This window comes from Chionomys nivalis, chromosome 2 (genome assembly GCF_950005125.1).
Source record: "Chionomys nivalis chromosome 2, mChiNiv1.1, whole genome shotgun sequence".
In the NCBI taxonomy this organism is placed as follows: Eukaryota; Metazoa; Chordata; class Mammalia; order Rodentia; family Cricetidae; genus Chionomys; species Chionomys nivalis.
Window position 1 is genome coordinate 123,638,265 of NC_080087.1, and position 115,513 is coordinate 123,753,777.

Genomic DNA, 115,513 nt, shown 5'->3' on the forward strand with positions numbered 1-115,513 from the left:
ATTATTATTAAGTTTATCCGATAACCCAGAAAATAGACATGGACAGGGAAGGACACTTGCCCAAGGATGCCACAGATACTTTGATTGATTTGATTTGAATTATTGATGACAGCTGGGCGGTTGTTGACATGGGTGCCCAGCCTTTTGACATCTGCCATTCACCAGGGTCTCTAAGACCTTTTTTTAAAAAAAATATTTATTTATTTATTATGTATACAATATTCAGTCTGTGTGTATGCCTGCAGGCCAGAAGAGGGCACCAGACCCCTCTACTGATGGTTGTGAGCCACCATGTGGTTGCTGGGAATTGAACTCAAGACCTTTGGAAGAGCAGGCAATGCTCTTAACCTCTGAGCCATCTCTCCAGCCCCTCTCTAGGACCTTTTTACCTCGAGGATGCCAAGACTCTGTGACACTGCCACGTGGTCAGTGGCCTCTCGTCTTCAACTCTGAAAGTTAAGGTCCACTTTCCCCCCTGCCCTGGTCTTGTAGGGTGGAGAAACGGAGGGGCTGCCTGGTTCACCGCGGAGGCTGGGCCTCCCTGCTGAGGAAGCGGTCTCTCCAGAGTCACATCTCACTGTGCACCAAATGTGCGCCAGAGCACAAAGCCTTCCCGCTCTTGCCAGGAGCCTCTCCAATAAGACAAAAATCACCTAGTGGACAGTTTGGGAAGGACTGGGCTGGAGGCCATAGTCCCAAGTTTACAGGCCTAAGGAATTTCTTTCACTTTATTCCTTTAGCGCTCACAGCAGATACTCAGGAAGGAGCAAGGAACAAGAATAATCCCAGAATGAATGTCTCCTCCTTTCCCAGGGCAGCAAGCAGGGCACACACAGCCTTCTCACATCCTGTGCCCAGTGAGACCTTCCCTGCTATCTCTCCCATCTGCCAGGCAGGAATCAAGCTGTGAGGGACCATTTGGGCTCCCTCCTGAGCTCTCTGTCCCTCCCATCAGTCTCTTGGGAATGAAACAGATTCAAGTCCTTCTACCAGAGAAGGTACTAGGTCCTCAAGAGGAACAGAAATCTCAAACCAAGGAAGGTTCCCAGGACTCCCAAGACCTCTCAGTGCTGGGCATTGATTGGCCCTCATCCTCAGCTCTGCCCATAGCAGCCCCAAACTCTACTGGACCCTGAGTCCTTCTATAGGTTTGGTCCTGAATTTAGTCATAGAGAAAACTCAGGATGCAAACCCTGTCATCATTATCTGGTATGACTGTGGGAAAGTCACTTCCCGGAACTGCATCTCCACTTTAAAATGACAGGATTAATTACCAGGTGTGATGGCACATAGCTTTAAACCCAGCAGCTGGGGGCAGAGGCAGGCAAATCTCTATGAGTTTGAGGCCAGCCATGGCTACATAGTTAGAGCCTATCTCAAAATAATAGATAGACAGGTAGGTAGGTAGGTAGGTAGATGATAGATAGATAGATAGATAGATAGATAGATAGATAGATAGATAGATAGATGATAGATAGATAAATGGATAGATGATAGGAAGATAGATGATAGATAGATGATAGGTAGATAGATGATAGGTAGAAGATAGATAGATAGATAGATAGATAGATAGATAGAGATAGACAGATAGATAATAGATAGATGATTGACAGATAAACGATAGATAGATAGATAATAGATAGATAAATGGATAGATGATAGATAGATCAAAGGTAGATAGATGATAGGTAGATAGATGATAGGTAGACGATAGATAGATAGATAGATAGATAGATGATAGATAGATAGATAGATAGATAGATAGATAGATAGATAGATAGAGATAGACAGATAGATGATAGATAGATGATTGACAGATAAACGATAGATAGATAGATAGATAGATAGATAGATAGATAGATAGATAGATGACAGATAGAGAGACAGGCAAAAATATAGAGCTGAGAGGCTGGCAAGATGCTGGCTCAGGGGTAAAGTACTTGCTAAGTGTCTGGTGATCTGAGTTCAGCGCTGGCACTCACATAGTGGAAAGACAGAACTACTCCCAAGATTTATCCTGTGACTTGCACATGCATCCTATCATCCTATAGCATGGACACACGCACACACACACATCCATACACACACACTCACCCCAGAGCTAGATGAGAACAGCAATCTGCCTCCAGGGACCAGGTGGAGACGGATATGGTACAACTGCCTTGCGTGGCTGTCAGGAAGAGCTGTGCCCGTCTATTCTCATCCTACATGTTTCTGGGTGGGCTGACTCTATCTACCTTCCAGCCAGACACAATTCTCTTCCTTTTCTCACTGCTCAAGTGTGCTGTGGGTAAGGAAGTGAAGACGATGCTGTGAATGCCACCATCCACTTTGTTTGATTCTCAGCAGTCCTGCAAAAGTGACAGGTCTGGCCTGTGTTTGGAGGTATGTGAAAATTGTATCCATACGCCTTCTCTGTGTCTCCCATTGAGACTCCATTTTGTCATCTTTTTTTTTTTTTTTTTTTTTTTTTTTTTGCTTTTTCGAGACAGGGTTTTTCTGTGGTTTTGGAGCCTGTCCTGGAACTAGCTCTGTAGACCAGGCTGGTCTCGAACTCACAGAGATCCGCCTGCCTCTGCCTCCCAAGTGCTGGGATTAAAGGCGTGCGCCACCACCGCCCGGCCATTTTGTCATCTTTAACAGAGTGGAGTTGACAACATCCTAACCATCAGAGAAATGCAAATCAAAACAACTCTGAGATTCCATCTTACACCTGTCAGAATGGCCAAGACCAAAAACACTGATGACAACTTATGCTGGAGAGGATGCGGGGTAAAGAGAATACTTCTGCATTGCTGGTGGGAGTGCAAACTAGTATAGCTGCTTTGAATATCAGTATGGCAATTCCTCAGAAAATTAGGAAACAACCGACCTCAGGATCCAGCAATACCACTTTTGGGTATATACCCAAAGGATGCTCAATCATACCACAAGGACATTTGTTCAATTATGTTCATAGCAGCATTATTCATAATAGCCAGAACCTGGAAACAACCTAGATGCCTTTTGACTGAAGAACATATAAGGAAATGTGGTACATTTACACAATGGAGTACTACACAGCAGAAAAAAATAATGACAGCTTGAAATGTGCAGACAAATGGATGGATCTAGAAAACATCATATTGAGTGAGGTAACCCAGACCCAGAAAGACTAATATATGTACTCACTCATAAGTGGCTTTTAAACATAAAGGGAAAAAAAAGCCAGTCTACAATTTACAATCCCAGAGAACCTAGACAACAAAGACCCTAAGAGAGACATAAATCTAATCTACATGGAAAGGAGAAAAAGACAAGATCTCCTGAGTAAATTAGGAGCATGGGCATCATGGGAAAGGGTAGAAGGGGAGTGGGGGAGGGAGGGAAACAGAGAAAAATACATAGCTCAATAAAGACAATTACAAAAAACAGTGGAGTTGAAGCATGAGACATGACTAAGAATTTTTAGGACCCTTAACAACATGAATTTGAGTAAACTTCTGAGTTTTCCTACAAGAAAGTGTTCCCTAGCCGGGCAATGGTGGCACACGCCTTTAATCCCAGCACTCAGGAGGCAGAGGCAGGTGGATCTCTGTGAGTTCGAGGCCAGCCTGGTCTACAAGAGCTAGTTCCAGGACAGGAACCAAAAAGCTATGGAGAAACCCTGTCTCAAAAATCAAAACAAAGAAAGAAAGAAAGAAAGAAAGAAAGAAAGAAAGAAAGAAAGAAAGAAAGAAAGAAAGAAAGAAAGAAAGGAAGAAAGGAAGAAAGAAATTGTTCCCTTCACACCACAGGTCAGAGGTCCCGTTACCACTGAAGCCCTTTGCCCATGTTTTCTGACTATATACACCCCAGTGCTCTCCGCTCATGACTCACTAGCATGCCTTCCTCTGAGCCACAAGCTTCTTCTGCTCTCCCCAGTCTCCCCTTAGACTCCCACCCCATCCCTCCCAGCCCAGCTCCCAGCTGATCTTGGCCTTGACTCATTGGTGCTGACTCAACAAAGAATAGCAGACCCCCGGGCAGCTGGACAGTGGACCAGGGCCAGAGCCTGCAGGAATGGGCAAGAAGGCAGGCCAGAGGCGGGGAATCCATCAATCAGCTTGTCACCAAGTCTTTGCTGAGCCCCCCTGAAGACTTGGTCTCATGCCGAGCTGCACAGTGGGGGTCCAGAGAAGGAAGGAATAGAGACGGAGACAGGGCCTTCATTTTCTTCTGTAACAGCTCAGGATTTTGAGTTGGAGTTCCTTGTGTTTGGGGGCCACCAAGCACAGCGTTGCCCTGCCCACTGTCAGGGAGAGGTCACATGTTGTGTGCTGTATGCACGGGGAAGGTAAGAAGGCATCGCACGCGGAGGGCATCAAAGCTGCGTGTGTGAAGCTTTGGGCATGAGGTTATGGTACTGCTTATAAATATGGAAGGGGTTGAACAGAAACTGGAGGTTTTAAAGCCTCCACAGTCGTCTCTCCCAGGCCTGCTAGGTGTGGGGTATTGCCTTTGAGTCAACGCATTGTGTTTCTACAAAATGAACCTGCTATATTACTCCGAGAAGGTCTTTTTTTAAAGATGTATTTTTAATTTTATGTGTGAGAGTCTTGCATGTAGCTAAGTACACTACATGTGCACAATGCCCGTGGAGGTTAGAAAAGAACATAGGGTCACCTGGATGTCACAGACCATTATGAACCGCCATGTCCTTTGGAAGAGCAGCCAGTGCTCTTAGTCTCCAAACCATCTTTCCAGCCCAAGAAAGTAGTTTTCAAACCCCACTTGCACATGCAGAATGGGTAGAGAGCCATAGGGAATACAAAGGCGCAACAGGGACCGGCACGAGAAGGGATGCTGCACTTGGAATCCCAAAGCTCTAGAAACTGGAATCCTCACACCTCTCTTTGTGCACAGCTGACTTACGCTGCTCAGTCATTCAGTTCCTGGGCTTTGCGAGCCTCAGGTCATGAGGAGAAAGGACAGCAATCTCACTGGCTTTGGGGAGGCAGCAGGACTGTTGGTGTGCTGACTTTCGTCAGGGAAGTAAGATGTGTGCACTGAGATAAGAGTGAGAGGAAGACGCTGACAGTCAAGGATCACCGGGGAAAGCACTCTCATGCTTGTGAGCCTCCGAAGGCTTAGCAAGGGCTCCCCCTGCTGTTCACAACCCGTACTCCCTTCGTGCGCTCTTAGCTTGAGATACAGAATGTTCTTGGCCCTGGGTTAATCAGCAGAACCCTACTGGCGGGTCATTAACAGCATGTCATGGTAGCAGGACTTTCTCTCCATCCTATTGTAATCTTTTAATCTGCTGTCCTCATCACTTGCTTAGATTGGCCTCCAGTCAACAAAATCCCTCACCACACACCACTGTGTCTCTTCATCTACAAAAGAGAACAAAATTTTTCTGATGCCCAAGCTAGTAAACAGGGAGATGAAGTTGAAGGACATAGCTTGTGAATGAAGTTCACTCTCTCCCCATTTGGTGAGCCCTTTTTGAAGTGAGAAACCTTAGGCAGAATGCCGAAGCTCTCCAAGAGTCTGTGGCAGCTATAAAATGGGGAAGGAATGTCATCCATTTGGGGAGTTTAGAGTAAGGCAGAGAAGAGAGAGTGCAGAAAAAAGGAATTGGATGCCAGATAGGTACTGTGATACTAGCTACAATACACCGGAGCACAGAGCAGTGGCTCTGGCGTGGCTGACGCTTAGGGAGTAAAGAGGACATGGCGGCAGGTGGGGCGGGCTGATACACAGGGTTCAAGTCATGAGGAGCCCTGTAAAGTGTTCCTGCAGTTACCCAGAGCTGTGAGTTGAAAGCATGAGGAGGAGAGGTGTAAAAGGCTTCCAAGAGCAGGCTGGAGTGGAAATACCTGTAACTCAGCGCTCAGGATGGCTGAGAGGCAAGGTCCAAGTCCCAGGTCAGTCTGGACTACTCAAGGAGCCCTATGCAGTCACCACCATCGTCCACAAGGACAAACATACAAACAGCGCCACCTAATCAAATGACAGCCAAACAAACCCAAAGGAGCTTAGAAGACCATCAACAGAGAAGAGACCCACATGTAATCCTAATGCGTCAGTCAGGTACTGGCCTTCACGAGTCCCCATGGGTGTACAGTCTCAGAGCAGACAGTCCTCCCATCGGCTCCCTTCAGACTATACTTCCACGGAGCCCATCACTAGCTCCACCCGGAAACAGGGATCTCCCTGAGTCACTGGAACCTCTTGGTGTCCTTTTGGGGGCCAGGAGTTTGCTTAGCTTTTCTCATTCTGTCTGTCTTCACCACTCTGCTTATGCAGTTACAAACTCCAGAGGACAAAGCAGTTCAAGACCCTCCTGTACTGATGTTTTTGAAGGGAAAACATTCCGATGATCCCAACAATGTGATCAGAGACCAGGACACCTCCATCTGAGAAACTACTGACAAAAGCTTATTCCTTGGGATATATTTATTTTATGATGCATTTTTCCTGCAAAAGAGTTTTTATAATTTTTAAATTCTTAAAAATGAAGGCTGTTTTTTCTAACTAGCAGCTCTAGAAAACACAATGAAGTTCATGTTAATTGCATGTTGGTGGGGCATTTGTTCCATGGGGCCTGATTATTAACTTCTTTGAGCGCATTTCTTTACCTTCATTGACTTGGTTACATTCTGACATTGTGGAAATCTAAAACGGACTTGGCACTTACTGACCTGTAAATCTACACCTGCTAACCGTCTTGAACATGAACTTACGATCCTCTTTATTCTGAATTCGAGAGCACTAGGCCCCTTTCCTCTTACTCTATAGCACCCCCTAGCGTTCTGTGATGCTTGCAGTCGCTATATGGCACTTTCCTGCTTTGCTGAAGGAAGTAACATCTCTAATATTTTTATGATTTATAGATTCCCGAAGAATTTGTGTAAAATTTCTAGGTCCCAATGTCAAAGTGCACCACATAAATCTTCAAAACTTATAAGAATTGCTGTCTTCACCGTAATCTGTTGGGGGGGGGCGGTAATTTCCAAAGCCTTACTACAAACTAGTAGACACATTGGCATACACATAATTATTGTCTTTCTACCCTGTTCAATTTTTAGGCATGCCTCGATGTTTAATACAAACATAGGAAACAAAATAAAGTGAAAAGTCACAAAGCTGGGGGCCATGTCTCAAGTGCTGAAACATCTTGATATTTTATTTTTATTTAAATTGCTTTTATTTGGCCGAGATAGCTACATTTAGAAATTAGCTCGCAAGCTAGGCGGTGGTGGTATAAGCCTTTAATCCCAGCACTTAGGAGGCAGAGGCAGGACTTGGTCTACAGAGCAAGTTCTAGGACAGCCAGGGCAGAACAGAGAAACCTGTCTTGAAAACACCAAAATGAAGGACAGGCTCCAAAGCCACAGAGAAACCCTGTCTCGAAAAACCAAAAAAAAAAAAAACACCAAAAAGATAAAAGCAAATAAAAAAAAAAAAAAACCTCACTCCTGGTTTTAGATTACAGCTGCCCCAGTTTGCTGGCTGGCCTTGCCCTTTGGCATCGCCGTCCCCTGCAGCCGGCAGTTCTCCGAGTCCTCTGGGTCTTTACTATGCTCCCAGGAACACCTTCAAAGACACCGAAGTTTACTCAGTGTTTCAGGTTTATCTGCCTCCCAGAAATACTGAAAACCAAGGTGCTTCCAACTGCTTAGCAATGTGCAAGTCCCTCCTTGTCACGAACAATACTCCCTCCTTGTCACGAACTGTTGTTTGAAAGCGAGATCGTCCCAACTTCCTATTTTCAATGTCTCTGTATCTACGTGCTTATCGGTCCTTCTAGTCCACAACTTACATCTAATTCCTTATACTTTAGGTCTTTATTCAATTTATACATTATGTGGTTCACTCACCTATTTTTAGCTTTTAATTTAAACATCTATTCTATAAACAATATTATTTGACTCATTAATATGTGGACTTAGGGTTTCTATGGCCGTGACGAAACATGACCAAAAAGCAAATCAAGGAGGAAAGGGTTTATTTGGTTTATTCTTCAGCACTGCTGTTCATCAGTGAAGGAAGTCAGGACAGGAACTCAAACAGGACAGGATCCTGGAGGCAGGAGCTGATGCAGAGGCCATGGAGGGGTGCTGCTTACTGACTTGTTTCCCCTGGCTTGCTCAGCCCATCTTCTTATAGAACCCAGGACCAGCAGCCTAAGGATGGCATCACCCACCATGGGCTGGGCCCTCCCCCATTGATCACGATCCACCACCTCCTGAGTGCACCACACCCAGCCGTTGTTTTTGATACAGGGTCTAATGTAGCCCACCCAGGTTGACCCTCAAACTTGTGACTGAAAGCCGGGCAGTGGTGGCACATGCCTTTAATCCCAGCACTCGGGAGGCAGAGGCAGGTGGATCTCTGGGAGTTCGAGGCCAGAGCTAGTTACAGGACAGGCATCAAAGCTACAGAGAAACCCTGTCTCGAAAAACCAAAAAACAAAAACAAAAACAAAAACAAAAAAAAACCTGTCATTTAGGGGGTTGGGTGGCTCAGTGTTCAAGAGCACATACTGCTCTTCCTGAAGACCTGAGTTCAATTTCCAGCACCCACATCAGGTGGTTTACAAGTGCCTGCAACCCCAGCTCCAGGGGGATCTCACACCTCTGACCTCCTTGGGCACCTGCATCCATGTGCACATACCCCACATACACATAATTAAAAGAAAAAAGAAAAAGAAAAGAATCACAATGTGTAGCGGTACACATTTTTAATCCCAGTACTTGAGAGGCAGAGGCAGGTGGATCTCAGTGAGTTCAAGGCCAGCCTGGTCTACAAAGCAAGTGCCAAGACTTACACAGAGAAACTCTATCTCAAAAAACCTAAAACCAAAACAATAAAACCCTAAACCACAAGTCATCCTCCCTGCAGGCGAATGCTCAGGCAGGAGTGACTATTGATACACAAGACACCCCTGGTGCGGGACAATCTCCTTAGAGCAGCTCAGGAGCAGGAAGCAAATATTCTCCTCTGCTACACCTTCTGCTTTTACCTCCCAACAGCTGGACCTCCTGAGAAGCCAGAAGACAAAGGGACAATGAATCCCCTAGAACACACAGATTACAAAAGGTGGTACCTCTAGAAAGATCGCCTTTTCTGCTGTTAGTTTGATGGTACAATGAGCCCAAAATAATCAGACTCAATATTTCAATTTAAATATAGCTAAAGTAGGAGAAATACATCATTTCCTTAGAGGCTAGGTTCTAAGCCGGGGAAACAAAAAGGCCGTCATGCATCAGCTGGTAGAATTCTCCGTGGGTTGGGTTCCACCTCCATCATTTGTTTTCTCATGTGTCCTGGTTTGTGGGTAGACAGCACCATATGCTAGCAGATTTTTAAGATACTTACTGCATCTTGTAGAACAGTATCTTAAACTCAGTGATCTAGTCCCAGTTGGTGCTATCTATCATTGAGCCTCCAGAAAACCAGGAAATCTCTCAAACAAGTTATCGGGCCGGGCGGTGGTGGCGCACGCCTTTAATCCCAGCACTTGGGAGGCAGAGGCAGGCGGATCTCTGAGTTCGAGACCAGCCTGGTCTACAAGAGCTAGTTCCAGGATAGGCTCCAAAACCTGGAGAAACCCTGTCTCGAAAAATCAAAAAAAAAAAAAAAAAAAAAAAAAAAAACAAGTTATCGGGATAGATAGGGACACACAGTAAAGGCAATCCCCTTTCCCAATCCCCAAGAGTGTGAGCCCATTGCAATTCCTCCATTTTAAACACTGTATACTATCACAGTGATAAGCCCCTTCAGTGGACATAATCAATTAAGAAAGGCAAATCCAAGCTGCACAGTGGTGGTGCACATCTGTGATCTCTGCCTGGTATACAGAGTGAATTCCAGGACAATCCTATCTTAAAAACAAACATGGCAAATCCATACTGCCACACAGGTCAAACAGCATATTTTGGAGAAGGGGTCATTGCTAAGGAATGAATCTTGGGGCTTGTACATGCTAACCAACCACTTAAACACTGACACAATTATTACACACCTGCCTACATGACTACCAATAAGATGGCATACTGCTATTTAGTTAAAAATGCACACAATGCAATCACTTGGCCAGATGATACACCTAGACATGTTGAGAGCAGCTGACTGTCACTCTGGAGGCTCACACACATACTCTACCTATGCTGATTGTGTTGTTCCTGGGCCCTAAGTACAACAGCTGACATTCTCAGAACAGTCCTTTAATGGGAACAATGGCCTTGCAGCAGCTCACTATTGGGCATCACATGGGATACAGATATTTTCCTTTCTGTACTAATAGCATGCCTACATGCTTTCGACAGCCTTGTCTTCCTTCCTAAATCCAGTCTTCCATTCTTCTCAGCAGCCACTGAGTCAACACACATCTCTACTTCGAAGCCTATCTACACGCAGTGGACACGAGCTGAACTCCTGCCCCAGCCCGCTGGAAGGCCGTTTCTCCTCTTTCCGAGCTCTCTCCACCCACTTTCAGCTGATGCCAACAGTGCATGGATTACAGTGTTTTTCTCTTCCATTAACATCAAAGAACTCCCTAAACGAAAACAGTCGAAGGGAGAAATAGGCCAAAAAAGCATATATTCCATAGAAATCTAAGCATGCCATGGTAGTTTTTGCAGTTTCAAGACTCCACACAACTCAATAAAAGACATACTTTCTTGGTTATGCTATCAGATGGTGTCTAAGCTTGTAGTCCAATGAATGACCTCACAAAAGGTCCCTGGTTCAATTTTACATGGTATGTCCAGAGTGGAATGCTATTACTAGTCATATGGTTTGATGAGTCTACAGGTCAGAGAAGTATTTCCATGCCACTTTGGACGCACAGCTTAATGCTGTGTTCATGTATTACATGAGGGGTCAGTAGCAAGCAACTTTTCAAATGCTTCAAATGGTGTTAGGTCACTAACTCCAGATCCCTATGCTGGCTCACACCTTTAATCCCAGCACTCGGGAGGGCAGAGACAGGCAGATCTCTGAGTTCGAGGCCAGCCTGGTCTACAAGAGTGAGTTCCAGTACAGGCTCCAAAGCCACAGAGAAACCCTGTCTGGGGGTGAGACACTTCTGAGAGTTGCTCTACATCGACATGGATATACCAAATATCTAGCCATGATTTCACACTTAGTCACATGCTCATGCAAGCAGGTCTGCACAGAAGTACAACTTCTAGGAGAGGTCAATTCTCTATCCTACCATGACAGTCAGTGCTTCTACCCACTGAGCTGTCTCATTTGACCTAAGATTTAATCCTTTACATGAAAACAAACATCTCATTTGCTTCTGCTCTTTGTAAATGGTAAAATTACAATGTTTCATACCTAGACCCACATATATACTTCCCTGGCAAGCTGGGCAGTGCTGGCACAAGCCTTTAATCCCAGCCATCAGAAGGCAAAGTCAGGCAGATCTCTGAGTTCAAGGCCAGCCTGGTCTACAGTGATTTCTAGGACAGCCAGGTCTGTTACAGAGAAACCATCTCAAGGAAAAAAACCAACCAAACAAACAAAAAACATGCGTGCAGAACACTGTATTCAAAATATATCTTTTAAAAAGGATGTAATCCTCAAATGACTTTGCACAGCACCAAAGGCTCAGAAAACCTCATGATTACAACTAGTAAAACGTAAAATGGAAGCCCTCAACACAAAAAGGGGCAGGGTAAAAGGCAAGCTAATTTAAAAAGCTATAACCTAACTTATCTCTAACACCTGCTTACTTGTGGCTTCTATTTCCTTAGCTACCAAACACTGCTTCAACCTACCTGGCGGTACTAGCAGTTGTCCATCTACTCAGCTGTCACAAAAGCAATATAAAATATGAATTCTGCTCTGGGGCCAAGACCCAAATCCAAAGCCAGCTTCCTCACTTACAAGTTACATAGATTTCTTGGGGGCTGGAGAAATGGCCATGCAGTTAGAGGACCACTGAGTCTTCTTCCAGAGGATTCAGGTTTGGTTCCCAGCCACCACTTCCAATTCCAGGGGATTTGGTGTCCTCTTCAGGAACCAGCACACAGTGGTGACAAGATACATGCACAGAAAGTCCTAAAAAAAACTTCTCACGCACAAATGACACATACATATATATCCAGGTAATGAGAATGTATGTCAAAGTTGAATTGCTTAGGCTCAAGCTCAATGCAAAACCTGCTCGTTACTTACGCGGAGGTAATTATGCTACCTGGGGGTACACCAGTGAGCGGAATAACTTGACATTTGAAGCTGTTGCTGGGCTAGGCCTAGCAACAGCTGAGTCTCCTGTGAACTGCTGAGGCAGCAGGAGACTGCATAACCTTGGACCAGTGGTTCTCAACCTTCCTGATGCTACCCAATCATAAAATTATTTTGTTGCTACTTTGTAACTGCATGTAAGGATCTGATCTGCAAATCAAAAGGGGTTGCAGCCCACAATTTGAGAACTGATGCCTTGAGTAAGAATACCCAGAGACAAAATGCATGCTACAGACCACAGCAGTGAGCCCAGAAAAGGTTCAGTCTTCACCTTATGGAAAACTGCCACCAACAACTTTAAAAAGCAGTTTAGAGGCCCCCAAGGAGTCTAGCGTTTAGACATGGCTGATAAAAACACAACAGGTAAATTTGGCAGTGGTGGCGCACACCTTTATCCCAGCACTCGGTAGGCAGAGGCAAGTGGATCTCTGTGACTTGAGACCAGCCTGGTCTAAGGGGCAAATTCGCAGGGTCCAAGCTACACAGAGAAATTCTGTCTTTGGTGGGGAACAGGACAACCCAACCTCCCCCCAAAGCTAACCATAAGACTAATCCTAAGTAAATTAAATCATAAATTGTCAGAGAATAATCATTTTTGTTACTTATCTATCTACTATCATGTTTCTATCTATATTACATTCAAGTCAATCTTATGAACCCTTGTGCAAAAATAAAAACTTTGTTAAATTCTAGTTGTTTCAGTTTGCTGACAATGTGTAAAATGTGTAGTCAAACACCCAAATGAGGGAGCCACGCACAAAACTGTCCAGTATGTTTACGTCAGCAACATCCTGAGCCAGGTGTGACAGCAAGCACTTACACGTACGAGGACAAGCCAGGGTCACAAAGAATGTCTCCGAACAGAAAAAAATCTTTTCAAATGGGGGAAAAATGTAGCATATGCCAAAATAATTAGCCACAAACAAGGCAAAAACTGTTACGTAAATTAACCCATTTATTTAGTTGGCTGTGCATTATTGAGTAGGCTTGGGTATCAAATGGTAGCACTTTTACTGGTCTTTCAGTTCCTTCAGTCTTCTGATGGCAGACTTCACTGTGACGGCAGAAGTCGTGCTGTAAAGAAAAGGTTCCGACTCAATTAAGCAGGCTAACACGTGAAACACAAGTCTGACTTTCTCCTGGAAAGAATTATACCAATACCATGTTGTAGTGACTCCCAAGACCTAAGGACTAGTGCTCACACTGGCATGATGGCAAACCTTAAAAACCACGACTTCAGGCACTTGCAGAATCCTAGGGTCCTTCTACACCTGACTTCTTATAAATATATTAAGGTACTTTCCTTTGAAGATAGTATAGCAAGGGCAGACGACAAGTTTCAAGACACACACTCTCAAGTCAAGCAGCTGGAGCACAGATTCTGCTCTACCCTTGCTTCCTTCGCCATGCCTCTCAGCACTAGCCACACACCACACCACCCAGACTCGAGGGACCTCGGGGCCAGCCAATGACAGGAGGCTTCACCTCCCTCAGCAGCACCATCCAGCCCTGTCAGGGCCACACCACTAAGTGTGTTCAAAGCTTGTTGATAAAGGTGTGACAGCCCAAACAGCCTCAAATTTTCCTATGCAATCCCAAACCAACTAATCTCATTCCACAACTACTTTATAGAAATAACTTGTCAGTCAAGCTTGAGCAAACAATGATATCAATAACGGACCCACACAGAGACTGTACAATTCAAAGCAATACATGAATCAAATCCCAACTTTCACTTCTAAGAGCTTTGCAGCTTTAACCGAAGGGAGCCCTAAATCATATTTACTTCTCCATTCATAAATATTAAAACTAGTCCAGTATGTGCCAGACCTGGAGTATGGGCTGTGTGGTCCACACTTTCCCACAGCACAAAGAAACACACTCACTTGTAGGTCCAGGCCCCGCCAGCCACTGTTTTCATGCACGAACCACAGTGCCAGATGCCGACGGCTCGTCTCTTCATCTTGGTCTGCAAATGTTTAAAAGGTCTCGATATAAGATATGTGAAAACATAAATCTCTGATGTTTTCAGAGCCTAAACTACATAAACAAACAAACAAAAAAGCCAACTTGTCTGGTAAGTAGTCAAATCCTAAGAATCCAAGCAGGACATTAGATGCAGACTAGATAGATGGCATAGTATTGATGCATTAACAGTCATTTCCCACTGAGTCGTTCAGGTTTGCGCCTTTTCCCTCTCCAGAACCAATTATCCTTCATTTACTTGGTTATTCCACATAACCGAGGAATGCTTCGCAAAAACTAACCCCAACCCCCCTTATCTTATACCGGCCCACCGCTTACAAACCACCTTGGGTGACAAGCAATCCTCCCCTCCCGAGGCCAACGTACCTTGCCACAGAAGGAGCACGTGTACTTGGCGTGCTGGCTGATTTCAATCTTCTTCACCATTTTCCGGAGGGAGGCACCATAGCGGGTCCCATATTTCCCGACGATCCCGACCTTCTTGGTGCGTTTTGCCTGTGGGCAGAGGAAATGACAGCGACACTTAGCGATGTGAAAGAAGTCCGTGCACGCACACACCGCTGCGCACAGATCCTGCTAGGGCAGAGTTTTCCCAAAACTCAACCGGCAAGAGCAGCGTGCACGGGGCGAGCAGGGCTCCGCGGCGCGCATTCACCGCCGAGCTGGGCCGAGCCCCGCCGAGCCGCCTTCGGGGCTCCAGTCGCGGCCTCCGGGGCTCCGGACGCGGCGAGGACCCCGACAGCCGACGGCACAGGGGACAGCAGAGGCTGCCCCAGGCGGGTGAGCGCGGAAAACCAGAGAGAACGGCAGATGCGGACGGATAGCGACTTCCAAAGCAGTAACGCAGACACTCACCATGTCGCCGGAACCTAAGCCAAGCACGGAGAGGAAGAGACGCAATGCGCAAGCGCGGTTTTAGACAGTGAGCGGAAGTGACGCCAGCGGCTTCTCTAGGAACTGAACTCTGTGCTCTAGAGGTTCACTCGCTGACCCCTGACGGTGCGTTGGGAGGTGTTTAGGTGGGCCGGTGTCCCAGCTGTTGTTCACAAGCTGAAAGCACACCCTTCTTAGCTGGCACACACACCAAAGTTATACAAAACGGGTGAGATTTTTTTTTCTTCCGTTCTATTCGCGAGGAAACAGGTCTTAGGGGACTTGCTTTCAAGTGTTTAAATCATAACGTTGTGACTCTCATTGCTTAACCCCACTAGGTTATACTTTGACCAGATGCTGACCATAGTAAAAGCCTAGGATCCGCTCTCAGGGGAACTTGCAGTTCATCGGGGAGACGGTCAAATTCGTCACAATTAGAGGTTATGAAATGTTGCTGGTCAGAGCTCTGTGGGTAAGGTAAGGAAGAGGGTCCACTTGAACCCAAGACCCTAGAGCAGCGGTTCTCATCTTGTGAATCGAGACCCCCTCCCACTTAGAGGTCGATCGATCTTTTCACTGGAGTTGGAAAACAGATATTTACGAGTCATAACAGTAACAAAATTAAGAGTTATGAAGTAGCATCGAAAATAATTTTAGGTTGGGGTCATCACAACACAAGGAACTGTATTACAGGATCACAGCATTAGAAAGGTTGAGAGCCACTGACCTAGAGTCTGGAATTCTCCCAAGAAAAACGTGCTTGGGTTGGAGACCTGGCTCAGCGGTTAGCATTGGCTGCCATTCCAGGGCACTATGGTTGCAGTCTAAACCCCACATGGATGCTCACAACCTGTAACTCCCGTTCCAGAGCATCTGACGCACTCAGATGGCCTTTCTGGGCACCAGACACTCATGTGGGTGGTACACACAGTCCTTATAAGCGCCTACATTACACATAAAATTGTTTAAAAGAAAAGTGTAATTGCAAAGCTGAGACAACAGTCACTCCAGTTTGCGTACGGTTTGGTCCTTTCTTCTACCTGGGACTTTCTTCCTATTCGTTCCAGAAACCATTGCCCTGGTGCTTTAGGCAGCCTGAACCAAGCCTGAAACCTTAAAACCCAACATCTTACTGTGATCACCATCTATGACCTTCCTCCCAGGTTTCTCCAAGGATCGTGAGTGAGGGTCTTTCTCAGACAGTATTATTTCTTCACACACAACACACTTTTGTTATGCCCAAATCCACAAAGTCCCCTCAAGGCCAACAAGGAAACTGAGTCCCATAGTAAAAGCAAAGAGCCTTTATTTTAATCAAGTTTGCAAACTTAGTCTCTCCGCATATCCAACATATTGGAATAACTGGAGAGCCTTGAGCTCAATTAGAATTGGGTTTTTATAGTAGTAAAGGTGGGGGTGAGGGGTCTCTGAGGTTCAGGACCCCTGACTGGCTGACATTTGTCTAGGGGTGTCCCGGTGAATGTGCGCTGGCAGGTGATCCTATCTACAGCACTAGGACTGCCAGGCATTTCCTTTGAATGGTCTGCTCTTGGGTGGGGGTTGGGTTATCTCAACTTGTGGTTCGTTCCTGCTCCCAGGTATTGCTTCAGGGCAAACTACTGAGACTCAGGCCCCTTATTAAATTTATTGAGAGCTGAGTTCTACTCTGGCAGATGATAATGGTTGGAAATAATGAATTTTCTTTGGGTGACCTGTCCAAACTTAGCTTATCATGGCTGGCCCCCACACTTTCAAATTTTGGGCTGCCTTTTCTGAAGGGATGTCCAGGAGAAAGGAAGTTCAGATAACTGTTAGAATATAATAGTGCAAGAGAGACTCCACAAGAATGCTGCTAGGCACTGTGGCATTACCTGACCTTGTTCCCAGTCAGGTAGTAAGTAGCTTCATTTCATACAACTAAATATTAACTACCTCAAATGATTTCTTCTCTCTCTCTCTCTCTCTCTCTCTCTCTCTCTCTCTCTCTCTCTCTCTCTCTCTCTCTCTTTCTCTCTCTCCCAAGACAGACTTTCTTTGTAGCTTTGGAGTCTGTCCTGGAACTATCTCTTGTAGGTCAGGCTGGCCTCGAACTCACAGAAATCCCCCTGCCTCTGCCTCCCGAGTGCTGGGATTAAAGGCATACACCACCACCGCCCAACTTTCAAATGAGTTATTCTGTGTTTTTGTTTCTTCACAACGGCCTGCAGACAGGCATGTGTTTCATATCTTTACTTCCTTGGAGAAGTGGTTGAATTAAACGTTGAGTCCTTCAGGAGCTGAGAACCGTGTTGAGAGGTCACAGGAGCCCCAGAGCAGCACAGAAAGCAATAATGATACCAGGTGGCCCTGTTTGAAAGGTGCTGTATAGTGGGGACAGTCTAAGTGTATGTTCCAGCTAATGTCATTATGATCACTTACAGTTGGAACAATTTCAGTCTGTATTGTTAAGACAACAAATTTTGCTGATCAGTGGTGGCACACATCTTTAATCCTAGCATTAGGTTGGCAGAGGCAGGTGGAGCTTTGTGAGTTTGAGGCCAGCTGGTCTACAGAGCAAGTTCCAGGACAGCCAAGGTTACACAAGAATCCCTGTCTCAAAAAACAAAACAAAAATTTCATGTGTTGTTTAGGAATGTAGGCTCTGTAATTGGAAAATCTGGGCTTTTCTACTTACCAGCTATGAGGATTTTGACCAGTTCTTTCTTCTTTCTGTATATTGGTTTCTCAACTACAAAATCTGCATAAATATAATACCTACTTCATTAAAAAAAAATGAAGTTGCGAGTAGGTGGTGACACAAGCCTTTAATTCCAGCACTTGGTAGGGAGAGGCAGGTGGATCTTTGTGAGTTTGAGTTCAAGGCCAACCTGAGCTACAGAGCTAGTGCCAGGACAAGCTCCAAAGCTACAGAGAGAAACCCTGTCTCAAAAAAAAAAAAAAAAATGAAGTTGTGAAAAGTTGCCTGGAACATAGAAAACACCATACAGCTGTGAATATCACTGTCCAGAAGAAGAATTGAAGGCCTAGAAGAATTTTACCCAGAGTCTCATGGCAGTGTAGTGGTAGGACCAGACAGAGTCTTGGGCTGACTGATCCCAAAGTCATTTCTCTTAAATGTTAGCAGGCACTAACCCATGTCATAGTAACACTGAGAAAACAAAACACAAGTCAGGCAGGGTACAGGCTAGATTCTGTAACTACCTCATGGTATGACTTTGGGTGAGCCACAGTCCCTGTATAAGGCAGGACCTCCTGACTCCCAGCAACCAATATATTTACAGTGAGGACCTGGGCCAGATAACCCCCAAGGTTCCATGTACTTTCTATTTTTGTGGTTCCATGAAGTTTCCAGATGTTGAATGCTCTTGGGACAGTGGCTGACTATGTAGTTTATGCCATCACTGCCTCATAAAGTTTTATGGAACAAAAGCAGATCTGTTTTTAATCTTCCCCATGCATTACTTGAGCTCTGGTTGTATAAATTCAAGGAAGAGAAAAAGCAAAAAGTCTACTTTTAGGATAGTGGGTTGTGGAACTAGTTAAATTTATTTTTTTCTATATACATTTCTTAATATTTCTAGCATGAGCATACACTTTTTTTTTTTTTTTGATTTTCGAGACAGGGTTTCTCTGTAGCTTTTTGGTTCCTATCCTGGAACTAGCTCTTGTAGACCAGGCTGGCCTCAAACTCACAGAGATCCGCCTACCTCTGCCTCCCGAGTGCTGGGATTAAAGGCGTGTGCCACCACCGCCCTGCGCATATACTTTTTTTATAATCTGAACAATAATACTTAGAAATAATCCCAGCCAAGGTGGATATGGTGGTATATACTTGCAATCCCAGCACTTGAGAAGTAGAGGCAGGAGAATCAGTCATCTTCAGCTATGTAGTGGGTTCAAGACCAGCCTGAGCTACTTCAGACTGTCTCAACTTTTAAAAATTAACTCCAACAACCCCAGTGGCAATAAGGACACCAACCACTCAGACCTTGGTTTCTAATATCTCCCAACAGGAAAAACAAAAAGCAAAACCAGAGTTCCCTGGAGAACCAACTAACCCCAGCACTGTGGCAGGAAACTTGTAAGATGAGCCTGGAGCCAGAAAATAAGGAAATGTCTTCAAACCCAGAAAACCATATAGTGATGGAGGAAAGCCAGAGACGTAGGAGCCTGCTGGAAGAGCTCCCAGGCGACACAAGTAGAAAAATTTTGAAGAAAACATAAAGTAGTATTGATTTACAATCCAAAGAATAAAATTAATATCCACGAGTGCGTAGAAGTAAATAATTAGATAAGTCTATGATAAGAAGAGAAAACTCCCTAGAGCAGTGTTAAGTCATTTATATGGACAGTCTTCCTCCCATTCAACAGGAGCATAACTGCCAGTCTTTGAGTGTGGGGTGGACAGAAGTTTCTTCCAAAGAAGATGGCAAATCCAGAGAAGGGACTTTACAGTAAAGAGGCCTCCCAAGCACCACCCTGACCAGATGACCAGGGTCAACATTAGCAGTGATGTCATATTGGTGCTATGTGTCCTTGCTATGATGTGACATTTTACCTTTGTGATTGCCGTGTCCGGCACAGCTTGGTTCTGGAAACCTGACCTGGGTGAGAAGAAAGTAAGGACAAACACACAGGGCACCTATGGAACAGCTGAAATCAAGTGGGCCACGTTTACTCTGATAGAGCGGGGCCAATTACACAAGCCAGAACCTCAGTGCACTGTGCACAGCAAGGGAAGGGGAGGTTAGTTAGTGGGTGAGAGGGGCCTCTGGAGGGAAGCAGTCTCAGGCTGTAAACATCCAGGAGGGGGTGGGATGGATGCCTTCTCTTTGTCAGTGTTTCCACACAGAACAGGGGAAGGCCTTTCCAGTTCTCCGATCCCAACCTGAGGAAGGCTCTGTCAGTCCCCAGGGGGTCTGGGCAGTGGTTCTTGTCAGTAGTACACATCCACTCAGGGCTTACCCCTCCTTACACATTCCTGCTTGCCATATGTGATGGTCTTCCAAACCCCACCATCCTCCTGGAGACGTATAAGGAGTATGGTGTGCATGTGTGTGTATGCATGTTCACGTGTGTGAGCACGCCTGTGAAAGCCTGAAGGCATCAGGAGTCTTCCTTGATCACTTTTCACTTTATTCATTAGGGTGGGGTCTCACTTGACCACAGAGGTTATAAGCCCAGATATCCTGGCAGCCAGCTCATCGTGGGAATCTCTTGTGTCCACCTTCCTAGTTCTGGATTTACAGGATGTCTACTATGTCCACCCTGTGTTCACAAGGGTTCTAGAGACCAGACTGTCACCACCCTTGAATGGCAAGTGTCTACTGAATCAGCTCTGCAGCCCAATAGCTCTGTTCTGACCACGAGAAGAATATCAGACACCCTACTAGAGGGGCTCCTAAAAATGGTTTACTGGTCAAGATTATCAAAAACTCCGAAATCTTGTTAATCTGTCAATGCCGAGAGAAGCCTGGGGTGACATAATAACCGAATGTGTCATAGAGCACGAAACTGAACAAAGGGCATTGTGAAAACCAAGATCTGGGTGAACTGTGGAGTTCAACCAAACTATCATTATAGGTTCATCGATTAGTGAAAGGATATATAAAAATATCTGCACAACGTCATCAGTTTTCTATAAATCCCAAGCGGTTCTAGACACAAAGTCTACTTGAAACCACCATTCAGCCGCACCATAACTAATGAGGGCAGAGCTAACACAGGCCTGGAACGTCAAGGTTAAGAAGACTTTGCTGACTGGGACTTGTTTTCTTACAGATCATGTGTTAGGCCTCTAAGGATTTTTGCGAGTTTGAATTTCCTTGCCTTCCAAGGTGGATCCACTCACTCTAGAACTGGGTGGGATGGGGGCGGGGTGTTCCAGACAATCTAGAAACTAAGGTTCAGAGAGACCACGTGATTTGCCCGAAGTTACACAGTCAATGACTTCTAGACTTCCCACTGAATTTGAAAACTCCGATCATTGGTTTTGCTTCCTCTGCTGTACAGAATACCGTCCACCCCATAGGGGGAAGATGAAATAAGCTGGAAGTGTCCAGCAGCCATGAGTTCTCTGTGGTGGTGATGGTACCATGGAGATGCTGCTGCCTGGCTCATAGCTCTCTCAGTGCCTTTCAATCTTGCCTTCTTTCTGCCCTGCTCCAGGACTTGCCTTCTATTCTCCTATATTTCTTTAGCTTGGACACAATAAATCAACCACAGTCACAGCGACTATGCATCTCTGTTCCTTGCCAGGCTCAGCATCCCTTTTGCACCCTTAGGATGGACGAATAGCAGAGACCACAGGGGCAGTCACTTCTTTCCAGAAGGGGACCAGGGTAACACTGGAAAACTCTCCATGTGAACTGGCTGCTTGCGGAAGCTGCACAACAAAACCTATTTGTGTTTGTGCAAATGGGATGGATGTTTGGTGGCTGCAGTGTGCAGAAACAATTATTTGCGATGACCTTCCTGTCCCGTCTGGACTTCCCAGCCAGGCATAACTTGTGCCCAGTGGTGGCTGGGTGGGTATGGGCTGAGGCAGTTTTAGCCATGCTGAGTGAACTCTTTATTCTGGCTCTAGTTTAAGCTGGATCACCATTCTGCAAATTCACTGCCTCCCCTGGCACAGCCTCTGGTCTGCTGGGGTCAGGGTGGAAGACGAGACAGAGCATGAGTAAGTATGCGACCGAGATGCTGAAACGAGACACTTCATAATGGGAGGAAATTGTTCATGCTCAGAGCGATTCCATCAAACCGAACAATTCTCTCTAAATAGCAAGCTCGAAAAGAGACATACAAATAGTCTCTCATAAAATCGGCTCTAAGTGACTGCAGAAAATTGTGCCTCTCATAAAGTCTCAATTTGTCTTATTTATGGGCAGATTCCCGTCCCATTAGAGGACCCTGAGTTATAGACGCTCACCGCATCATGCTCCCATTCAAGTCTCAGTAAAATCTTCCCTGAACCAGCCCATCATTCTTCGGAAGCACTCCGTCGAAGTGCACCTTTCACCTCTCCAGTCATTAACTAAAGGTCGTGTCCAGAGAGGGATCCTTTCAGCTGCTGAGCCAAGCGGTTCTCTGGGGGCACAGGCAACATTGTATTCTTTCTTTATATGAAGCCTGGAGCACAAGTTTGTCTCATGACAGAGCTCTAAAGGGCTTATCCCAGAGTCCCAGGACTGTCTAGAGTCCTCGAAGGCCTCCACAGCTACAGAGGACACTGAGAATCAACACATCCAAAATGGATTCTCTCTCTCTCTCTCTCTCTCTCTCTCTCTCTCTCTCTCTCTCTCTCTCTCACACACACACACACACACACACACACACACACACACACACACACATTCTTTCCTTCCTTTAGTAACTCCTTCAATTCACTTAAAAGTCACCCAGCTTTTGTGAAAGGGCTGAGACCAAAGCTCTGGCAGGATCACAGGTCACTCTTAGAGAGAAAGAGGGCAGACCAACCTGAAACAGTGGACAAGTGCATCATATGAAATGGACCACTTTGCTATGACAAGTTTGGCACAATTTTTTTAAAAAGCAAGTTTTAGGTATATACAGAATAAATTACAAATGCTCCCATCTCAAATTATATTAGTTATTACCTTTTAGAAGTAGTAGTATAGGAGTGAGGGGGGATACAGGACTTGCTTTTTCACTAATAATGTACATTTCCAGAGTCATTTTATATTAAATATATAGTAGTGAATAAATGTCCCCACAAAGTCATAGCTGAAAGGACAGTCTTTTAATATGTGGTGCTGAGAACAGCTGCATCATCATCCAAGAAAAATTAACCTTGACCTATCCCACCCTTGGTGGATAAAGACCAACATTAAAGGCAAAGTAACAAGGCTTCTAGACAATGTAACATTGGGCTTGTGCCTGCACAAGTGTTTATCTCTGTTAAGCTGCAAAGTGAAGAACTTTTTGTGTATTTCACCCTCAGAATGAAAGGGTTGAAAAGTGGCTGATAATAAAATCAGTTGACTGGGAGCAGAAGGGAAACATGGACAGAGAATGCGGCCAAACCAAGCAACTGCCAGCTGCCACAGTACCCCAGAGGCCAACTAAGGCTTCATTATGCCATTCACTGAAGTTAGTTTCCTCCCTGAGACGCTGAGATTTGAAAACAAAATCTAAACAGGTATTTTAGATGGTTCCAATTAACCCCTTCCAAGCTGCTCTTGGTGATATTGCTGGACTGACCTGGGGAGAAGTGGAAGGAGGGTAGATATAGGCCCAGACTTGATGTATCTACTTTGCAAAATAAGGAGCAGTTTCAAACTGTGTTTCTCCTTTTTCTATTGGGTCTCATGCCTCTGAAGACAGCCTCAGGTCATGGGGCAGGGATCCCTGAGGTTTCTTAAACCAAACACACAAGGCAGAGAATGCAGATGGGTGTAGAAGTGGGTGACAAAGAAATGTTCCTTTTCCAGGTTTCTCAAAACAAACACAAAATCCCTTTATTTCCTGTTCCTTAATGCATTCCAAATGGAGTGATTCCTGTCTCCGTTAATGAACTGGATGGGTAGGGTAGGGGGCCCACTATCAACACCAGGGAGCTGGAAACAGGAGGATCAGAGGTTCAAAGTTATCTTTGACTACATAGCAAGTCTGAGACAGGCTTGGGATACATGAAACCCTGTCTGAAAATGCAAGTTATTTTTTTATTTTTTGAGACAGAGTTTCTCTGTGTAACCCCCCTGGCTGTCCCTGAACTCAGAGTTTCCCCACCCCCTACCTCTGCCTCCTGAGTGCTGGAATTAAAGGTTTGTGTCACCTTGCCCAGTTCAAAAATCACAAGTGCTTATGTTAATATGTTGGCTGTCTTAGGAGAAATACATCAATTTTGTTTCTAAATCTAAACCCGTTAGAAAAGTTAAAACCACAGTCTGTGGTTTCTATTATTGAATTATGTTGCTCAGCCAGAGGCCGACAAACTGTGGACTGTGTATGGCCTCCACCCACCACCCATTTCGGTACGTCAGTGACCTCGGAGTGTCTTTCACTTACAATGGTTTTAAAAGTCAAAATAGGTTTATGACAGAAAAATCAAAGTTGCACTTGTGTCTATAAACAGAACGTTTTGGGAAAGATGCTGCTTCTCCTGCTGGATAAAGCCCACAAAGGCATGTGCCTTTCTTTGGCTTAGCAAGTTACTACCTTGAAGAGTGCCCGGCACTCTATGAGGTGCTTAATAAATATTTGTAGTTGTGGAAAACTTTTATTTATTTATATTTTATGTATGAGTGCTCTGCATGTATATCTACATACCAAAAGAGGGCACCAGATCTCATTGTGGTTGCTGGGAGTTGAACTCAGGACCTCTGGAAGAACAGCCATCTCTCCAGCCCAAGTTGTTGAAATCTTTAACTAAAGAGGGTTATGATAGAAAGTACCTCAATATTTAGGAATGCAAATTATGACTACTATTGTAACAGGGGCAAGATCTTAGTAGGCCCTCAGACCTTAGCACAACTGACTCAGGTTGGAAATGCCATTCAGGCTGTAAACACTTCACATAGATACCACCACCTGCCAAAACTAAAACAAAGGCCTAATCCATCAGTCCATATAGTTCTGGAAAAGTGTAAATGTATTACCCTTGGTTTTTAGCGTCTGTTTCTGGCTGTTCTTGTTAACTGAAGTCTATCAACCCAGTACATGTGGGGTTTTTTTTGTTGTTGTTTTTTTGGGGGTTTTTTCTTTTTGTGCTTAAAACTCATCTCAGAAGCCGGGCGGTGGTGGCGCACGCCTTTAATCCCAGCACTTGGGAGGCAGAGGCAGGCGGATCTCTGAGTTCGAGGCCAGCCTGGTCTACAAGAGCTAGTTCCGGGACAGGCACCAAAGCTACAGAGAAACCCTGCCTTGAAAAACCAAAAAAAAAAAAAAAAAAAAAAACAAACCAAAAAAAAAAACTCATCTCAGAAAGGCCTGGGGCCACACTGGCAGCACCCAGTGTAATTGCTGGCTGATTATCACTTTCTTTTTCTTTCTTTTTTTTTTTTTTTGATTTTTCGAGACAGGGTTTCTTCATAGCTTTTGGTTCCTGTCCTGGAACTAGCTCTTGTAGACCAGGCTGGCCTCAAACTCACAGAGATCCGCCTGCCTCTGACTCCCAAGTGCTGAGATTAAAGGCGTGCGCCACCACTGCCCGGCTGGCTATCACTTTCTATTGGCTGTGTCCAAGCAGTCTTCTCTGGTGAATACCCACAGCACCGAGCCACTGTCTCCTCTAGTTCAGAAAAGCTAAAGGTAATCAAGGCCCCAAGGAGGTCCATCTCGGAACAGTGGAAGGCAATGCGGGTACCTATGGACTTGGACTCTTCTGCTGCATGGCAAAAGGAACACAGGCTTTTAAACAAAATACTTTATTTCAATGAATCCCATGATTTTTGAATGCTTCCTTTCATTTTTTTTTCTTTTCTTTGACCCTTTTAAAATGGAGAGGTAAAGCTGTCCCAATTATCAAAAAATTCAAATCTCCTTTTACTTGGTGGACTGTCTGTCAAGCTGCCTTCATCCAGGAGGTCCCCCAGATCCTGGGAACTACTTCCAGAAGTACTTCCTGGGTCAAAGGACTCTGCTGCCTCCAGGAGCTCCATGTCATTTCCGTCTTCTTCAAAGGACTGCTGGAAGAGGTTATAGATCGTCTTCTGCTTTGGGTCCTTTATTAGGAAAAGAAAAGAAATGTAAAGGAAGAAGCTAGTCCTAACGCGTTATAACCCTCACGGTCATGCTGAGGTGAGAGGTGGTACATTTTATTTATCCAGGGAACCTCGGCAGGAAACCAGTCGCCTGAAGAGATGTCTACCTTCCCCATGTTGTCTCTGCTGTTCATGAGTGACAAAGAGGCTGCTCTCACAGGAAGATTTGTGCTGGGATGTTTTCCTTCCCTTGTTTTCCATACTCACACTTCAATATCACAGGAGCTGCAGTAATTCTATTTCCTTCTCAACCCAAGTCCTTCTAAATGGAAGTTAGTTCAACTGTAATTTGTCTTCCGTGATACACTACATGTCAGCTTCCGGGAGACCCGGATGTTAAAGCTACAGATGCTCAAAATGCATACCACTGTGCCTGTCCCTTGTTGGCAATGTTGAAGCTAGGCCCAGCAGTGACAACCATGACGTATGACAGGCTGACCATCACCCCTTTCTCAGTGCTCCTGAGTCTAAACTCTTAACGCTGACAACTCATGGTCTGGGAGTACACTGCTGACATCACTGTGGAAACCCAGAGGGCCATCAAACTGTTCAATATCAAATGCTAAGCCAGGGAGGTGGCTCAGGTGTGAAAATGCTTGTTGCTAGACCTGTGATGTGGCAACTGCACATGACAGAAGGCGAGAACCAACTCCCGTGGTTGTTCTCTGACCTACACTTGTGCGCCATGGCCCATGCATATGAACGGGGACAGACAGGCAGATACACATACACACAGTGGTGAATATACTTTCATCTAATTCCTGCAATAGAGCTTTTCTCCTTGCTTTATAAATCTACCAGCATTTTCATAATCCCTCTTCTTGAAATTCCCAGTATGCCTCAAGTCTTTGGCTCAACAGGCTTATTCCCACCTGCTGTGGAATAATCCTGTACACTCTTGTTGTAATATGAGCGGCGGCCCATATTCCCAAATATTGTTTATAAATGTTCTTTTACATTTAAAGGGGGAAATGATATAGGTATGAATAATTTGCATTGGTATGGATTTTAAGGTCAATTTTGTTATGTGTATATGTATTTCTGATCTTGATTAAGGTATTGTGATTGTGTAGTTCATTTAAAAATGTAATGTATAATTAGGAAATATAGGTTGCTAATGGATAATCATAAATAATAGTCAAGCTTGTAGTCATGTTAGTTAGGTTTTCTAGATGTGCATAGATATATTTCAGATAGGCATTCTTCATATCTTTCAAAGACTGCATAATATGACATTTAATGTTTTAATAATTTAGGGCTTACATGACAATGAGACACGTCTGCTTCTGGCAGCACCAGCTACTTCAAGAGGAAGATGGGCATTGAAGAGGCTCCTTATGTAGTTGGTTAGCCATTTGGGCAAAAAACTACTCTTGCCTGGACTGATGCATAAACTGGACACAGAAAACCCACAGAAAGAGGACTGCTAAACTTGCCTAAAGGTGAGATGGTCTTTCAGTGTTCCTGACTCATGAAAGAATCTGCGAGACATTCTGCAGGACACAACAAAAAGTGACTAAACTGTCTTTAAAATTTCCTGCTTCATAAAAATGTCTGCTGGATACTATGGGCCTGTAGGCCAAAGATGGATGCCTCAACAGTACAAAAGAACTTTGGGTGACTGTCTAGGCAACGAGATGTCTCTGTCATTTCTAAAGTTTAAAGTTTCTTATTTCTTGTTTACTTAGGTAATATTATATCCTTCTGGAGTCTTTGATGGAGTTGAAGAATGGTTAGTTATAGTTATAGTTTTCCTTACTTATAATAAAAGATAAAATAGATATAAATATTGTAACTGTAATTCTTGTTTGATAACTGTTTTGCTATATGTAATCTTACTATGTTAAAGTAAAAGCCTTTCTTTTTTGTTTAAACAAAAAAAGGGAAAATGATGGAGGTGGGTCTTGTATTAATCTGTTGCTTTCATTGGTTAATTAATAAAGAAACTGCCTAGGCCCATTTATAGGCCAGCCCTTAGGTGGGTCGAGTAAACAAAACAAAATGCTGGGAAAAAAAGGCCGAGTAAGGAGTCGCCATGATTCTCCCACTCCAGACAGACGCAGGTTAAGATCTTTCCTGATAAACCAGCTCATGGTGCTACATAAAATATTAAAAATGGGTTAGATCAATATGTAAAAACTAGCCAATAAGAGGCTAGAGCTAATGGGCCAGACAGTGATTAAAAAAATACAGTTTCCGTGTAATTATTTCAGGGCATAAGCTAGCCATGCGGGCGGCCGGATGCCGGGGACACAGCCCTGCCGCTCTTATCACAACACACTCTGAAAATGTGCTGCTCTCACTGTTAGTAAAAAGCTGATTGGCCAGTAGTAAGGCAGGAAGTATAGGTGGGACAACCAAACTAAGGGCTGGGAAGAAGAAGGGCAGAGTCTGGAGTTGCCAGCAGATACAGAGAGAAGCAAGACAGGCATGCCGACTGAGAAAAGGTACTGAGCCTCGTGGCGAAGCATAGATAAGAAATATAGGTTAATTGAAAATGTAAGAGTTAGCTAACAATAAGCCTGAACAATTGGCTGGGCATTTATAATTAATAACACCTGCCATCACTTTTTCTTATCAAGTCACTTAAAAAATATTTATGTGAATGTGTGTTCATATGCCATGTATATGGGTGCCTAAGGAGGCCAAAGGAAGACATCGGATCTCCCGAAGCTGGAGTCATAGGCAGTTGTGAGTATCCAGTGTGATGCTGAGAACTGAACTCTGGTCTTTTGGAACAGCAATAAGCACTCTTAACCATTGAGCCATCTACCCAGCCCCCAAGTTACTCATAACTTGCAGCCATAGCTCCTAGTATATGCAAAGACTGCAATAGCTCAACTGCATTTCTGCCTCAGGCTTCTTGCCATCTGCATCAACCCAATGTTCCTCCCGTGCAATCCTTTAACAAGATTCCTTTGTTGTGTCATGGGCTCTCCCGTGTCCACTTCAAGCCTAACTTGCTTCCCTTCCCAGGTTTTCTGGCTCTCCATAATTAGGTCTCAACCTAACTAGTCACTATTTCTTAAGAGAATTCCTCAACATCGATGACCTTCCTTGAACACTGATCAGGGGAGCAGGACACGTAAAAACTCCAGACTATTCCATTAACCTGTGCCCCAGGGTCCCAGCCTTTCAGAACAGGAAGTGATAAGAAAGACCATTAAGGCTAAATTTAATATGCACTACCTGTCCTCCCAGAGGAGGTACTCACCCACCCTTGGAAAATGAGTGCAAGGTCAAGGAAACCTGCAAACCCAAGATAGGCCAGCGCAGCAGAAACACCTGCTCACGCCCATTTGATGATGAGGGTGATGCTAGTCACAAACCAGGAGCACACACAGCTAAGTGGAAGTAAGCTCCAAGATCAGCTTATTCCTTTGTTTCCCCTCCTGGAAGGAAGGCTGTCAAACTGAACACAAACTCCTTTTGTTTTTGTCTCCATGAAGGAGGTAGGGTTTTTCTTTTTCCAGTTGCTGATGGAATTCTCAACCCCGTCTTAGTAAAAATAGGCAAGCTGATAAAGTTTTAATCGAATAAAGGCTGATAAATCTCATTTGCATCACTCTGCACTTGTACTTTCCACAGACAGCTTTGATGGATTCAAAGTTTCTGAGGGAAAGGCCAGGATGAGAAAAAGATTTGATGAGACTCCTTTAGAAGTAACCTCTTTTAGCTGGGCCTGGTGGTGCATGCCTTTAATTCCAGCACTTGGGAGGTAGAGGCAGGCAGATCTCTGAGTTCAAGGCCAGCCTGGTCTACAGAGTAAGTTACAGGACAGCCAGAGCTACACAGAGAAACCCTGTCTTGAAAAGCCAAACCAAATCAGACCAAAACAAGCCTCTTTGGTTTCTAAGGTCACTATTAACTTAGCACAGCCACCACTAGCTGGAGCACAGTGCTCTCACAGCGCAAAGGTGAGGCTGTCTTCATGGTGTCTTAGTTGCTGTTTCTGTCTAAAAATGTAACTTATTAAAAAATATGATCTCTTGAAAGTGGACTCTCAGGCCTACAATCCACAAGCTCTCAGAATACCTGGACAGGAAGACCTTGAATTTAAGATCTGCCTGGGCGACAGAGAGCCTATCTCAAAAGCCAGTTAGTCTAAAACTAACACACACAGGTGGATTTTTTTAAAAATAAATGAGTGATCAGAAGCTAGACTTTTAAGTCTTTGCCACGTGCTCTGCAGCACGTCATTCAAACAGAGCTGAGGAAGCACTGGAAAGGAGGAGATGAAGTCCTGAGTATTTGTGACGTGGCCATGGCTATAATGAGAACCCACAGAAATGGCAACACTTCCTCCACATGGGTGAGGCTCAGGGGGATGGCAAAACCTTCCTCTGGTCCGAGTGCAAATGCTCAACAGTGTATGCAAGTACAAGTGCTCACAAACACAGACCAGTGTGTGCAGGATACACAAGTGCTCACAAACACAGACCAGTGTGTGCAGCATACACAAGTGCTCACAAACACAGACCAGTGTGTACAGCATACACAAGTGCTCACAAACACAGACCAGTGTGTGCAGGATACACAAGTGCTCACAAACACAGACCAGTGTGTGCAGCATACACAAGTGCTCACAAACACAGACCAGTGTGTGCAGCATACACAAGTGCTCACAAACACAGACCAGTGTGTGCAGCATACACAAGTGCTCACAAACACAGACCAGTGTGTGCAGGATACACAAGTGCTCACAAACACAGACCAGTGTGTGCAGCATACACAAGTGCTCACAAACACAGACCAGTGTGTGCAGTATACACAAGTGCTCACAAACACAGACCAGTGTGTGCAGTATACACAAGTGCTCACAAATGCAGACCGGTGTGTGCAGGATACACAAGTGCTCACAAATGCAGACCGGTGTGTGCAGGATACACAAATACAAGTGCTCACAAACGCAGACTGGTGTGTGCAGCGTACACAAGTACAAGTGCTCACAAACGCAGACCGGTGTGTGCAGCATACACAAGTACAAGTGTTCCCAAACGCAGACCGGTGTGTGCAGCATACAAAAGTACAAGTGTTCCCAAACGCAGACCGGTGTGTGCAGCATACAAAAGTACAAGTGTTCCCAAACACAGACCGGTGTGTGCAGCATACACAAGTACAAGTGTTCCCAAACACAGACCGGTGTGTGCAGCATACACAAGTACAAGTGCTCACAAACGCAGACCGGTGTGTGCAGCATACACAAGTACAAGTGCTCACAAACGCAGACCGGTGTGTGCAGACAGCAGCTGCAGCTCCTCTCTGGGATGAGTGGGACCTGGGGCTGCTCCTCACACAGGCTCCCACCAATACTAACTAGCCCCTTCTCACGCTGTACACAATAAACACCATGAGGTTCTGGCTTGTCTTGTAACAGGTACTGCTTCTGGAGGAGTGAGCACGGCCCACCTGAGCCAGCTTTTCTGTATGTGTCTGTGTATCTGTCCTTTCTCCATTCCCTAGTCACCCCAGTTAGGTTTCCAGGACCAAGTCATGTAGCCAGGCATGGTGGCTCCATCCTCTCCGGGGCCAAGAAGCCTTTTTTTGGCACCTCTGATAGAGTTTGGGATGGAATACTCTGTTAAAGTCACAGAGGGTGTTTTCTGGTCTCTCAGATTTTTTATGAGAGCAGACGCTACAGAGGAATAGTGGGTTGAGGTGGGAAGACTCATGACTGTGTGACAGTTCTGTGGGGGCCCTGCTACATGGCTGGCATTGCTATCATACTTATGGAGACAACTTAATAGTCGTCATGAGGAGTTTTTCCGCTTTTTCTCAAGGCCTGATGAAAGAGACAGCAACGCAGCCTTTGATTTGTAGCCTTTAGGGCATGTGAGAAGCAGCAGGAGTTACTGCCAGCATTCCTCATTGGGGACACGGACACACACACACACACACACACGAATAGAACGACTGCAGGCCCATCCTTCCTTCCAGCTCCAGGGCTGAAGGACCAGCTCACCGCCTCACTTCATATAGTGGTGAGGAGTCGTGTGCTGGCATTACCTTGTAGAGATAATCAGTAGCTTCTGTCATCTCTGAGAAATTGGTCTCAGAAAGCCCGGCTTCCCCCAGCACTTTAATCTTCTCTTGAATCAGAGGCCTGTGAGGTAGAAATGAGATGCAGTGAGAACAACCTACCCAGAACCTGAAGGCTGACTAAATGAGGCCCCGTCATCCTCACGGGACTGTGACTGTAACACCATCCTCTCAGTCCTTCCTGAAATACTTGCCCTGTCTCAATCAGAAACAATCCTATCTGTGCTCATAAAACCAGGTTCAAAATCCTCTCTAGCACAAGAGGCCTAGGAAATAAATCCTGTCTCACTACAGTAATAATGCGAGTTTGCTCAATCCCTCACAGACAGATATACCTGCACTGCGGAGTTAGGTGTCTCATGCGCGGGGCTGAACACAGACACAGAGAACGGGCACTAGTGGGTACTGGAGGAACTTCACACCAGGATGAGTGAGGGACTGACAAAGAATCTGGCGAGCTTTTACTTAGATGACAGACACAATTCCAAGGGTTGAAATGTGACCCACGAGGCCTGGTGAAGCAGATATGTAATTTCAGCACCACAAGAATCTGAGGCTGAGCTGGGTGTAGTAGTGCACACCTTTAATCTTAACACTCGGGGAGGCAGAACCAGGCAATCTCTGTGAGTTCAAGGCCAGCCTGGTCTACAAAGTAAGTTCCAGGACAGTCAGAGCAACACAGAGAACCCTATCTTAGAAACCAAAGGGGGGAAAGAAAAGAGTCAGAAGCCGAAGTTTCCTGGGCCTCAGGGGGACTTTCAAGGCCAGCTTGGGCAACTCAGTGAGACCCTATCTCAAAATGAACAAGAAAAAAAGAGTTGGTGCTGCTGGCGCACGCCTTTAATCCCAGCACTTGGGAGGCAGAGGCAGGCGGATCTCTGTGAGTTCAAGACCAGCCTGGTCTACAAGAGCTAGTTCCAGGACAGGCTCCAAAACCACAGAGAAACCCTGTCTCGAAAAACCAAAAAAAAAAAAAAAAAAGAGTTGGGTGCTAAAGCTTAGAGGCAAAGTCCTTGCTTAGTCTATGTGAGGCCCTGTGCTCAATCCTCCATATCACAAAAAACAAACCACAGAAAAAGGTACTGCAGCCCTGCCATGAAGCACTCCATGGTTCAGAATGAGCCACTTTCTTCTTGAAAGAGGTGACCATCAAATCACATATGAAGAAAGAGGAAAGAACACTGTCCTCATCCTAACAAGCCAGAAGTCTCAGCCGGGAACAGATGTTTCTTACACTAAACTCCTCTGAAGTCTAGGTTCCTCTCCCTCTTGGAGCAGTGGGAAGAGTCCCCTCCCTTTATTCTTAGTGGTTTTTCCTCATACCCTGCAAGTCTCCAAAGAACACTAGTGATGAAGGCTAAACACATCACGGGAAGCGGGAAGCATCACTAATTGGTCTCAGCAAAAGTATGAATTCTGAGGAAGTAAAGAAACCACACCCTTGAGTCACTCAGCTCAGCCGCCCCAGCCGCCTGCCCAGGCATACCAAAGGTAGTCATCTGCGGTGCCTTTTGCCACCAGGTAGTGAATGCCCACAGAGCTCGTCTGTCCAATGCGGTGCACGCGGTCCTCGGCCTGGATCAGCACCTGTGTGCCCAGGGAAGAAACAGTTAAGGAAAGGCCTTCGGAAGCCCATCCCACCGCAATGAGAGGCATCAGCCATCCAGCCCCACTGAGTTTCCTCTAGAAAGCATTTCCCTACCTCATGAAAAACTGAGAGAAACTCAAACAAACCTCAGGACCTGGTATCTGCAGCAGAAATGCCAGAGCTCGTGAGTCAAACACACACAGAAGCTCTGCCTCTAGTCTGTGTGCTGAGGGGCAAAGGCAGAAGCATGGCACACACTACTTCTTATCTCTGGAAAATGAAGTTATCTTCCGGGGGCTGCAGATGCAGAGGTGGCTTGGCAGTTAAGAGCAATTGTTCTTGCAGAGGACCTGGTGGTTCACAACCATTTACAATACAACTCAGTTCCAGGGGGATGGGATGCCCTCTTCTGACCTCCTAGGACCCCTGGCATGCACGTGGTGCACTGACATACATGTAAGCAAAATAGTCATACACTAAAATTTCAGATACATTTTATAAGTTATTTTCTAAATATCTATCACATAATAATATTCCAAATAAATATCACACCCAGAAAAGGGATGTGATATTTATCACATGATGATTAGGGGTGGTTGTGTTCATATGCTGGTAAGTCCCATAATAACTAAAACCAGGACTCTGATTTATGAGAGGTCTCAACCTTGGAGTCTTCCCATCATTAAAACAGTGGCTGATATTGTAGCCAGTAAAAGCAACATGTCAGAAAATTAGAAGGAAAATAACTTTTTCTGAGACTTGGGAGAAATTTCTATGAGTCTTAGATCTGCCACCACGGCCCTCAGCTATCAGTCACGTCAAGGACACAATGACACAGCACAGACACCTGGTGTTGTCATTGCCCCTGGAGCCCCCATGGGCGGACAGCTCACAGGGACAGCTAACAAAGGTAGCCCAGGCGAGCTCCTCGGAAGGGTGAGCTGCACATTCCTGGATCTGCACGTGGGTGCTCTGTGCGGAGATGAGGGCTGGGACTTTTCTAGTCCTCTCCCAGGACGGCCCCTCAGTGAGACAGAGTCAGTGGTCCCACAGGTTGCGGGAAGCCCTGAGAACTGGCCTGCAGACTTCCAGTGCTCGAATAGGACTGAAGAGCAGCAGGTGCAAACATGGGAGTCAACAGACACAGACAGGACCCAATGCAGGGAACGCGTGCAGAAAATGCCATCTTTTGAAAATGTATCTATCTTTATGTATATGTTTTCCCTGCATGTATGTGCGCTATATGTGTACTATGTATATGAATGTTTTCCCTGCATGTATGTGCACTATATGTGTACTGTGTATATGAATGTTTTCCCTGCATGTATGTGCGCTATATGTGTACTGTGTATATGAATGTTTTCCCTGCATGTATGTGCACTATATGTGTACTATGTATATGAATGTTTTCCCTGCATGTATGTGCGCTATATGTGTACTATGTATATGAATGTTTTCCCTGCATGTATGTGCGCTATATGTGTACTATGTATATGAACGTTTTCCCTGCATGTATGTGTGCTATATGTGTACTATGTATATGAATGTTTTCCCTGCATGTATGTGCGCTATATGTGTACTATGTATATGAATGTTTTCCCTGCATGTATGTGCGCTATATGTGTACCTGGTACTCAAAGAGGCCAGAATAGACAGCCTGGGACTGGAGTTACAGACGGCTCTGAGCCACCATTTGGGTGCTGGGAATTGAACGAGACCAGGTCCTCTGGAAGAGTAGCTAGTGTTAACTACTGAATATCTCCCCAGCTCCAAGAACATGTCTTCTACCATCCATTTATGGCCCTTGTATTTCTCAGCCCCAAGCATGCATGTCCACGATTCCAGTCAAGTAAGATCCCTTACCCCTGGGTTCCAGAACAGCTCAGCAAACACAACCAGATCAGCTGAGGAGAAGGTGAGGCCCATATTGGCGGCAGTGATGGACAGCACGGCCACTGAGTGCCCTCTGGACAGCTGGAACTGCTGGCACAGATCCTCGCGGTCTGCTGAAGGGGTGGAGCCGTCAATTCGGATGTTCTGAACTTTCTGTAGACCATGGGGGAAACTGAGGTGAGCTGCAAAGGCATTCAGGGGCTGCAGAGCCAGCTCGTCTTGTGTCTAGGTAGGGCCCACAGACAGAACCACTCCGTTCCTCAACCCTCTGCCTCCCGGGTTGGCTCTCCTCTTATGAAACTGAAGGCTGGACTGACACAATTGTTTAATCACATACCATCAGAAGAAACAATAAACTGTAGAGATCTTTTGTTTGTGTTTTAACAAATAAAGCTTGCCTGAAGATCAGAGTGCAGAGCTAAGCCACTAGAGGCCAGGGAGTGGTGGCACACACCTTTAATCCCAGGACGTGGGAGACAAAGGCAGTGGGGTCTCTGTTAGTCCAAGGCCACCCTGGGCTACGGAGATTGAACCTGTCTAAAAGAGAAACAGAGCTCACACAGAGGTGATCCCAGCATTTGGGATCCCACGCCTTTAATCCCAGCACTAGGGAGGTGGGAACAGGATATGGCTGAGCAGAGAGAAGAACATAAGGCTGGAGGAGACGGGAGACAGTTGCAGTCTGAGGATGCAGGCAGTCTGAGAACATGTTCACTCCTTTGGTCTGAGGATTTGGTAGAGGTAAAAGGTCTCTCTAGTGGCTGGCTGCACTGCTTCTCTGATCTCTCAGCTTTCACCCCCTAATACCTGACTCTGGGTTTTTATCATTAAGACCAATTAGGCTGGGTGGTGGTGGTGCACACCTTGAATCCCAGCACATGGGAGGCAGAGTCACCCTGGTCAACAGAACAAACGAGTTTCAGGACAGCAATGACTGTTTCAGAGAAACCCTATCTCAAAGAAAACAAAACAAAAACTAAAACCCAAACAATTAGAATTCATGCTAACAACAGACAGACCTTCTGTACCAGTACTGAGTATCTCATGCAGTGGTCTTTTATAAAAATATAGAGTAGTATTACCATGAGGATGCCAATTTTTTTATTTGTTTGTTTTGTGAGACAGGGTTTCTTTGTGTAGCCTGGGCTGTCCTAGAACCAGCTCTGTAGACCAGGCTGGCCTCAAAGTCACAGAATTACACAGCAAGAAAACAACAACACAGCAACAAAAAAAGCATACATCCTCTGTTTCCCTAACTCAGTTACTAGTAGAACTGAATTTTCTTAAACGGCCATTGCTGTTACTTGTTTTGCATTGCTTTTGTAGTGACTGGCATTTTTATGGCCTACAGCTCTCTGCCAGTCTCCCTAGCATGTTTCCTTATATTCGTTTTCTTCCTAATCCTCTTTCATTTTGCATTTAGAAGTATCTTAGTTTTCCTGATTAGATGGTTCGGTGGGTAAAGTGCTGCCAAGTCTGACAGGCTGAGTTTGATCCCAGGGCCACACATGGAAGGAGAGACCCAACACCCACATGTTTAACACTATAAACAGTGTGGTAAAGATTCATTCAATTCCTCTCTTTGTCTTAATCACACTGATAGCTACCCAAAGATTATTTACTGAATAAACCAAATGATTCCTTGATGATATGTTTTCCGACTGTTGGACCACATGACTCAGTGTTAATGACCCCTATGAGATATACTGGAACACACTGCTCAGGGCCAAGTCTTCCGACGTGCTGTCCTTTCTCACAGCTGACTTCCATAATCATGCTATTTCCTGAGATATTCTTTAGGGTAATAGCTAAGGTTTCCTTTAAAAACTAAACTCAGTTGAGTTGTGCCTAGCTGTGCAGGTCTGTAACCCAGCTGTTTGGAAGGCCGAGACAGGTGGCTCACAAGGTCAAGACCTGTCTGGTCAACCATGTGAGACACTGTACAATGTTCTGAAAAGTGAAAAGGGGGACTAGGGCCGGGAATGTAGCTCAGGGGTGACACACTTTCAACAGCTGAGCTGGCTCTTCAACCCTGGTCAGGGTAGTTTTAAAAATAACTAAGTTTAGTATACTTATTTGAAATCTAAGTACTGTACTAAACTGTTATACATTCTAATAGTTTTAGAATTAATTGTCTTGGATTTCCTAAAAACCCAAGAGGCTCTTCCAGAGATTACAGATTTAGCTATTTCAGCCTGCTTTTAAACAGTTTTGTATGCAAGGATCAAACCTAAGAGGGTTAAAGATCCATTTCTACAACTTCCAAATAAAAACTCCAAGAGAAAAACATCTATAGCCTTATTTAGAGAAAATTTCTTAAATTAATCACAAAAAAAGCTTAAGCCATAGCCAGGCAGTGGAGGCACATGCCTTTGATCCCAGAACTTGGGAGTCAGTGGGAGGTGAAGCTCTGTGAGTTTGAGGCCAGCCTGGTCCACAGAGTAAGTTCCAGGACAGTCAGGAACACACAGAGAAACTCTGTCTAGGAAAACAAAAATAACAACGACCAAAAAAAAACCTATAAAAACACAGATAAACTCGATATGTAACTAACAGTACAAAAAGTTAAATATTTCATTCAAAATAAAGTGAATAAAGTGAAAAACAAGATAATTGATAAATGATTAATACCCAGAATTTACAAAGAATTTTCTCAGTCAACAAGCAAAAGACAATCCAACAGAAAAACAGGCTAAAATGAGTGCCAACAGAATCCTCCTAGACTGAGCCAAACTCACTCCTATACCCCTGGAAGGAGACATATTTTCCTGGTAGTCAGTGGAATGCAAATAGAATCAGGAACAAAACCAGAGTTCGTTCACTAGGATGGCAAAAGTAAAATCGTAAGCATCTATGTGTATGTATGAAGAATATACGAGAACACCAGGCAGCAAGGGTTCCTCAGCAGGATTATAAATCTGAGCAGCTATCTTGAACAGCAATCCACTTAAATTGAAGACGCCTATCCCATGACTGTGGAAGACCATGCTCAGCAACACACAGTGCATACAAACACACTGTACACATAGAGACACGTTTTCAAAGCCCAGTGTGCAGCAGCAGCAATCCGACACTACTCTGCAGCAGCAAAGGTGCCACGCTCCTAGCTACACGTCACACATCTGGAGAAATCTCAGAAGCAACGCTGAGCAACCTAGGAATGGCAGATACCTACACTGTGCTACTACTGATGCAAATTCTTTAAATATAGAGACCAGATTTCAGAGGGGAAGGACATGGTGGTGGTTTTTCCCTTTCCTTTTCTTTCTTTCTTTCTTTCTTTCTTTCTTTCTTTCTTTCTTTCTTTCTTTCTTTCTTTCTTTCTTTCTTTCTTTCTTTCTATCTTCCTTCCTTCCTTCCACAGGTGTTACTTTACCCTATATCCCTTAAACACTGAAGCGCAGGTGATGAAGGAAGATAAAGACAATTTATAGTCCTAAACTAAAGCAGGTGTAGTGTGTTTCGTTCTAACGACTGTCCTTGGGACTTCCTCAGATAGCTTCTGCTCACTCTACCAAGGTCCACCCAATGGTACTGGGAAGTTTGACACAGGACGTGCAAATGAAAGGCACCTGGATAGCAGTGAGGGGACTCTCACACAGACGCGTTGCCATTTCCTGGCAGGTTAGTTGTTTTATGAACGCAGAGACCGGAAGAGTCCCTGGAGACACTCGAAAAGCAAGACTCCTGCTTACGCAGGGAGTACGCCAGAACGCCAACTGTGGGAATTCTGTGGTTCCCAAGTGGCGCCTCCTCAAAAGGCCTTCACGTGGTTTCTAGAAACCACGGCCTCACTTCTCTGTGTAGTCCTGACCCTGTGCTCTGCAGAACAAACAGCAGAAGCCGAGACTCAACCCTGAACGTCAGAGGGGGCTTACCTTCCTCTCAAGTTCCTTTACAATTGCATCCAGGACCACCTTATGGTGTGCAAACACTAGAAACTTCTCTCGTCCACTCTCCAAAAGGTCCAGGATGTATTCACTATATTTGACAATGATAACAAAGTAGATTAAACATACAACTGCAGTTAGTTACCAAAAAGTGACTTCAGGAACCTAGCAGGTCCCTGCCCGCTCCTGCCCATTCTCTCCCCTTTCTGAGGGCCAACCTTTGTTTACACCACGTCACTCAGGATTTGTGTTGTGTAGATTACTAAGATAACATCAGCCTTCATGTTAGTTGCTACTATCAATTTAATCTGTTTTCAGTACAAACCAAAGTAGGTTAAAGGATTCTTGACACAAATCTGGTAAGCTGAACATTGAGAAATAAGTGATAAGACAGAAAAGACATTTAAGGGGTCTCTCCACTTCCCTTCTACTGAGGCCACAGATGGCCGACCCCGTAGTTATAGCAGTGCTAATGGAGGTCTTCCCATTCATTTACTTTTCTCTTTGAACCTCTGCATGTGTTTAAAATTATTTATTGAATGAGCATGAGTGTTTGCCTACATGTATGTATGTTCACCATGAGTGTGCAGAGCCTACAGAGGTCAGAAGAGGGAGTCAGATCCCCTAGAAATAGAGTTATAGACAACTGTGAGGACCCCATGGGTGCCAGGAACCGAATCTAGGTCCTCTTCAAGAACAGTCAATGCTCTTAACCACTGGGCCATCTCTCTAGCCCCAGGTATATTTTTTCTTAACTTCATATTTTTATCTAGAAGTCTTGGGTCTTAAAGGCAGAGGTGATCTATACAGGTAATTATTGCTTACTTTTGGGGACAGAAGAGCCCTCACCCTTCCTGTGGTCATTCCTAGATAGGGGCTTATCTAGGTAAGCAGCAAGGCCTTCTTTGGGAAGGACGGTGTCCTGTGATATAGGCAGGTCTGGAAAGGTAAATACACTGTCCTGTAAACACCTAAGAATTATTTTCAGACAAAATTACAACTGACCACAGTACCAAATTAGATTTCAATTTGTAAGTACTGTATTAATAGAACCTAATTATTCTGAGAGACATAAAATTTGCCGTGATAAAAGTGACAGTTTGTGGCCATAGCACTGACAAACCACAGGGCCACAGACTCGATTTGGTCAGCTCCTAAAACCTCTGACCCCAGCTTTTCTAAGGACCCCTTCCCCCCTCCACACTGACACAGCTGAGCTGCTCTGCTCCTTTGATTACCAGAATGGGCATACTGGCTACTGCAGTACTGTCTGTCTGTCTGATGGAAAGATGCCCGTAAAAGAGAAAACAGACAGCAGCAAAAGGGGGGAAGGGAAGCAGCTGGCAGAGGAAATGGTTTTTTATTTACAATCTAATTCTCCTCATTAGAAGCGTGTGACATGTGAGTCCAGAGGCTCACATGAGATTTGCTCAGTACCTACACTTTTAAAAACTGGGCCAACAGTCACTCTCCAGAGTCAACTGAGGCTCTGAGTGTGAGATACACGGAAGTGGAAACTGTTCAGAAACAAAGCGCTGCACATCTTGGACAGGGTTGTGACAAGGCAACATGGCCAGACTTAATCTTGGGTTGCATTTCCATGTAGTGGGCTTGGTCATTCTGTCCAGGGCTCTGGGCTTGAGCTCTGGCACTGCAAGAACCAAAGAAAACCACTATCAACCAATCAACAAATGAGGATTTGTATTCACATTCTAGGGGAAATGGATGGTTGTGGGCCTAATAGCTGAAGAAAGGTTCCTCACAGACCCTGGGTTTGTAGGGCGTGAGGCAATGACCTGGCCCCCTTGTCTTCCGTCACTCAGCAGCACATAAGAAATGGTCAGCAGGGGCAATTCAGGGACAGGTGGGTTGGCCAGGGGAGCTGGGGGGAAGAGCATAAGGGCCAGGCAGGTTCCTCTCTCTCCTCACGGACAGATCTCAGTCTCACAGCCAGTGCGGCACCACCTGGTGCACGTGAATTGCTTTCACTGTAATGAATCACTTGGGCCATTATCCCTCCAACACCACGTGACGTTTAGCAATGAAAAACATCAGGCAAAGTGGACACTGTTAGGGTTGCCTCAAGTTCAACTGCAGCGATGTGCACACGTGTGCCTGTGTGTGGCGGCAGTCAGGAAAGGTCGCTCGCTGAACCCAGAGATCACTGACTGGGCTAGGTTGGCTGGCCAGCAAGCGGCCAGCATCTGTCCGTCTCTGCCACCCCACAGTTGGGATCACAGCTGGGTGACATGGCCCCTGGCTTTCTCAGGTCCACATGCTTGTGTGGCAAGCGCTGTACTCACGGGGCATTTTCCTATCCCACCCTACAATCACTGCTTTTAAAATGAGAGATAACAAAAGCTGAACACTGGCGGCTGCTTACATGACACAGGGGATTTTAGCTTCTGCTGTCCTGTTGAAGAAGACGATGAGGGCTTCTTTCTGCTGCTGCTTCTGTGGAAAGAGAAGATGAGCGTTTAAAGACCTACTCTCAGTGCTCTGGAATTAGGGACCCAGCTGGAAATACTCTTGTGTTTTCCTCATTTTAGCAACTATATCCTAGAACATTTCAAAACCATTACTCAAGGGTTTGTATGATTTCAATTCTCCTTTTAAAATACATCTATTAGGCTAGGGAGATGGCTCAGTGGTTAAGAACACTTACTTCTCTTCCATATGACCCAGGTTCAATTCCCAGCACTCACATGGTGGCTCCTAGCAATCTGTAACCCCAGTCACAGGGAACCCGACACCCTCTTCTAGCCTCCACAGGCTCATATGTAGTACAAAAATAATGTAGACAAATCACCCATCCATACAGAATGAAATAATAAGGGGTGGTGGTGGCAAGGCTGGTGCACTGGCCCAGTGGTTCAGAGTACTTGTTGCTCATGCAGAGTACCCCAGCTTGGTTCCCAGCACCCACATGATGGCTCACAACCATCTGTAACTTCAGTTACAGTGTATGCAATGTTCCCTTCTGACTCCTTTGGGCATCAAGTATGCATGTGGTGCACACACAGGTAAAACACTCATGCATAAAAATATTAATAAATCTAATAAATTAAAAATATTTCTTATTACATAATATATATTTATATCTAGTTATATACAAATATGCTTTCTACAAAACATATGTAGGATGTAAAATATATTTTATATAGAATGACTACATATAGGCATACAGAAATACACATACACACACATATATATGTTTAAAAGTATATAGCAGAAGTAGAAATTGTAGAGCTTCTAGGAAGCTCAAATATCTGGACTTGGAACCTGATGGTAAGAATTCAATAGCCAAGCCGGGCGGTGGTGGCGCACGCCTTTAATCCCAGCACTTGGGAGGCAGAGGCAGGCGGATTTCTATGAGTTCGAGGCCAGCCTGGTCTACAAGAGCTAGTTCCAGGACAGGCTCCAAAACCACAGAGAAACTCTGTCTCGAAAAACAAAAAAAAAAAACAAAAACAAAACAACAAAAAAAATTCAGTAGCCAATACATAGTCACAATAAATGCCACTTACTATGAGTGTTCACCTTTAGTTTACTCTAAACAGCAGACATCTACTATATGATTGACATCTACTGTATTTTCTTTTTCTCTTTTTGCAAAACTGGGGATCAAACCCACAGACCTGCACATGCTGAACAAGTACTCTACCACTGACCTACATCCATAGCCTTGGTGTTTTTTAATGTGGGAGAAATCAATAGTTTTATCTTTAAAAAAAAAAAGAAAAACTTGACCAAATTGAGTAGATATCATACTATCCATTAATGGTCTCACTTCTTTTCTAGCATGGGCAAGGGGTTTTGAAACAACTTGTACCTTTGTTCCTTGACTCCTAGACTCTTACTAAAATGGATGCACTGGGGTTCTCAGATTTCTTGTCTTGCTAAATGACAAGGGAGAAAGGATGCTGTCATTGGGACTCTGCATGAGCCTGCTTCATTTTCTTGTTTCTTTGCTAATCAGAAACCAGCTTCAGACAAAGGCCATGATAGCCAGCCTTCCTCAGCCTTTAAGGAAATGTTTCCAGCTGAAAAATGAGAAAAGCTTTCATGATAACAGATTTTATAAACTGGCCGCTTGGCCTTCACTTGTCCATACGAAGGTCTGAATAAATCTTCTAGATGGAGAGGTGTGAACGAACAAAGAACCAGCACTTGACAGGCAAGCCTGCAGGGCCTGACAGCGTCCATGATGTAGGCTGAGAGGTACTTGGGGCTAAAAGTAATGATAACAAGGGTACTTCTGCTGAGTCTCGAGTCTCCTTATTTGTTTGAAACTATGATAACATGGCTCTGTTTAACCTCACTGACTCAGGGTTTCACAGCTGGCGGGCTTGTCTGTAGACACACAGTTCACTGGCCAGCCACTGCTGCATCTGCTTCCTGAAGGAAGCTAAGCATTTCTTTTGCATCAGGCGGCAGAGGGGGAGGGGGGCAGGTCTCAGGTTCTGGACCGGAAAGGGCTCTGGGCTCTGGGCTGGGGGTTGGAAAACCTTCACTGAGCTCGGACTTCACTTCCATCATCTCCGAAAAGGGAGTGAGAAGTCTACAGCATCTAAGACAAGGGTGACAGTCACCAGCAGGCAGAACTCCAGGTAACTGACACGACCTTATCGATCTCCAGCACCCTGTCCCACTTTGGAAACATTAAAATATCCCCTCTAAGACGGGATTTGTATGGCTGACTACCCAGCGCTCCTAATTGTCATGGCTTATCTTAAATTTTACTAATAAAATGCTATTTTATTAGCTTGATATGAAGTCAAAGTTTCAGGCTGCATGTGAAATAATATATGGCCCACTTAAAGAGCCACACACGGTGCAGGTTTAAAAGCTGCTCACACAGCTGCTGAGCTAACCAGAGGACCCAAGTGCTTTGTTTCATTCTTGTTCCTTTTGGCTGCTCTACCTGTCAGTGTGTTTTCTTCCTCAGTTCAAATGCTGACTGTTCTCTCTCTCTCTCTCTCTCCCTCTCCCCCCTCCCTCCTTCTTTCTCTCTCTGTGTTTTATTTTTTTGTTTGTTTGTTTTGATTTATTGATTTCTAAACCAGTTGTTCCAAAGGTAGACCAGGTATTAGTGAGAAACGCTAAAGGCCTTGCTCCATTCACACATACAACAAACACCACAAGTAGCAAAATCAAAACTGTATCTTTGAATCTAAAATTAGCGTAGGCCTGTCTCCCTGGTAACACTATATTTGCTATCCTTGTTCACTGGTCAGGCAGTAAGGGGCACACCTAGGAGGTAGAAGCAGGTGGATCTCTGTGAGTTCCAGGACAGCCAGGTCTACATAGTGAGGCCCTGTCTCAAAAGCAAGATAAGGGCTGGGTGAGTTCAGTAGTAAAGCACACATTCAGCAAGAGCAAGGCTCTGGGTTTAATCCACAGCACAGCCCCCCAACACCCTGCAAAAGAAGCACGTAAAATTTATAAAGTTTCTATTCACTGAATTTTATTTCTAGAAATCACCAAGATTGATTTTCAGTGACAGAGCCTCTTGTGCTACCAAACTATAACTTCAGAGCACTGCCCTAACTGGACATAGTGGCATACACCTGCAATCTCAGCCATCAGGAGACAGAGGCAGGAGGATTATAAGTTGGGTTATAAGATTGGGTTACAAGCAAGACCCTGTCTCTAAAGGAAAACCAAACCAGCAGCACCACAACAAAAAGAACATGATCCATTATGTCCACATAAAATGGAAAATTACCGCAGGACTCTACCTCCCTCTCTAGGAATTCAGGTTACTACATGTGATTAAGCACACATTAAACATGGTATGACAACTCACCAGGGCTTCCTCCAGCCTGCCCCATTTGCTTCTCCCACCATAATGCTGAAAACATTGCACATTTTATCTCTTGTCATTTTGGGGCATTCTGTCACTTCTCAGAGGCTGACATTGCAGCAGTGACTCACTGTCTTTGGGGGACTATGGGGCCCAGATGATTTGTGATGATTGCTTATTTTCTTGCCAATGAAAAGTATAAGGCTGGCATAGAGTTCTTCCCAGCACTTCCAACAGTACGACACTGAAGAAGAGCATGAAATAAGAGCCAGCCAGCGGGGCATCTTGTACGAAACTCAAGGTATAGGGCAGGAGAGCTGCACCTAACTTCAGATCTGTGAGCCTCATTTCACTCTCTGTAAACACGAATTCCAACGCTGACAACCAGAATGCATGGCCCGGGTCCACACTGGCATACTCGCATGCTTGCTCCCTACACATGCACGCACGCACACATACACACACACACACACACACACACACACGCACGCACGCACGCACACATGCACACGCACGGTCAGGCTCTTCTTGCTCTAGTTAGAAAAGTCATGCCTGGAGAACTCGGGGCACGCACAGAGCAGCTTCCAGAAGGACACCCAGAGAAGCACCCACGCCACAGTCCCACTCACAGTATTGTTCTTGGTCATCTCTTTGGCTGCTGCATCTAGAGCCACCTTGGCCTTGGTGCTGATCCGACCAGGGTTGACCACCACCATCTTGCGCTGCTTGGCTGGGAGCTGGGAGAGGACATCGGATTTGAGCCGCCGTAGCATGATCGCCTCCTCCAGCAGCAGCTTCAGCTCGCCCAGGTTGGAGGAGCCTGAGTAGTCCCAGCCCCAAGGGAGCTGGAGAAAGAGAGGACAACTTCAGCCTCGGCGCTCCAGACAGCACTGCATTCAGACAGCCTCACGGGGCTTTACAAGACTGAATGAACCCCAACTGAGATGGATGAGGATAGAAAGGATGTGGGGAAAGCCAGGCATGAGATAAACTGAAAACCCATGTCACAGTCGCCTACCATTTGAAACTAATATTTCTATCAGTTTAAGTGACTGATGTTTGGGTTCGAAAATCTCAGAACATAGGTTTGTGCTGGTCTGGCTGAAACCAGATCAAAGTTTTGGATTCCGGGGTCCCCTCCAGCAGCTCATAGGTTGAGAGCTCAGACTCCACTACCTCTCATATAGTTATAGAAGGTAAGAGAAACTAAAATAAAATCCCTAGCTGGGTGTAAATGAGTGGAAGTGGAGCATCTGCCTGGCGTACGTAAAAGTCTCGGGTTTGAACCCATCACATCAATCAATCAACCAATCAGATATCAACCAACCAATCATCAGTTACGTCCTATCCTTCCCCAGTACTCTTACGATCTCTACATGGAATGCCAGAGAGCACAGGTCTCTGCTGCTCTGCAGATTCCCAACTCAGTTCTTTCCTGCCTCACCTCCCCCTGATGCCTCTAGACAGTCACTGGGTATCAAATGAGCTTGGTTCAGGGTGCTTTCTCTAACGAGGTCTCCTAGTGCAGAGAGGGGAAACAGCTTGCCCTCTGGGCTATACTTTAGAACAAACTTGGGAAGATATGAATATCATAATTAACTTGGATATCTTGCCCCCAGTTTAATAATCTTACCTCTTAACTTTATAGATTAAAACTGAATAATGCCAAAGATTTTAAGCTGGAATAATCACATTCTAACAAGGTCTCATGCACTGGGCTGGGTGGAATAAAGGACAGGAGGAAGACACAGACACTGTCCACACCTATAGTTTGTTGAGGTGAGTAAAGAGAGCAGGAAGGAGAATAAGCAGGACTGGAGGATGGAGCCTCATAATGTCCAGACCCCTCTGGGACGATCAGGGTCAGAAGGATGAACTCCACCTCAGGCCTTCCAGTGGGTGCTATCTACGGTCTCAGCGAGCTGAGGGACGAGTCCTAGTCAGAAAGCAGCAAAGAGGACCGAAGTAAAAACAACACAGGAAATTTATAAACAACCCACTCTGGAAACAATCATGGAGAAAGTGAGTTGCAGACTGTGTTAATGAAATACATGACTTTTGAAGACATTCAACAAGTGAGAAGCTCCCTGAACGACAATCTAACTAGTCCATCATTAAACTCTGCAAAGCACTATAACATACTATACGTACTTTGTGAGTAAATGGAAATGCTTTAAAATGTCTTATTTTTAAAGCAGTTTTAAAATATGGGAAGCAATCATGAATTTACATAGCAGGGGTTTCTCATAGAGTGTTCATGAGTAATTGCAGCCATTTCTCCAAAGTATCAGTGTCTCTGATGTAAAGGTATATCTGTGGTTTGAGCTCAACACACATTACTAAGGTCTGAGCTGGGGAGGACTGACAAACGGTGACCCTGACTGCACCACATTCCTGTCTGCAGCACTCACTCTCCCATCCCTGGAGAACTGTGCAGACGGCAGGTTTAGAGTCACTTCAGGGAGTGACTTGTGGGTCAGGGGCGACCACTTAGGAGCACAGGCTTGCAGAGAAGCCCTCCCAGGACAGCCTAAAACTGCTCTATCAATCCCACTGTGTTCTATCTGCTCCAAGGTTCTGCATGGTCCTCCCAGGCCACAAACCCTCATTCACCTGCTTTCTTGGCTTTGCCTGGGAGCTTCCCTCTAACTCGCCTCAGTGCCTTTTCTGGGGCTGCTTCTGCTGTGGACTTTGCTCCTACAGCCCAGGCTGCAAGCCTTGCACAGGAGCTGTGAGCTGGACCCAGACAGCACCACTCAGAGCCTCACATATCTGTGCAGTAACTACTGGACCCTTTCCTAGAGAATCGGAAATTATTACAAATGTTAAAACTTAGAAGGACGGGGTTGGAGAGATGGCTCAGAGGTTAAGAGCACTGCTAGTCTTTCAGAGGCCACGAGTTCAATTCCCAGCAGCCACAAGATGACTCACAACCATCTACAATGAGATCTGGTGCCCTCTTCTGGCATGCAGGCACACTGGCATGCAGTCAGAACACTGTATATATAAAATAAAATGAAATAACTTAAAAAGCTTGGACGGATTTCATCTTGCCTTTGAAAGTACTCAAAGGTCAAAGGCAGAGGCCAACTATAATGAAATTTTCATCTGGTTTTCTGGCCCATTTCTTGGTTCCTATCAAGGAGCAGAAAGAAAAATGTCAACATGAAGGTAAAAGAATAGGGGGAAATGGAGACAAAAGAAAGAATACCCGCTTGGCATCACAGTAGCGCAGTCCAAAGGCATGAAACTGGGGGAAGAACGTTGGCCTGACAGCAACGATCTGTGTGTAGAGCTCTGCAGGCCGGGACATGGCGGGCGTGCCCGACAGCAGGATCGCTCTCTTGGCAACCTAAGGACGAAACAACCAAAGATGCTCTCAGTATAGTGAGGAGGAAACAATGGAGACCCATACCCCTGAGAGATCCCTTAATACGAAATATCCAAAATGCTACCATGAGGCAGAGGCTGGATGCCCCATACCCTACCCCAAGAGCAGCAGAGCCCCGCAGATTGTAGCAGCTTCTTCTTTTACTTCCTAGGCTCTATCACTGCTGGATGTACTTTAAGTATACACATTTTAATTGTGTGTGTGTGGTGTGTGTGTATAAGTGTGAGTGTGTATGAGTATGTGTGTGCACGTGCGAGTGTATGTGAGTGCATTTGAGTATGTGTGTGCACATGTGAGTGTATGTGAGTGTATATGAGTATGTGTGTGCATGTGCGAATGTATGTGAGTGTATATGAGGATGTGTGTGCACGTGCGAGTGTATGTGAGTGTATATGAAGATGTGTGTGCACGTGTGAGTGTATATGAGTGTATATGAGTATGTGTGTGCACGTGCAAGTGTATGTGAGTGAGTGTATATGAGTATGTGTGTGCACGTGCAAGTGTATGTGAGTGAGTGTATATGAGTATGTGTGTGCACGTGCAAGTGTATGTGAGTGTATATAAAGATGTGTGTACACGTGTGAGTGTATATGAGTATGTGTATGCATGTGTGAGTGTGTGTATGAGTATGTGTGTGCACATGCAAGTGTATGTGAGTGAGCGTGTATGTGTGTGTGAAGGTCATCAGATTCACTGCAGCCGGAGTTGCAGGTGGCTGTGAACAGCACAACCCTGGAAGAGCAGCAAGTGCTCTTCACCACTGAGCCTTCTCTCCAGGCCGTTCTTAACAACAAGCCTCACTCCAGAACTGTGTGATCTCTAAATCAGGGCACTCTAGCCGGAGAAAAAGACCATGTGTTGTAAAATCCAAACGGCACTGCTAACGTGAGCAGTCAGGTGTCAACTGTCATTCCTTCAGTCCCCCCAGCTGCTGTGACAGCACTGACACTTCCTGAACTATCTCTACTGTGGCCCTCGCTTGACTGCAAAACTCTTGAGATTGTGACGGCTATTCTTGGTTGTCAATGTAACCACATCTGGAATTATCTAAAGCCCAAATGACCAGGCACACCTGTGAGGGACTTTATCTTAATCAAATCATTTGACAAAAGAAAACCCACTTCTAAATTTAAAAGGCAGGAAGATCCACCTTTAATCTGGGCCACACCTTCTGTTGGCAGCCTGTATAAGATGTGGAAAGGGAAGCTTGCTCTCACGCTACTGGATTCTTGAAACTTCCATTGGTTTACAAACAACCAATGCTGGAATAGCTGGACCACAGTCTGTAAACCACTCTAATAAATATCACACACACACACACGCACACGCACGCACATTTTGTAAGTTCTGCTCCCCTAAAAAGCGCTGAGAAAGTAGGAACTGGGCTGTTCCTACTTTCTGTGGCACAAAGTAGGTAATCAATGAACCCTACATACTGAGAAAAATTCAGAGGAAAGCTAGTTAGTGTTGAAGGGAGCATGAAGTAAACATGAGGGGTCCAGAGACAGCCTGTGTAGAAGCCCCTAGCTCAGTGGTTCTCAACCTTCCTAAGGCGGCAACCCTTTAATACACTTTCTCGTGTTGTGGTGATGCCCAACCATAAATTATTTTTGTTGCTACTTCATAACTGTAATTTTTCTGCTATGTGAATCATAATGTAAGTATCTGAAAAGCAGAATATCTGATGTGTGATCCCTGCGAAAGGGTCACTTTCCCGCTCCCCGGCCCAAAGGGGTTGCCACCTACAGGCTAAGAACCTAGCTTATAACTAGCTGATAATGTAAAATGCTTCTGCATATATTGTATGCACATATCCATGTGGTGTGTGCACTGTTATGGAGGTGCACATGGGTGATGTGTACACGGAGGCCAATGGTCCATGCCATGTGTCTTCTCTACTCACTGTTTCCCTTCCTTTCTAACACAGGGTCTTACCCATTTGGCTGAGCAGTCCGGCCAACGAGCTGAGGGTTAGCCTGACTTGGCTCAAAACCCAGTGCTGCAGATTCAAACTCAGGTGTCCACGCTTGTGCAGCAGGAGATTACTCACTGATTTTTTTTTTTTTTTAAAGAAAAAAAATGTCCTTTTAACTTCCCAATTACTAAGAACTTTAAATGGTGGGACCCAGTGCCACTGACCAAGCTCGGTCTGCTCAGTAATGGGCAGGAGGGAAATAAACAGGTGGCTGACCCAGCTCCAGGGGACTCTAGGGTCTTCCCTTCCCCGACTCAGACCTGACCCAGGCAGATCATACCCAGATCAGACCTAGGGAGATGGGAGAGAGAGTGAGCCAGGAGGAGACAGTGTCGCAAGGAACACCACAACCGTTAAAGGTAAAATCCCCTCAGCTTTGGAGGAGACCCTGCTGTGGGGCTCAGCGCCTAGAAACTGCTTGCTAACCATGGTAACCTTGAGCTAGTGGTAGTAATACAAGGCAACCATATGAAGTAAATGTCCAAAGGGAGGAAAGCAGGTTTCCAAATGGATACGCTGACCATAAAAACAAACAAAGGTATAACCATGGAAGAAAGAGGATTCCTCATAAATACACGAGACACAATTCTCAAGATGCACTTCTGCCTTCTCAACCACTGCCAATACCTAATCCCATTTTGATGGCAGAGCCATGAAGGTTTCTGGCTATGATTCCCTGCATGGTTTGATGCAGCAGACTCATTACAGTAACAACGGCATCTTGAATGATGCCTGTAGAAGCCCGTTTGTGGGTTTAGCCTATTTTAAGGAAAGTGGTAAAAGACAAACTAAAGTGGAAACAGAGTTTCACTAGGAGACATCTGCCCATTCAGAACGTGCTCCCAATGCTCGTGTTTGCCTGGAGATGGAGCCTGGGCTAAACCAGCTTCCAGGCCAGGCAGCAGGTTCACCCCGGGAGGAGTCAACAGTCAGTTCTCTCATACCTTTCCCAGACTGAAGTGATAGGAGAAGGACTAAGGGGGGAATGTGGGCGCTGAAAAGCAGAGAGTGCACTGCAGAAAAAGAAATGGCTGGCTTTGAGAAGCAACCAGAGCGGCATCTCATCAGCTAAGGAATGATGCAATCTGCTTCCTGTTCAGACCCAAAACTGTCAGTCATCCACGAGGCCTTTGATCTGTTGTGCCCACCTGAAAATAGCTCCCATACTTGGTCTACCTCTGAGAAAACCACGCGCAGGAAAACAAAGATGTATAAAATGATATAAATCAATGCTAAATTAAACTCTGTGTAGTCAACGCTCCTGGCCAAGGAAAGACAGCGAGATGATGTAAAGAAATCTGCCTGGTGTTGGGAAGGTAACGTAGCTGATGAACAGACACTGTGAGGGCAGCTGGCTGTCTAGGATGTTTCCTCGGAGCTGAGCATCAGAAGCCCTGCAGGATACTCACATGCAGAGCAAGTTAGTGCATCTAGTGCACCAAGGAGGACACCACACAGTTAGCCAAAGCAGACTGAAAGCGTGAGCCCAGGGATGCTTGAAGCAAAGAACTGGTGTTATTTCAAGTCCATACAGTAAACAGTCTAGATGTATCCCTTTCCATTTGCCCCCAACCCCACAACTGAGCCAGTAACTAGCTTTGCGGCACTATTCTGATTGGTTATAACATCTCCCCAAGGATAGAAAATCAAAATCATGTTCTCCAAAGTTGTGCCCTCCCACCTTTTTTTTTTCTTTTGGGATAGGGTTTTCCTATGTAGCCCTGGTTATCCTCAAAAAGAGATCTGCCTGCCTCTGCCTCCCTGGGATCAAAGGAGTGTACCACCATCCAGGCCAAGTCCTATTTCTATAGTCTGTGTTATTCTGTAGCACTTGAAATAAAGGCATGTCATTTAGAGTGCTGATGTAGAAGGTCCTTCTGTCTATATGTAGCTTTCATTGGTTAATGAATAAAGAAACTGCCCCAGCCTGTTGAGAGGGCATAACTTAGGTAGGCGGGGAAGGTGGAACTGAATTCTGGGAGGAAAAAAGCAGAGTCAGGGAGATGCCATGGATCCGCTGCCAGAGATAGATATTCTTTGCCGGTAAGCCACTGCCACGTGGTGATACACAACTTAATAAAAATGGGATAAATTAAGATGTAGGAGTTAGCCAATAAGAAGTTAGAGCTAGGGCTGGAGAGATGGCTCAGAGGTTAAGAGCACTGACTGCTCTTCCTGAGGTCCTGAGTTCAATTCCCAGCAACCACATGGTGGCTCACAACCATCTGTAATGAGATCTGGTGCCCTCTTTGGGGCAGCAAACATACAGACAGACAGAACACTGTATACATAATAAATAAAAAAATCTTAAAAAAAAAAAAGAAGTTAGAGCTAATGGGCTAAGCAGTGATTTAATTAATACAGTTCCTGCGTGATTATTTTGGGGCTGGGCAGCTGGGACAAACAAGCCCTCTCTTTGCAACAGAGTAGGGTGTGCAGAAGCAGGTAACATCAAAGAGAAAATCAAGGCTGCACTGCCTGAGTCCCAGCCCTCATAATCCTGATGCCCAGGACATTGTGAGCTATTGAGTTTTAACAAGCTCACAAATCATTCTAGAATCTTCACAAATAATGTTCAGAATCAATAACCTTCAAGTAAGGCAACCCTAGTTTGGAGTCAAGTGACCAAAATACCAAAACCAAAAGCAGGCTGACAGCCACTCCCCAAGAGGAAGTAAGAGCGATGACCAGAGAGTGAGTGGAAGGCCGGAAAACTGCAGAGAGAAGCTGAAGGGCGCTACTGACCTCACCAAGCTCATCTACAACACAGCGCTCTCGTACTTCATTTATTTTGTCTGTGCACCATGTGCCTCCCAGAGGCCAGCACTGGATCTCATAGAACTGGCATTACAGAAAGTTCGGAGCCACCATGTGGGTCTGGGAATAGAACCCAGGTCTTCTGCAAACCAGCCAGTGCTCTTAACTGCTGAGCCATCCCTCTAGGCCAACCTCAACCTTCCATGCTAAACCAGTATCACTGCTCCCCAATATTACAACTTGATGCCACTGGCTAGGACCAGTTAGACTGAAGACTGTGACGGTATATGGATTAAAAATACCAAGGTGCTATAATGAAAATACAACACATAGTATAGCTGTAGAATAATATACTAGTCTGAGCTTTAATGCTATAGTGAAAATACAACACATAGTATATTTGTTATATAATATCCCTTCTGAGCATTAAGGCTTGTGTATTATAAATATTATTAAGACAGCACACATACTAAAATTAAGTACTGTGGTAGATTAGTTTTTTCTTGGAAGAACAGTATTTCCCCCCAAACATTAGACTCCAATAATTCCCTCTGAAGCTTGATTCTATAATGAACTTGAGGAAATAAGAATGGCTGGACACAGGGACCCCTTCCTGTCACCTTGTCATACTGGGGCGAAAAGAGTTCTACCACTGGACACTTTCTCTCCCCTGTGGCTCTGTAAGGTAAGGAAGCCCCTCTCACCCATGCAGCCTCGCATCCTGGGAAAAGAAGGTCACTGCAGCGCTGGACATGAAAGCTTCAGTTTGGGAACAAACCCAAAGAGAACAAAGGATACACATTGTGGCAGGTTTATACAACAGAATGCTGTATGTAGGAATGAGGTAGCTATTTGGGATGACATGCAATGATTTTCAGGGCATACAATCCAGGGGAAGATACTAGACATAAAGCAGAGGTTGATATAAAACTAGGTGTGGGGAACAGACGAAGTCCTGAGTGAACGTCAAGGACCCCAGTGCCACATATGGGAATGGCAAAGCCTTCCCTGGTTTAGGTTGGGGAAACGACAAAGCCATCCCCTTGTCCAAGTACTGCTGCTAAGAGGATTGGCCGTTAGCTAAAATCAGTGTATTCAGAAGCTACTAACCCTAGCTGCCTCCTCCAGATGACTGCAACCTGAGAATGTTCCTCTATGGAGACTTCCTACAGAGACGGGCTAAGCACTCTCCTCCAGCTGCATACGATAAACCCGCCTCCTCATTCAGTGGTATATAATAAACGCAGAGAGATTTCAGGCTGCTAGTGTGCCTCTTCAGTCCACCCAATCCCAGCCTTTCAGTAGGAATGTCTATTGCCTGCTCGCTCATCTCCCCAGGCAGGTCAACTCCAACGCTAGATAGGTTGGAGCAGCTAGGTATCGTGGCACACACCTCTGCAATAGAGAGGCAGAGGCAGAAAGATGAGGAGTTCAAGGCCATCCTGGGCTATACAATGCCCTGTTCCAAAAAGGAAGAAAAAAGAAACGACACTAAACAAGGGCTGTAGGATACTCTGTAGGACACAAGAAAACACACTTAGCATGAGCTCTTACAGCAGCAAACCATTGACTCTGACAGCTATGGCTATTTCTGAGGGACAGCAAAGACCAGGGATCCACCGATGGGAGGAAAAGACAAGTTGTTGCTTGTTTTACTGTAGTGTACTTTTGTAAACTTAATCATCTATTTTTTTTAAAAAGCAAAAAACAAAACCCTTGAATTTTAAGCGGGCATCTCATTTAGGCAATTATCACAACTCGGCATGACGTCACACACCCAAGGAGTGCGGTCCAGGACACAGAACAAAGATGGGCGTAGAAATGCATCAGATTGTGTATAGAGCAAGACCTAACCCTGCGCTACATGCCTACTGCTGCCCACCCTGACTTTGCTTTACATGCCCACTGCTGCCTGCCCGCCCTGACCCTGTGCCCATGCCCACTGCTGCCCACCCTGACCCTGTGCTACATGCCCACTGCTGCCTGCCCGCCCTGACCCTGTGCCCATGCCCACTGCTGCCTGCCCGCCCTGACCCTGTGCCCATGCCCACTGCCGCCCGCCCTGACCCTGTGCTACATGCCCACTGTCACCCTCCCTGACCCTGTGCCCATGCCCACTGCTGCCCGCCCTGACCCTGTGCCCACGCCCACTGCTGCCCGCCCTGACCTGCACTACATGCCCACTGCTGCCCGCCCTGACCCTGTGCCCATGCCCACTGCTGCCCGCCCTGACCCTGTGCCCATGCCCACTGTCACCCTCCCTGACCCTGTGCCCATACCCACTGCTGCCTGCCCTGAAGCCAGAACACAACAAGCCATGTGTTCAGGGACAGGTGTAGATCTGAGAACATGCAGGGGAAAAAAATATACCCAATGGACCTTCTAGTTAACCACAGGCCTCAGACGGTGTGAGGTGGGTTAATTCTCAGCTTCTCTGTGATGCCCACAGTCCTGGCCTGGTTCTGCATTAGGATAACACATCACACCTTGGCAGTGATCAGCTTCTCCTGAGTGGTTTAGTGACATACTCTCAGAGGTCTTCTTAGGCTGGCAGGAAGCCAAAGGACGACTCAGAGTCTCTTCTCATCTGAGCCTGTGACCCTCGATGGGACTTCATGTGGACTGGGTTCTTGGCAGGATGTAAACTAGCTCATAATCCAAGAAGAGATGCCCAATGCCAGCAGCACTGAGGCCCTCCCCTAGCTCATCAGCCTGGACCGCCATCTGTCTGGCCAGGAAGCCCTGCATGCCCGAACAAATGTATCAAGCCCCTGAGTCTCTTAGAGCCACACTTACCTTTAGGATAGGCACAGCTGCTCGGCAGCGGGCAGTCTTAATGTTTTTGAGGAAGTGTGATTCATCCTGAAAGAGAGAGTCACAGGAGTAAAACGGGCAGTCCTTGATACACTGACAGCCACCTGAGCTGCAGTCTGGCTTTGTATTCGCCAGGAGGAAGCCTCCTTCAACCTGCTGCTGTTCAAGGACGTGGAGCAGTAGGCTAGAGGAGGAACCAGGCTTGGGGCAGCTTCTTTATTATGCTCTGGATAAATTCCTGTCTCTCCCTAGGGCAGTTTTCCACCTAGAAAAGGAGCTGGCAAATACTTGTCCTGTCTCCCACTAGTTATGTGGATGGGCAAAACCCCGAAACCCTGAGAGGTGGCTTGCTACCTCGTGGAAACGCATCAGCACGGCATCAGATGGATGTGCTGGAGACCCACTACATGTTCTGAACGGTGTCAAGTCCTGAGTCTGGAACCTGCCCTCATGCTTTGCGGAGCAGCAAGGATAGCAGATGCCCTGGCAGCAGGTCAGTTACATCACTACAGCCATGCGTGCAAATCACTGTGGGAACTGAGAAACTGATGGATTCCTGTCCTCTGGGGGCTGTGTTAAAGTACAGCATTTAATAGATTTGTAGTGATACATTCTGTATATAAGCAAGCATAAAATTTGCCATATTTTCTAAAGACAAAGGTGTTGTGAACATGTTATTACCCAGGAGGAAGATTTTAGATTGGCATATTCCAGTTGCTTGCCAAATGGCTCTGAGCTATGGTACCTAGTTTCTCTACCCATAAAATGGCTAATGCTAGTTCCTAGAATATCAGAGTGCTACATCTGAAGTAAGCTAATGCAGGGGCAGTCTGCAAAGCAGTCCTGCCACCCAGTGAGTATTCCCTGTACCAGGGGCTACCAGTGATCCTACTTCTGTCCTTGAAAGAATCTATTACGTTGCCCCCAAATCACTCCGTGATATGGTATAATAGACAAATACATCATATGCTATGGTAAACAAAAAGGGCCTCAAAAGCACAGTGTGAGACTCCTCAAATGTCAAGAAAGCCTCCCCCAGATGCCTGGGGTACAATATTCATGATCCTGATTCATGGTAAGTCCTTATGAAAGTCATGAGAAAGCCATTTATAGAGAGAAGTTGCAGAAAATGGGTCAGGCATGAAAGGGAATTAGCCCTTGCGACCCCGGGTAAAGATACCACTGCCAGAACAAGCACAAGCCGTGGCTGGAGATCAGCCTCGTCTACGGAGTGTGCATCTGAGATACGGAGTGTGCACCTGAGACGCCACACCATCCCTGCTACAGGAAAGCCAGAGAGTGGCAGGCTGTTTGCTTCCTCTGATGACAAACCAACATTGGTGGCAAGCAGTTTGCCCAGAATCTCGAGGCTGGTTGAGTAATGAGCCAGGAACAGAAACAAATGAATTCTGAAGCCACAAAATCTTCAGTTAATGATTCTTCAACACGCTAGCTCTGCAACCAAGGGGAAAGGATGGATGTGCCCATACTGTCAGCTCGGGTGAATTAAAGGCAGTGCTTGGAAACCCAGGGGAGAGTAGTGGTTCTATATGAGACACCTAATTCAAGGTCACAGTCAGGAAAGACAGACATCATTGTCCCTACACCCTAGAGCCACCCTGGAATATTTCTTTTAATATGTCATTTCCACAGATTGCTTCCATCCTTTCAAAGCCACATTTGAATTTGTGCAAAGCCCAACACGACTCCCCCAAAGACTCATTACCCAAATAGCTTCGATAAAATATGTGTTCCTGTTTGCACACACTGAGAACATAGGGTGGTCACTGAATATCCCTGGGGGTCTGCAGCCATGTCTTCTCCTTTCCTGCTCTGAGTTCCAGCTATGTTTGTGCTTGGAAACCATGCCCGCACATTCTATTGACAACAGCTGCTGGGTGCTGAGTGTGCCCAGGTGCACATGAAATGTAGAAAGAATGGAGAGGAAAGCCGGTTGCTGAAAGCAGCACTGTCAAACTTGGAAGCAGCTGACGACGTCTTTAAAAACAACTCAGGTAAGACCTGCTTTTCTTTCCACAGGGACAGGGACATGTCTTCACACCAGGTGGAAGACAGTTGTTGACTGCTGAGCTGTATGTCTGAGTCACGACATTCACAAGGTGGTACCAATGCAGGCTGTCACCCTTGCTGACAAGGCTGCAGTCCTTGGGACCCAGAATGCCCTGCTGCACACATGCTGGTCTCCATCCCTGGCCTCCCAGTGCAGGAGGGATGGACTAGAGACTCTAATAGACTAGTCAGGCATAAGAGCCGCTTCAGGAAAGGAATAGGTCATCCCTACACCAGAAAGGCAATGTTTTTACTACCCCCTCTACCCAAAACCCAGAGAGGACCAATGAGGTCAAGTTCCCTTCAGAGTGCCTAAGAGACAAAGCACTTCAGGACTCTGCCAAGTCACTTACAATAATGACGACTTTGAAGGGCGTTTTTAGTTGCTTTTCCAACTTGCTAAGAAGATCAAAACTAACAATGTTGACCAAGCCCGCTGTTAGGCGGCCCTTCCCAGTCACCACCACGTTGATGTTCTCTGGACTCAGAGACGGCAGCCACCGAAGAAAGGCCTGCAGACGACAGGGGACAGCGAAACAAAATGATGATCCCAACCAACGCATCAACAGCATTTTTTGTGGGGAACGAGTTTAACATTCCCTGAAGACATAGTCATCACCACATCCTCCCGCATCTGCCAAACCCTGTCATCGCTCCCTGCCTCTAGTTCACTGTTTCCTGACAGGACTCTTTTCTGTGAGCAGGTACCTCATGTACCTATTGTTTCTTCTCTATGATCTCTAGCTGCTAAGCACAGCAGTTCCTGCTAGGGAAGAATTTTATGAAGGACCTACAAGAGCCCTGTACACTAGAGGCCAGCTGTGTTTACTGGGGACTACGGAAACATTGATGTCAGTTTCTTTCAAAGCCACCTGGTGTCCTCCACAGTCCATCACTGGAGAAATGGGCCACTGGGTGTCTCCATATTGGAGCCTGAGCATGCAGGTGCCCCTGGCCTTGCTTGGGCCTACTGCGTCCTGACATGAGTTCTCTAGTCTTGGTCCTGCTTACAAGTAGCTTCCTGACTCCTTCTGGACTTTTGGAGAGAAATATAACACACTCAGATATATAAAGACAGCTCCCTGCAGGTAGTGGCAGGACCAGACCTCACAAGCAGCAGGCTGAGGTGTGTCCCCTGCACTCTGACCAGGTGCCCCAGGGAGAGGTCAACCCGTGAAGAAACCGACACCACACATCAGCAGCACAAAGCCATCAAGCCTGGGAAATGAGCTGGGCCTTTCTTCACTGAATTTGGTAAAATTAAAAAAATTATTCAATGTTTACATCAAGCCTCCACAGTAGGTCATCTGGGAACATAAACGTACTATGCACTCCACCCTACAGCAAGCAAAACCAGGGGCGTCAGGAAGGAAGGCCTTAGGAAATACACAGCTCTTGACCTCCTTGAGACCTAATCTGTAAAGTGGATCGCTGAATGCTGTGTCACAGGATTGGGAGAGACAAAGGTAGTAAGAACATTCCAGAAATCGGGTGCAATGCAGAAAGGTCTTACAAGGGCACAGAAGTACAGTATCTGCTGAGGGACTGGCATAGGTCTCTGAGCTAGCAACTGCTTGGCTTTCCTCCCTTTGGGGATAATATAACTCCCTGTTCTCAGGGACCGACTCATCTTTCTGCTGCTCTTTGACCCACATCTAGACCTTGAAAGATACCAGGCCTCACTTCTACACTATAATTTTGATGTTCTAGCCCTAAGGAAACCCTTCCCAGTGATTCCAATGCAAAGCACTCTAACCTGCTCCCAGGTGAAGCGCACAGAGGAAGGCACAACCACCAGGAGTGGCCATTCCTTCCGGTAAAAGGCTGCTATACAGATGGCTTGGATGGTCTTCCCCAGGCCCATGTCATCAGCAAGCAGCAGGCGGCCTCTTTTGGATATGGCAAAGCTGCAAGCAGACAGACAGGGTAAGGTGAGTATCACAGTCACATGGGGCCATTCTGTCCGTCTTAATTACCCCGTTACCACACAGAGCTGAGGGGGCCCCTCTATGCAGGCCGCAGCACTGACAGGAATGGGCCCCACTCTCAGCCAGATTCTCCTCCCAGAAAGGACAGGGCAGGAGCCACTTAGACAGAATAAGAGGAAAAGAGGGAACCAGATAGTGGAATGCAGAACAGCAAGTACACTGGACGGAGATATAGAAGACCACAGGCCACAGAGTCAAGAGTGAAGCCACAGAGAGAAAACTCCGTCCGAGCCAAGCACAGGAGCACAGGGGAACATGAGAGGCCATGACGCAACACCCACTCCAGGGGTTTGCTCTCCCCTGAGAAACGTGCCAGGAAGGACAGAAAGAAATGAGCGGAGTTAGAAATAAGGCATTCTGAGGATCAAAGCTCATTCTATATGCTCAGGAGCAGAGTGGGGCCGGCAGAAACTAAAGCTACGGGCAAAGGGACAGAGAAGGAGAGGCTGAGAGCTCGGCTTCCGCGGAGGGCTTTTCCACAGGCTGGCAGCTTCCAGGCACCTTGAAGCACCTGAGTGCACTGGGCCTTGCTGACAGCATGGAGACAAGGAGAGCCAGACGGGCCTCAACTGGAATCTCAATTCTGTCACTCAGTAGCTGTGCCTCCAACTGCGGCAGTGAGATTGGAGCATAGTACCTGACCCACCATTGGGAGAAGCAGTAAGAAAGCCCTGGCACCGTCCTAAACACCGAGGAACTGGTTCTGCTACAACCATCATCCCACAGAAGGGAGGAAGTAACGAGAGCAGAAACAGTGAAATGACTTGCTCGCGTTGAGGATGAATCACTGAGAAACTACAAAGATTCTGCACATCAGACATCTGGTCCCCTGCTCCAAACTCCAGTCCTTTTTCATCTTATTTGTAAAAACTGATTGCTGGCTCAGAAACCGAGTAGTGAGCTTCGGAACAGGTCTTTTCTTTCCTTCTTACACAGTAACTTGTGGGCACTATAAGACTCTTCAGCTGCCCCTGGCCTTCTGGTAAGATTCCCAAGATGCAAAAACCGAGCAGCTGTCTGGGGACCAGAGACCAGCACACCAAAGCCCAGCAGCACACGGGCCAGTAGGTATCCCGTCTGGAAACTTCCTCATCTCCTCAGCTGCCATAGGAAGCAGCCTTCCTCCCTCTCTGCAGCACAGAAACAGCACTAGTCTGGGCCGCCCACCTGTGGAACACCAGCCACGAGAGCCTGAAAAGAACACCTGGCTGAGCAGGGAGCAAGCTGGAGCAGAGAATTCTGGGGAGAAACCTCTTGCCTTCCGCTGCTGAGAACCAGGTTTCTCTACACCTGCAATCCAAAGCCCTGGCTGACTCATGGAACTGGGAATCAATGGTAACGATAAGCTTTGGTAATAACACACCTGGCTGTTTAATACTTAATGTTGAATATTTAATCTAGATGCTTCCAGACATGGATGCAATGAATACGTGTAAGTATTCATAAAAGAAGCATTTGAACCCCACCTGTGCTAAGCGATGGAATTCAAGCGAGAGAGAGCAAGAGGAAGATCAGGAATCTACCTAACACCCTCTCTCTGAAAGGGCATGAGATTAGACACAAGCTTGGCATCCACTCCGGAAAGATCAGCTTCAGGTATATCTGCTTTGGCTTTGAGAGACGTCTTCTCCAGCTGAGAGGCAAAAGCCAGGGTCACTGTCTTGGGTAGAGGCTCCAGCTTAACTTGCGGGAGATCACGTGATTTTGTAACTGGAAAGATAAAGCAGAGGTACGTGAGCCAGAATGCACAAGTCCGAAAGACCTGGGAAAGAGAAAGGGCTTTAGCACACAGTTCAGCAAGAGGCCTTCTGCTGCATGTTGTTTTCTCAAGAGGGCTCGCTGCAGAGCATGTTGCTAGCTGGGCACTGGACCAGACGACAGCCAGTGTCCGCTTTCTCTGGTCCTTAATACCTACAGATAAGAGGGTATTCATAGTGCAAAAGCGGTTTGGCTGACTATACAGTAATAAAAAGAACCGTCTGGTGTTTGTGGGTATTTTTCAACTAAAGTAATTAATTTTCTTTCTTTCTTTCTTTCTTTCTTTCTTTCTTTCTTTCTTTCTTTCTTTCCTTTTCTTTTCTTTCTTTTTTTCTGAGACAGGGTTTCTCTGTGCCTTTGGAGCCTGTCCTGGAACTCACTCTTGTAGACCAGGCTGATCTTTAATTTTCTTTCTTTATAGTTCCACTTAAAGACATAAAGGCTCATATCTATTAATATATTATAGTCATTCAAAATCACCCCAGAAAGATCCTAAAAAAGCAAGTCTTCCTAGAATGGTTCTAGTCTAGTTTTTGTTCTGATGACTTCAGCATTTGGGGGAAGAGAGCCCTTAAATCGCCTTCTGTCAACAGGCAGAAGAAACACTGTGCTCTTTAGTAAGAAGTCATTAGGGGTTCCCAATTAGACTGGTAGACAGTACTACTACTAACAAACTATCAAAAAGCAGAGTCCACGCACAGGCCACAAACCGAGAAAAACATGGACTTTCAATCTTGTTTCATATGAAAATAACTATCTCCTCTTAAGGCTTTATATTGTCATCTCTATAGCAAAGCAGCTACAGTGTCTGTCACTGGGAACACGTGTGTGGGGGGAGGGAGGGGGAGGAGGAGGCCCAGTTAGTAAAAGAACTTGTGCAAACGTGAAAACCAGAGTTTGGATACCAAGAACTGGTGTGGGAGAATTGCCTGTATTCTGTCAATCATGTTTTAAATAAATGCTGATTGGCTGGTAGCCAGGAAGGAAGTATAGGCGGAAAAACCAGACAGGAAGTAGAGGTGGGACAATGAGAACAGGAATATTCTGGAAAGAAGGAAGTTCTTCCCCCAGTCCTGTCCAGACACCAAAGAAGCAGGATGTGACCTGTCCCACTAAAAAAGGTCCTGAGCCATGTGCCTAACATAGATAAGAACAATGGGTTAATATAAGTTATAAGAGCGAATACAAAGTCTGAGCTAATATGCCAATCAGTTTTATAACTTATGTAGACCTTCTGCATGATTCTTTGGGACCTAACGACTGTGGGAACTGGGCAGGACAGAAACCCCAACAAGCAGGTCCTCATGTTACAGAATGGTGCCCAACACGGACAACGGCATCCACATAAAACCCTACACCACAGAACTCATGTAAAAGCCAGATTCAGAACATGAGTCTGCTATCCCAGGTTCCTCCAGGGAGATGATAGGTGAACACAGGAGATTCCCCAGGAGTTCCTGGACCAGCTACTTTCATGTATGCAGCAGAAAAGCAACAAAGAGACCTTGTATAAAAAGATAGAAAGTGGGGACTCCAGAGGTTTCCTTCTGATTTCCACACACACGACACAGCATGTGCATGCCCATGCATGTGCACACGCACACGCGCGCGCGCACACACACGCACGCACACACACACGCGCGCACACACACACACACACACACCAGCTGTTTCTGGAAAGTTTCCATAAACAGAATTAACAATAGAAATTAGAAATTAGGTAAGGCTGATGGAATATAAAGTAGGCTGTTCCCAGAACCTGGAAACAACCTAAATGCCCTCGACTGAAGAATGGATAAGGAAAATGTGGTACATTTACACAATGGAGTACTACACAGCATAAAAAAAATTACAACATCTTGAAATTTGCAGGCAAATGGATGAAGCTAGAAAACATCATATTGAGTGAGGTAACCCAGATCCAGAAAGATAGTTATATGTACTCACTCATAAGTGGTTTTTAAACATAAAGCAAAGAAAACCAGCCCACAACTCACAATCCCAGAGAACCTAGACAACAATGAGGACCTAAGAGAGACATACATGGATCTAATCTACATGGGAAGTAGAAAAAGACAAGATCTCCTGAGTAAATAGGGAGCATGGGAACCTTGGAAGAGGGTTGAAGGGGAGGGGAGAGGCAAGGAGGGGAGCAGAGAAAAATGTAGAGCTCAATAAAAATCAATAAAAAAAAGACTGCTAAAAAAATTAAAGTAGGCTGTTCTATACTGATGTAGAAATCTTTTTATCTCTTAAATTAAATCTGAATATGCTAATTTATACAAACTTTAGGAGATTGAGCACTCAGTGTACTTGGCAGAAGCCATTTTCATCATAATTCCAGCATTCTTTAGAACCCAAACACCTGGGAAAGCCAGCCGGGAGCGCAGAGCTGCTGGCGGCAAAGGCCTCTGTAAGCACCCCATGCTTTTCAACCATTCAGAGGGGAAGGACCCTATGCCACTGTCTCCCACAGCTCTGTTTCCAAAGCCCCGTATTGCTAGTTCAGCTAGTTCATTTCTGAGAACGCCACCCTTCCTCGGCGGCGCTGCCTATTGTCCCTTCTCGGTGCTGGTGAATGACAGGCATGTGCTGTCTGGCTTCATGAGTCATACAGAAGTCATTTCTACAAAAAGCTCTTTGGCAGGATGCACTAGCCACACAGCTGAGATGCTAGTGTTTCCAAACAGCAGCTGACAAGACAAGATCATAGAGAACCCTTCTGGACTGTGACAGCCAGGGAAAACAAAAGGCCTCATGCCAATTTCACTGCGGGCAGAAGGCGTCCAGTCACATGGAAAGAAGAGAAACCTCAGAGTCGCTGTCCTAGGGGAAATGACTCTCGCCATGTCCTTGATGACACACTCAGGTATCACCGCCATTTCTTAATTAGCATCTCAAGCACGTGTCCACTAGCCTGGCATCAACAATCCGACTTCACACATGAGGATCTCCAGGTGTGAAGTACGGTGCGAGCTCCCCAGGTCTGCAGCACCGATGGAAACCGAGCCAGGGTGAGGACCAGGCTCTTTTCAGAGAGCCCACTCTGGCCTCAGTGCTCAGAGCTGGCATCACGATTGCCTAATGGGTCAGGTTACAAATGCAGTAGGAGTTTAAATCTTGTTTCTGCCACCCCTGATTTACAGTGACTCCCAAATGTCCCCAGTAAGGAAAGGGAAGGCTTCCTTACTGGGACAATGTAACCAGGAAAAAGCATGTAAAAATTGCCAACTCAGGGCCGAGAAAATTACTAATGTCTAATACAAACTCGAGAAGTGTGGCCATTATGTATATTTTCTGCAAGAAGAACTGAGTTTACTAGATATCCTAAGGTCTATAGTCTACAAAATCTTAGGAAGCACTGTGGAAGGCTGACAGTTTCCAAGCTTTGCATCACCTGTGAATGCCACGAATCCTGCGGTGTCGGCCCATAAAAGGCAGAGAATTTTATTGCTCACATATTTGTCTTTCTTGGTCAAGGAAGACAATGATGTGACAGGAAAGAACTAATTCCTGTCTCTCATCAAAAATTCAGGTTAAGCCAACAGTTTCCTTTGAGTCAAAAGCTCCAAACAGCTGCCAGAGAACTTCAGATCCACACTGGCCATTTTACTGCGTCAGCCAGATTTTATGGATACTAAAATACCACCTCCTATTCAACTTGATCCCGCCGTTTACAGCAAGGCCTTCCTCAAGGAACAAAGTGTTTTTCTTTTGTATTTATTTGTTCCTTTGTATTTGTCTGCCAGTGAGACATATAGGAATTTTTAAAAACAAGAAAAAAAAATTTTTTTCAGATAGGGTCTCATGTAACCCAGGCTAGCCTCAACTTGCTAGGTAGCCAAGGATGACCTTGAACTTCTGCTTCCCCTGCTTCCACCTCCTGAGTATTGGGATAACAGGCACATGCTACCACACACACACTGGATCAAACACAGTCCTTAGGTATGCAAGGCAAATCCTCTATGATCTCCAGCCAAGAGATGTTTTTTCTTAATAAAAGGGCAAGTGGGACATAAAACAGTGAGCCATCTACCTGATACCTGATGCTACACAATATGTCAGGAGACATGGAGCACAGAAAGCAACCCAGCTCCACCCTCTTCCTCAAAGCCCTCCCCTGATGAGCAGGTAGCTCGTGCCTCCACACTCCCGGGCTGGCTAGCTCGCTGCTATGACTGGTACCCACACACAGCTCCTCCCACCCTCTGGGGGTCCCGTAGGTCCACAGGGCACCAGGAAGAGGGAAACAACTGTGAAAACTCACTGCTGTGTTAAGTTAGAGACTAGTGTTCCAGCACAGGCTATGACCACAACCACCTGTCCCCGGCACATTAGGATTTAGGTTTGTCCAAGAAGAATACAATGATAAGCCAAACAGGCAGCTCCCTTTTGTGGTCACGGTAGCTGTGCACTCATCCCTTCTCTTGGTCAGTCTCTAAGTCCTGTTCAAATTCTTCACATCAGGTCCAGACTTCCACATCTGACAGATGCAACCCCAGATGCAGCCTCAAACCACAACACTCTCCTACCTTCTGGTCATCCAGTTCTGGAGGTAAACTGAGGTTGTCTAAAGTCACTTCCATCCCAGCACTCCCCTGAGTTCCCAAGTCTGTATCCTTCCCTTCAGCTGTCTATGACGGCAGGAAGGCTTCCAGGCCCTGGGAATTTCAACAGTACCGTCTTGCCCTTATGGATCAAGAGCCCTGCGTCCGAATGGTTTTCACAAAGCTGCTGGGACTGGCAGGCTTGAAGAGAGCAAGCCAAGTACGTCTTTCACCAGCTACTCTGCCCCCAAGCTTAGGAAGGTACCACTATTATGGCAGCAGGGAGGAGAAACCTCCCTTCTGAGCGATTTAGAGCTAAGGCTTCTACTAAAGGTCAAGACCGTGATGAAAAGCAGAGAGGTGGCTTTTCTTACTGAGTTTATTGTGCTCCTCCAGAAGAAAGCTCCACTTCCTGGTCTTGACATCTGCAATGAGAAGAGAGAAAGAAGCACACACTCATTCATTCACTTCCCAACTTCATGAACTTCCAGCAAGTTCTCATGATGGACGTGGTAGTCCTGAGGTGGGTACCATAGCCACCACCAGGGAACTTATTAGAAACACATCCACCCCCATCCATAGCTAAAGCGCTAACTCCTATTAGGCGTGTTTCCATGCATGCCTAAATTTGACACCACTGTCTTAGGGTACAGGAAGGCATTTCTTTGTAGGGCAGCTGCTGTTTTTCTGTTCTGCTAAGGCCAAAATAGAAACAAACGGGTTTAAAGTCAAAGCAGCAATGCACTTTACATTGGCCAAGACAACACCAACCAGGCAATTAAGAAAACAGTAGGATGTTCTCTTTGGAAAACTTAGAGATAAAGTGGGTGCCATTACGAGTTCACTCTCTGTGACAACTGAGGGGTCACTGCCCTGTAGAAACAGCTATCCCTCTCTCAGGAAGCTCAGTGTGAACAAAGACAGATCTGCGGAGCCCGCAGAGGTCAATCACTTGCCGTAATTCCTGGAATCCATCTGTTTAAACAGTGTGATCAGCTCCTCTGAATAGCCAATGTCAACCTCAAAGCGGGTGCGGGAGATGAGTATGCACTTCCCCGAGACAAAGGCAAGGGACGGAGCTGAGGGAAGGCTGGTCTGTCCCCTGCCACTGTCATCAACCTCTTCCAACGGCTGGAGGGAGACCGTGGAGAGTCGCTCGGCCGCTTTCACTGTGAAGAGGAGGAAAGGACCAAAGTGATTAGGAGGATGGCATTGGATGACTGTCACCTGACCCGGGACACCCAGAAGGGCAAGACAGAGCAGCCAATTCTGTTTCTTAAAATCCTGAATTAAAAACGGGTGTAGCTTGTGATGATGGCTGATGCTGTCAGCAAACTCTGTAGGCCGGAGAATCTGCTGGAGCTGACACACCACAGAGCGCCCTGGCACCTAGGCAGAACGACTCTACCACTGCTTAGAGAACAGGATGAGAAACAGGCCTGACAGGCCACAGACACACAACTCTCCACGTTAGTTTATTACATATCGCGGATGTGCTTTGTGGTCTCAAAAGAAAGTAACAAAGAAAAAAAACCCGACACTGACTTAAAAGGCAAATTAGCTAAGTCAAGACATTTGCAGAAAACTTAACAAAGAGGAAAAGGACAAAAGGAAAGCATGGAGAAGCAGCCCACTAGAAACAGCAGGGAGAGTGGATCAAAAACAGAAATGTTCAACTTTACCAACAACCAAAGGAAGGAAAAACCATTTTTTATTTATCAACGTTGCAGATAAAACGAACAAACAAACAAAAAGACACAGAAAAACATTTATATTACTACTTGAGAAAAAAAAACTTTTGGGGAAATTGGTGAAATAAGCATGAGTTTTAAGAGATTCTACTTCCGGGAACTGAAATTTTAAACATAAACCTTTGCACACTGAGGATGGAAAACCAGGAAACAGGAAGCAAATTAAACAGCAAGAAAATGACTTAGGTAACTCTGTCATATTCATACAACAAAACATTATGCAATCAGTCATTTTTTCCTGTCAGTATGAAGTTTTGGAAAAGACAAAGTACAAAATTTACCACATTCAATAGTGCAAAATATTTTGAGGTTCACAGTGGTCCATTATAACGATGACAGCCATATACTCATCACCCAGAACTGCTAGCTTTATTAAAATAAAAACGTTTATGAGAAAGGCAGGGTACAGATGATCCACAAATGTAACACTGTTTCACTTAATGACAGAAAAAGTGGGAAATTACAGAATCCAAGCGTCAGTGATGGATGAGTCCAGAGACCGGGAGTCAATTACCCTTCTCTGGACACTAATGTGCTGTGAGCTGAGTGTGGGCAGGGTTAAAAAATACAGCTCAAAAAAAAAAAAAAAAATACAGCTCAATACTGAAGTGCTGACCTAGCTCAGCTGAGGTCCTGGATTCCATCCCCAACACTATAGGAAAAGAAAGGGGGGGGGGGGCGCAAGATGAAGTAATGAAGTATCCACAGACACATTTAGATCAGTAAGTGTAAGAAGAATAACTGGGCCAAGGATGTGGTTGAGTAGTTGCTTACTATGCACACGGCTTTGAGTTTAATCCTCAGTACTTAAAAAAGGAAACAAAAGCTGGGAGTGTTGGTGCACACCTTGAATCCCAGCACCTGGCAGGCTGAAACACTTGAATCTCTAGGAGTGTGAGGCCAGCCTGGTCTGCAGAGTGAGTTCCAGGCCAACAAGGGCTGTACAGAAACAATGTCTTGAAAAAACAAATACACAAACTATACATTCACACACACACACACACTCACACACACACACATATATATAATTTGAAATAAAAATATAAAAAGACACTAAAATGATAAGCCTATGTGAAACTTAAAAATGGAAATACAATTTATAAATCCAAAGCCACTGCAGGGGACTTCAGGGTATCCAGAGGGTTCACACACTCCAGTCAACTTTATCTAAAGAGACACAAGGAGACTTTTGTGCCTAATACTCTTTAAAAAAAAAAATAGGTGGAGCAGTATTAAAAGTAATCATACCAAACAAAAAGTCAAGGAGAAAGGCCTCAGGAGGGATGAGCAAGCCTGCCTATAACTTTACCTCAGATTCCTTTCCTCAGAACCGAGCAAACATGTTTCTGTGCAGGTCTAGTCCACAGCAGCCCTAGCAAGGAGCAGCATATTACCTAGTCACATGTTTTACAAAGAAGAGACCACGGAAAGAAGAGAAAATTCCACAGAAATTGGCCCATCACTACCCAGAAAATGTCCTGGTGAACCCAAAGAATTCTACCTCATGGGCCAGATCCTCAGAGAAGTAATCTGAGCATTGGTCCTCAGCTCCTGAAGGGCAGAGAGGAGTGGGTGTGGACACGGCTGCTGAGAACAGGGGAGAATGGGAAACAAGAGACACAGGAATTTCTTTGAAAGAGGCAGGAAAAGGGGACAGTGTACCGGGCTTTCTTTTGGGTCACCAACCAGCTCCCCAACCACCAGTTATGAATGCTCAGAATCATCTTACCTTTTGTTTTAATCTTTTTCTCTTTATCTACGGCTTGTCTCGGTGCTTTTTTACCTTTCTTTCATCCTGTGTATTTTACTTTCCTGCTTCCTCCATGTCTGGCTGGCTGGTGGCTGCCTGGCTTCTGACCCTGGGTGTCTCCCTCTCTTCCTCCCTCGTTCTCTCTCATTCTCTTCTATTTTTCTCTTTGCCTGCCAGCCCCACCTGGCTGCCCAGCTACCAGCAGTTCAAGTCCCTTAGGCAGGCAAGGTGAACAGCAACACATCTTTACATAATTAAACAAATACAGCAGGAACAAATGTGGCACACCTTTACACAGTTAACAAAGGCAGCAGGAATAAATGTGGCACACCTTTACACCGTTAACAAAGGCAGCAGAAACAAATGTAACACTCCGACACATAGCTACAGTAATACTCTGCAACATAAACAAATGGAACACATCTTTGCCCAGTTAAATATTCCACAAGAGGACAGAAATATCGTTATAAGACATACACAGAAGACAGAGGGACACCCAGGGCTGGCGGTGACTGGACACCACAGGATGGACCTGCCTGAGCTCCTGAATTTTGGGGTTCGCTAAGCAGTGTCAGAGGTTAAACAATCTTCTCCTTAGGAGCAAGGCCTGACACAACTGCCTGTCACTGTTGGAGCTGGCACAGCCCAAGGGGAACAGGCACTCCGGTTTGAATTCCAGTTGCATAACTAATTAGCTGTGTGTCCCTGCATTAGTTGCTCACTAGAGACATCATTTCCCCGTTTGTAAAGTGGGTGTTAGGAGAGATAAGAGACACCATGCAGCTGCGGGCTGAGAAGAGCCCAGTGCACAGAACCAGCATCAGGTGCAGCTGCGGGCTGAGAAGAGCCCAGTGCACAGAACCAGCATCAGGTGCAGCTGCGGGCTGAGAAGAGCCCAGTGCACAGAACCATCATCAGGTGCTAGCCTTTGCTAATGTCCCACTTACTCAGGGCTCTGTAGTCGGCCATGGTGAAGTCCCATGTCTTCGTAACAGGATCTGAAATAAACAGAAGGCTCAGCACTTTTTGTCTCCATTTGTACTCTGACACTCTGTAAGAGTTTATTTCCTGAACAGATAGAGGCCAAACTCAAAGTTGTTGATGGGCAAGTTCTCACAGACTTAAAAATCTCTATATGAGACAAATAACAAATACGGGTAATTCTGCTTCGTGAAGATGGAATCTCAGGTCCAGGGAAGACACGGAACTAAGTGGGCTGAGGCAGTCAGGACTGGAACCCAAACCCTCTGAACTGCCGTGTGGTTGGGCAATGGTATGAGCAGTGGCTCTGAGGAGTAGCAGAGCTAGCCACACCCTAGCTCTCCCCTCAGATGTTACTCAACCTTACTAGTCCATCACTTTAAAAACTGAAAGGAAGGCAGGCAGTGGTGGTGCACACCTTTAATCCCAGCACTCGGGAGGCAGAGGCAGGCGGATCTGAGTTTGAGGCCAGCCTGGTCTACAAGAGCTAGTTCCGGGACAGGCTCCAAGGCTACAGAGAAACCCTGTCTTGAAGAACAAAAAACAAACAAACAAGAAAAAAATGAAAGGAAAAAAAAAAATCTATGGATTTCAAACTATTGTTTTTAGGCTTCGATGCTACACTACATTCGCTGCACCTGGCAGAGGAACAGCCTCCGCAGCAAAGTAAGCTCTCTCTACGGCCCTGCACTAGCTGAGTTTGACGGCTGCGTGAGGCAATGTCTATCACAAAGGGAAACGCTGGCTAAAATAGAAAAATGTAATGTGCCAATGTGCCCTCTTAATATTTATGAGAAACTGTTAGAACAGAGTCCAAAAATAGGAAAAAGAAAAAGCCTCATTACCATAGTGTCTGCTGGGCAGAGACTTGAACACGGCAATGAGCTCTTTGTTGTAGCCGATCTTCACCTGAAAACGATCCCCCATCCTTATGCATGTTCCCTGAAGACAGCTTACTTTCTGGGGCGAGGTTTGTAGTTTCTTTGGGGGTCTCCCTTCAGTTCTAGGTGTTTCTCCCCCTAAGGCATAATAGGTGTCCGAACCACTCTGTCCAGAGGTGGAGGGCTTCACGGTCTTGGCCTCTAACTCGGGATCCCTGGGAAACAGTCCAGAGGAGGAAGCCACTGTGTCCTGGGAGCTCTGTGCTTTAGCCAAAGGCTCCTGGGTTGTGGTAGCAATGGATGTCGACTTGACCTTATGAGAAGCCTGGGGATTACCGTGACGTGGTGTATAACCCGAAGGCTGCTGGTCAGAGGTGTTTGCAGGACCTGGGGCAGGGTTTGAGCACGCTGCAGGCCTCTCTCCCTGGATCTTCCATAGTCCCTTCGCCGGCTCTGGTGTGCTGGGCTGAACATGGTTGGAACTGTGACCTCTCTGATCAGCAGGAAATGAATTACTGAGATTCCGTTGTGTGAAAAGGACACCGTGGCCCACAGGCTTAGAAGGCCCCGCTGGAAGATTCCCCAAAGGGCCCGAAACAGTGGGGCCTGAAGCCGTGCCCTGAGGCTGTTCTGATAACTTCTCAGCTCTACGGGCCAGGGCCTTTTGTCGATTCTCTTCAATCTTTCTCTTCTGTTCCTCAGTAAGTAGCAGGGACATTTTAACATGAATAGGCTTACGCAGGAATGTCACCTCTTAATTGGGCAGCCGGCAAAAGCTGTGAAAGGCGAAAACACTGACGTAAACACTGTGTTCACTATGCTCCTCTTTGATCCGACAAGCTTTAGTCCCAGGGAACGTATTAGAAAAAGCTAAAGGACAAACTGCGTTTTCTTTTATAATTAAAATGAAAGTGTGCGTGCGTGCGTGTGCGCGCGCACACACACGCACAGTAAGTAGCATATGTTAAAATAATGATCCTGATGAAAAAGCAAACAGTAAATCCAAAACTGATTGTATTTCAGCTGGAGTATTTTTCTCCCTCCCATTCCCTAGCCAAAGAGAGTTAGCAGGGCCTGAGGAAGTTTCACCGGGAAACCTAGCATCATTAGAAAGCACAAAGACTTCATTTTAAACGAGAAAGAACAATGGATTAGACATACCATGGCGTGCCACTCGCTCAAGCAGCCTGTTTCCAGCCCAGGGAAGGGAAAGGAACATGAGCCTCGCAGAGTCTGCACACTCAACTGTCCCCTTGTATCCGGTCCTCACTACACGTCTGCATGGCAACCTGCAGGGCCCAACACAAGCCAGAGCAGCAGGCCTTCCGGCCTGATTTCCAAAATGTACCGGCAAAGTGACTCTTGGAAAAACAAGGGGAGAAGTGGGGGAGAGGGGGGCAGTGGTTACTGTACCAAATACAAAGACGTAAAGGGAGTTCAACTGTCTTCTCACCTGCCACACGTTACCATGTTAACTCAGGGCACCACTTTAAAGTTTTCTTTTTTTCTTTTCTTTCTTTCTTTCTTTTTTTTTTTTTTTTTTTCTTTTCAAGACAGGGTTTCTCTATAGCTTTGGAGCCTGTCCTGGAACTTCTCTTGTAGACCAGGCTGCCCTCGAACTCACAGAGATCCGCCTGCCTCTGCCTCCTGAGTGCTGGGATTAAAGGCTAAAGACGTGCATTTTGAAGTTTTCTTGCCACATACTTGGAAAATACAGCTATTCATCACAAAGTAGGGTCATCCTATACATTTTATTTTGTACTGTGATTTAATTTACCCTATTGGCTGGACCAGTTCTACAGTATTTTAGAAGTAGGGGCCAGAACACCCAATTCTCTGCCGGGTTCAGCCTTATAAAGTTTATAAACACAGGAAATACTCCAGTAGCACTGAGTCGTCAAAGGAGGGTCTAGACTCTAAACTTTAGAGGGCTTAAGATTGTCTTCTCTGTTAATACTCCCTTTAAACAAAGCACCCCAAAACATCTGTTCTCACAGATGTTATACTACTGCCAGACAGCAGCAGTTAAAACTTTCTGCCTTGTGCTAGGGTGATCTACCTAACTGCCAAGGTCTGGTATGTTGACTGACCACCCCAGAGGGATGAGAGGTCGCACTAACAAGCCACAAACCACAAATGCACACACACACACACACACACACCGACGTAGACATCCTCTTTGCTGGGACCTGGGCTTCACTTCCTTTCTGGGGCACCTCCCGAGCCCTGCGAGGAGCGGGCGTCCCGCCCCACTTTGCCTCTAACTTGGATCCTTCCCAAGCTCCCTCCTCTAGCCGCGTTTGGTCTCGTCCGCCTCCAAGGCCGCTGCCTCCTTCCCAGCACGCTTTCTTACCTAGCGAGGCCCGTAAAGTGAGGCACATTTGCAGAAGAGCCCTCACTCAGGAGCGTCTTCAAAGCCCTACCTAGACAGTTTACGCTTCTAACTAGACTATTAGAGGAACTGAAACTCAAAATGCCGCCAGTTCACGCATCTTGGGGCGGACAGCGGGCCATGAGTGGCTCGGCCACCGTCGAACTACACTTCCCAGCAGCCAATACGGCTAGAGAGGCGGGTCATGAACAGGGGTTTATAACACATTTGGTGTGAGGCCTTCTGGGGTTTGTAGTTTGAGTTCGAAAGCCTGCCAATTGGCGGGCTGATGACGTTGAGGGCGGAGTAAGGTATGGTGCCTGGGAGTTGTAGGTCTCGATCTCTCCAAATGTTCAGTCAGGCGTAAAGGCAGCCAGTGATGCTTGGCATTCAATGTCAGTGGTATCGCCAGTGGACATCTCAGACAGCCAGACTGATTAATAATGATTTTCCTGACGCACCCCTTTCTAATAGTGTTGTCCTTATAATTTAAGACCCAGCCGCTGTCTGAGTCTCTGCTCTCATGGACAAAAGAGGAACTGGCATTGTTAGAGCCTTCATTAGTCAGTGATGATCGTTGAGATGAACCTCCCTTAATTCTTACTACAACCTATAAAACATAGACTGGATCTTTTGTATCTCAGTCTTGTCTGGTATTAACTCAGTATCTGAGGATGACTTTCCTGTCTCTGCCTCCTACAGACCTGCACCTCATGAGATTTTCCTCTCTCTCTCTCTCTCTCTCTCTCTCTCTCTCTCTCTCTCTCTCTCTCTCTCTCCTTGCTTCCCTTTTTTCTTGCTTTTCTTTTTCTCTTCTCCCTCTCTCCCTTCCTCCCTTCCTCTCTCCCTCCTCCTTCTCCTCCTCTTCCTCCACCTCCTCCTCGTCCTCCTCTCTCTTCCTCCTCCTCCTCCTCCTCCTCCTCCTCCTCCTCCTCCTCCTCCTCCTCCTCCTCCTTTTTTAAAGACAGGATCTCACAGTGTATCCCTGTCTGGCCTAGAACTAACAGATCCTTCTCTGGAGTGCTGTGATTAAAGGTGTGTACCACCACACTCAGCTCTATTATTCTCGTTTTATAGATAAGAAAACTGAACCAGAACTGGTCCACAATTTTCTCAAGGTCGTATTCAGCTAGCTTGTTGTTCTGACTCCAAAACCCTTGTATCTATCCGATGTGCTCATAGTTGTCCCAAGTTCTTGAGCAGCTGCATTCTTTCGCCCCTGCAATGATTGAATATAATATTGTTCTATCATCGGTGTATTGTGAAGGTTGCTAGGATTCTGTTTTCAAACATAGTTCATTACAATGAGGTAGCTCTCTGAATGCAGAGTTAGTCGGTAAAACAGCCAGGAGAAGAAGCCACAGTGGTAGGTGTGTCATTTGATAAGGAAAGAAGATGAGGGGGAGGGAGAAGAAAAGAAATTCCTTTATAGTTGGGTGGTGGTGGTACTCGCTTTAAATCCCAGCACTGGGAGTCAGAGGCAGGCGGATCTCTATGAGTTCGAGGCCAGCCTGAAAAAAAGAAAGAAAGAAAGAAAGAAATTTCTTTACAGGTAAATCCAGAAATTCCAAAAAACCACTGACAAGTTAGGTAGAGTGGGATACATATTCCAACACTCAAAATTTTATTTCTGCGCATTGTTTTAATTTTCTTACAATGATCATATATTTTGTGTTACTTGAAACATTATTTGTTAATAACAGAGGCTGATGATCAAGTCCTAATAGACAAAGGATTCGAATCTACTGTGAACGTTACAAACTATGTCCACCAAAGAATGCTTTAAAAGACAGAAGAAAGTCATTATTACAGGTTGGCAGCTATATGGGGAACTTAACGAAATCACCCAACCCGGATTCTCACAGCTCCTTAGCTTTTATGCACCAACCACAGCTCGGTTGGCACATTTCAGTTAACAAGAACAGTTAGCAAAAAGCAGAACTACAGAAGCCAAAAAACAAGGTTAATATATTTAGGGGCTTTCCTGGATCCTGGAACCATGGACCGCAGTGGATTTGATGGATTAGGTCTCTGTTCCTACTTTGCCGGTGTGGGGCCTACTCCCAGCTTTTGAGCTGAGAATAGTACTTCTAACATGGCATCAATTGTGCTAAGGTCTGGGGTCCTGTTACATAAACATAGCCACTGTGCTTTCCTTTTCCATTTGTTTTTAATTTCATATCTCTTCATGTGATTTCCCCTCAATGTGTCGGTACTTTTGTTTTATCTGTAAAGACAAAAGACACTGATGTAGGGCAACAGCACCTGGTTCTATTTCTTCATTGTTAGAGCTGAAACAATAATGGATGAAATGCTTAGTGACCTGTGAAATCCTACAACAGGTGGAAGGGGGATGTTGCTCGTATTCAAGGGAAATCTCAGATTTGGTTTTCTTCTACTCAGTATGAATCGCTGCTGATGTACACAGTGTGAATGGCTGAGATTCACACGGTGTGAGTAGCTGCTGATGTACACGGTGTGAATAGTTGCTGATATATACAGTGTGGATAGCTGCTCATGTACAGTGTAAACAGCTGCTGGTTTACACAGTGTGAATAGCTGCCGATGTATACAGTGTGAATAGCTGCTGGTTTACACAGTGTAGTTGCTGATTCACACAGTGTGAATAGCTGCTGATTAGCCCACACCTGCCTTGCTCTTCCTGTCCCCACCAGAGTCGATTAATTTGTTAAGACCAAGTGCTGTGCCTTCATCATACTTGTCATGGATTCACAGTGCAGCCCCTTCGCTCTCGTGGCCTACTCACCCACCAATAGAACATTATACTGTCCTTTGACAAGACAGAGAACATTTGGAGCCATAGAACCCAGGATTCCTGTAAATTCACAGATCTTGTTCCTAGAAATTCCAATGTAGAATTGTGGCCCGCCAAGACTCGACCAGCGATGAAATGAAGACCACCGACACAGGATCCTTCTCTATCGCGCTTTATTGAAGTGCACTCGGTTACAGTTGACTGGTGGAAGTAGGGGGCCCCCGAGTGGCGGAAAGCGGCTGAATATATACAGGGAGAATGGGCGTGTTCAGAACCAAAGAGACGTGGCCGCATGGGATTGGAAGCAGCTGTTGCTGGGCAGATCAAGAGCAAGATCAGGCGGTAGAGACGTTGGTCTAACACGCCAAAACACACTTGTTCATCAGGCTCTCGGCGCCATCTTGTAATGGCGGCGATAGTTCGCCACATCTCCCCCTTTTTTGTTTGATTAGAGAAAGAGACCTCCAGTCATGGCTGAAATTAGAGGGTTCCCCCCTGGGCAAAAATGATAATCTCTGTTTTTCCAGGGACGGGAAAATTAGTCAGAGGAAACCCGTCTGCACGGAACCATGATTTCCAGGGTGGCTCACCCTGTGCACTCTGTGGTGCAAGCCACCCGGGTAAGGCAAGCCGTTCTTCCGAGTGCAATGGGCAACAGGACCCGTCGGGTGCAAAGACACGGCTTAAGTCTCTTTAAACATAGTGAGCCAAGCTTGGGGGGATGTGCCAGCCTCAAGTGCAGCGAGTGCTCGGACAATTGCCATCTTCTCCCTTTTGCGTGCTCTCATCATCTTTATAATCAAGAACAGTGCCACCATCAACCCTGCACACATCAGCACACCAATCACACCAACCCCAGCCCACTCTTTAATATAAGAGAAGGTAGTAACCAGCCAGTCCGTAAACTCTCCAAGTGTAATCACTTCTGCTTTGGTAGCATTTAAACTTAAAATTTTCAAGCTTAAATTGGATTGTAATTGCTCAAACTCCAAGCTCCAATTACCTTTCAAGTAATTGGATAATCGTTTTGATTCATTAAATGATGCAAAATAAGGAGTAACACATAAATATTCTTTGCGTAAAACACAACTCATAGCCATAACATCAAACATCGTATATAAATTTTCTTCCACTAAATCTATCCTCTTATTAAGTAATAAAATTCCTGAAGCCAAATGCTTATTTATAGCTTCTTGTTGTATCAGGGCTTCTGAGGTTTTCTGCACTACTTCATTAATGGTATTTGCTACATGTACCTGGTTGGCCATAGCTACCCCAGCTGTAACAGCCGCAGCTGCGGAAACAGCAATAGCTGCTACGATAGCTGCTGTGATACCGAAATCTCGCTTTTGCCGAATCAGGGACAAAACAGAAAATTCATTTGGGTCTGCCTTCACTGGTACCCACACAAAGGTAGGCACCTTCGCTAGCAGGCCGGTTGTGTGCCGAAAGGACCAGCATTGAGATAATACACAAGAAGTCTTTGAGCAGTTAAGCTGCTTGTCGGTAGAGTGATTGCTTAAAATCCATAAAAACGGGGCATCCACACAAACTGGATTTTTTGATTTGGAAATATTAGCCACCCCTTCACTCTCTTGGATCAACAACTTGGACCCATTTAACACTCCTGAACTATTTGTTAATATCCACTTAGAAGTGTTAAATAAAATAAAAGGTGACAGATCCACAAAACCTCCATAATTATTGGAATAAATCCAAGGTGAGGTAAGCAGACCCCTTTTTAATCCTTGTTTCGTTGACTTTGGTAACTCTTTCCAAAGCCACCAGCCCGGAGAAGCTGGTTTGGGCTTGTCAAAGCGAGGGACACAATTTAAAAATGTAGGTGGCCATTGAAAATTTACCCTACGCTCACAGCGAGGTAAGGATAGGCTGTAATTATGGGTATTGTCTTTTGTCCCGTTGGAATTACCTGTCTGAACAACAAACGGAAGGGCAGCGGTAACATTTAACGTATAGGTGGTAACATTAAAAACAGTCTGGTTGCTTATATCACCTGAGCCACTTGACTTGCCCCCATTCGCCTGCTTAAGAGTCTGAAATATGGCATCAAGCATCCACGATTCGTGAATGCCATTTAAAGGATCTAAATAACTAGCAAACATCTTAAAGTCTAACATCAAACAAGAGGGAAGGGAGGCGCTATTATTACTAGTCAGGCAAAGGGTTCCCTGTAAATCGTAGCTGGTTGCATTATAAGCTTCTTCTCTATAATCTACTTGTTGGCAGGACAAATCAAAAAGGCAATCTTTTATATACAAATGGGGCAAGATTCTAGAAACATTAGTAACCGGCATGGGAATGGGCCAGGTGCGGGTAACTGCCCAAAAATAATTGTCTTGGCTATTAACAGTCATCAGAAGGGGAGCAAGGGCGAGTATGATGTTCAGGGTCAGACGGTGCTTCCTCGAGAATTGGCTCGTCATCCTGGGGCTGTCCGGCGTCTTCTTTGTCTGCCACTGTTCTGGTTAACCTCGAAGGCACCCACACCGGATCGGGCCGCTCCTGAGGAAAAACACAAACAGCTCCCCTGGATCTCTGTATTACAGGATCCGGTCCATGCCATTTGTTATCTAACACATCTTTCCATTTTACATATTCTGTGGATGTTATAATGTGGCCAGCATGTCTATCTGCCGGTGAACGGCCATGATTATCCAAGATTAAAAAATTCAAGGTAAAGAGGGCTAGTGATAAACGATCCTTGGGAGAGGCAGAGCCCTCAATACCCCCCTTTTGTTTTTGTAGCATCTCTTTGAGGGTTCGATTTGCACGTTCAACAATCCCTTGCCCTTGAGGGTTGTAGGGCAGCCCAGTGAGATGAGCTACTTGCATTTGAGTGCAAAAGGATCTGAAGCCCTGGGCCACATAGGCAGGACCGTTATCTGTTTTTAAGGTTACAGGCTTTCCCCAAGCTGCCCAGGCCTCTAGACAGTGGGTTTTTACATTTCTCACTTTCTCACCCGTTAAGGCGGAAGCATGAATGACACCTGAATAGGTGTCCACAGAAACATGCACCCATTTCTGTTTGCCAAACTCAGGAACGTGGGTTACGTCCATTTGCCACAAGGTTAGGGGTTTCAATCCCCGAGGGTTAATCCCGGTGTGAGGCGGGTGATGAAACATCACACATGTCTGGCAGGATTTGACTATGTCTCTGGCTTGGTTCCTAGTGATATTAAAGCGGAGGCGTAACGTCTCGGCAGGTACATGAAAGTTGTGATGGAAGGATTGGGCTTGGAGTACTGGGTCGTATAATAGCAGTCCAAGCTGTTCTCTTGTAAGAGCATCCACCATGGCATTAGCACCAGCGAGTGGTCCAGGCAAGCCTGAATGTGCCCTTATGTGACCAATATAGAACGGCGTGTCTCTTTTATAAATACACTGTTGTATTTGATAAAGGACTGCCGCAATCATACTTTGTTCTTTAATATGTGATGTAGCCTCCAAGTGTCGAACCGCATTAACAACATAGGAGGAATCTGATAACAAATTAAATGAGCATGAATGAAAAGCCTTGAAAACTTCCAAAACGACCAAACATTCAGTCACCTGGGGGGCTCCAGGGCGAAATTGTAACTGCACTGGCTCGCTCCCCATAACTTGATAAACTCCTAATCCTGTTTTTGATCCATCTGTAAAAATATGCAGTGCACCTGAAATCGGTGTTTGAGAGGTAATAATAGGAAAATATATAATATTATGGCATAAAAATTGTAACAATTTATCTTGGGGATAATGATTATCTATCAAATTTGAATAAGCTGTAACAAGAATGGCCCAACTATCTATTGTACCAGCAAGGACCTCTACCTGCTCTTTTGTATAGGGTATGATCAATTTATCTGGCGCATACCCAAAGGTAGAAATTGAAAACTTCAGCCCCAATAAGGCCAGAGAGGCAACAGCTTCAGGGTAATAAGTTAAAGTTTTTTGGCCTTGAGAATGGCTATGTATCCACCATACCGGAGCATCTTGCCAAAACACCCCCGTGGGGCTACCAGAAGTGTGAAGTATACAAAACGTTAATGGGCGCAAAGGATCAATGCGCATCACTTGTACTTTCTGAATTGCGGCCTCAACCAATTTGAGGGCTTCGCGTCCTTTTGCCGTTAAACTCCTTGGTGAATTAAGATCAGGATTACCTTCCAAAATCCTAAATAATGGTTTTAATTCTTCCCTCGTCATAGGGAGATATCCGCGCAACCAATTAATATCTCCTAAAAGCTTTTGAAAATCATTAAGGGTCTTTAGGTGTTGTGTGCCTATCTTAATTTTTTGTGGTCTGATTGTCTGTAATTCAATCTTAGATCCTAAAAATTCCACCGTTTCAGTCTTTTGTACCTTTTCTGGAGCTATATAAAGTCCTTTCTCTCCCAGGGCTGCCTCCAAGGCAATTAAGGCCTGATCTAACTTAACCTTCTCTGGGCTCGCCAGTAAGATATCATCCATGTAATGAATTATTCTTACATCAGGAAAACTCCTCCTAACAGGGGTAAGGGCCACATCCACAAAGAGCTGGCACATAGTAGGACTATTTGCCATGTCCTGAGGCAGGACCCGCCATTGGTATCGTTTGTCGGGTTCCTCATGATTTAATGAAGGAATAGTAAAGGCAAAGCGCTCTTTATCAGCTGGATGCAAGGGGATGGAGAAAAAACAATCAACAATATCGATGGCATATACGTGCCATCCTTTAGGTAAAGCTGAAAGCACAGGAAGGCCTCTTTGAATCGGGCCCATTAAGGACATTTGTGCATTAATGGCTCTCAAATCATGCAATAAGCGCCATTTTCCTGATTTCTTCTTTATAACAAATATGGGAGCATTCCATGGCGACGTGGACGGCTCTATATGTCCTAGTTGTAATTGTTCTCTCACCAACTGCCATGCCGCATGGAGTTTTTCCTGAGAGAGGGGCCACTGGGGTATCCATACGGGCTTATCAGTCTTCCATGGAATTTTTATATAATCTTCAGTGGCCCCTAAGAAAAACCCAAACCCTTTCTATCATGTTTTCCCTCTGGGATAATAGGCTCAGGCCTACCTTGTAAATTACAGCCTAAACCTGCTCCGGGCATATATCCCTGCTTACTCATAAGTTCTTGGCTAGTACTTGAGTAACTTCCCTCATTGGTTAACATAAGTTTTAGTTGCTTTTGTACATCTCTTCCCCACAAGTTTAATGGCAGATCTAGTACGAAAGGTTGAAAAAATCCTTCTTGGCCATCCACATTCCATTTTAAGCTCTTCGCACTCATGTCAGGTGTGTTCTGATATCCTAGCTCTTGGAGTGTTTGTGAAGCCTTTTGCAACGGCCAGCTCTTAGGCCAAAACTGATGGCTCATAACGCTCCTATCTGCCCCTGTATCTATCAGCCCTGTAAAGGACTTCCCTTCTATTTTTAATGTACACATCGGCCGATCGTTCAACTCCAAGGAAAGGCAGGCCATATCTACTCCGGAAGACCTGAACCCTCTGTCTCCTCTCTCCGCGGTATAGGCCGGAAAGCGCTCATGCATGGATGGCATGACTATCATCTGAGCTATTCGATCTCCCGGAGCTATAGAAACAATTCCAAAAGGAGAGTGACACATGATCTTAATGGTCCCTTGATAATCTGGGTCAATAACTCCTGGGAGTACCAGCAGCCCTCTCATTGTACTAGAGGATCTACCGATAACAATTCCCACTGAATCTTTTGGAAGCGGTCCCTTCATGTCAGTGGGGATCGCTTGTACTCCCATACTTTGAGTTAAAACCAACCCGGAGGTGGCACGGAGGTCCATCCCTGCGGAGCCTGATGTGGCTCGTCGGGCGATTTGGGAGGATCCATGTTCCCCTCCTGTATTGCCCCATAGATTTTGGGGCCCTGGGGTCGAGGGCCCCTCTGCATGTTTTTTGACCTGGGAACATATGGGTTGTTTATGGGTTGACCATTAATATCTTTTGTTGACCTGCATTCATTGGCCCAGTGTTTCCCTTTCTTACACCTAGGACAGGTGCCTGGTTGTCTGCCCGCCGGTGGGCCATTGCTTGAGCCCCCTTTGTTTGGACAATCACGTTTCAAATGTCCCTGCCTACCACAGGCAAAACAGCCATTCTGGCGGCTCTTTTGTTTTGTGGCGGCTATCATGGCACGGGCTAGCCCTTCGTTTGTCAATGGGCCTCCAATCTCACGACAGGCCTTTAGCCAGGCATCTAGCCCTTTTCCCTTCCAGGGAGTAATGGCCCTTTGGCAATCTTTTGTACATTGTTCATACACTAACTGCTGCACCAGCGGCATGGCTTCCTGGGCGTCACCAAAAATTTTTCCCGCTGCTTCCACCATTCTAGCTACAAAATCTGAGAATGGCTCATTTGGGCCTTGTATTATCTTAGTCAGATTTCCTGACACTTCTCCTCTTTTTGGGATCATTTTCCATGCCCTTTTATAAATATCATGGATTTGTTGATAAACCTGAACTGGATAAGCTGTCTGGTTCACGGCCCATTGGCCTTGACCCAGAAGCATGTCAGCATTCCATGGCGCTGTATTTTGTGCTTGAGCGTTGACTCTAGCCTGCGTGTGGGCTGCCTCTGTCACCACAGATCTATAATCTAGGTATTGCCCGGTGGTCAAGCAAGCCCGCGCTATCTCCCACCAATCATTGGGTGTTAATGCTGAATTCAATATCCTGTCCAATAAGGTTATGGTATACTGTGCGTTGGGTCCCCAAGTCCGGGAGGCCTCGACTAAGTCTTTCAGCTGTTTATATGGAATTGGTTCATGATACCTCCGCTGGTCCTGATCCTCAAAAACAGGAAACGCCATAGACGGGATTGGGGTAAGTTCGGCTAGATATCGAAGAGTATTTCGAGAGAGTCTATGAGCTCCCCCTACCGTACCACGCTTGTTCCGACCTGGGTATGGCGGTGGAGCATAGCTAGGCTGTGGTTCATATCGGCCCTCCTCATATCTAGCTGCCTCTTCCTCCATCTCCTCCTCCTCCCACTCAGTTAGTTCCTCATCTCCCTCTAGTCCTTCATCCTCATACAAGTCCATGGTGGCAAACTCATCTAAAAATTCATCGAGGGGTGGGTAAAGGGGTGCACTTGGCATGGGTCTCTCACCCTCCTCCCCTTTTGCTCCCTGATCGGGATTTCCTTTTTTCTCTATCCCATGATCGGGGTCCCTTTTTTTCTTACTGGGTTTCTCCTTCTCTCCCAGTTTGGATCCATTTCTTTTGCTATCCTCATCTCCCTTCATTGAGCTTAACTCTGAGAGGCTATCCTGATGCTCTGTCAACGCGCGTCGCCCTCTTTTCACATGCTCCATATGCTTGCCTTCTTTTAAACAAGCACGAATTAATTTCCAGAGCGGGATCGTACCTGCTCTAAGTTGATGTCTTTCCTCTGCCTTGTCGAGGTCCTTCCCCAGTTTCTCCCAACAAGGGATATTTAAGTCCCCTGACACTACGAACCACGGCGCCTGTTGGTCAATGTCTTTTAATATGGTTCTAATAGTGCCATCAGAGACCTTCAATCCCCGTTCTTTCAATAAAGCTTGTATTGGGCTAACAAAGTCGGGCGCTCGACCCTTGCTGCTGTCCGAGCCCATCACCTTCCTTCTTTACGAGAGTCTTACGATGGGACTGAAATACCGAGTTGTCTACCCCGGATTTTACTTTCAGTTTGACACGCAGCAGAGGCACTCCTCTCCGGGACGATCACACCGCAAGCACAGGCAGCAGAAAAAAATTATCAACCCAAAGACTACCGCAGCGATGCCAAACCACACAGGCTCAACCCCCCCCACCAACAAGCTCGACATACCTGAGGATACTTTACCGACGTCGACCACTTCGCGTGTAGAGTTCTGAATCCTCTTCGGCCCCCTACAGTGTCCGCCGAAGTTCCCGGGTTTCGGCACCAGCTGTGGCCCGCCAAGACTCGACCAGCGATGAAATGAAGACCACTTCGCGTGTAGAGTTCTGAATCCTCTTCGGCCCCCTACAGTGTCCGCCGAAGTTCCCGGGTTTCGGCACCAGCTGTGGCCCGCCAAGACTCGACCAGCGATGAAATGAAGACCACCGACACAGGATCCTTCTCTATCGCGCTTTATTGAAGTGCACTCGGTTACAGTTGACTGGTGGAAGTAGGGGGCCCCGAGTGGCGGAAAGCGGCTGAATATATACAGGGAGAATGGGCGTGTTCAGAACCAAAGAGACGTGGCCGCATGGGATTGGAAGCAGCTGTTGCTGGGCAGATCAAGAGCAAGATCAGGCGGTAGAGACGTTGGTCTAACACGCCAAAACACACTTGTTCATCAGGCTCTCGGCGCCATCTTGTAATGGCGGCGATAGTTCGCCACATAGAATGTCTGGAATTGGATGAAAAATGCACTCTCCTTTCGAGTGCTAACATCCTAAAATTGAAATAAGTGTTTAGTCTAAAACTCGTCTTCAAAAACCAAACTAATCAGATCCCAATCAACTTCTGGAGTGGCCTGACCTTACTATTGTATTTTTGAAACGTCCCTCATAGACTGATGCTCTGAGAACTCATTCCTCACTAATGTTGATATCTTAAGAAGCTGTGGGACTTTTAGGAGGTGGATCTGGTTGGCAGAAGTGGGCCACTAAGGGAGGGATTTGAAGATCACAGGAGGCTCTTGGTGGTTCCTGTTGCACTCTCTGTGCTTTCTGGTCTGCTGTGATGTGAGCATCCCCTACTAAGTGTTCTTGCCGCAGTGAACTGTGCTGCTGTACCACACCGTCCCCACCCAACACAGTAGACTGAACCCTTGGAAACTGTGATCCAAGACAAATCTTTCCTCCCTGAGCTGTTCCTGCTGGGTATTGTGTTCCCCATGACATAAAAATAACACCCATTTGGCAGAGTGCTGGAATCGATTCTAGGGCCTCATACAGGCTAGATAAGAACTCTACCACTGAGCTATATTCCTGTCATCCTCAAGTCTTGATTCTGCTGCCCTTGTGAATTGCACTTAGCTTTCCAATGTGTTGTTTATTTTGGAGCCAAGGTTTATTCACGACTTTCTTCATCACTGTGCAAGATGCCTAACAAAAGTGACCTAAGGAAAACATGATTAATTTTGTCCCCGAGATGAGGGTGCAGTCCACCACAGTGGGAAAGTTTGGTTGCAGAAGCTTGAGGCAGCAGGTCACATGACATCTGCAGTCGGGAAACGGAGCCACGAATTCAGATGCTCAGGCCACTGTCTTTTCATTCAGTCCAGGATCATAGAACAGTGCTGCCCACATTTAGGGTGAGTCTTCCCACCTCATTTAACTGAATATAGAAACTCCCTCGCAGACTTGCCCTGTGATTTGTTTCCATGGTGATTCTAAATTCCAGCAAGTTGGCAATCAAGATTAACCATCACAGAAGGAGAGGGGCATAAATTAACCAAACTCAGTCTGGTGTTTATATTCAGAGACCAGTGGCTCCTACCTCTCCTGTTAGCTGTCTCCCTCCCCCCCCCCGTCCATTGTCTTTTCATCCCTTTTTCCCTTTCTTCCCCCTCTGACTAGTTAGCTATATGCCCACGATGAAAAAGAGACACAAAACTGCATTATGATTACAGCAGGATATGAATATATGAGTTTGTTATTCTCAGGTTTAACCCAAGCCCTTTGGGATTCTACATCCTCCCTGGGTTTTCCTGGACTCCAAGGGAGTTTCCTAGAGGACAAATGCTGTGTCTAAGTCACATTTTTTTCCAGTCTGTAATTACTAATTTCTCCCCACCCCCACCCCGTATACTCCAGGGACCTGAAAACAAAGCAGTGGTCTTGCTGATACATTTCCAAAGAATCTCTGTAATTTTTATTTCTTGACCCATAAAGTAAAATCAAAAGGGACCTTAGAGGATATCAGTCTCCTCCCTTAGGAGTAAAGAAACAGGAGCTCAGAGAGGTCAGCTGGGCCTGATTAACCAGGCCAGAGACAGGTGCCTTAGCAGGGCCCTTTTTAGGACTTAATTAGATGTACAAATGGTCACTGCATGCCTTCCCTTGCCTAATGGCCTGTGTCTGGACACCTAAACAATATTAAAGTCTCCCTCGGGAGCCTCCTGCTGGTCGCGTAAATGCTGGGCTTCCCTCTCCCCGGCTTCAATGCCCTAGAACAGTCTCTGGGGAGGACTTTTTGACAGCCACCTCAAGGGCACGCCACCACTCAGGTTAATCACACCAAGAGTACTTCGATGAGATGCGGGAGCAGACGCAAGGCTTTGAGGCTGCTCCTTCCCAGAGTGCAGTGGTTTGGCAAAGGTATTTGCATATCCAAAACACAGAGGAGGGCTGTGAAGGTTTATAAAGCAAGAAATTCACCTTCCTTAGTGGTTGTTCCGTTCTGATGGATTTAATGACTGCGTGTAGCAGTTCCACTCCTGTTTGCCACCCTCCAGCCCCCTCCCCACAACTCTAAAGTGGCCTAACTTCAGGGCCTGCTGCAGGCTCTATACAGACCTTGGTCCAGAGGCTGCTGTGCCGGCCGTCCTCTCCCTGTCCTCTTCTCTCTCACTGTTTGGGCTTCCTAGCTAGGATTACTTCACAAGCCTCCCTCTCAAATCTGGCACTTTTTCTTCTCCCTTCTGGGACAACGTTACACATTCTTTGCCAGAAGCACCCCCCTTGACACCCTGTTTCAATTTTCTTCTACTTGTAAAATGTCACTTTTTCTGTTCCTCCAATATTGCTGCTTTCATTAAAAAAAAAAATCCATCCATTCATTCATTTATATCTCCATTTGAGGAAAACTCAGGGACTCCACATGGGTGAAGGCACCAGGACAGCAGGCAGTCATTAGAGCCAAAGAAGGAGTCAGGGCAGAAAGAAGAGAGGAGGAGGAGACTAAAGGCTGAGAACCATGAGGGACCGGAGGAGAACAGGTAACCAGTAGGCCCCCAGAAGCAGGGCAGATGGCTGCTTTAGTTTTCCTGGGGAGTTGGGAACAAACCTTATTCACCTAAGACAGAACAAAGATCGAAGGAATGAGGCCTACTTTTACAGGAAGGTGAGGGTCCCTAACCATCTGCCTAACCCAAAAGCCTCGCTCCACAGTGGGTCATTGGCTTCTCCAGAGCTACATAGGTGGAACCCCCCCTTCACTTAGCCTTCTGCCTCCTGGCGATTCTAGCCCCTCTGGAACAAGGTTATACACAGTTGGGAGCGGAATGCAGGAAGGGGTGGCTGAAATCTCAGAACCAAGTCGAATGCCCCTCCCTACTCCCTCCGTCTACGAGGGAGCATCAACAGACTAGAGCTCGTGTGGGTCTCTCACGGGTGATGGTAACTGCTGTGCTATGCTCAGAGAGTAGCAGCGAACAGTCCAGACCCACCATAGCAGGACACAGGTGCGTCTGAGAAACTGAAAGGAGGCTGGCATGATGGAGGTGGGTGAGAGGGGTGAGCAACATGGAGGCTTTAGAGGAAAAGATGAGCGCTCAAGGGACTGAAGTCTGGATCTTGACCTGAGGGCAGGGGAAGCCACCCAAAAGATTCCTACGGGAATTCAATGATATGATGATATTATAGGAACATGGCTCTTGCTGCAGAGTGGAGAAGGCCCTTCAGGGAGACTTCATGGGAAAAGCCATCAAAGAAGTCTGGGGAAGAGATGATGGATACTAGGCCGCATGGTCAGATTGGACCCCCATGGCGATATTTTTCATTTTATTTTATTTTTTGTTTTTTAATTTTTCGAGACAGGGTTTCTCTGGGTAGTCCTGGCTGTCCTGGAACTCACTCTGTAGACCAGTCTGACCTTGAAATCACAGAGATCTGCCTTCCTCGACCTCCCAAGTGCCGGGGATTAAAGGTGTGTGCTACCACGTCCGGCCAGGGGCACTACTATTCTTAATGTTTCCTTTTGCTCCTAGCCCGCTATCACGGATAGTCTTTGGAGACAGGCAGGTTCGAACACATGTTCGGAAGCTGCATCTAGTGAGGGCCTTCAGATAGTCAGGGTACTGCGGTGACCGGAGCAGGCTGTGCTCAAGGGGCAGAATTTCTCTTTGGAGACAGGCAGAGCTCTCCCTCCATGCGTGGGGTTAACGGACTAGCAGGTTACCCAGAGAGCAGATCTGCTGTGAAAGCCTTTTGGTCTGGGTTTCTCTTGATCCCCCCTCTGCCTCTTGACATCCTGGAATGGGGATTGATGGAGGCTCAGGGACCACTGCGCCATCCCCCAAAGTCTGACTGAATGCCTGGATCCGACAGCTGCAGGCCTGTGCTGTAAGCTGTCCTCCAAGTCCACGACCCTCCCGCTGACGGTGACGGTTGTGAAACTGACTTAGGAAGTTGAGTTAGCACGCTGAACTTTCTTACAGACTGTCATTCTTCCTAACGTTAAATCACTTCTTTACAGACTTATAAGTCAGGAAAAAGATGGACTTCTCACGGCTATTTGGGGAGAATGAAGGCAAACAGTTTGCTCAAGCATAGAGAGAACACTGGGGTCTAAACTAGATCTTAGATACCCCACTTCCTACCAACCTACTATGCTGCTCTGTGGTTGCTACAACGGAGGTGAGCCAGTAGCATTTGCTAGGATTTTATCCACTGTTTCCATGAGAAATCTCCCAGTTTGTATCTGATGTGAATAGAAAATATAACATTAGGTTAAAAATCATTGGCCAATTACAACATCCCTGAAGACCACAAGGGGGCAGATAAAAGCCCAAGAAGGACCTGTGTCCTCCTGTCGTGCCCCACCCCCACACATAAAGTGCTGCTTCTCTCTGGGTCCCCCTTTCTTGATTCTTTGTGTTTTATCTCTTCCTCGCATCTACCAACTTCTTATCCTTTTCTTTCTCTCGGTTCATCTACGTCTACATCTGGCCTGCCCATAGCATTAGACTGAAGCTTATTATAAATTATTTGCTTTGTGTTGAATTGCTCCTGGTTTTGAGCTCAGGTCTTTTTGTTGCTGTTTGAGACAAGGCATAGCTGTGTATACCTGAATGGCCTGGAACTCACCAAGTAGACCAGGTAGGCCTTGAACTCACAGAAAACTACCTGCCTCTGCCTGTTGGGATTAAGGGTTTGGGTCACCATACCAGCCTTGAGCGTAGCTCTCAATAGCTAAAAACAAGAGGCCAGTCTGTTCGGGAATTTCAGGAGCAAGGGAAGTTTTAGGAGGCTGCGGGACCCACACCCTGTCTCCACGGTAACGGTAACGGGACCTGCGCCCTGTCTCCATGGTAACTCAGGCATCATTTAATCACCACCCAAATGTGGCATATGTGGGATTCTATGGATCTTGGGGCAAAGGTGAGTCCTTCTCTTCCTAACGCCAGCATTTCATTTCTCCGTACCAGGAGATTCTGTTTAATGTCCACTCCAGGTTCGCTGCAAGCTCAGATTTGGTTTGTCCACGGAAGAAGGATCCATGGAGCAGCTCCAAGCTGCAGATTCCGGCGTCAGGGTGGTAATGGCGCAACACAGCTTCCCGCGGCAAACAGAGCTGTGCACATCTGCACTTGATGGAGCCACTCAGACTAATTCGGGAAGGAATGGTTCCATTCATCATGAATGTAAATTATCCTAATAGAGCAGCTAAGAGCAGAAATGCTTTCTAGGTAACTTACAGGAAGGGACCTCCCACTCCTGGATGCAATAATAGAAAACCACTGGCTATCAGCTCCATTTGGGAAAGAGTGTTAGCGTCCTTTCTGATCACTTCCTCGGTCCTTAGCACTGGCTTCCAGGAAACCAGCCCCCTTTTAGCAATCAGCTCAGTATTATTTGGGTTTTAATTTTATTTTTCTTCTGTAACCTTCAGAAAAAGTGGGCTTATTCTTTTTTCACCCTATGTGAATTTGGAAAAAAAAACAAAACAGTACATATTTCAGCAAATACCCAAAAGGCTTTTAGATTTCTGGCACCAGTCTTTATTTCTGGATTATGGAAGTGAACACCCGCCTGTCACTACCCTGCTCCCATTTAAATAGAGGCAATCCCATGCTTCTCTCAGGGCTCTTGTCAACTTGCTACAGGCCCCAGGCTCCTCGATGTGTACGTTAGTGAAAGAATTGTCTCAAAAAAATCCACAAAGAACGATGAACAAATTGCTATGGGGATTTAGTGAGGCGCTCTGATCATGGGTACACAGGGACTAGGGAAAAGTTTGAGCTGATGAAATAGTATCTAAACTGGGCTTCGAAGAATAAGAAGGGATTTGACATCCAAGAGTAGTGGGGAGAATGGTGGTTATACAAAAACATTCCATCTGATAAAAGCGCAAAAGCTGAGGAAAACTTGCTTAATTGAATTAATATTTAAAACAGTATTATTATTACTATTATTTCATGGCTCTGAGGATGAACCCAGAACTGCACACTACGCAAGCACTCTACCCCTGAGCTACACCTTTAATGTGAGAGCTTATTGCTGTCAGAAATTGACTGGCAGGATGTTTTCCTATCTGACACAGTCTTTGGGACCCTATGACCAAGGCTGAGTTAGTGAAGAAGAGCTGGGCATGTCTCTTGGATGAAATGTGATGGAAGTAGGTGTCTCTGTGTAACTCTCAGCTGCAATGAAGGAGCGAGCAGCCGTCTCCACGTTAACACAACCGATCCTTCACGAGCCTCCTCAAACTCTGTCTCTTCAGCAAGCACTCTATCAACAGTGTGTCCTAATTACATCTGAGACTTTGAAAATGTGCCTCAGCATGATCGTTCCTGCAACGTAGATTTTGTTCACAGGGACTGATACACTGCAGTTGTTTGGAAGAAATGGGGATTTTTATCAAATAGTGTCATTTGATTATAATTGCAGATATCAATAACACAATGTTTGGAGTAATGGTTCCCTCACCAAACCTCCCACTCTCTTCCCATACACCAAACATGGGCATCATATATCACACATTCAAAATGGTTCAGAGGCCATCTGAAAACTCCCAAAGGTCAGTTGGGTCTTTACAGGAATTGAGTGCAAAGCTGTAATAATGGTGATACTTGATCTCAGGAATTATAAAGCCGTGGCTCCATGAGCTTCCAAACCAAGTTAGGCTCCAGAAAAGAGTCAGTTTTTCAAGGGTCCAACTCATCAACAACAGAGGTCTTGGCATGCACAGAGTGGGCACATTCTTACCACCCAATACATCTTTATCCAGCATCTCGAGGCTAGGTTTTCCTGGACCTCTGGATTTCACCCAACCAGTGTGTGCTGTTTGTGTGATCAGCAAGTAATTTAGGAAGAGCCTTTTAATTAAGAGGAGATCAACAATTTATTACATCAGAGCCACTTAGTACCCTGCCATCTGGCCAGAGCTCTTTCTGGCCCCCTTTTGCTCCCCCCAAGCTTTCACAAGCATTAATAAAATGACAAAAGAGAAACAGGACACCTGCCTGGACTAGGAGAGAACCATGTAGCCTTTGCTCGAGGCAGAGAGGAGATTCTAGGAAGACCTCTTCGTGTCTAACCTTCTCATAGACTGCTTCTACACCTGCAAAGTGGAGATGCTTGTGTCCAGCCGGAAGCTCGGATGCTTGTGGGGCTGTGGAGATGGCAGCTATGGCAGCTGGCTTTCTTGCTTTTTTTTTTTTTTTTTTTGGTGTTTCGAGACAGGGTTTCTCTGTGTAGTCCTGGCTGTCCTGGAGCTTTGTAGACCAGGCTGGCCTTGAACTCACAGAGACCCGCCTGCCTCTGCCTCCAGAATGCTGGGATTAAAGGCCTGTGCCACCAACATCCAGCTAAAGTACTTTCTAAACAAGTGTAAACACCAGTTCTGATCCCCAGAACCCACGTTAAAAGCCAGGTAGACATGGTACCTTGCCTGTAACCCCAACACTCAAGGGGCAAACATGGGGTGTCCTTTGGGCCAACTGGCTAAATTAGACTAGCCAAGTCAGCAAGCTCAGCTAGATGCTCTGCTTCCGTAACTAAAATAGACTAAATGAAGTGTGATAGAAGAAGACACTTGAGTCAACTTGTGTGTGGTTGTGGCACACATCTTTAATCCCAGCACTCGGGAGGCAGAGGTAGGTGGATCTCTGTGAGTTTGAGGTCAGCCTGGTCTATAGAGTGAGTTCCAGAACAGCCAGGGCTGTTACACAGAGAAACCCTGTCTCAGAATGTCAAAAAAAAAATGTAGACACTCAATGTCAATCTCTAGCCTTGACATGCACATGCAAACACGTACATGAATGCCCCCCCACATGCCACATGCATATAAATCTGCATACACTCAACATATATGTCTTAGACACATATACATGAAAAAGTCCTGTTTACATATGAAGTGAAGACATGTTATTTTTTAAAAACTGTGTTATTACTGGGTGCATGTATGATGTATGTATATGGGCACACGCATGCAGTGGCTGTCAGAGAACAACCTGTGAGAACAGTAATCTTCCACCTTTATGTGGGTTTCAGGGATTAAACTCAGGATGTCACTTACTTATGGGTAAGTGTCTGACCCATGTGTCAAAGAGCAATTTCAACAAAACTCGTACATTCCAGGGTAGGAGCATGAGAATTAGAATTATTAAGCAAAAAGAACAGAGGTATAAGAGAACTAAGAGACAGAAACCCAGAACAGCATTGGGAGGCACATTCAGTGAACACTGAATCCGCCTCATTTATTTTCCACACACCTCGCATACAGGAAGCTCTCGATAACTAGTTCTGGAATAAATGAATAGGAACTGGTGCAGTTAGCTTATGCCATTGAATACCTTATTGGTTTCCTTGTAGAAGTACTAGAAACTATGAAAAGGTTTAGCATGAAATAAGAACTGTTACCTGGAAAGATCCAACGCTAGTTTTCCTGTGTCCTCCTCTCTGTCCTAATCAATGCCCTTCTAGTTGTAAGGAAATGACTCTGACCCAGACAAAGTGGGTATTTATCAAAGGCTGCAGGAGACTCTAGGGAAAATCACAAAGCACAAATTGGCTCTGGGCATTAAGGAAGCTAACTTCCAGCAGACTCTGAGTCTTGAGCTTCTCTCTGGCTCTGGGCTTAGGGTCTCCCTCCTGCTGCTTGGCTTCCTCCTTTGCTGTGCTCTGATCAGCTCCCTGTAGATCTTTCTCCAGGTCTCTCAGTTCACGTGTGCTCATGGCTGCCTAGGGACCATCTTGATTTTCAGTCTTGCTGGTCCAGTCTTTTCAGTCCCAGTTACGAGAAGACTGATTGTACTGTCATGGATTAGGCATCCTTGTCTGGAGACCAAAGTCATAAATCTGTATGAGTCTGCTGGGTCTACCAGAAAGTGAGAGTGGCTCAAAGGACAAAAATTTATTGTTTCAGGATTGAGAGGCCAGAAATATGAGGCAGGGCTGGTTCCTTCTCAGGAACCGGAAGAAGAATGTGTTTTCTGCCTTTCCCCAGTTTTCAGTGGCTTCCTGACAATCTCTGTCATTCCAACAGCATTCACCGACGTCTAAGTTACTTCATCTGTTGCTTGATTTAAAAAAAAAATACCCTAACCAAACATCTTAAAGAGTTTATTTTGGGGCTAGAGAGATGGCTCAGCGGTTAAGAGCATTGCCTGCTCTTCCAAAGGTCTTGAGTTCAATTCCCAGCAACCACATGGTGGCTCACAACCATCTGTAATGAGGTCTGGTGCCCTCTTCTGGCCTTCAGGCATACACACAGAAAGAATATTGTATACATAATAAATAAATAAATATTTTTAAAAAGAGTTTATTTTGCTCACCGTTTGAGGTTAGTCCATCATAGTGGAATGTTACAGCAGCAGGAGCCCAAGGAAGCTAAGCACACCATAGCCTTCCACAGTCAGGAAACAGAGTGAGCCTGGCAGTGGTGGCGCACGCCTTTCGTCACAGCATTCGGGAGGCAGAGGCAGTAAGTTTCAGGACAGTCAGAGCTGTGAAGAGAGACCCTGTCTCAACAAGAAAAAAGAAAAAAGAAAAAGGATATGAATTTTAAAAGTTTTTGATAAACATTATCAAGCAAATTTTCAGGATGCTAGTTGAGAATGTCTATCCTTCCGGCTTCTGTGTCAGTATCTAGTAGAACATTTTTTTTGTTAGCCTAATATGAAGCAATTGGAAATTATCTTCAGGTATTTTTAATTTCTAATTTTGGAGAAAATTTGAATTTATTATTATTATTATTGTTAGATTTTTCAAAATAGGGTTTCTCATATCAAGAGTAGTCTTAACTGTCCTAGAACTCACTCTGTAGACCAGGCTGGCTATGAACTCACAGAGATCTACCTGTCTCTGCCCCAAAGTGGTGGGATTAAAGGTGTGAGCCACCACTGCCAAGAAAAATTTGATTTTTTTCTACACGTTTATTAGTCAGTAAATTTATTGTTCAGGGAATTGTTTCTTCAATTAATTTGTTTAATTTTCCCATGGAATTTTTCTTATTGCTTTGCACTAATTCTCTAGTTTATGGATATATAATCTGTAATATGTTGTAGCTATTTATATGCTGGTGAGATTGTCAGGATATAGTGAGAGTCATCTTTGTCAAACCCTGACTAAACAGAACCAGAGGACATGAAGATCCTCAAGCAAGGTTTTCTTTTCTTTTCTTTTCCTTTTCTTATTTTTGTTATTTACTTATTTTTATTTTATTTCAGTGTTTTGCATGCATGTATGTATGTGTACCATGTCCACGCAAGGCCCAAAGAGGTCAGAAGAGGATGTTGGATCCCCTAGAACTGAAGTTACAGATGGTTGTGAGCCACTGCAGGTGCTGAACCCAGGGCTACTGCAAGAACAGCAAGGGCTCTTAACATCTGAGTCATCTCTCCAGTCCCATTAGACAAGACTTTCTTGACCACAGTGGTGGTCCTAATATCATCCATCTAAATGTGGTTTCAGCACAAGTCACAAGGACATCTAATCAGATGTGCAAAATCATTTGACTAGCCAGGTGGTGGCGGCAGACGCCTTTAATCCCAGCACTTGGGAGGCAGAGGCAGGCGGATCTCTGTGAGTTCGAGGCCAGCCTGGTCTACAAGAGCTAGTTCCAGGACAGGAACCAAAAACTACGAAGAGACACATTTGACTGTCTCAGCTAGGGAAATATCAACTCCTGTGATCAGCCCCTACAGTACCCTGATGTCCTCCTCTCAAAACAAAATAAGCAACTTTGTTTTTTCTTTTTTGGAAAACTATGGCTTACTGGGTGGCAGTGGCGGTGGTATACACCTTTGATCCCAGCACTCAGGAGGCAGAGGGAGGTGGATCTCAGTGAGTTCAAGGCCAATCTGGTCTACAGAGTGAGTTTCAGGAGAGCTGGGGTTACATAGGGAAACTATATCACAAAAAGTTTGGGAAGGACAGGAAATAAAAGGAAAAAGAAAAGAAAAGAAAAGAAAAGAAAAGAAAAGAAAAGAAAAGAAAAGAAAAGAAAACTATGGCTTCCCTGTATCACCGAGAGCTCTCCTAGAAACACCTTCCATGGTTGTCCAAACTCCACCTTACTGTACTTTGCTCCCTGGATACTCTTCTCATTGAGGAGCCATCTCTCTGAACTTCTTTTTAGATTGATAATTTGTTGTTGTTGTTTCTATTTTAGGTAACGGGGATTGAGCTCAGTAGATAAACTCTTGTACACAGTAGATAAACTCCCCACCACTTTTTTTTTTAATTTCCATTTTCCTAATAACTATTTGGCCATTTAATGCATGTTAGACACTCACCACCACTGTTTCATTTTCATTTTTATAGTAATTTTTGAAATACAAAGATTAATCTTAATTAGCCTTTGTCTTTCTGGTTTCTTTCAAGAACTTATTTTTATTCATAAGTTTTTAATAATAAAGTTTGCTCTTTAAAGATTTATTCACATTTTACTTTTTGTGTGTGAATGTTCTGCCTACATACATGTATATGCACCACATGTATGCTTGATACCAGCAGGTGTCAAAAGGGAGCATTAGTCCCCTAGGGCAAGAATTATAGATGGTTGTGAGCCACCATACAGGTGCTGCGAACTGAACCTGGGTCCTCTGCAAGAACAGCAAGTGTTCTTAACTGCTGGGCCATCTCAATAGTCAAATTAGTTTATTATTTTTTTAAAAAGGAATTTCTGCATTCATAGAGGATATAGAAAATTATGAATCTTTACTACCCCTCCACTCCCATAGTTAATGTCCCCCTTACATCAAGAGTATTGGCCTGGATATTCCCATTACTACTTGCAGATTTATCAGTAGCCTCCCATTCTTTGTTGTTCTTTGAGAATCTCATGTGCTTTCTCTTAAAATCTGTGTGGCTTTAGTAACTCTAGCGGCTGATCAGAGGAACATGGTTGGACTGATGTCCAGATCCTGAAGCTAAGTCACACTCTTACTGCATGGGCTCATCAAGTTCCCAGTCTCCGTGAGAGCAGCCTGACTACCGTACACCACCATGCTGGACAGGTTATGTGCAAATACTTGATGATGCTAGCTGAGCCCCAAATCCAGCCATTTGTACCAAGGAAGTTAAACATGTGGTTGAAGCCACCGTGGATTCTCTCTCACAGTTTGTCCACTGAATATCACCAAGTAGCCTCTGTCACCAGCAAATGGAGCAGAAGGATCAACCAGCTGAGCCCTTTATAAACCTGCAGCCCATAAACTCACAAGGTGGGACATTTGCAATTGTTGACTTAAGCTGTTAAATTTTAAGGGAATTGTCACTTCACTAATTTAATTTAAGGTAATTTAAGGGTATTGTCACTTCATTACGTGACAATAGAAAACTGGACCATTACTTCTTGCCTAGAGTATCACAACAGAATCATATTACTCTTTGAGATACAGGAAAAGGCATTAGAGTTCAGAGAAATGGGAGAGCCAGGACCCTGACCTAGCATATTCTCATTGGTTGGTGTCTTAGGGTTTTTACTGCTGTGAAGAGACGCCATGGCCATGTCAACTCTTATAAAGGAAAACATTTAATTGGTGTGACTCGCTTACAGTTCAGAGGTTCAGCCCATTATTATCATGGTGGCGTGCAGGCAGACATGGCACTGGAGAAGTAGCAGAGAGTTCTACACCTTGCAGGCAACAGGAAGTCAGCTGAGACACTGGGCAGTATCCTGAGCATAGGAAACATCAAAGTCTGCCCCCACAGTGACGCACTTCCTCCAACAAGGCCATACCCACTCCAACAAAGCCACACCTCTTAATAGTGCCATGCCCTAAGAGATTATGGGGCCAATTATATTCAAATTGCCACAGTTGGTGGTAGCTGGCACTATTAAATCTTGCCATGCATGCTAATGTCTCTAATCCAGGCACTTAGAGGCTGGGTCAGCTGAATCTCTGTGAGATTGAGGTTAACCAACTTGACAAAATGACACAGAGAGAGAGAGAGAGAGAGAGAGAGAGAGAGAGAGAGAGAGAGAGAGAGAGAGAGAGAGAAAGAGAGAAAGAGAGAGAGAGAGAGAAGAACCCAATAGGGTGAGCAACTATCGTGTACCTTTAGGTAGGAGAAAATGCAAACCAACCCTAAGTACAAAAGACTTTGAGATAAAAAGCTGCTTTCTTCTTCTAATGGTAACATGTGTAGTATTTTAAAGACACCGTACATAAAGCTAAACTTTTGACATTGACTCTCTTAGTTTAATCCTGACTCCCTGTGAGCACACTCCGTTGATGCTCTCCTGACTCCTCCCTGTGAGCACATGCTATCGATGCCCTCCTGATTCCTCCCTGTGAGCACATGCCATCGATGCCCTCCTGACTCCTCCCTGTGAGCACATGCTATCGATGCCCTCCTGACTCCTCCCTGTGAGCACATGCCAACGATGCCCTCCTGACTCCCTGTGAGCACATGGCATCGATGCCTTCCTGATTCCTCCCTGTGAGCACATGGCATCGATGCCCTCTTGACTCCTCCCTGTGAGCACATGGCATAGATGCCCTCCTGACTCCCTGTGAGCACATGGCATCGATGCCTTCCTGATTCCTCCCTGTGTGCACACTCCATCGATGCCCTCTTGACTCCTCCCTGTGAGCACATGGCATAGATGCCCTCCTGACTCCTCCCTGTGAGCGCATGGCATCGATGCCCTCCTGACTCCTCCCTGTGAGCACATGCCAACGATGCCCTCCTGACTCCCTGTGAGCACATGGCATCGATGCCTTCCTGATTCCTCCCTGTGAGCACATGGCATTGATGCCTTCCTGACTCCCTGTGAGCACACTCCATTGATGCTCTCCTGACTCCTCCCTGTGAGCACATGCCATCTCTGTTCTCCTGACTCCTTCCTGTGAGCACATGCCATCGATGTCTTCATTTTAAAGACAAGACAATGGAACTTTGAGGGGTTCAGCAATGTGTCCATCACCACAAGACTAGAGTCAGAGCTTGCACCTTGGTGTTTGGTGTTGGAGTCTTAGCCACAGGATCGCTTTCTTTTTCTCAGATTCTGTCAGTCATTCTTCCTGTTGCTGAGACAGAATATCTGAGAAAGTCAACTTAAGGAAAGACTTTTTCTAGCTCACAGTTTGAGAGGGTTTAGTTCATTAAACTTGGCTCTATTGCCGCTGGGAGCATGAATGGTGAGGAGGAACCTTATGGAGAGGAACTCGGTGGAAGAACAAAGTGGCTCGCCTGTTGACTGTCAGAAAACAGAGAAGATGTGCATGAAAGGGGTAATGTGGTGTTGTACTCTTATTATTCTTTTGGCTTTCTGGGGGGGTGTCACCCAGCTCCCAAATAAGCCATTCACATGGAGGCTTATTCTTAGCTATAAATGCCCTGCCTTAACTTAACTTATTTCTAACTAGTTTTCGTTAACTTAAATTATTCCATCTATTTTTTTGCTTCTGGCCTTTTTCCTTTTCTTACTTCTGTATATATTGCTTTCACTCTTACTCCCTGGCTGGCTGGTCCCTGACATCCTCTTCTCCTTGTTCTCTTGTTGCTCCTTCCCCTCTTCCCAGAGTTCTCCTTCTATTTATTCTCTCTGTCTGCCAGCCCCGCCCATCCTTTCTCCTGCTTCACTATTTACCATTAGACCATCAGGTGTTTTAGACAGGCAAAGAGTCACAGCTTCACAGAGTTAAACAATTGCAGCATAAGCAAAAGTAACACACCTTAAAACAATTTTCCCCAACAGAAATGTCTAGAATAATAAGATAAACTCTATAAGGCACAGACTAGTGACCTACTTCTTCCAACTAGGCATTACCCCATAACAGCCCATTCAGCTATGGATTAACTCACTGATAAAGTTAAAGCCCCCATTATTCAATAAACTCTGGAGACAAAGCCTTCAAGGTTTTATCATGAAGCCTACAGGGGACATTTTTAGACTCAATGTGTGATCACCTCTGAAAGTTGGTGGTGCTCTGATTTCAGCTTTCAGGAAGTACTCCCCTTGCCAGGAGACACATCTGATCATTTTCTCCCTAGCAGACCCTACACATAAGTATCTCTGAGTCTGTGGGATCCAAGTGTGGATCCAGAGAGTCTTGAACCTTACAAAACTCTCACTCCCAAAACCCAACCCTGAGCTTGGCAACACCAACAAAGCACAGGAAAGCAAGCCGTCCCTCTGAGCCCAAGACTAGGGGCCTTCTGGTTTCAGACACCCGAATGGACAGGGTAAAGTCACTTCCAGGACTCTGTGCACTGGAAGATCAGGAACGAGGACTAACCCATCATCTTTCCCACTAAACGCAATATGATGCTGGGTTGCTCTGGATGTGTTTGACGCACACGAAGGGGAACTCAAGCCACAATGCCCTAACTAAGACCGTCGCTTGCTGAGACTCTCATGCTATTCCAGAGCCTCCCTAGAGCTTCCTCTCACTTACCAAGGAGCAAGTTTATGAGGGTATTTCACTCTGTTTTACTTCTCAGCCGCCACCTCAACCGTCAACCCTCAGGCTGTGCCCCTAGGTACAGCTGCCCTACAATTGCTATTGGCTTTACTTCAGTGTCCTCCGGGTAGTGGACACTGCTCACTGCTCTGTTACTTGGTCCCAAGTTGGTCCCTTCCCTTGGCCACTTCAGTGTCACTGTGGCCCAGCTGTATAGGGCAAGGAAACTTTTCTCTAAGCCTGGGTTAATGGAAGAATAATTTGGAAAACCACGGATTACTAAAACTCCTGACCCTCACCAGATCAGGCTCACCCTTAGGATCAAATTCCTTGTCTCGCTCCCAACCTGTCTTCATCTGACAAAGGACAGCCCTCCTGCCGCCTCAACATACTCATGCTGGATACATCCCAGGCCTCTCTTGGCCTTGGGGCGTTAGCTGAAGAGATGACCTACATATCTCTTTACATCCTTAGAGCCAGTGTAAAATTAAATTTTTGCCAGAGCAATTGACAATGAGAGCATTCATTTGCTTCAAGGGCAAGCTTTTCTCCTTCCCCTCACCACTGAGGTATGTCTGGCTCAGATAAGACAATCACAGGATGACTGGACATTAATCAGTCTCTTCAGTTGGCTTCTACAGTCTTCTCCATGTATACCTTGTTACACAGTGAATGGATGACTTGGTCAAAACCAAGGTACTCCCCCTGATTCCAGTCCACAGTCATAGACCAACTGGCTTCTTAGGTATTTAGACAGCTTCCCCTTCACAATAGAGGGTATAAATCCTTAGCACAATTCCCAACCCCATGAACATTGTCCTCCCCATTTCAGGCCAGTGTCCACTCTCGAAGCCCGAGATCATTAATCATTCTCCCTCCTGGCAGGCTCTTTCCATCAGCGAATACTCCCCTCTGACTTACTCTGCCCACCTCTCTCTTTGTTCCAGCCTCCAGAAACAGAGCTAAAGAAGCGCACACCTGTTGGAACAAGGGGGCCAGAACTAACCCACAGTGTGATGATTCTCCTCCGTTGCTCTCCCCCACCTCCCCTACCATCCCTCTATTTCTTAGTAGCATGGCAGACCTGACAAATCTGGCTTTTGTATTTCCTTCTGAAATCTGCCAAGGGGTGAGAGGAGGACACAGGAAATATCCTGGGAAGGAACAACAACACTTAGCGTGGTCAGCTAAGCTTTGGGATCACTCTGACTCCACGCTGTCCCGTGCATCAGAACAGCTCTCGCTCCTACACCCAGATCCCCACCAGGGATGAGTCACACCTAAACAGGAATGACTCCAGAGAAGAGGCGAAGGCTGATGCCTTTCCTGTCGTCTCACTACTTTATTTTCTTCGAAGCCTACTACCTAATTTCTGCAAGCCCCTGGTCATGGGAGCATGAATGAATTGAGTGACTGGTGCCTCGGTAGGAAGCTAAGCTATAAAGCAGGCCGCTCCTGCTTGCTCTGAGCTTCTTGCAGAATTAGCTCTTTGTGCTAAAAGAGGCACACTCCTGGGCCTTTCTTTCACTCCCAGGAAACCTCCTTTAATGGTGACCTGCTGGGAAGCATGCCCCGTTCTTTGTCATCTAAGACCTTAGCAACTCAAATGGTAGGAATTGAAGGCCTGGTAAGAAGGGAGGTTGTCCTAGGCAGGTGGGTAGTGTAGATATTTTTAGGTTGGCAGAGCCTCAGAGAACCCATCAGACCACAGAAACCCTCCCACTCCACCTGTGTGTCAGTTTTAAATTTGGATCGGATTCTGGTGCCACAAAAGATGCTGTGTCTCCTGTCAGTGGGAGGGCCCGTTCTCCTCCTGCACCATCTCTGGCTTTTCTGCCCTTCTGGTATCCAACTGGCTGGACTCAGTCTAACAGAAAGCAGGCTGCTAGACCAATCTATCTAGACCATCTGTCCCAGAGCAGGGTTGTGGTCTTGCTCATGCCAGGGCCTCCCCAGGCTGCAGAAATGGTTACTCCAGGAAGAATTTAAAGCTGGTGTTCACCTCTGTGCCAGTCCTCAGTCAGAACTGAGTTCCAGAATAGGGAACTTCAGGAAAACGAGGACAATTCCTCAGCTTTTTTATGGCCTCTTTAGAAAATGGGATCCAGTATTAAGCAGGGAATGTGAGGAAACCCTGGCAGGGCAGGACAGTTAAAACATGTGGCTTCCGGGCCTGGAGCTGCTGCCACTCAGCACCGACAGGGTTAGGAGTCAGTTCTTTCTGGGCTTCAGTTCCCTCTGTAGAGTGAGAAATTTGGGCAGGTTGTTTCCAAATCTCATTGTCCTCTTGACCTTTATGGGTGCAACCTGATCCAACATGAAAATACGGCTGACTCACGCAATCTCTGCAACGGTGCAGTGGAACCGAAATCCTGGTTGTGTGTTTTATTCTAGGCAGAAACAATTTGTTATATCTGGGGGAAGCGTGGAGGGGCCTAACAGAGCTCCATTCCACTTTGCCGGTACAAATAAAGCCTGGTGGGGGTTGTCCATACCAGAAGCCGACCAAGATGCAGCTGCTATGGGGTTCAGATGGTTTGTGTATGCTGGCCTCCGACGTACTCCTGTCGTCTGGACTGCTCTGGATGCTTTCTCACACTGAGGCTCTGTCCCTCTCCCACCTGCCTCCCTCAGGTCACATTTTGTTGGTTGCGAACTGGAAAGGCAAAGGACACCCATGCGTCACAGACTCACGACTTTGTCACTCAGCTCCCCTTCTCTCCTGGGCTCTGCAAGCTTTGTGTGGTCTCCGGTCTTAGGTAGATGCTTCCTCTGGGATTAGAAGAGAACGTTGAGGAAGTTTCCACATTTGTAGTGAAGTCTGTGTCAGCTGGAAAACTTTGAACTGCAGATAACAAGGAATCTGATTCAAAGTAAATTGAACAGCAAACTTTATTTCCATATCAAAATAAGAAACCCAAAGATGGAATGAGATCCAAGATAGGTGACTAAATGCCTCACCCAGGTCTTCGAGGGGGGAGTTTTGCTCCACCTTTCATTGTCAATGTTACTTCTTCTTCCATGGCTTCCTATCTCCACACCATAGCTGTCAGCTGAAATTATAGATGTCACATGCAGACATGGGGATGGACAGGCAAATAAGGGAAATGATCAAATAGCTTCTAAGTACCCATGGAGGTCAAAACCAGCCATTGCCACCGTTTTCTTCTTTCTCTTCCTAGATAAGTAAGAAACTACGTTTCCCATGTCTCTTTGAAGTTAGTGTCTTGTGTCTTCAAGTGATAGGTAATTCTGGGATGACATATTTAAGAGCTGACATATGATGTTTAATGCCTGATTCTTGTGTCACAGAAATAATGGTGGTATGTGTTACAATAGAGGTGCATGGCCTAAGAGCAAGTTGGATTGCTAAGCCACTACATGAAGACTTGAGTTCTATAGTCACTTGAATTTCACTAACTTGATGTAAAGTCAAGTGAATTTTATTGTGATTTTAAAAAACTGGAAATGTAGTGCTATTTGTTACTACAGCAAAACATGACCTATCCTAACCGAAACAATGACTGAGACAAAAATTCAAAATCATGAGTCTGTCTTTAACCATTGAGCGTATTGCTTTCCTTGTTTCTTCATCAAAGAGATTTTTGGAAGTGATAACCTTGGAAGAATGAGAGAAGGGTAGAAAAGAAAGGGATACTCATGAGAACAATTATCAGAGGAAGAGTCAGGAAAGGGTTAGTGTATAACCCTGCCTCTTGTTCCTACTATGAGCAACTTTAAAAAATAAGAAAATTAAAGAGAGTAATCTTTAGAAAAATATTTATAGACAAGGCCTGAAGGATTTTTGATCTTGGCCAGGGGATTAACTGTGGCTACTATTGGCTGAACATAGTTTTGTAGCCTTCTCTGGGGAAGCGTAAGTGAGAATGGTGTCTGCTTTGGAAGGTAAGCACCAACCACAGTTCTGAAAACAGGACAGAGCTCCATTTGGGTCATTTTCTCCCTGTGTGGTTTCCCTCTTTCTTAGCTTAATAAGGGCAACCTGTTGGTTTAAGGCTTTTGTTTTGTTTTGTTTTGTGACAGGGTTTCTCTGTAGTAGCCTATCCTGGAACTAGCTCTTGTAGACCAGGCTGGCCTCGAACTCACAGAGATCCACCTGCCTCTGCCTCCCGAGTGATGGGACTAAAGGCGTGCACCACCACCACCCAGCTTTAACTATTTATTAATCTTAGCTGCCTCCTTCTTTCAGTCTCTGCAATCACTCTCAAGTCCCAAGGATGGACAGACCAAGTCTTTGTATCTAAGTCTGGGGTTAATATTTGTGTTATGGCGCCGGGTGGTGGTGGCGCACACCTTTAATCCCAGCACTTGGGAGGCAGAGGCAGGCGGATCTCTGGGAGTTCGAGGCCAGCCTGGTCTACAAGAGCTAGTTCAAGGACAGGCTCCAAAAACCACAGAGAAACCCTGTCTCGAAAAAGCAAAAAAAAAAAAAAATTTGTGTTATGGCAAGGCATTTTGTATAATAAACCACACATTATTATGAAACCCAAGTTTAAACAGATTGCATAGGAGACAAGAGAAGCTGAAATGTTTTACTTTTCTGAAGTGAAAAAGATACTACTTTCTATTTAAGAAGCAAACACTTGACGATGAAGATGGCCCATTGTTTGCATGTGCACCTACCTATATATTGATCAGAACCGAATACCCGAGCCTACCCGCATCTTTGAGCAGGTGTATATGGGTCCACCCCTTGGGGAAAGCTAAAAGAGGAGTTGCTGATTAGCATGTTTATGCATTTATTGTTAGCTGTAATTACTTGTTTATTAGGGCAGAGGCTTCCCTGCTTATTACAGTCATTATGTCTGTCACAAAGAGGTAATGTTCTTGAATTTCACAAACATGCAAATTCCACAAACCTAGCCAGCCTCAGCTAGAACCTACTCTTAATGAAAATGCAGAGAAGTTCATTTTCAAGGAGACACGGGGTTTTTATTTTAGCGAATATGGAGTTTTCCTGTCCAGGAGGACCACAAACTTTTAGGTAAAGAGCAGGCTGCAGACTCTGCATTTTTCACTAGCTGTGCTTTTCTTTATGCATTGTGCAAGATGATTATGTGATACACGTGCTCTTGCTCCCATTATCTTACCTCCCTCTAGTATAGGAACAAACAGTCTCATTTTCTACATAAAGAAAGACCATGGGGGCTGGAGAGATGGCTCAGCAGTTAAGAGCATTGCCTGCTCTTCCAAAGGTCCTGAGTTCAATTCCCAGCAACCACATGGTGGCTTACAACCATCTGTAATGAGGTCTGGTGCCCTCTTCTGGCCTGCAAGCATACACACAGACAGAACATTGTATACATAATAAATAAATAAATACTTTTTTTTTAAAAAAAAGAAAGACCATGACCTGAGCAAGCTCTATGCACGCACAAGCGTGCATGTGTGCGCGCATGCTCACCCTGCTCACCCACATACCTCATTTAAGTCCATTGGAGAACATTGACTAGGCCACTTTTTCCAGTGTACGTAGATTCAAGAGGGTCTGTGAAGCGGGGTGATTTCTAAAAGGACCAGGAAGTAGGGTCTCTACAACACAAGAGAAGAGGCACAGTGGCACGTCCAGACGAGGCCGCTGGCAATGAGAAGAGGCCACGCTGTTTGCTGAGAAAGTCTGAAAACAGTGCCTTGCTGGGGAGTTGAAAGACTAAGATCTATGGTCTGGATGTTGCGGACAAGATTGGCCAAGTTAGGACATTTAAGCTCATTAGTTGGGGATCTGATTACCTGTAGTCCTTTTTGCTTTTACGGATTTGCTGGGAACAGAGATCGTGACCCATACGTGATGCTGAGCATCAAGTGGTCTCTGACTGTGTCTGCGCCAGGGGTCAGGGTAGCTGAAGTCATAATGGGAAAAGCCAGCTGTTGGTGAGTGTCGTGCGCCAGACACCATGCAAAGCAGTTTGCATTCATTTTCCCATTTAATCTTTATCGCGCTATGGGGTTGGCTCATTTTGCTTGCAAATGAGGAAACAGCACAGAGACATTAAATGAAGTGACCAAAATGAAAAATTCAGAATTGCCAAAATCAAGGTTCGACAACCATGGGAATCACTGGAGTCCTGAGATGTGTCTCATACGCTGGGCACACTCTACCACTCTGGACTAGTTTATAAGACTATATCCTAAATTCGAATAAGCAACTCTGTTACACTGGCATATTTACTTATATGCAGTTCATGAATCCTAAGTGGATAGCTTAATGGATTTTTAACCAATATCCATGTAATAGCTTTCTATTTCAGTAATTAGCGAACTGGACCGGTAAAATGCTGAATATACAGAACTACTGTTGCAATTAAAAAACAAAACTCCAAGTAATGTCATTTCGATCATAGTCACACAGCCTGCCTTGGCGTAACACAAGCTCTCGTTAAAACTGATAGAACCCAAGTCTTCATGGTCTATATTGTCTGGGAAATCAGATGCTCAAAATATGGCAAGTGCCTAAGGTAGCGTGTGATAGGTCATTATTTGTGTTTTTGTTAATTATTTTCAATCTCTTGCATAGACAAACTTCTGTGCTCTCCATATAGGGAATATAGACACATCCTGTGAGCTTCCCAAGAGGAGAGGATATATATATATATATATATATATATATATATATATACATATATATATATATATATATATAAAGATTTTATTATTGTTCTGTATGTATCTTTAAAAAAATCAATACATCTATCTGTCTGGCTATTGATCTACATGGATGTACACATTGGGTAGTTATTTAAGAAGGCTCTTTTAAAGCAACGCTGTATTAAGTGGGCCCTCTGTTCAACAGGATATATATGTGCATGGCTAAAATTTCCAGCATGTGGGTATGCAGCACGGCTCACCTGTGAGCTGGGGGCTTGAAGTAAATACAGATTATATTCTGATTAAAGGCTACCGACACCCAAGTATACATACTTCTCAGACACCTGTGAGTCCATGCATAGTCACATGTGACTCAAACTAGTTGATAGGCCATTTGTGGGGTATGGTCTGTGGAGGGCTCCTCCCCAGGCAGAACAAAAGCCCTCGAGTCCCAGGATCACTTGTGGAGTGGACGAGTCAGAAGAAGAGCCCCGAGAAGCATCCACTAACTTTTTCATATGAGCCTGACTTTGCAGACAGCTATTCCCTTAGCACAGTTGGGAAGAAGGTTCCTTCTGGCGTGTCCACTGTCTCGCTGCAGGCTCACTGAATATTTAATGATACCATTTGCCTTCCCAGAAGGAGCTCAGAAAGGCTGAAACTGTTGTGGTTTCAGGAGGTGGGCCGCAGGGCTGGTGTTGATACGAAGCTGGCTGGCCAGTGTCCTCTCCCCTCCAGACTGGAAACCCTGAAAGACAGTTTGAAGCTGGGGAGATAGCAGGGCAGGGAGAAGGCTATCTGGGTGGTTCCGGGCATCAGGGAGGAGCCGTAGGGAGGAGGAAGCTGGTGTCAGATGACTATACTCTGCCGTAGGATGGAAACTTAAGGCTAGCACTCACTTGGAAGTACCTGGATCGGATGCAGGTCCGCACAAGGACCATGGAACGGTGAAGCCAGAAAGAACCTCATTTCTCTTTTGTTCTCAAATAAGTATTTTTTAATGCATATTTATTTATTTGTTTATTTATTTATTTATTAAAGATTTCTGCCTCCTCCCCGCCACCGCCTCCCATTTCCCTCCCCCTCCCCCAATCAAGTCCCCCTCCCTCATCAGCCCAAAGAGCAGTCAGGGTTCCCTGCCCTTTGGGAAGTCCAAGGACCTCCCACCTCCTTCCAGGTCTAGTAAGGTGAGCATCCAAACTGCCTAGGCTCCCACAAAGCCAGTACGTGCAGTAGGATCAAAACCCAGTGCCATTGTTCTTGACTTCTCAGCAGTCTCCATTGTCCGCTATGTTCTGCGAGTACGGTTTTATCCCATGCTTTTTTAGACTCGGTCCAGCTGGCCTTGGTGAGTTCCCGAAAGATCATCCCCATTGTCTCAGTATGTGGGTGCACCCCTCGCGGTCCCGAGTTCCTTGCTCGTGTTCTCTCTCCTTCTGCTCCTGATTTGGACCTTGGGATTTCAGTCCGGTGCTCCAATGTGGGTCTCTGTCTGTCTCCTTTCATCGCCTGATGAAGGTTAATATCTAGGAGGATGACTATATGTTTTTCTTTGGGTTCACCTTCTTATCAAATAAGTATTTTACAGATTGAGAAACTGGAGCACTGCTTATAGACGATCTCTGGAGTCATACCGATATGTAATGGTCAAAATGTGTTCATTCTGTCTACTTCTAGATTATTCTCCAGCCAGCAACCCGAGGGATCTCTCAGATGGGTACCCTACTGCTGAGCTACATCCTCTAGCCGTCGAGAGATCTTTCCAAGACTCAGGCCTGTTGCTTTAAATCCTTGATGGCTTCCATGCTCCTGTAGAATTGAATGTGAACTCACTCCCCCTTACTAATGACTTTACATAGGATTCTCGCACCCTTTTACCCCTCCCAAAGCATCTGGCCTCCAACCAGCCATCACTCTCTTGCTCCAGTGTGCCGCCACTCCCACCTTTGCTGCTGACTGCCCGATTGGAACTCTCTGATGCAATTCTTCGTGTGTGTGTGTGGGGGGGGGGTTCGAGACAGGGTTTCTCTGTGTAGCCCTGGCTGTCCTGGAACTCTCTCTGTAGACCAGGCTGGCCTTGAACTCACAGAGGTCTGCCTGCCTCTGCCTCCAAGGTGCTGGGATTAAAGCTGTGCCCCACAGCCGCAAGGCTCAGGTCTTTTTATCATTTGTTTCTTCTCCCTGTTTACATCTAAGCTCAGGGATCCATTTCTACTTTCCCCCACCAACACACATACCACCGACTCATCCCTTATCCCATTTCTGTTTCTATTCTTTATAGCACTTATCACTAGAGGAAATTAGCTCGTTGTACTTATTTTGTTTACTTGTCTCTTTTTTCACGCTGGGCTATAAGCTATATGAGGTCGAAGACAGCATTCTGTCTCGCTTCCTATCCCTGGGAATAGTTTAGACTTCCAGTTGCGGAGAAGCAGCTCTCTAACACCTTCTCCACTTCACTACCTCACCTCTTATTAATAATGATTTGGACATCACTGTGTCCTTGTATCTGGAGATAATGTGAACTCATGCAGGAGGGCAGCTAGCCCTCACCATGGTGGCTGATAACCGGAGGGTGAGAACTCAGCTCTGGGATTGTTTATCAGAGTCGTGGTTTTGAAAATTAGAGAAATAACTTTCTATCTGAGTACTGTCCAAGGTCAGGGCATAAAAGCTGGGTGCAGTGACTGATACTGAATGTCTTTTTGTCTATGTTATTATTTGTGTAATAAATTATCCGCAAATTCAATGTGTTACTCTCTCATTTGGGGACACTTTCACTAGAAATTCATTGAGAAACATGGGTAGGGTGACATGAATGAAGAGCAGAAGAAGGACCAGAAATAAAGCATCCATTTCAAATTACTCCTTGTCTGTGGCTCAATGACAAACTTCAGGAAGGAGAAGGCTAGGGATATTGGTTAAGATGAGGCTTCAATATAGCTGGGGATTTTTATCATCCATAAGTAAAAGAGAACTACGCTTACAGTGATGATGATGATGATGATGAATGCGGTGGCAGTGGGAACAATCCATTCAACAAATGCTTCTTTTTTTTTTTTTTTTTTTTTTTGGTTTTTCGAGACAGGGTTTCTCTGTGGCTTTGGAGCCTGTCCTGGAACTAGCTCTGTAGACCAGGCTGGTCTCAAACTCACAGAGATCCGCCTGCCTCTGCCTCCTGAGTGCTGGGATTAAAGGCGTGTGCCACCATCGCCCGGCTCAACAAATGTTTCTTAGACGCTACTATGGGCCATCAGCATCAGCATGAGACAACCGCAAACCCTGCCCCCGAGGTCTAAACCTCAAAGGGGGCATGGAGAGAATGACACCAGTGCTCCGTTCTCACGAGCTCACAGTCGTTTGGGACGTAGTCTCTATCGCCAGGGTCAACGAGAGCGTCTCAAAACTTTCTCTCTTCTAAGTTGTTCAGGCTGATGCCTGTTCAAAAACAGAGTCAGCCCGAGAGGGAGTCCCCTGCGTGTGTTGGAGGTGGGCAGTGCAGTTCAGACAGCTTGACACAGATCTGATTGTCTAAAGATTTCTACAGATTAGGGATTCAGGCTCAGCTCAGCTGGTCCCTCTGGTTCAGGCATTTTCATGAATGTTTATAAAGATGTGGGCCAATTCTGACCTCATGTCAATACTCAGCCAGAAAAGGGTCCATTTTCACTTTCACTTACGTGGTGACTGGCAGGATTCAGTCCATAACTGTGAAATCTTGGCCTCGGTTCTTCTCTGGCTGTTGGGTTAGCAGATACTTTGTTTCTTTTTTCTTGTTTCTATTTTCCTTTTCCTTCCTTCCTTCCTTCCTTCCTTCCTTCCTTCCTTCCTTCCTTCCTTCCTTCTTTCCTTCCTTCCTTCCTTCCTTCCTTCCTTCCTTCCTTGCTTTTCTCCCCAAGATGGCTTCTCTGGTAACAGCTTTGGCTGTCCTGGAATTGCTTTGTAGACCAGGCTGGCCTTGAACACACAGAGATCTGCCTGCCTTTGCTGCCCATGTTCTGGGATTGAAAGCATGCATAGCTACCACCCAACTTACCTTCTGTAGCTTATCAGGAGGCCCCTCTGTAGCTCACAAGAGTCAGAGAGTAAGTGCAAAGACTAAAGGGAATGTTTTTGAATCCTGATATCTGAAGTGATACTCCATCCCTTTTTATGTGTAATAAAAGCTGGTCACCAGGTCCATCCACACACGAGGCCATAAATCTTAGGAGGTATGGATCAATGGGGACATTTAGACATTCTCTACCATAAGCTAGCCTGAATTTTGAATTCTCTCTTGACATAAAATACAGTATAACAGACAAATAGCTATGAAGGATTCCACATGGCACCTGGGAATTTAATTAAAGCTGTACTGTGGCCAGGTGGTGGCACACACCTTTAATCCCGGTGCTTGGGAGCCAGAGGCAGGTGAATCTCTCTGAGTTCGAGGCCAGCCTGCTCTACAAGAACTAGTTTCAGGACCACCAAAACTACACAAAGAAATCCTGTCTTGAAAAAACAAAAAACAAACAAATAAACAAAAAAAAAGCTGCACTGTGTTGAGGGCTTCAGGTTTAGAGACCAACTACATGAGCTTAGACTGGTTTCTTCAAGCCAAAAATTTGAAAATAAAACCTACTACCTAATAATACAGTGGTTCAAATCTGTTATCCCAACACTTGAAAGCTAAGGCGGGAAGATAGAGTTGGCAGAAGACCTGGCTTACAATACTGGGTTCAAGGTCAGCCTGGGCTACAGTGAAAGATTTTCATTTAAAAAAAAAAATCACTTTGGTAGGAGGTTGCTCCCCCAAAAATTCTTTTTCAGTAGATTTGAAAGTAGCCCCTAAGAATTCTTCTTCCTCTCTCTCTCTCTCTCTCTCTCTCTCTCTCTCTCTCTCTCTCTCTCTCTCTCTCCTTTCCTTCCTACATTCTCCCTTACTCACCACCATTTCTTCCTGACAGTATTGTACTATGTAGCTCTGGATGGTCTTGAACTCACAATCCTGCCTCTGCTTCCCAGGTACTGGGATCACAAATGTCTGCCGCCATACCTGGTGAGAATTCACTTGGTTTTCTTTAGCATTTTTAGATCCATTTATTGGATTGTATGAGTGTTGTGCTGCACGTGTGTGTGTGTGTGTGTGTGTGTGTGTGTACTGTGTGTACTTCATATGCATGCACGGTGCCTGTGGAGGCCAGAGAAGGTATTGAGTCCCTTGAAACTGGAGTTAAGGATGGTTGGTTGTGAGCCACCATGTGGGTGCAGGGAACTGAGCCCAGGTCCTCTGCAGGAACAAAAAGGGCTCTAAAGCTTCTCTCCAATCCTTTTCTCCAGCTCTGAGAGTTTCTATATTTTTATTTCTTAATTTATTATTCTGTCTCCCTCCCGTCTGTGTGCATGTGGTGATGTGTGAGTACATATATGACATAGCACATGCATGCATATCAGAGGACACTTTTACATGGGTTCCAGGGGTTGAGCTCGGGTTGTCAGGCTTATGCAATAAACACTTTACCTACTAAGCCATCTGCTGGCCCCAAGAATTTCTATTTTTTAATGAGTAGTCTAATACCTATGAAGAGGGTATCTGGCCCTGTATAGAATAGATTTTAATAATTTGCATATTAATGGAAATTCTGCAATTTTTTCTTTAGAGTCCATGCATTTGAAGATGGTCAATGAAGATATTGCAGAATTTGGAAAAGCAATTTAAAAGAAAGATTAACATATGGATGAATTATGTATAATATTCACTTGCCGAATATCTAGAGCTCAGAGCTTTCTAATTCCTGTAAAACCTCCCCTGACTTTGGCACACTCTGTCTAGGCAAATAGACAACAGCCAGCCTGGAGGCCCCTGGAGCTTCCCTGTTCAGAGAATTAAGTAGAACAGATGCTAGAATGGGTCATATTGGATCTCTGGCTGTCCTCCTATTTCTTCCTAGACTATTCCTTGGGCCTCTCATTCCGTCACTCTTTTTGAAGTTCATATGACCCCAGCATATTTGTATGCAATGAAATATATCTGAAAACAACCTCGTTTAAAAGAATAAATCCATTAAGGAGCTGAGAACTTTCTGGCGTGAAATGAAAAATATTGATTGCTTCCTACCTGTTAGCAATGAAATCCCATCCAGTTAATTAACCTGCTCAGCGATAAAGTTTATTTTTGCCCTTCACCTTCGTTCCAAATCTTTAAAGCCATTAAAACAAGTACCTGGTCAATGAATAAATCTTCTCACTGAGAGGCATTTGGAGCCCTCTGTAGTCTGGCTCCAATCGCCTTCCTGACTTTACTTTTAACTACTTGCCTCCAAGCGCCTTCCACCCTAACCTAGTGGAAGAGCTGACGTATTGTGTTCCTGCTGCCAAGAATTACTTTCTTCTCCTGAATTCTTTCTCCTTATTTCTACATCTCTTAACTTTAACATCAGTTTGGATGTCATTTCCTGAAAAAGGCTTTCCCAGAACACTGGCACCGATCCCCACCTCCCCCACTTCTTCCCACCTCTCCTAATTGCTGCTAAACTGTAGGTATTACCTCCCTATTCTGAACACTCCGAAGACGCTTTATACTTGGATCTACTTTGTGAGCCTTAAATTTTGAGTGTGCATGTATTTCTGGTAGGAGACTCTTGAGGATGCAGTTCTAACCAATTCATTTCCGTATTCCCGTATCTTCCAGCACCATTCCTTACCTATGATTGGTGTTCAGTAAATGTTTTCTGAATGTTTTAAATGGAGATCCATTGATTTAACATTTTCTTTATGGTTGCTTTTCCTCTTGAGGCTCATGATTCAACACTAACATTGAGGGAGTCTAATTCAGTGAGATGTTTTTCAGGACTCGTATTACATTCTAAACAGAATTCACAAGGTTCTGTCTTTCTATAGACAATCCAGTTGTGTTCCTGCCCCTATCATTAGCAGCTTTCTGTTTACAGATAGCTTTCACGTGCAATGGCAGGGTGGAACAAGACAGTCTGAATACAGGTTCCAAATCTCTCTGAGATGTGGCTTTTCTGTCCCCTGCCCCAGCTTACGACATAACACAATTGGAATTAACATTTCATGGGTATAAAACCTTAAAACTCAATTTTAGATGTGACAGGTACTCAGTCATTTCACACTGATGGGACAAACATATAGTTTTACTGAAAAAAAAAAAGCCATTGACCCATTCAGTCCTTTCCCAGATCACCTGCTGGACTTTGGATGCTGCTGATGGAAATACAAGTACTGGTCCATACAAAGAACTCTAAGCCATATGGAGGAAGACAGACATGTGAGGAGATCAGTTTTATAGAGAGTGACCTGCACAGTGCCAGAGGCAGATAGACGCGGGGCCGTGTAGAGTACAGATGCTTTCAAATAGTTCATTTTGCTGCAGTGTCCTTGCAAGGATCAATCGTTTAGGCATTATTGGATGGTTATTAAAAAGCCGTGGCACTCTTTCTTATTCCATTTATTTATTTATTTATTGCATGTGTGCACGTGGGGAAGCATGTGTACGCCATGGCACACACACAGGTCAGAGAAGAACTTGCAGGAGTTACGTCTCCCCTTTCACTGGGGATCCCAGGGATCAAACTCAGGTTGGTCAGGCTTGGTGGTGGGCACTTTCACCCACTGAGCCATCTTGCAGGCCTGACATAATTTTCAGATACTGATTTTGAGCAGGATCTCAGCATTCATGTCAGCTGCTGGGACATGATTTAGCCAAGCAGCCACGCTTGGTTGGTTGACCAAGACCTAGATGTCGGCCTTTGCTCCCTAGGGTTCAAGGGAATGAATCATTCAGAGACATCTGCAAAAGGGCAGTTTCCTTCTGATTCACTGGACTGAGCTTCATGCCAATGGTATTTTGGCGTGGCGATCTTACTTTCTACTCTGTCTATAGCTTCAGAATATCTAAATACATTAGCGTAATTAGCTCAGCTGTGTAGATGACTCACTGAAGTGTGTTCTTTAAGTCTGTGACCCTGGAGGAGTGGTGAGTGTTGGGGGGGGGGAGAAATTCTAAATTATAAATGTCCAAAGTCTGCAGTTATAAACACTGAGTATTTATGCAACCCGTTTTTGATTTCCTTCTCTTTGGGGCTCTTTGCATTTAGGGATACTCTTCTCATCAGAAATTCCTCCAGAAGGATGGGTAGGGTAATACAAGTCAGAAGAAGAAAAGGTAGAGGAAACTAAAATCAATTTCAAATTTCTCCTTGCTAGTGGCCCAGTGGAAGACTTGGATGGGAGGGGGAATAAGGGATATAGGTTAGCATGAGGCTGTATTATTGCTTTGGATTCTTATGACTCACAGCTGA

The 115,513-nt window shown here is 45.5% G+C and overlaps 2 protein-coding genes and 1 long non-coding RNA gene across 4 annotated transcripts; 1 reads left to right on the top strand and 2 right to left on the bottom strand.

Annotated features, from left to right (window-relative positions):
* Positions 1–13,155: 13,155 nt before the first annotated feature.
* Positions 13,156–15,121, bottom strand: Rpl37a (ribosomal protein L37a). The gene is made up of 4 exons (XM_057762447.1): positions 15,064–15,121; positions 14,575–14,703; positions 14,109–14,191; positions 13,156–13,296 (listed from the first exon to the last, which is right to left on the bottom strand). The coding sequence occupies exons 1-4, from the start codon at positions 15,064–15,066 to the stop codon at positions 13,233–13,235; spliced, it is 279 nt and encodes a 92-aa protein (XP_057618430.1). The 5' UTR covers positions 15,067–15,121; the 3' UTR covers positions 13,156–13,232.
* Positions 15,122–15,200: 79 nt separating this feature from the next.
* Positions 15,201–19,635, top strand: LOC130870363 (uncharacterized). Its single transcript, XR_009056700.1, has 3 exons — positions 15,201–15,310; positions 15,420–15,558; positions 19,095–19,635. It is a non-coding gene; the product is annotated as an uncharacterized LOC130870363 (long non-coding RNA).
* Positions 19,636–25,312: 5,677 nt separating this feature from the next.
* On the bottom strand, positions 25,313–74,175 carry Smarcal1 (SWI/SNF related, matrix associated, actin dependent regulator of chromatin, subfamily a like 1). Of its 2 annotated transcripts, XM_057763147.1 has the most exons (18): positions 74,035–74,175; positions 72,843–73,042; positions 71,646–72,457; positions 70,767–70,817; positions 67,275–67,487; positions 66,693–66,743; positions 61,537–61,723; positions 59,782–59,932; positions 58,379–58,537; positions 55,938–56,003; positions 48,230–48,370; positions 45,648–45,863; positions 41,596–41,666; positions 39,201–39,303; positions 35,293–35,475; positions 33,328–33,428; positions 31,809–31,905; positions 25,313–25,763 (listed from the first exon to the last, which is right to left on the bottom strand). In XM_057763147.1, the coding sequence occupies exons 3-18, from the start codon at positions 72,397–72,399 to the stop codon at positions 25,533–25,535; spliced, it is 2,775 nt and encodes a 924-aa protein (XP_057619130.1). In that variant the 5' UTR covers positions 72,400–72,457; positions 72,843–73,042; positions 74,035–74,175; the 3' UTR covers positions 25,313–25,532. The 2 variants fall into 2 exon arrangements, with proteins under 2 accessions (XP_057619130.1, XP_057619131.1); XM_057763148.1 differs by lacking the exon at positions 72,843–73,042.
* Positions 74,176–115,513: the final 41,338 nt, after the last annotated feature.

Coding starts and splice junctions, on each gene's coding strand:
- Rpl37a (XM_057762447.1), bottom strand. Junction 14,192..14,574: donor CGTGCTCCTTCTGTGGCAAG/GTACGTTGGCCT, acceptor AAACATTTGCAG/ACCAAGATGAAGAGACGAGC. Junction 13,297..14,108: donor GGCGGGGCCTGGACCTACAA/GTGAGTGTGTTT, acceptor TTTTCTTTACAG/CACGACTTCTGCCGTCACAG.
- Smarcal1 (XM_057763148.1), bottom strand. CDS start 72,399: ATGTCCCTGCTACTTACTGAGGAACAGAAGAGAAAGATTGAAGAGAAT. Junction 67,488..70,766: donor GGCCGACTACAGAGCCCTGA/GTAAGTGGGACA, acceptor TCCTCTTCACAG/TGAAAGCGGCCGAGCGACTC. Junction 33,429..35,292: donor AGCTGTTCTGGAACCCAGGG/GTAAGGGATCTT, acceptor CTGGGCACACAG/GTGCTGATCCAGGCCGAGGA.